Below are 120,892 nucleotides of genomic sequence, written 5' to 3' on the forward strand. Positions count from 1 at the left end.
GGCCTTCTTGCAGATTCCCATTCGTTCCATTTCGGTGAATGCGTCCTTGGCCTTCTGAAGGCGTCGAGGGGGAAGCCTCCGGAACTTCGCATGTGTCGGGGAGCCCTTTGTTTTTATGTGGTAATATATGCCATGTTTGGCTGGGGCCCCGGACTTTTGGCGGAGCTCAGGCCTGAACACGCCAGGGAACTCCGTCAGCAGCTGCGAGTACTGGTGGGTGGCGGCAGAGCAGATGGTGGATGCCTTGGGTCCCGTTGCCAATGGGAGGGACTGGAAGGAGTCTGTATCTAGGAGGCGTTTCCGACCGACGTCGATTGCCAGCCCGAAGTGCGCCAGGAAATCCGCACCCAGGAGCGGGGTCCTAATGTCCGCGACGACGAAGTCCCAGGAGTACCTCCGGCCAAGGATGGAGATCGATAGGGGCCTGGTTCCGTAGGAGAGGATGGGGGACCTGTTGGCGGCTGTCAGGGAGGCAGCCGGGTCCAGTTCCCGCTTGCGGTCCTCTCTAGATGCTGGGAAGACTGATCTAACAGCCCCGAGTCGACCAGCATCATCCTGCCGGAGACGGTGTCATGGATGTAGAAGCCTATTGGTTCTGGGCCCCTGGGTTCTTCTGCTGCCATGGCGGCCTGTCCTGCTGGCCACTGCTTCCCCCGTTTTTTGAACGGGCGAATGTACAGGGCAGCAGGCAGTTCTGGGCGTCCTTGCCGAACTGCCTGTGGTAGTGGCAAAGACCCGGGGAATTCCACCTGTTGGGAGGCGCTGGGCACCTCCTGGTGACGGCGTTGACCTCTTCCTCTGCACCCTCCTCCTGCTGGATGGCGCTGACTGGGAGTGTGGGCGCTGGTACCCACTTTGTTGCCTTTACAGAGTCCTTTAAGTGCTGTGCTGAGAGGATCAGGTCTTCGAGGGGCATCGCGTAGGGCTCTGGGATTTGTGTGCGGACCTCCCGGAGGAGCTGACGGAGGAGGATCTCCCACGACAGGCTTAAATCGAGCTTCTTTTTACTGCTGTCGGTGTCTGGAATGGTGAGGTTTCTGATCATACCCCATGACTCCACGACGCTCTGATCCTGCCACAGGCTGATGGCGAGGTCAAGGGCGGCTCGCTCGGCAACCGGCAGGGAGTATGTCTGGAGGAGGGTTTTCTTCAGGAGGTGGTAGGTAAGGGGTCATGCCTCAGACACCCACGGGACGAGCTTACTGTAGATCTCCTCCGGCAGGGCGTTGAGTACTATATCCGCCTGCAGCACCTCATCGTTAAGATCCGCAATCCTGAACTAGCTCTTGACCCTGTAGACCCATGCCGATGGATTCCCTTGCGTAAACAGCGGCAGCTTTATGGACAGGGCGGCTCTGGATTGGCCCGCTGGGCTGGGGAGAGTGTGGGGCACGGGCAGGGGTGTGGAGGAGCATGAGAGCCTCGGCACGGGGACGGGCGCGGGTGATATGGGAGGGAGGTAGACCTCCGAATCCGCAAGGTCAGTGGTTAATTGAACGAGGGAGAGTATGTCCGTGTCCATACTCGCTCTTTGCCCTCTTATATGGAGTAGGGTACTCATGTCAAAACGCACTTAGGAGCGCACCGTGTGAGTCTGCTAATGACGCTGGTGATTTTGCCGACGAGAGTCATCACGCCCAAACGCTGGTTCAGCGCTGTGATTAGTCCGCTAAGGGCGAGAGTAAGCTCCTGAAGCCAAGACTGAGTCGCCATATGGGTCCGCTAATGGCTTCGGGAACACTCCAGGGTCACCACTATAAGAGGTGCAAAAGAAACGAGCAGGTAAAAGTGACTGCTGATTTATTCAAGGTCCAGGCGGTTTACATAGCGGCCGACTGGCGTCGGGCCGCGGAAGACAATGAAAGCAAGGGTGACCCGAGGTCGATAACAATTAATAAATAAATACAGCGAACGAGTACAATTTACAATGTAAAAATAGACAGAATTAAAGTTGAGTATAATCTTGATGCCTGCGAAAGAAGAAATACACGGTACATAGTTGATGGACAGATAAATAATTACATACACAGTTTAAACGATTGAATTTTACGTGACCTGGCCCGTCAAGTGTGACGAATCGTAGGTACAAAGGCAATGGGCCATCTTTAAAGAAAACTTGCTTAGCGGGGACTTTACAAACAACATGATCAGCAGAGACTGCACAACATGGCTTTACATTTGACCTTGCACCATGTATATGTAACGGAGTATTATTATGTCTAACTAGTCATTGTTAATCATTATGTTTTCTGTATGTACCTGTCCTGTTTTTTTGTAGAGAAATAGTTTGACCTCAGGTCACCTGAAAAATTTTGTACCCGCGGTCTCTGCGTTATACGCAGACGTCTGCACTCTGCTTTATAAGTCTCTTTATCAATAAACCACCCCCACCAAAATCACTTTCATGCATCATAACAAAGTTTTCATCTAACCTACCCATCTCACCGACTCATCAACATAGAGTTAGGGCTGCTCTAGGAGCAAGAGCCCGTGCTGGCACAAGGCCAGCTAAATCTGAAACAAAAACAACATCAATAAACCAGCAGTACTTGTCTTCCTGCTCATTATTTCGCACCTCTCTCACACATCTACAGATCCTGGGGTGCGTTACTCTTTTTCAAGTAAGCGAATGTCTGCGAACTTTTAATTTTGATTGAACATTAAAGGATGAGTGAAAAACATTATGTGATGTGCACCAAGCCTCATCATAGATGTCCTTATTTTAAGGTCAGTGGATTGCCTCTTCGAATCAAACCAAGATGGCCCTTGTAGGTTGTATTGTAAGTTAATGTATTTTCGTCTAACATTTTTGTACGTTGATAAGCAAGTTTTCCTTCAGATGGAATCATTGTCTAATAGTAAATGAACCATCGGTAGAGATGATATTATGAAAATCATTAGAACTTTTGATTGATGCCAAGGAATAAAATGAAACGGAAAAGTAAACATCAAGATATATGAGCCCAATAAACAAGCATCTCATCCATGTCCTTTCCTCTCATGATATTCTCCTTAACTTACATCCAAATCTGCTGAGGAAAATCGTGATTAAAGCTGAAGTAAAACAACTGGGACCGACGGCTGAAGTTGGTTGACGCAAGGTCTTGGTAGACGTCTCAGATGACGTCATTATCAGCTGATCTAGTAAAAGGACTTTTTACACCACAGCAAATAAGAAAAAAGGAAAAGATTCGATCTGGTTCGGATGACTTTAACACTGGTGCTTCATTTAATATGATACGTACATCGACATATAAAAGTTATATTTGGCATTTAAAATTATAGAAATTAAATTTCTAATACACCATTATTTGCAGAATGTTGAAAGGTGAAATACAAATGAGTTTCTTTAGGTTATTACTTATAGTTCGAATCCTCGTTCCGAGTTGTGGTTCACTTCTTCGAACAGACTCTCATTGGAGATCCTGGTCTGGTGTAAGGGAGAGTGTCAGTCGCTCGAGACGTACAACCAATATTCAAGGACTTGCACCCACGACCTTAGGAAGGTGCGTCGTATTCTTGGCAGAGTCAGCTGAACATCCCCTAGTACAACGGGCATTAAAATGGGAAACAAAAGTAGTTTGATGCTGCAGGAGCAAGACATCAGGGATATCCAGAACGAGACAGGCTGTAAGTATTTACCTTTACCTTTACTTTACCTTTACCCTCAGCTGTTTGGTCTTTTGCGCAACGGGCCCCAGGGCTAACCCAAACCTCGCCAGCCCGATCTAGGCTATGCTTATATCCAAATAAGACCCCATTCCATGATTAGCCCAGGCTAAACTGTGACAGGAGCTCGCGGGGAAAATCAGTATGTCATATTTTGTCAAGTGTATCGGGAAAACTTACTTTCGGCCAATAATTGAACTGTTGGGACGCTTAAATTTGGTCATTCTAATTTTACTTAGGCTAAAACTATTATCATATTTTGGACTTGAAAATATCATTTTCATAGGTAGCCTATGTTTTAGACTATTATGTGCTTCGAGTGTTTCTAATGCTCATGATTTACGTTGGTGACTGACTTAACCAACCATACTTAACCCAACCCAGGATATGAGGTCCTTATCCAAGATCATGATCTCTTTGTGAAAATATTCCAAAAATGGGTAATTATAAGCCGGCTGTCTGCAGTGAAGTAGCCTATGGCAATTGAGGTTTTCCTATGTTTATGTTACCTGCTGAACAAGATTTTAAAATAACATTCTGGTGGTTGGCTGTAACTAAAATTTAATTAACCTTTGAAGGCTACATGATGGTACCAACGGGTCCCCTGCACCGACCTATACAGTTCAAAGGTAAATTACAGTTTAGCTTCAGCTGGCCGGCAAAATATAACCTTAAACTCTTGTAAAACAAGTAAAATAACAAAGAAAAACATCAACTGCCATAGTCTAGCTCGACTCAAAGAAACATCAACGGCAAAATATTACCATTTCAGCTTTCAGTTTTGGGTAATTCTAAGCCGGCTGTCCGCGGTGAGCAAGACTATGGCAATTGACGTTTTCCTGTGTTATTTTACTTGCTTTACAAGAATTTAAAGTAATATTTTGTCAGCCAGCTGTAACTAAACTGTAATTGACCTCTGAAGACTACACGACTAGTATTACCTAACGCCGGGTAGGTCTAAGCCAGCATTCCGCGGCAAGCCTCCCCCCACCCCCCTCCATAGCTAATACGGCAAAATTGTAACCAGTAAACATCCCAAAAATACCAACCTAACGTACCCTAGAGGTGTTTACTGGTTACAAGTTTGCCTTATTAGCTATGGAGCGGGGGGGGGGAAGCTTACCGCGGAATGCCGGCTTAAACCTACCCCGCGTTAGGTAATTCAAGTCGTGTAATCTTCGAAGGCCAATTACAGTTTAGTTACAGCCGGCCGACAAAATATTACTTTAAATTCTTGTAAAGCAAGTAAAATAACATAGAAAAACGCCAATTGCCACAGTCTAGCTCACCGCGGACAGCCGGCTTAGAATTACCCAGTTTTGGCGTAGCGGAATGGCACTGGGCGCCTTATCTGCATTTTGAATGATTCTTGGCAAGCTCGTATGCTCTGGCAATAGGTAATGTACTTTAAATTCTTGTAATGCAAGTAAAATAACACAGGAAAACATTAGTTGCTACAGTTTAGCTCACCGCGGAACACCGGCTTAGAATTCTACTCTCTGTTGGACTGTTGGAGGCATCGGGTGATTGGCTCGCCTGTAAGACCATGCATGCTTGATAGTGCCTGGAATCAGCAGTACTAGTAATGCATGAAAAGTGCCTCTGGAACGGCTCCCGCTGTCCATTTATTCACCCCCTTTTTTACGCTTTTTTGTGTTCCAGATGACATATGTAACAGGAAACACAACAATAAGGTGCCCAAACCTTTTTCCAAGTTATTTACCCCACCAAAAACCTTGACTCCCCAACGAGTCCCCCTTACTGTCAGCTATTCTTGAAAGTGTCTTCTTGCACCCAAAACCTCAACTCCCAACGGGTCCCCCTTACCGTCGGCTACATTTCTAAGGTAAATTACAGCTCAATTACATTTGGCTGCCAAATATAACCTTGAATTCTTGTTCAGCAGGTAAAGTTCTAAAGAAAAATGTCAACTGCCATAGCCTAGCTCACCCCGGACAGCCGGCTTAGATCTACCCAGAAATGACTGGATCTTATTGTGACCGAGAAGGATCAGTGGGACGGACACCCTTGTATCTCGCTCGTTAGTAGCCTCTGTTTTCCCCCTCCCAAACCCCCGCTTGCCCCATGTGGTCCCCCAAATTGTAGGATATAAAAACGTTCAGGGAACACATAGGTAACATAGGGTAGAGATATTTTGAAGTCCAAAATGCACTATTGATTTTATAAAAAAAAAAGCAAAAGCTCTGCACGGCCTATTACCTTGGAAATTGATTTTTCCTGTGCTCTGTGTTGCTGATGATAGAGGTCGTGTTGTTTATTGTCGGTCAGTTATTGTTGTATCTACCCAACATGGTTGGGGACTTTGGGAATGCTGGGTTTTGGCTGGGGAAAATGCTGGGAGAAAGACTGGATTGCTGTGTTGTTGTTATGGAATGGCTCTGCGCATGAGCAAGTCGTTAGGGAGCCATATGTTTAGGAAGGATGGGTTAAGGAAACTTATTATTAAAGGAACTATAACATCCTAACATACCCTAACCTAACCGGCCATGTTACGTAACCGGAGGGTTCCACTTTTTACCTTGGAAATTGATATTTCCTATACTTTTACGGCTGCTGATAGAGGAGATGCATTTGTATGTTGTTGGCCAAGTGTTATTTGCCTCCCAACTCTACCCAACAGTATAGGGGCACTGTGGGAATTCGCTGTTGTTCCGATACAATATACAAACCATCGGTCCTATACATTAGGAATTACTTACGGCGAAGGTGGACACGGCCGTTAAACTCTAGAACAAGGTAGTTGGGCAGTAAATACCGTCAGGTAGGTGGGAATACCCGCCTGCCCGGATGTGAACATTCCAATTTGCTTTCAGCCATCATGCGTTGTAGATTTGTTTTTAGATCGCTTTGCCTGACTGTTGTTAAGCTCTTTATTATCCCGGTGGGATCTTTCTGTATTTTTTTGTATATATTACATGTGTTTGTTATTTATTAATACAAACCACGTTTTGTGATAGCCTTGTATAATCTGTCGTTTCCCTGCATCGGTGTCTTGGGTTTGAAAGCCAAGGGCGTATTTAGGGAAGCATAACCGAGTGGCAATGCTTCTCTTCCAGTAGCCTTTTATTTAGATACTGAAGGCGTTCCCCTGAACGTTCGGAGATATTAGATTGGGATGTAATATCTTCGCTCTCCTACATTGATCAGGATGTAAGAGTTCGCTTCCCTTCTTGGGCTCCCCCCTTCCGTGTACAAGGGCATGACTACTTCCTTTCTACTTGTGCTGACTGTTGTTTTCACCACCTGTTCTATAGAGAGTTGCGGGGGGGATGTTGCGGGCATCGTCGGTAAGTTTCGCATCCACGGCGCCCTTGGTGGCCTCCCCTCATTCCTTCTCTCTCCCTGTAGGTTCTTCCTTATCTCTCCTTCGGTAGAGATCTCTCTCCTTCACCCTCTTCATTTGCTCGTCAGGTGAAGACCGCGAGGGGGGGTGGTCGGGCGACCTCTTTTAAGGGGCCTCCTCTCGCTGCGTAGGGCAGTTCCCCTCGCAGTTAGAGGGGTCTCCCTCTACTAATCATTGTTGCATTTTCTTTCAGGTTGACAGTGAGCATCGCAGTCACAGCAGTAGTTGGCTGGATATCTCAGTTGGGATATCTTTGCATGAAGGAGTCCCGACGTTCATTCAGTGTTGCTTCGGGATCGACAACAGTACCTGGTTGGAATGGCATAGTTCCACGTTGGGATCATTCCTACTCTGTTCCCGCCAATGTGGATCAATCGCCGTTATTGCTGGCCTTCATGTATGCTGTGGCACTGCCTCTGGCATATCTGTGGTCCATCTGCCCCTGCTGTTTCCTGTGTTATGCTCCTGTTGACTCGACGACAGTCTCTGGGCTGCTCTTCCTAGCCTCCTGCCACAACCGTCCTGATCGTTCCTGTCGCTGCTGGTGACTTTCATGTGACATTCCTGGCCATTGCTGTAGCTCCTGCCTTCCGAACCACCTCCATAGCTCCTGCATCGGCTGTCCGGATCTTGCCTGCTGCTTCTCCTGGTCGTCATGTCCTGGGCCGCTTCTGTTGTGATCCTGCCTAGCTGCCCTGGAGGTTACTATGCTTCATGTCCACCATCCTGTAGTGTAGATGATGTCGGAGTGAAGGTGAAGGAAGTCGCCCTTTGGAAGTAGCCGCCATCTTCTTCAACTTATCTTCGATTTCGTCCTCTGCCTGCTGCCTCTTCCCTTCCTCTCCCGGGGTTCAAGGGGGTCCCGGGAACTGGATAGACCTCCGTTGGCCGAAGGAGAGGAAGGCTGGTAGATACGGTAGCAGCGAAAGTCTTTCCCTCGGACTCAAGTATTTGCAAGTCATCAGTCACCTGTCATCGCTAGAGAAGCTGGTCCCTCATGGGCTTGTTCACCTGCGGTCTCTACAATGGAGGCTAAAGGAGTATTGGTCCCAGTCCTGATACCCCCAGTCCTTTCTCATTCCTCTTTCCGAGGCGGTGAGAGGACCTTCACTGGTGGATGGACGACAGGAACCTCCTAATGGGAGTATCCCTACATACTCCCCCTCTGGACATGCTGCTATTCTCGGACGCATCGACCGATGGGCTCACACCTGGAGGAGTTGCTGACTTCGGGAGTGTGGCACCGAGATGATAAGCACCTTCACATCCACATTCTGGAACTCAAGGCAGCCTTCCTGGCTCTCCAAGAGTTCCGGGATCGAGTGATGGGACACTCCGTGGTACTGATGGGCAACAGTACCACTGTAGTGGGATACGTCAACAAGCAGTGGCGTCTAGTATCCCTCCCCCTCCACCAGTTGACGATGCAGTTGCATGAGTGGGCCATGGCTCACTCGGTAGGGCTGTCAGCCAGGTACATTCCAGGCAAGAGGAATGTTGTGGCAGACAAGCTCAGCCACCAGAATCAGGTGATCGGAATAGATGGTCCCTTCAACTGGAAGTTGCAGAAAGGCTGTTTGACCTATGGGGGCGTCCAGTCATCAATCTGTTCGCCACCTGGCACAACAGAAAACTCCAGGTCTTCTGTTCAGTTGTGCCAGACCCATGGGCTGCTGCAGAGGACGCGTTCTAGCACCTTTGGGACAACCTTGATGTCTATGCCTTTCCTCCATTCTGTCTGATTCGCCGAGTGATCGACCAGGTGATGATCACTCTGAATCTCAAAATGATTTTTGGTGTCCCAACCTGCTAGCCCTCCTTTCCAAGGCGCTGAGAGCAATTCCCCCCTGGCCCAACCTACTGTGCCAACCCCACGTAGAGTGGTATCACCTGGCAGTGCAGTCCATGTGTGTTCACGGCTGGAGGTTGTCCACCATTTCTGCAAGCGAGAGGCTTTTTGCATCGTGCAGCAATGGAGATGGCCAGGTACCTCAGACGATCCTCCGCAGTAGTATACCAGGGAAAATAGTCCGTCTTCTGTGGTTGGTATCGTGGACAGGGTATCTCTGCGGTCAGAGCTACTGTTCAGCAGGTCATGGACTTCATCTCCCTTCGCCGAGAGAAGCTTCTCTCCGTTTCAGCTGTAAAAGGCTATCGGGCTGCACTTGGCCTAGTCTTGCAGCTGAAAGGTGCACTGTAGATATCTCCTATTCCTAAGAGATTTCCCTACAAATGAGAAGCTTAGAAAGGTCTTGCCCACCCAGGGATCTGAGACCTCCTGTGTGGGATGTGACTCTTGTTCTAAGCAGCCTGACTCATGCACTGTACGAGCCGTTATGAGAGTTGTCAGACGGAACTAACCCTCAAGACCGTTTTCTTGCTGGCCCTGGCATTGGCGAAGAGAGTTGGTGAACTTCATGGACTTTCCTTTGTTGTTAAACACTCGAGGGGATGGGGATCGGTTACGCGTGATTTCGTCCCGGATTTCGTGGTGAAGACTCAGAATCCTTTGGTCCCTGCCACTCGGTTCGAGTCTTTCACAATCCCCTCCATAGAGGACTTTGTTGGTATTGAACCAGACCAGACGAGCTGCTACTGTGTCCTGTTAGAGTGCTGTGGTTGCTATCTGAAGAGGACTTGCTGTCTCTGGCCTGAGTGTCGACTGCTCTTCATTAGTACTGGCTCAACCAAGAAAGAAGTTTCCGAGAACACAATCTCTTTCTGGCTTCATGGGATGATAAGGAGAGCATATTCTGCTGCTGGAGAAAACGACACCGGCACTCTTGGTCGTCTAAGAGCTCATGAAGTCCACAGCATTGGTCCGTCCCTCGCATTCAGTAAGAACATGTCGATTCCACAGGTTTTGAAGATAGGCATGTGGTCTCAACAGATCACCTTTACTTCCCTCTACCTTTGGGATGCTGCACACAAGTCCTTGGACACTTTCTCCTTGGGTCTTGTGTGGCTGCTCAACAAGTGTAGCTTACCCGGCTCCTCTAACAGGACAGGTTGCGCCTGGCCTAAGATGTACGGTTGTGATTAGGAGAATGAATGTGGAGCGACTGGCCTCTCTTCCTTCTCCTCATCTCGGCTCTCTTTCTACGGGCAGGGAGTGGACGTGCCATTACATGCTGGATCTGGCAGTAGATGCAGGTAAGCACTCAACTAGAGATTCCGTTCTATTTCCTTTCAGGATTATAGAAGCAACCCCACTTCTTCCCCTTGCAAGGGGGGGAAGGACAATAAGACAAACCCAATACTTGTGATTGCCTTAATGTCACCAACTCCAAGTTCTTTGTAGCCTACTTTGCATGAACTGACACCTCTTTCATGCAAAAGGACCCAGGAGTCTGACAATTGATCTCGGGTTTCTTACAACCCGATCATTTTGTCAGAGGCAGTTTTCCCTTCCTTGCTCTATCGACCAGGAAGGGAAGACAAAGTGTAGTGAACTCCAGTCAGTTCATAGAGACTCACTCAGATTCCTCCCTCCAACCAGTGAGTCTTCCTAATGTGAAGGACTGACGGTTTGTATATCGTGTTGGAACAAATCACAATTTTTGAAAGTAAATTGTATTTTTCCTAACTGTACAAACCTGCTGTCCTTTACATTACATTTCATGCCCACCCCTTGCCACCCTTCAATCTGAAACCTGGGCTGAAAGGTAAATTGGAATGTTTACATGCGGGCAGGTGGTACTCCCGCCTCCTGGACAGTAGTTAACTGCCTAACCACCTTGTTTGAAAGTTCAACGGCCGTTTCCAGCTCCGCTGAAAGTAATTCTTAGTGTAAAGGACCTCAGGTTTATATAGTTAGGAAAAATACAATTTACTTTAAAAAATTGTGATTTGATACAGTAACTAAACCAACCTAACCTAGTAGGCCACGTTACCTGGCCGAAGCCCCTCCCAGACCCACCCCCCCTCCCCGTAAAGAAAACCTAAATTAAATAAACAGAACTAAGTTAAAGTAGGTTAACAGAAACTGTTATAGTTGAAGGAAGGGTTATGAACTGTTCGAATGCAAACAGATGGGTGCAACAGTTGGGAAGATGTTGGTCTAACCTGTGAGGACCACCTATGAATACCCCCACACCCCTCCAACGGCAGAAGAAACTTCTCAATTCCTCCTGAAACTACCTGTTTCCTCACAGTTCCTCTAGGGTGCAGCCCCATTCTTCGAGGCCTATCCTCAATTGTAATGCCGTATTGTAACGGTTATAAGGTAAACGTCACTTGGAGGGAATGCATTAATGTACAGGAGCTGTAATAATTGTGAATAAGGAATTTGAAATATAGGCAAGCAGAAAGAAAAGCCGGTTATAAAAAATGAAAACAGAAAGAAATATAAGTAACTTCTATTATGAATCCAATGTCGTTTCACTCATTCCTAACTCCTAACCATCCGTTTGGGCTGTAGTATTAAGAATTAGGAGGGTTTTCCTCAACGTAGAGTTGACAGTGGAATGTGATTGGTTGGATAAGTATTCATAGGCTTCGGACCCCCCAGTCTCCTCTTTTTCCTCATAAGGAGTTGGGCTGTGTACCAAAAGCTCCCCTATAAGACTGCGCATGTGTGGCAGCATTCGGAATAGCAGTAGTAGTGAAAATATTTGTCTTTGCAGCGGCCACCTTTGTCGTCTTGTTCCTCCTGTGTTTGTGTAAGAGTTTTTCGTCTCTTTAATGCCGTATGCAGTAAAATTTGATCACCCTCACCCTCCATGGTCTACCCCACCCATAACCCTGCCTTCCTGGGGTCCCCTAAATTGTAGGGTAATAACAAGCCGGGGGCAAATCACCCTGTTCCGGAAGTATACCCCACCCAAAATACCTCTTTCCCATCGGGTCCCCTAGCTTGTTGGATGAAGTTTTGTGGATAATTACAGGTTAAATTACAATCATGCAACAAAAATTAAAGGCAAATCCATAATTAGCAACCAAAAAACTGTAGAAAAGGTTCATTGTTCCGACATGATATACAAGCCATTGGTCCTTTACATTAGGAATTACTTACAGCGAAGCTCGACACAGCTGTTAAACTCTTGAGCAAGGTGGTCAGGCAGTAACTACAGTCAGGTAGGCAGGAATTTTTGCCTGCACAGATGTAAACATTCCAGTTTGCAGATGTGTTTTCGGATCTCTTTGCCTGACCGTCGTTAAGTTCTTTATGATCCCTGTAGGATCTTTCTGTTTTTTTGTATATTTTAAGTGTGTTTGATATTTATTAATACAAACCCACAATTTGTGGTAGCCTTGCATAAGCCGTCGTTCCCCTGCATCTGTGTCTTGGGTTTGATGGCCAAGGGCGTATTAAAGGGGCGTAACCGAGTGGTAATGCTTCTCTTCTTGTAGCCCGTTATTTAGATACTGAAGGCGTTCCCTTGTACGTTTGAAGATATTAGATTGGGACATAATATCTTTGCTCCCCTACATTGATCGGGATGTAAAAAGTTTGCTCCCCTTCTTGGACTTCTGCCCTCCGTGTACAAGGGCATGACTACTTCCTTTCTACTTGTGCTGAGGGTTGTTTTACCGCTTGCACTATGGAGAGTCGCAAGGGGGGGGAGATGTTGCGGGCGTCGTCAGTAAGTTTCGCTTCCACGGCGCCCTTGGTGGCCTCCCCTCCTCCCTTCTCTCTCCCTGTAGGTTCTTCGCTCGCTCGTCGGGCAAAGACCGGGGTGGGAGGTGTCAGGTGACCTCTTCTCAGGGGTCTCTTCTCGCTACATAGGGCATTTCCCCTCATAGCGAGAGGAGTCTCCCTCTACTAATCATCATCGCTTTTTCTTTCAGGTTGACAGAGAGCATCGTGGGCACAGCAGTAGTTGGCTGGATATCTCAGTTGGGATATTTTTGCTTGAAGGAGTCCCGATGTTCATGCAGTGTTGCTTCAGGATTGACCACAGTACCTGGTTGGAATGGCACAGTTCAACATCAGGATCATTCCTACTCTGTTCCCGCCGATGTGGGTCGATCGCTATTATTGCTGGCCTTCATGTATGCTGTGGCACTGCCTCTGGCGTATCTGTGGTCCATCTGCTCCTGCTGTTTCCTGTGTTATGCTTCTGTTGACTCGACGACAATCTCTTGGTCTCCTGCCGCAGCCGTCCTGATCGTTCCTGTTGCTGCTGGTGACATTCATGTGACATTCCTGGCTGTTGCTGTAGCTCCGGCTTTCCGAACCACTTCCGTAGCTCCTGCATCAACTGTCCTGATCGTGCCTGCTGCTTCTCCTGGTGGTTGTATCCTGGGCTGCTTCTGTTGTGGTCCTGCCTAGCTGCCCTGGAGGTTACGATGTTTTGTATCCTCCATCTTGTAGAAGATGTTAGAGTGAAGGTGAAGGAAGTTGCCCTGTGGAAGTAGCTGATGTCTTCAACTTATCTTCGATTTCGTCTTCTGCTGCCTCTTCCCTTCCTCTCCCGAGGATGAGGGGGTTCCGGGAACCGGGTAGACCTCCGTCGGCCAAAGGAGAGGAAGGCTGCTGCTTCTTCCCCCTTGATGTAATTGGATGTCTAGGGACTTCGTCCTTCCGAGGAGGCAGTGGGTCTCTTTGGCTCTTCCCACCCTTCGGGTTAGGGAACCGATTCGCATAGCCCTGGGTTTTGTGTTTCGGGAGCTGCAGGCGTGCAGACCTCGGTTTGCGCTCCCATTCCCAGTCCTAGAAGTTGCGCCTCTAAGGCGGGTCCTGCTTGAGGCACTCATTCGCGAGCACCCTCCGAGTGCTCAAGATTCTGTGGAATATGGAGTATCCCGATCTGGTCTGGAGAGTACTCTCCCTATCCTAGTTCAGGAGCTGCACGAGAAAAAGGGCTGAGGCACCCAGGTGTCTCAGCTCTTCCTGCCAGCACTACAAGCGCTCCCCAAGTGCTTATCAGTGCTCAATTGGGGTCCCAGCCTGGTGTCTCAATCCTATTGGTTCGAATACCAGAAGAAGCAGGGAACCTGAGGTTCCCTTCAGGAGTCCTGCGGGACTTACAAGGGGCTGCCTCTCTTCTGGGAGGCAAATTTCTCTTGTTGGCTCTTCCCGCCCTCAAGCGGGAACCAATTCATATTCTCGGGGTCTCGCGTTTCGGGGTCTGTATGTAAGACTGGTTCTGTGCCTGGCTCTTTTTGATTTCTTAGGAAACCGAAAGCAGCCTCTCTCGATTTTTGCAAGTCTCATAGGTCGCTTGAATTCATGAATCATGAGTGCTCTCCTGGTGAGAGGTACAGGACAAGAGAAAGTGCCAAGAGCCGGGTGTCTCGATGCCAAGACACCCAGGTGTCTCAATACGGCCTGCCAGCTGTTTCGGTTGCTTGGCTGGGTTTCATCCTCGTGTCTTGAAACTTAGGGTTCGAGCATGCAGGATAACAGACACAGAATTCCCCTTTAAACCCTCTTCTCGAGGGGCCTTGTCCTCGAAGGAGTTTAGAGTTTGGGATGAGTTCCTTCCTGTCCAATTCCGATTGCATTTGCTTGATCAGCTCAGCTTGGCTCTTCCCGCTTGCCTCCCAGTCCACCGCTTACCACCCAGTCTGGATCGCATTTGCATGATTGGCTTGGCTCGGCTCCACTTGGGTTTTCCAAATCGGTTTTTCTGCTCTTCTCAGGAAAGCGCTTTGCCACGGCACAAGTGCTCTTCTCCCCCCTAGTGGCAATCTCCTTAGATTGATTATCGCTCACGGTCCGCCTCTCCTGCTGGTCTTATGGCAGGACAGGTAGGGGTACTCTTTCTCCTGACCTGTTCTCTTTTCCTCTCAGTTGTTCCAAGAGGCGCGAGACTGACAGAGAGAGCTTCGATGAATTTGTTTTTCTTTGGAGTTCAGCTGCCTGGCGTGCTTTTGGTGTCGGTCCCCTGATTGTCTCATAGTACAACCAGGTAGCCGAGGAGGGTTTCTTGGGTTCTGTCAAGGTCTCCCTCCAGAGAGAGAGGTACAGGAGTTTCACACTTCAGGAGCATCGAGAGTCTTCCTCTTTAAGTTGCGATTGCCTTCTTTTCTTGGAGAACTTTGCATTGATGAATTGGTGCGAGGATCCCTGGGACAGGACCGCGGCTCCCCCAATGAATAATCTTCATCACTCACAACCCTTGCAGTTCCTGAAGGGGCCGAGAGTTTCAGGGGCCGCCATGATCCTTGCTTGCAAGGATATTCTGGACCAGATGAATACTTTTTGTCAGACAGTGAGTTCATTCAGGTCGAGACACCAAGTTCCTCCCCTGCCTTGACAGAGTACAAATTCTTCTTGCCTAGGAGGGGTCTTGCTGACTGCAGATTGATCTGACTGCTTCATCCAGACTGGGTTCTTTCTCTGCTTCTCCTTGCCGTGAAGGGTATTCTCTTCCGCAATAAGAGGCGGCAATCTTGGAGGACACCTGGTTTCCTCCATACAGTCTCCTGATGGATCGAGGATCCTTCCTTTTTAGGATTTCTCTCCTCGGATACAACTATTCCTGGAGAGAACCCTGCATTCCGGAGACTGGTCCTGTCCGGGGGTGGGTCTTAACCGAATGATAATGCTTCTCTTCCAGTAGCTCTTTATTTAGATACTGAAAGTGTTCCCTTGTATGTTCGGATATATTAGATTGGGACGTAATATCTTTGTTTCCTTACGTTGATCAGGACGTAAAAGTTTGCTTCCCTTCTTGGGCTCCCACCCTCCATGTACAAGGGCATGACTACTTCCTTTCTACTTGTGCCAACTGTTGTTTTCACTGCCTGTGCTATGGAGAGTTGCAGGTGTCGTTGGGGAAGTTTCACTCCCACGGCGCCCTTGGTGGCCTTCCCTCCTTCCTTGTCTCTCCCTGTAGACTCTTCCTTATCTCTCCTTCGGGAGAGATCTCTCTCCTTGTCATCTTCGCTCGCTCGTCGGGCAAAGACCGCCGTTGGGGGCGTGGCGCGCAGTTGGGTGACCTCTTCTCAGAGGCCTCCTCTTGCTGTGTAGGGCAGTCCCTCTCAGAGCGAGAGGAGTCTCCCTCTACTAATCATCTTCGCTTTTTCTTTCAAGTTGACAGTGAGCATCTTAGGCACAGCAGTAGTTGGCTGGATATCTCAGTTGGGATATCTTTGCATGAAGGAGTCCCGACGTTCATACAGTGTTGCTTCAGGATCGACCACAGTACCTGGTTGGGAATGGCATAGTTAAACGTCGGGATCGTTCTGACTCTCTTCCCACCGATGTGGATCGATCGCTGTCATTGCTGGCCTTCATGTATGCTGTGGCACTGCCTCTGGCATATCTGGTCCGTCTGCTCCTGCTGTTTCCTGTGTTATGCTTCTGTTGACTCGACGACAGTCTCTGGGCGGCTTTTCCTGGTCTCCTGCTGCAACCGTCCTGATCGTTCCTGTTGCTGCTGGTGATGTTCATGTGACATTCCTGGCCGTTGCTGTAGCTCCTGCCTTCCGAACCGGCTAGGTTCGGTGCGGCTCAGCTCTGCCCTTCTCAGTTTTTCCAAATCAGGTTCTCGGCACTGTTCGAGTGAACTTTCTGCTTTTCCCAGGAAAGTGCTTTGCCACAGCACAAGCCCTCTTCTTCCCCTGTGGCAATAATCTCCTTCGGTTGATTATTGCACACGGTCTGCCTCTTTTGCTGGTCTTATGGCAGGACAGGCAGGGGTACTCTTTCTCTTCACCTGTTCTCTTTTCCTCTCAGTTGTTCCGAGAGGCACAAGACGGACAGAGAGAGCTCTGACGAATTTGTCTTTCTTCAGAGTTTGGCTGCCTGACTTGCTTTTGGTGTTGGTCTCCTGATTGTCTCATAGTACAACCAGGTAGCTGAGGAGGGTTTCTTGGGATCTGTCAAGGTTTTCCACAAAGTTAAGTATACCTTAGTTTAACCAGACCGCTGAGCTGATTAACAGCTCTCCTAGGGCTGGCCCGAAGGATTAGACTTATTTTACGTGGCTAAGAACCAATTGGTTACTTAGCAACGGGACCTACAGCTTATTGTGGAATCCGAACCACATTATAGCGAGAACTGGTTTTCCACAAGGTGAGAAGTACAGGAGTTTCACGCTTCGGAAGCATTGAGGGTCTTCCTCTTCAAGTTGCGATTGCCCTCTTTTCTCGGAGAACTTCATGCCGATTCATCAGCATGAGGATCCCTGGGACAGGTCCACGGCTCCCCCAATGAATAATCTTCATCACTCACAACCCTTGCAGCTCCCGAAGGGGCTGAGAGTTTCGGGGCCTGTCATGGTCCTTGCTTGCGAGAGCCTTCCCGACCAGATTAATACTTTTCTTCGGACAAGGAGTTCATTCAGGTCGAGACACCAAGCTCCTCCCCTGCCTCGACATAGTACGAATTCTTCTTGCCTCGGAGGGTCTTGCCGACTGCAGGTTGTTCTGACTCTGCTTCTCCCGGACTGGGTTCTCTCTCTGCTTCTCCTTGATGGGAAGGGTATTCTCTTCTGCAACGAGAGGCAGCTATCTTGGAGGACACCTGCTGGATTCCTCCAGGCAGTCTCCTGACGGATCCACGATCCTTCACTTTTAGGCTTTCTCTCCTCGGATACGACCATTCCTGGGAAGAACCCTGCCTTCTGGAGACTGGTCCTGTCCGGGAGTGGGTCTTCCTACACCAGGCGGCAATCTGTGGGCAATTCTGGTGTTAAGAAGGAGGACTTTGTCCTAATTCAGATCACTGATTCTTTAAGTCCCGAGTTGGCTTGACCCTCAGGAACGAACCTTTACTCAGTTCTGCCTTTCTCTTTCAGAGATTTGCCAGATACTGCGGTAATCAAGGTGCATACTAGGGCACTGCCATTTGGACAGTGGCTAAGACCTTTGGGTCTTAGTCATCTCGGCTCGAACTTAAGTTCAAGCCAGCCCTCCTCAACTCATAAGAAGTCCCAGGCTTCGGAAGAAGATATCGGAAACACATGGCCCTCTTCATTCCCTCTGGGAAAGTGCACCTAACTGTCTCTCTTTCCACCCTCTTTTCCATAAGGAAGGAGGACAGAAGGGAAGAGAGAAAGAAGTATCAACCAGGCAGAAGTTCTCCTACTGCAGATACCTGGATGAAATGATACTAGTTGAGTCTCTAGACCTGGCAATGACATTGCCAAGACCTGGGAATGGATTTCTTCAGGAGAAGAATCTATTACCCTTGGGTCTTGGCAATTCTTTTCATCAAACTTTAATCCTGCTTCCTCCCCATGCTCCTGATTAGGGAAATGCCAGCCCGGCTAGAGCTAATCGTCTTGGTATCCTGTCATGTTGCAGAAGCTTCCCCATGGTGGAGAATGAAAGAGGTCTGCTTCCAATCCTCTGTCCTTCTTTCCTCTTCGAAGTATGAGGGAAGAGTTAGGTTAATGCTTGATTGAAGGAACCTTCGATTACGTTTGCATATTCTCCTCATGTTGTGTTTACTCCTTGATTCACTGATCAAGGAATATATAGGTGCATACCTATAAGGCTTTGCCTTGAAGGTGTGTGACCGAGATGATTAGTACCTTCTCATCCACATCCTGAACTCAGGTAGCTTTTTGACCTTCCGAGAATTCAGGATGAGTTTTGTGACACTGAGTGGTTTCTTTGAACAACAAAACCACAGTAGTGGCATATGTCGACAAACAAGAGGGAATCATTTTTTCCTCCTGTTCCATCTCTCAACATTTGCAGGTACTTAAGTGTTCTATAGCGCACTCGTTAGCTCAATTAGCCAGATACGTTCCCAGTGGGGATGTATTGATAGGCGAGCTTGGCCTTGGGTTTTAGTGATCGGGATGGAACGTACTCTTCACTCTTTTCTTCACGAAGATTCTTGAAGAGACTGCTTGACTGAGAGATCCCTACCATCTTTCTGTTTGCTTTCCTGCACAACAGAGTCGGTAGTTTTCGTGCTCCTTCTTACCAGACCCATGGGCCGCTACGGTGAGGGATGCTGTCTTTTTGGGAAACATCAATATCAGCGTTTTTCCCACCATATTTGTCTGTCCGCTAGGGGTTTACAAGCATTGCTCACCCTGAGTTACAGACAAATGCTGGAAGACTTCACCTACCTGATAACTCTGCTTCCGAGGTATCAAGAAGAGTTCTCCTTGACCCAACCTCCTTTAGCAGCTACACGAAGCAGTTCTTCAGGCGGTACATCCCTGTGTATTGAGGACTGGGAGACTTTCCAGCTTTCCTTGCAAACATAGGCTTTCTCGCCGAGTGGCAACAGATAGAGCTGGATATCTCTTGAAGTCCTCTGCAACACTGTTCCAGGGACTGGATCCATCTTGCCTGGTTGGTGTCTTTGACGGAACTTCTTCTCGGGTCAGAGTCGCTCTTCAGGTCTGGACTACCTCATCTCCTCCGTGGAGGCTTGCTTCTCTCCCTTTCAGTTGTGAAGAACGTAGGCCCTTGCAACCTAGTCTTCTATCTGAAGTAGTCTTTTTCTCTTCAGTTGAGATTTATCTACTGATGAGAAGCTTCGTTGGTCTTGCTGTCCAGGGAACTGTTCCCTGGGTGGCATGTGACTCGTTTAGGGTTTTCTGTCTCATGCTCTGCACGCATCCTTACGAGAGATGTCCCCTCTTAGAACCATCTCTTATCTCACTCCATCCTTGGCATAGAGGATGGAAGAACAGGTGAAGGGGATCAACACCTCAACTCTTCAGATGTCGTAAGAGGATGCTGAATCCATTGGCATCTATCGTCGGGTTCAAGTCCTTGTTCCCCTCCTCCTTGGACTTTGTATTGATGATCCACATCAGTCATTAACATTGTCCTATTAGGGAGGAGTGGTACTTTCCGAAAAGGCTTAACATACCCAACCTGGATGTTGTCGACGTTTTCGCTAGTGCTATCTCTCCCAAGGAAGAAGTGTCTAAGCACACATCTTTCTGCTGGCTCGTGAAACGGTCGAAGGAGGTACTCGACAGCTTCCTCACCCGCAAAACAGTCCAGTATCTGACGTTTGATCATGCAGTTCCTACGCTCTGATCATTATGTCAGCATGTCAGAGGCACGGTACTCTTCCTCGCTCTTTAGCCCTGGAGGAGTACCCTAGGTGTGCAGAACTCCAGTCAGTTCAAGAGACTAACTCGATTCCTCCTTCCATCCAGTGAGTCTTCCTAATGTAAAGGACCGATGGTTTGTATATCATGTCAGAACAAGTCACAATATTTAAAAGTAAATTGTATTTTTCCTAACTGTACAAACCTGAGGTCCTTTACATTACATTTTTATGCCCTGATCATGCCACCCCTCAATCTGAACCTGGGCCGAAAGGCAAACTGGAATTTCACATCAGGGCAGGCAGGTATTCCCGCCTACCTGAAGGTGGTTACTAGCTAACCACCTTGTTCAAGAGTTTAACGGCTGTGTCCAGCTTCGCTGTAAGTAATTCATAGTGTAAAGGACCTCAGGTTTGTATAGTTAGGAAAAATACAGTTTACTTTTAAAAATTATCTATTAAATTAGGCAGTGAACTGTTAAAATAGGCAGTTCTAAGCATTTTAGTTTAAGGGGATTTTGCATTTTTGTGGTGGGTCCTGGGACCTACCCCCTCGAAAAAGTGGGGATCTATTGTACAGTATTATGCCCTTGACTGTGAGACATTTCCTGGACGAATGTCCCAGTCTTGGGGATCTAAGAGATAGGTTCATCTCGTGGGGATGTGACAATGATGGATATTTTATCCTTGCTACATTTCTCAGGGAGGATTATAATATAGAGCAGTAATGTATCTTTGTTAGGGAGGCAGGCTTCCTCAGTAAGTTTTAATTGTTCCTACACAATATACAAACTGTCAGTCCTTTACAATAGGAATTACTTTCAGTGCAGCTGGCAATGTCTGTTTAACTTTAATCATTAATGGACGGGTCTCCTCAATAGAGGATCTAAAACAGGTTTTGGGTGGTGGGCGGATCCCCTCTCAGGAGGAGCAATATTACGCGCCCATAAATGAATGGCCCATAAATGAATGGTGGCAACTAAAGAATTCAGCTCAGCTTGATCGTGGGCATCTTTGGAACTTCAGTATTGTTCTGGACTTGAAGAGGGAATGTCTTTCTCCTCTCTCTCACATGACATCTTTTTAGTTATTTGCTCATAAAATACCCAGGGATTGCTGTTGGTTCTAGTTCTTATCTTTTATGATATGATGTCCGTTATAATTGCAATTTTGCGAATAAATATTAGAAAAAACATGTACAAATCCAAAAGAAGTATTTCATTTCCCAATCTCATTAAAATTTATGCAAATGTTTCACAACAAATATGCTAAAAATTTGTTACTGATATTATTTCTTATCTGTTATGATATTTGTGAGTTGTAATTATAATTATACAAAATAAAATAAAATAAATTACTAGAAAAAACTTGTATAACTTGGTAAAATTTTCGAGTGTTTTGTAAAAGAGGCCCCACACAGGGTTGTAAATAGTCACTTTCAATTTCCTGTGGAAGGTAAGGAAAATTTTGTAGAATTTTTTTTCTTACACCATGTGCATTTGCATATCTTCCTCTTTCCATTGATGTGTTTTTTCTTGAATTGGCCAACCTTAAAGTTTGCCTAGTCTGGGAGTGTGCATGATATGTAATTAGCCCGTCCCTTAAGGGTTAAACAAGGTAATGAAGTATGTAGTAAACCACTGACTACAGATGGGAGTCCAACCCACCCAGTCGTCGGTATACACCCACTTTGCTTTTGGCTGTTGGCAAAGAAGGACGTGTGCTCTTCTCTCTGCCTGTCATTTGACTTTTACATTTTAGCATATTGTTGATATTGCTGATAACTGTATATGATTATACAGGTACAGGCAGTCCCTAGTTATCAGCGATCCGGTTTTACAGCGTTTGTCTAGTGACGAAAATCAGCAATTTTCGGCACTGATAAGCACCAATTTCTGCTTCTCGGCGCCGAAAATCGCAGATTTTCAGTTATCGGTGATTTTTGCTCATTGACATGTCGTTGGAACAGAATCCCCGCCGATAACTGGGGACTGTCTGTAACGTGTTATACACAAATACAACTCCTTGTTTTGACTCTTGAGTTTGCGCTTTCAATATTCTGACATAGTGGTTCATACTGATATATGAAACCCTACGACTTTTATTAGCCGATGATGTGTCAAACTGGTTTTATCGTTGCCAAGGCAGCGCGCTTAAACTGGTTTTTCACAGCACTTATGTGTTTGCTCTGTGACACGTTCTCCCTTGGAGAATTTTATTCCCTCGGGGAGAATTTTATTCTTTTAGGGAAAATTTTATTCCTTCGCTGTACGAAGGAAGGTTTGTACAGGCAGTCCCCAGTTATTGGCGGGGTTCCGTTCCCGACGGCATGACGACAACCGAAAATCGGCGATAATAGCACAGATCCCTGGTTAGCGGTGCTGATAACCGGTGATCAGCGGCGCAGATAAGAGGCGATCAACGCCGATAACCGGTTATCAGCGCCAATAACCAGTTATCAGCGACGAAAATCTGGTTATCGTCGTCGCTAGACAAGCGCCGTAAAACCGGATCGCCGGTAACCGAGGCTGCCGATAACCGGGGACTGCCTGTATGCTGAAGTTTTCTTTGACATTTGTAGCGTTTTAGTATGTTTCAGTTGTTGTAAAGCTCATGTGCCTGGGAAGTAATGGTTCTCTCGCTGGCAATACTTTTAGTATTGCCGTGTATGTTGCCAATTGCTCATTTTGATTAGTGTTCCCATGGAACTCATGGCTCGACTTGGTGAGAGAGAGAGTCCAGAGTGTGCGCGTGCTCGTTCCTCCGTCACATTCCCGCACGGGAATGCTGTAAGGGTCCTGGGACAGCGATGGTATTGTGGTAGAAGTCGAAGGAAAGAATCCTTTCATCATTGTCTTTGCCTTCAATTATTTGGTGCTCTCCCACATCTTCGGACTCCGAGACCCTGCAACCTGGGAGCACCAGGTGCGTGGGTCTCCTCAGATATGACACGTTGAAGAGGTAACCTGTGTCACCTATACTAGTTCAGAAAGTTTTTTCCCGGACTAGTTTGTACCTCCGCCTGTGTTTCTTTGGACACTCGGGTAGGGAGTGCAACCGACAATCGTCATATATGCAATTCGGAAGCTTGATTTGTGCGAACCTCAAGGAGAATTATGTCACTCCAGGCACTAGTGTTTCTTTGAAACCTCAAGTGGCCTTTACCAGTACTGTGGAGTTACCTTCATGTACAGGTATTGCCCTATTTACGATGGGGTTAGGTTTCAAAAAACCCTATCATTTGTTGAAAAAATCTTATCTCAAATATAGCCTAGCCTACACTAGGGTAATCAGTACCATCTATGCATACTGTATATGGCAGCCTAGCCTACACTACACAGTATACTATGTATATATATGGTAAAATATAAAAAATCAATCAGTATAATGAATTTTAAAACAAGTAAATTTTATGATTTTACTTAATTTATTTTGAATTTTAATATACCTTTTTAGTGAGTATATATGGAAGCATGAGGATAAATGTATTTGTGTGAGAGTGTTCCAGTATGAAAGCTTATGCCTTTTTACAGCTTTTAATTTCATTTTCATTTTCGTCCATTCATCATTGGCGAGTGACCTATTAGGTCCCAGTGCTAGGCTTCTAGCCTAGACTTGTCATTTCATCCTAATCCTTTCGGCCATGGTTAAACTATTTTAATAATAATAATAATATATATATATGTTATACAGTAAACCCCTTGTATTCGCGGGGGATGCGTACTGCACTCCCCCCACAAATAGCTAAAATCCGCGAATACTTCAAACCCCTGTAAAAACACTTAGAACTGCCTATTTTGTTAGTTTAAACACAAGAAAAACCCTCTAAAAATGCATATACCCGAGTATTTTAATAGTTTTATCGCCAAAAGTGCATTTAGTCATGAAAATATGAAAATACAGTAATTAGTGAATATTTCTCAGTGAAAAATACTGCAAATGGGCGAATTTTCTGCAAATAAGGGGTAGATACGTTCCACAGAGAAATCCGTGAATATGTGAGTCCGCGAATCGTGAGAATGTGAATCCGGGGGGTTTACTGTAGCAATTACTAATTTCAGCTAATTCTGCAGGTTCAATGCAGATTGACTTATGATAATTCACTATTAAGAGGAATTGAATAACACTAACAAGAGTTTGCCCAGTGTACAGTATGGTACAGTATATCGTATACATAAACAGCAGCCTAGCTTACACTATACTGTATACATATACGGTATAGTAGTAATTATTAATATCAGCTAATTCTGCAATTTCAATGCAGATTGACTTATGATAATTCAGTACAAAAAGATATTGAATAACAAGAACAAGAATCAGACTGTACTGTAAGGGGTACTCAACAAGATTCGGTCTGTTGGCGGCATATATGAATGGTGTCAGGCTGTTCATGGCTACGTATAACTAAAAATCGGAAGAGAAGGAGGACGATAAAGCAGCAGGATCATCAACTCGCTCCTCTTCAGATAGTATTTCTTCTTCAGTTAGTTCAGGTGATTCAAGGAAATAGTTGTTAAGAGATGTAGGGGATCGAGGCTCAAATGTCAGGGAAGGGGTGGGGTGGGGTTAGGGATGGCTGAATGCAATGGCACTGGATTCGTTCTCTTAAAGAAGTATCCCATCGTCTGTTGTATAGTGCGTTTTTTTCGTTCTTCATAAATGATACGGTAACATGCAACAGCGTCTTGGTATGCTCTCTCAACTTGAGCAAACCGTTTCATGTTAACATCCAGTATACTTAAAAGCTTCAGTCCATGTTCAGATGAGGCAAAAACCACTGACAGTGCTTTTGTCATAAACTTTCGCTCTGGCTCTTTAATTTCCTCTTCCTCTTCTGCTCTTTTTCTCTCTTCTGCAAGTGCAATTAAATCTTCTGCCGTTAGCTCTACATCTTGCACATCTAAAAGTTCTTGGATATCTTCATCAGTTTCTAAATCTAAATTTCTCCTAAGTGTCAAGATCTTTTTATTGTCGAAACCTTTAAATGAGTTCACATACACTTGTAGCAGATTTTTCCAAACCCCATTCATACATTCTTTACCTCCTTCCACGCCTTTCCAATGTTCATAATGGAGTTCAGAACATTGAATTCCTTGCAGAAAATTCTGAGATCTTTCTCCTCATTATCCTGAACAGCCTGAGCAAACGTGTTCCGAAGATAATAGGCCTTGAACGTAGCCATAGCGCCCTGATCCATGGGTTGTATGAGAGAAGTTGTGTTTGGTGGCAGAAACACAACTTTTACGTTCTTGTTAATGTCTCCAATGTTCTGAGGGTGGCAGGGAGCATTGTCTAGAATCAGCAGAATTTTGAAGAGTGCGTTGTTTTCCCTATGATAATCTTTCACTTCTGGAATAAAGCAATGCACAAACTAGTCTTTGAACAGCATTGCAGTCATCCGTGCTTTCTTATTATGACAGTAATGCACAGGAAGTGTATGTTTGTCAATTCTCTTTAATACCCTTGGATTTTCGGAGTGATAAATCATGAATGGCTTAAGTTTATACCCAGCCACATTTCCCCCAAGCAGAAGAGTCAGTCGATCTTTGTATGCCTTAAACCCGGGCATCGTTGTTGCTTATTTATGGATGTAGGACCGTTGAGGCATACGGTTCCAATACAGTCCTGTTTCGTCGACATTAAAGATTTGCTCAGGCAAGTACATCAGTGACGATCTTATGTAAAGCATCCTTAAATTTAGCGGCTCCTTTGGTGTCAGCGATTGCTGTTTCACCGATAATTTTCACACTGAAAATTATGATGGTTTTTGAAACGATGAAACCATCCAGCACTTGCTACAAAACTTTTGTTGTGGTTATCATAATATTTTTTCTTTAGTTCATCGAAAAGCTTGCGAGCCTTTGTTTGAATGGTTAAGAGGCTGAATGGCACACGCTTCTGTATCTGGTCCTCCATCCATGCGACCATGTGACTCCATTTCTTCCAAAGGCCCTATCCTCTTCTTTAATATAACTGCCGAATGAACTGAAGCAGATGCCTTTATAGCGTCTATTATCCGTTTCTCCTTTGTAGTGTCCATTATCCATTTCTCGTCTTTAAGGATGGTGGGTACCATCGACACTGACACATGCTCGTCACGTGCGATTACCATGATGGGCTTTCCAGCAGCACGCTGGTTGATAATTTTCATTTTCTGCTCCAAAGTGATTGACTGCCTCTTCCTTTTTTTGCGTTACCCGCAGGAAACACACTTGGGTGTTTGGCAGACATACTGATACAAATTTGAGTTTTAGAGTTTACTTACGCACAAAAATCTCGAACACTGACCTATTTTAACTTCCTACACAGTGAAAGCGAGGTCGGCTCATTGAATTAATGTACCTATTCCAACCTCTCAGGTTAACCTATCTTACACCGTACACTGCCTAATTGTACGCTGTTGCCTGCACCAGTTTCATGCGAAATACGTATTTTCAAAATATTGTCATATCGATATTAATTGCTAACCCCATCGGAAAATGCAAATTACCATAAGTCGAATTATCCTAACTTGAACACTGCCTATACTGTACTGGTATAACCCTTCTTCTGCTCGAGTTTCCTTGGACACTCGAGTAGAGGGAGTAACCAATGATCGATTTGCTCGTGACTTGGGAGCTCCAGGTGTGCAAGTCTCGAGCGGGATTCGCATCACCACTGGTACTTAGGTTTTCTTGAAACCCTGAATTACTTTTACTAGTATCGTGGAGTTACCTCCAGGAACTGGTATAATCCTCCTTCTGCTCGAGTTTCTCTGACACTCGGATAGAAAAAACAATTGATGAGTGATCCATTCATGACTTGGGAGTTTCGGGTGTGCGAGTCTCAAAGGACTCTTGTCACCTCAGGTAATTGGGTTTTTTCAAAACCCGACCCTTTACCAGTACCATGGAGTCACTCTGTGGACTGGTATAGAGCCCACCTCTGCTTGAGATTCCTTGAATTCACAGGTAATAGAGGCAACTGATGCGCGAAAGATTCGTGATTCAGGAGCTTCAGGTGTGCGGTCTTCCAAGGAGACCTGCGTCACCCCAGGTACATGAGTTTATTAGAAACCCTGAGTTACCTTTACCAGTATTATGGGTCACCCCCACAGGCTGGTGTAGGCTCCCCTATCACTATGACAAACTTCCATGACACTAATAAGGAGAAAGTGAGTGCACAACATGCAAGCGCTGGCTTACTCCCTGCCAGTACTCTTCCGAATACGTGGCAAGGATCCCGTAACGATGCAGCCGACCTGCGAGTCTGCACACCTGGAGAAGCTATCAATGAGTTCACCATACAATCTTCTTTGCCTGTAAGAGGCCAAGGCCTTGAAGAAGACTGGGGCACATCTTGAAGACATACTGAGTTCTCACCCGAGATTGTGTGGTTGCTCCCTGGGACAGCCCTCGCCTGCTTTCATGCGTATGACCTGCTCACCTGGGGATAGCCTCCGTGCACATGTATGTGAACATCCCTCCTACCCGTTCCTGCACAGGAACAGTTTTGGAGTGCCTTTCCCAACTGTAGAAGTTGCATAGGGCTTCTGACAGCCAACCTTCACGGAGAAGTTTACGGGATCTCTCGCTAGAGGTACTACCAGTACTGCAACTCTCGATTTGTCTATCTGGCAGGGTAGCAACTGCTGCCCGTGGTTCCATGGATTCCCAGTGCAATGGTACAATTTCTGGGAATCCTTCCCAGTCTGGTAAGGGTTCCTAGTCTACAGACCCAGACCCTACCAAACTAGAGTGTGAGTTCAGAGCGTGCGGTTCTCACTCAACCTGCTCGCTTTCATACGGGAATGGTGCAACGGTCCCAGATTGGTGACGTTGACTTACTGGTCTGCTCATCTAGGAAGGCAAGAGGAGGTTTCCTATCCTGTCTTCTTCTCCTGTTGAGACCTCTGCTTCTAGGAAGACTGTAGCATGTCTTTGGGACGGCCCCCGTCCACATTTGCATGAACGGGAGCGCTCTCCCAGACTCATATGGCTGCCATCAACAGTTTGACAGTCGCCCACGGCCTTAATTGCATGTCAGGGCTTCAGCCTCTGTCAGGTACAGTAAGGGTGCTAGTATCTCTCATGTGTCCCCTCTATCTCCTCGTAGTTTCTTTGGGAACCAGGGACAGGGCAGAAACAGTGTTTGGGACTGGGAACATTCACTGTCCCATCCCTTCCCGAGCATGGAAGCCTGTGCTCTGGATTCGGTCCGCGGACCGAACCGGGTGTATGCTCAAGTGGTAGAGAGATTACCATGGGACTCTTATGGACTATCAGAGATTGTCCGTTTGATACATTAGTTTTACAATCTCCAGGAAGAGACGATGGCTTTCCCTTCTGGGCCGTTCATCAGCAATTGGAACTTTGGTACTGGGAAGGAATTCAAAGTCCTGATGGCCTCACCATAGTAGGGACCTGCCAAAAGGGTTGTGAACCATATCTCTCCACATGCTCCTGCAGGTTATCCTATAACCCTCCTGTCTGCTGCTCAACTACTCACTACCATCTTGAAAAGATGTCTTGGAGGAGGAACTCGAAGAAGAGAAGTCGCAATCATTGTCTTCATCATTGTCTTCGTCTGCCACTGCCACTGCCACCTCACCTTCTTCTTTGGATGCTCGCCAGGAGAAGGTTGCTTCTCCCCCACCAAGGAAGTCCTGTCATAGGGTTTCTAAGGGGCTGCCCCCCTGCACAGGTGAGGCAGAAAGGTCTCTCTTTGGCTCTTCCCAGTTTTCAGACTCGGGCTCCACCACGAACCTACCCTAGGTCTCTTGATTTGGAAGCCTTGAGCGCACAGTTCTCCAAGACCCGCACATCAGAACCAGTTCTAGGAAGTTACCTTCCAAGACTGGTGCTTGCCTACCTCTTCCTGTATCTCCTCAGACTTATGGGTAGAGGTTATTATTGTTGATCGTCCTGATGTGATTCAGGAGTTTTGAGTGCTCGGTCCTCCAAGCAGGATCGAGTCACCCAAGGCACAGTACTCTGGTTTCCCCGAAACCTTGAGTTCCCCAAGCCTGTACTGGGGAGTCTCCTCCCCGAACCTCCCTGGTCTGGATCAGGCACTGTAAGAGAGAAGGTGATCAAGCATGCAGGTTCTTCTTCACCCCCTACCGATACTGCTTCGAATACTTGGCCAGGGTCTCGTTCAGGTGCTTCCGACTCAAAGGTCAAGCACTCGAAGAAGTATCAAGGAGGACCCCTACACAGTTGTCTTCTTGCCAGAGGGCCACGGCCTCAAAGACTGAGGTGCGTCCCGAGGTGCAGGCATTGCTGAAGACGATACTGTTAGTACTTGTTAAGGATACATATTTCTGAATACATGTCTTTTTGGGGACTGGAGACCACTTCTCTACTTGGCTGGGACTTGGTAGTCTAGTTCAAGTTTGAGAAGCTCGATCTCACACTCAAAACAGAACACTTAGTGACCTTTCATGCTGGTGTTTTGGTCTCAGGCCCCATATCAGCAGGTTCAGAGTATGGAAACTTACATTACTACAAGTAATTTTGATACAGTACTTTGTGAATGAATATTTTCTGAAGAGAAATTCTTAATTGCTAAGTAGGTTATGAACTGGATCATGTATGCACTTGTGGTTGTCATCTTTATCTTTAGAGAGCCCAGCAGTAGTAGTTGTGGTAGTCATCTTTACCTTTAGAGAGCTCAGCAGGAGTAATTGTGGTAGTTAGCTTTGCCTTCAGAGAGCCCGGCAGGAGTAATTTGGTAGTCATCTTTACCTTTAGAGAGCCCAGCAGGAGTAATTTGGTAGTCATCTTTATCTTTGGGGAGCCAAACAGGGGTAACTGTGATAGTCATCTTCACTTTCAGAGAGGCCAGCAGGAGTAATTTTAGTAGTCATCTTTACCTTTAGAGAACTCAGCAGGAGTGATTTTGATAATCATCTTTACCTTTAGAGAGCTTAGCAGGAGTGATTTTGGTAATCATCTTTACCTTAGAGAGCTCAGCAGAAGTAATTGTGGTAGTCTGCTTTACCTTAAGAGAGCCCAGAGGAGTAATTGTGGTAGTCATCTTTAACTTTAGAGCCCAGGAGGAGTAATTGTGGTAATCAGCAGGAGTAACTGTGGTAGTCATCTTTATCATTAGAGAGCCCAGTAGGTGTAAATTTTGGTAACAAAAGCTTATATGAAGGCTCTTTATCATTCCTTTAATTATACTTATTTGTGCTTTTTAGTCTTGTCATATTTTATGTACCCTCTGCAGGAAGTTATCTTTTTATCTCATGCCAGATTAGATACCTGCAGATAGTTTAATATGGACCTTTTAAATACAGTAATTATAAATATATTGTGCTGTATCCTTTGTGAACTTTAACAAAAAAGAAAGAAGTTAAACAAAAAATAAAGAAGTTATACTGTATGTTTCTCAATGGAGATAGCCTTGAATGATCAGCCTAACCAACAGTGAAAGGGCAAAAAATTCTTTGAGGTAACATCATTGCCATTGTGCAGTAACACCTTTGTCCCATATTGGCTGTGGATTGGAGTTTATTTCAAAGCCACAATGACCACTGCAATAAACAGCATGCAGTATTTTACCTTGTGGATTACTGCAAGGTTGAGCACTTACAAAGTGACCATAAAGTGATTGTTAACCAATGACTTCTATTATCTCAGGCTTTTCATTAACTTCAAACTAATAGATGGCAGTAACTTTTATTCAGTCATATATTCATGGCCATTCATATATGGTTTGAGATGTCACCCGTTCTGCTTTGATATATCCATTGTTTGTAATTACAGTATTCTCTCTCTCTCTCTCTCTCTCTCTCTCTCTCTCTCTCTCTCTCTCTCTCTCTCTCTCTCTCTCTCTCTCTCTCTCTCCATGAGCACTGAACACTGTACTGAATATTGCAGGATACTTATAACCAGTTTGTAAGTGTTGGACTAATATCACTTGATATTCAGAGTACGTTCATGGTCACTCACGTTCATGTACTATAATATTTGGTTCCTACCAGTTATTTAGCTCTCTCTCTCTCTCTCTCTCTCTCTCTCTCTCTCTCTCTCTCTCTCTCTCTCTCTCTCTCTCTCTCTCTCTCTCTCTCTCTCTGCAATGTGAGTGGATTTATTGTATTGAAGATTTAGCCAAGTTAAGATACTGTATAGTACATAGTGAACCAAATAACAGAAGTCATAATTTGAAAATGGTGACATCTGGGATGTATGAGATAGTGTTGAAAAAGAGAGGCTAGTAAAAACAGTACACAATTTTATTTGGAACAAACTAGAATAATATTGACTTAATGAGTATTTGATGAGTGAAACTACTTGTCAGGAAGAAAGTAAAGAAATAGTAAAATTTAGATCCATTTGATTATGTTGTATGAATAATGGTAGCTGAGCTTTACAAGAGGCAGTCACTGGAGCAACTAGCTTTTAAGATAGTGTTGCAGTATCTCTTAAATATGACAGTGTAATATGACATTACCAGGCATTCTCCCGTTGGTTTTACAGCACTGGGAATGAAAGACCTCGGGTAGAATGTGGTGTAATATAGCACCTCAACAGAGCAAGTATTCTGACATTGCATAATGAGTTGCACTAACTAAAATTACAAGGCACCAAATAGAATAAAGCTTATAGAGAATAATCAAACAGTGAGTATTCCCTTGGTAGTCTGAATCAGTAGTTTTCAACCTTTTCCACACCGCAACCCATTATGAGCAAGTCAGTATGACTGATGACCCCCTTTAAAATTTTATTCAATAATATGTAGGGTTACCATATTTTCATCAACTAAAGACAGTATAAAAGGAATCTAAATTATATTCACTGTGTTGGGTCCCAAACCTATCTACATGTTTTTATTTAGTCCTCCTTCCAAACCTGTTCAACATTTTTTCCTCTAGCAGGTCACAAGTTTATCAGAAAACACAATTTTTTTGCTATTCATATTTGCTTCCAAATCTGTTAGGCCTTTTTGCTCTGACGGGTCCAAAGTCTATCTGCAAACACAATTTTTTGTTGTTAATTTGCCGTATACACATGTTCCCACAGAACATTGGATCATTGTTGGGTGACTGACTGCTTGTCTTAACATTCTGGGACATTTTTCTGACTGACCTGGACGCCCAGGACAAGACCTCAAATCTGGTACAAGTCCTGGCCAAACCAGGACATATGGTAACCCTAATCACATGTAATGTCCTAGTGCAAAAATAGCACTGGACTGTAATAAATTTGCTACTTGCATTAAAAAGATATTATTATGACTATTTCTATTAACCCTTAAACGCCTACTGGACGTATCATACGTCGACTAAAATTGTCTGTTGGGTGCCAAGTGGACGTACCGTACGTCGACTACAAAAAATTTCAACCTTCGGTCAACTTTGACTCAACCGGAATGGTTGAAAAACGCAATTGTAAGCTAAAACTCTTACATTCTAGTAATATTCAATCATGTACCTTCATTTTGCAACAAATTGGAAGTCTCTAGCACAATATTTCGATTTATGGTGAATTTTTGAAAAAACTTTTTTCTTACATCCGCGCGGTAACTCGGCCGAAAATTTCAGAAATTCTTTTGTCATTTTGTTGTAATTTTTGCACTGTTCTATATTAGCCGTTACATAAAGTTTTATATATGAAAATGTGTGCAATTTCATGTAGAATACAACAGAAAATAACTCATGGTTGTAGCTTTTATCAGTTTTGAAATATTTTCATATAAATCACGATAACTGCCAAAATTTCAACCTTCGGTCAACTTTAACTCGACCGAAATGGTAAAAGAATACAATTGTAAGCTAAAACTCTTACATTCTAGTAATATTCAATCATTTACCTTCATTTTGCAACCAATTGGAAGTCTCTAGCACAATATTTCGATTTATGGTGAATTTTTGAAAAAACTTTTTCCTTACGTCCGCGCCAGAAATTCTTTAAATCACGTTGTCGTAATGTTTGCACTGTTTTATATTAGTCGTTACATAAAGTTTTATATATGGAAATGTGCGCAGTTTCATGTAGAATACAACAGAAAATAACTCATGGTTGTAGCTTTTATCAGTTTTGAAATATTTTCATATAAATCACGATAACTGCCAAAATTTCAACCTTCGGTCAACTTTAACTCGACCGAAATGGTAAAAAAACGCAGTTATAAGCTAAAACTCTTACATTCTAGTATTATTCAATCATGTACCTTCATTTTGCAACAATCTGGAAGTCTCTAGCACAATATTTCGATTTATGGTGAATTTCTGAAAAAAAAACTTTTTCCTTACGTCTGCGCGTGGTAACTCGGCCGAACATCTCAGAAATTCTTTCGTCATGTTGTCGTAATGTTTGCATCGTTTTACATTAGTCGTTACATAAACTTTTATATATGAAAATGTGCGCAATTTCATGTAGAATACAACAGAAGATAGCTCATGGTTGTAGCTTTTATCAGTTTTGAAATATTTTCACATAAATCACGATAACTGCCAAAATTTCAACCTTCGGTCAACTTTAACTCGACCGAAATGTAAAAAAACGCAATTGTAAGCTAAAACTCTTACATTCTAGTAATATTCAATCGTTTACCTTCATTTTGCAATAAATTGGAAGTCTCTAGCACAATATTTCGATTTATGGTGAATTTTTTAAAAACATTTTCCTTATGTCTCGCTGTAACTCAGCCGAACATCTCAGAAATTCTTTCGTCTCGTTGTCATAATATTTGCACTGTTTTATATTAGTCGTTACATAAAGTTTTATATATGAAAATGTGTGCAATTTCATTTACAATACAACAAGAAATAACTCATGGTTGTAGCTTTTATCAGTTTTGAAATATTTTCATATAAATCACGATAAATAGAAAAATTCGACTTTCGGTCAACTTTAACTCTACCGAAATGGTCGAAAACTGCAATTGTAAGCTAAAACACTTACAGTCTAGTAATATTCAATCAATTAGCTTAATTTTTCAACAAACAGGAAGTCTCTAACACAATATTTCGATTTATGGTGAATTTTTAAAAAATTTTTTTGCGTCCTATTAAATTCATGCATCATTTTGTGATAATATTTTCTCTGTGTTGCTTTGATTGTTTTACAATTTGTTTATATACCAAAATTATCGCAATTTAGTGTACAATACAACTAAAAAAATTAACTCATTAGCTTTAACGTTGTGCTTACAGCACGATTTGTATACAATTATATGAGTTTTTTTTCGCTGTCATATATTCAATATTTATATATGATAATGATATTGTTTTCATTTCTGATGGTTGCATACTAAACTTTTGACAAAAAAAGGAGTTGAACTCTTAATCTTAAAATCTAAATGTGCTGTGATTTTTGAAAAAACATTTTTCGGTGCTAACTCACGAGCGCCGGCATACAGGAGACGTTTTTGTAAATAGAGTCTTGGCGTTTAAATTAGCCCTATTTACAAAAACGTCATATAGCTCGGTGAGTTCATTTTAAATTTTTTTTTTCAAAAATCACAGCACACTTAGTTTTTAAGATTAAGAGTTCATTTTTATTAAGCAATTTGAAGTTTAGTATGCAACCATCAGAAATGAAAATATCATTATCATATATAAATATTGGAATAATATAATTGTATACAAATTAGCTTGTAAGCAAAACGGTTAAAGCTAATGACTTAATTTTTTTAGTTGTATTATTTGATATATAACAAATTTTAAATGATAGCAACACAGAGAAAATATTATCACAATATGATGCATGAATTGCATACGTAAAATTTTTTTTCAAAATTCACCATAAATCAAATATTTAAGACTTCCCGCTTGTTGAAAAATGAAGCTAATTGATTGAATATTTTTGCAGTTTTCTAGAGTTAAAGTTGACCGAAAGTCGAATTTTTCTATTTATATGAAAATATTTCAAAACTGATAAAAGCTACAACCATGAGTTATTTTTGTTGTATTGTAAATGAAAACACATTTTCATATAAAACTTTATGTAACGACTAATATAAAACGGTGCAAATATTTTAAGACGAAAGAATTTCTGAGATGTTCGCCGAGTCGACACAAGGAAAATGTTTTTTAAAAATTCACCATAAATCGAAATATTGTGCTAGAGACTTCCAATTTATTGCAAAATGAAGGTAAACGATTGAATATTACTAGAATGTAAGAATTTTAGCTTACAATTATGTTTTTTAATTTCGTCAGTTAGTTGACTGAAGGTTGAAATTTTGGCAGTTAAAGGGATTTATGTGAAAATATTTCAAAACTGATAAAAGCTACAACCATGAGCTAATTTCTGTTGTATTCTACATGAAATTGCACACATTTTCATATATTTTTAAAACGATGCAAAACAACATGAAAGAATTTCTGAGATGTTCGTGCACAGACGTAAGGAAAATTTTTTTTTCAGAAAAATAAATCGAAATATTGTGCTAGAGACTTCCAGTTTGTTGCAAAATGAAGGTACATGATTGAATATTACTAGAATGTAAGAGTTTTAGCTTATAATTTGCGTTTTTTTAAGTTAAAGTTGACAAGGTTGAAATTTTGGCAGTTATCGTGATTTATATGAAAATATTTCAAAACTGATAAAAGCTACAACCATGAATTATTTGCTGTTGTATTCTACATGAAATTGCACACATTTCCATATATAAAACTTTATGTAACGACTAATATAAAAGTGCAAACATTACGACAACGTGACGCAAGAATTTCTGGCGGACGTAAGGAAAAAAGTTTTTTCAAAAATTCACCATAAATCGAAATATTGTGCTAGAGACTTCCAATTGGTTGCAAAATGAAGGTAAATGATTGAATATTACTAGAATGTAAGAGTTTTAGCTTACAATTGCGTTTTTGACCATTTCAAGTCGAGTAAAATTTGACCGAAGGTTGAAATTTTGGCAGTTATCGTGATTTATATGAAAATATTTCAAAACTGATAAAAGCTACAACCATGAGTTATTTTTCTGTTGTATTCTACATGAAATTGCACACATTTTCATATATAAAACTTTATGTAACGGCTAATATAGAACAGTGCAAAAATTACGACAAAATGACGAAAGAATTTTGCGGGTGTAAGAAAAAGTTTTTTTCAAAATTCACCATAAATCGAAATATTGTGCTAGAGACTTCCAATTTGTTGCAAAATGAAGGTACATGATTGAATATTACTAGAATGTAAGAGTTTTAGCTTACAATTGCGTTATTCAACCATTTCGGTCGAAGTCAAAGTTGACCAAGGTTGAAATTTTTGTAGTCGACGTTTGCTACGTCCACTCGGCATTCAACAGACAATTTTAGTCGACGTTACGCCCAACAGGCGTTTAAGGGTTAAGGGTTAAATAAGTTAAATTATAGATTGTTTTGGCCTGATGATCATGTGTTGCTTTGTGTAACGGCAGTGAACTTGAAAAAAGCTAAAACATACCCTCGTTCAAGAATGGTCTTGCAACCTGCAGAAAAAAGGCTGGCGACCTCTCTTCTGGTTGTGACCCCGAGGTTGAAAACTTCTGGTCTAAATCATACAGGCAGTCCCCGGTTATTGGCAGCGGTTCCATTCCCGACAGCGCGACGATAACCGAAAATCTGCGATAATAGCGCCGATCCCTGGTTATCGCCGCTGATAACTGGGGATCGGAGCCGATAAGTGGGTATCAGCGCTGCCGATAAGTAGGATCAGCGCCGCCGTTAAGTGGGGATCAGCACCGATAACCAGGGGGTCAGCTCCAACAACCAGGGATCAGTGCCGATAACTTGAGATTTGTGTTGGAAATCCGGTTATCGTCAAGCCCCATGAAACCCGATCGCTGATAACTGGAGCAACTAGCTTTTAAGATAGTGTTGCAGTATCTTTTAAACGTGACAATGGAATATGACATCACCAGGTATTCTCCTGTTGGTTTTACGGCACTGGGAGTGAAAGACCTTTGGTAGAATGTGGTGTAATATAGCACCTCGATAGAGCAGGTATTCTAACATTGCACAGTGAGTTGCACCAACTCAAATTACAAAGCACCAAAGCTTATAGAGAATAATCAAACAGTGAGTATATCCTTGGTAGTTTAAATCAAGTGGTTTTCAACCTTTTCCCTACCGCAACGCCTTATGAGCAACTCAATATGACTGATGACCCACTTTAAAATTTTTTATTCAATATGTAGGGTTACCATAGTTTCATCAACTAAAGACAGTATAAAAGGAAAATATATTCACTGTGATGGGTCCCAAACCTATCTACATGTTTTTATTTATTCCTCTTTCCAAACCTAGACATTTTTCCTCTAACAGGTCACAAGTTTATCAGAAAACAAAATTTTTTTGCTATTCATTTCTGCTTCCAAATCTGTTAGGCCTATTCGCTCTGACGGGTCGAAAGTCTATCTGCAAACACAATTTTTCGTTGTTAATTTTCCATATACATGTTCTCACAGAACACTGGAACATTATTGGGTGACTGACTGCTTGTCCTGAACATTCTGGGACATTTTTCTGACTGACCTGGACGCCCAGGACAAGGCCTCAAATCCGGGACAAGTCCTGGCCAAACAAGGACATATGGTAACCTTAACCCTTAGTGGACGGATTGAGCTTCAGTGTGAAGTAAAACAGGTTTGGGGAGGTGGACAGATTGCGCTTCAGTGTGAAGCAGAATTACGCGCCACTGTTATAGTAATAATGATTCGAAACAAAGGTGCCAATACTTCTATATGCTATAAATTCACTAATGGCAACTTTTCTACAGACTGAGAGTTAGGCCAGTATCAGTAATGCTTGTGACTTCAAGGCGGAAAGTACTGCATCTCTCTCTCTCACGAGTCTTTTTGTAAATTTGCTTGTAAATATACGAAGGGGTTGCTGTTGTTTTTTGTTTTTGTCTTTTACGAAAGTATGTCGGTTGTCAATGTAATTTTACAAAGAAAATTGCAAAGAAATATTAGAAAAAGCATGTAAAAGTAAAAAAAAAATTGCTGAATCTTCCTTCTCGTAAACTTATGTGAATATTTTCCAACAAATATGCAAAAAATTTGTTACTGCTTTTATTTCTTATCTGTTTTGATATTGTGTGAGCAGTAATAATAATTTTACAAAATCCAAAAAACTTATTTATTAGAAAAAACATATATAAGTTGGTAAAATTTACGATTGTCTTGTAAATGAGGCCCACAAGGGGTTGTAAAAGTCATTTTCAACTTCTCATGGAAGGTAGGGAAAATTTTTAGAATTTTTTTATTTATACAGTGTGAATGTACGTGTCATTCTCTTTCCAATGATGTGATTTTTTTTTTTTCTTTTTGCCGACCTCAAAGTTTCCCCGGTCTGGGGTGCTGCACATTGATAAATTATGCCATCCCTTAACCCCCACAGTCCGGGTATCTTTCCTGAAAGATTTAAATTAACTCTGTGGCGGAGTCCGGGTATCTTTCCTGAAAGATTTCAATCGCCATCGCCAAATGTTTTGAATGGAATTGGCGCAATTTTTCTGCTGCGACACCTCTAGAGTATTTTTGACAAATTGGCAACCCATAGATCACCATACACCACCTCTGAGAGCTGAATGAGAGCGATCAGTAGTCCCCAAGCATTGGCCATGGAGGGTCGCGGATCATTTTCTTCTGACCCCCAACCAAGCACTTCTTAGCGGTCTTGTTGGCGCCACAGCGTCTCGGATGATAGTGATACTTTTGTCAGTGATCCTTCTACTAGTAAGAAAAAATTAGTAGTAAAAAGAGGTCCCTAACGACCAAAGAAATCAGTGAAACTTTGAAATTGTTGGAAGAATTCCACGATAGTGATAGCTATGGGAGCGAGTCTGATTCAGAAACGGCGTTCTCGAAGGCTTGGGATGGGCTGATGAAAGTGGTGATGAGGAACTGAATGATCCTACATATCGTCAGCAAGAAACTGATAGTAGTAGTGATGATAGTGATGCTTATCAAGCTGAAATAATTGATGATGAAGAAGACATTCTCCGAGGCAGAGGGTCCGTTCGCCGACGTTGAGTAACTCAGGCAACGGGGAGGGGTGGGATCCTCTTCCTCTCGCAGTTCATCGGGGAAGGGGAAGCGGCCGTGGTGTTGAACACATGGGTCGGCTGCGGCTACAGAAGATGATGGGTGGACTGATGGGCGTAATTTCGTTCCTCATGATTATGTTTTTGGTGGTTCAGCAGGAGTATCAGATTTTGACCTCGACCTAATATGAGTGAAGAATCCGATTATTTTCGGAAATTCATCGGCGATGATATAGTGCAAGTCATGGTCGATGAAACCAATCGGTATCAATTCGCTCCTCACACGTGACAGGCCTCCTGGTACATCGAAGATGAAGAAATGGGTAGATGTTTGTCTCCAAGAAATGATAGTGTTCCTGGCTCTCACGTTACTAATGCCTCATACATCAAGCATCGTATGAGGGATTACTGGGCAACAGATGCATACATATATACGCCGATATATGGAAAATTCATGCCACGTGACAGATATCAGGATATATATCGGTTCTTGCATTTCACAGACAATGAGATGAGGGATAGAAATAGTAATGATAGACTGTGGAAAATATTCATGTCTTGGAAATGGTAAGGGAAAGATTCAAAAAATATTTTTATCCCTTCCAAAAACTTGTTGTGGATGAAAGTTTAGTGTTATTCAAGGGTAGACTGATATTCAAGCAATACATAAGAACAAAAAGACATCGTTTTGGGATAAAAATATATGTTATTTGTGACTGTAAAACGGGATATGTTCTTGACATTGTCATTTATACAGGGACAGACGTAGACATCCCAGCTAATGATCCTTGGGGCATTCAGGGGCCTATTTTTTGAAAAACGCTAATGGATCCCTATTGGAATGCAGGCCATATCCTGTATACTGATAACTACTACACCAGCCGGGGCTAAGTACTTATCTCCACGACAACAACACCGGGTTGGTTGGGACGGTCAGAGACAATAGAAAAGGAATGCCCAAATTCCCAAAGGGTATCAAACGAGGTGAGGCTGTTTTCAGAAAGAAAGCTCATCATCTCCTTGTGAAATGGAAGGACCGAAAGGAATTCAATCTGTTGTCGGGGATTCACACTGGGCAAATGATATCCACTGGGAAACAGGACTACAGAACACGTGAAACCATTTACAAACCAGATGTGATTGTGGACTACGTGAAAAACATGCGTCTTGTAGATAAATCTGATATGCAAATTGGATACGTGGCATGCACTCGGAGAACAATGAAGTGGTACAAGAAAGCCCTATTCCACATCATAGACGTTTGTATGCTGAATGCGTATAACCTGTACAAATTCCATACAAAACAGTCAATTTCTCTGCTTACTTTTCACTCAACGTGTGTAAACAGCTCTTGACGAAATATGGCCAATTCAGAGAACAGCCAAGGGAAAATTTGTCGAGCAACCAGAAGCGTCTGCGTCTGGCACCCAGACAATGGTGCCAGACCCCTTCTTGGACCGCCTTCCCGAAACCCAAAAGGGAAAACTGAGCCAGAGGACCTGCCACGTATGTGCTAACACAAAGAACATTGAGGAAAGACGGAGGAAGTTGGTCACAACCTGGTGCCCAACATGTGGCCTCGGTCTATGTTTGCCATGCTTCAAAATATACCACAGCTACAATGAATTCTAGAGAGAGAGAGAGAGAGAGAGAGAGAGAGAGAGAGAGAGAGAGAGAGAGAGAGAGAGAGAGAGAGTAAAATACAAGTAAAATACATGTTATCATAACTTTTTATTTCAAGTAAACTTTGTTTTTATTTACCTGGTAATTCACTTTTTTCTTTTATGGGTATATTATTCACTTGACAGTTTTATTGAGAGAGAGAGAGAGAGAGAGAGAGAGAGAGAGAGAGAGAGAGAGAGAGAGAGATGGATAGCTTTTCATTGAGTCGAGAAATGTGTTGGCATACATTGACGATATATATTTCAATTTCATGGCATTTTACGGGTATAACTTGGTGGGTATTGTTCACTTTCAATAACTTTTACTTTACATTACGGGTTTTCATATTACATTACGGGTCTTTCATAAATACTAATATTTTTCATATGATAAGGGCAGAAATATAAGGCTTTCGATAACTTTTTCCCAGAACAGTATTACTTTTTATATACTTTTTTTTACATTTATGGGTATGTTTCATTTTCATTGCATTTTACAAGGGTAATAATTTATAACTTTTTTATTTCAAGTAAACTTTGTTTTACATTTACATTATTCACTTGACAGTCTTTATGAGAGAGAGAGAGAGAGAGAGAGAGAGAGAGAGAGAGAGAGAGAGAGAGAGCTTTTCATTGAGTCGAAAGAAATGTGTTGGCATACATTGATGATATATATTTCAATTTCTTGGCATTTTACGGGTATAACTTGATGGGTATTGTTCACTTTCAATAACTTTTACTTTACATTACGGGTTTTCATATTACATTACGGGTCTTTCATAAATACTAATATTTTTCATACGATAAGGGCAGAAATATAAGGCTTTTGATTTTTTTCCTAAAGTATTACTTTTTATATACTTTTTTTGACATTTATGGGAATGTTTCATTTTCGTTGCATTTTACGGGTAATAACTTACATGTAAATAACTTTTATTGTATTATATTTGTTGTATACAAGTGCAAACTTTTAGAATTCATTATTTTTGCGTGGTATTGTTTGTTAGCGTGTGTGAAAAGGCAAAATCGCCGGGCCAATTCTTTTCAGTCAGCTGTCTCCCGCTCATCCATCTTATAGCAGTTTATAATCAACTCGCTCTGGTAAGTACAAAAATTTTTTTTTTTTTTTTTTTTGTTCCACGTTCATGTGCATGCTATTACCTTTCCATAGATATGTATTTTTCTCCAATTTGCAATAGTCAATTTTAGCCCGGTCTCAGATGTTACATAAGCGTATTTTAGCCCGGATTGTGAGGGTTAAGGGTTAATCATATGTAATGTCCTAGTGCAAAAATAGCACTGCGCTCTAATAAATATGCTACTTGCATTAAAAAGATATTATAGAAACCATTCAAAGTTATAAACCAAAAAAAGGGATTTTGACAAAGGAAAAATCTATTTCTGAGGAAGGTCCCGTGTCACCCGGTGAAATTCCATTACAGCACGCATTTCTAGGTATAATATGCTAGATATACCAGAGAAAAAAGAGCTTTCAGGAAAGCTGGGGTTACTACCCCCAGTCGAGCGTCTTCTCCAAGGAAGACGTCGGTATAACGAAGGGTGAGTGAAAGATCACTACCACGGAGACTTACTCGAAAGATCTCTCCCTATCAAAACCCCCGGAATAGAGCGGTGAGCCGTTACAGCCCCTACACCCAATACCCGCCAGGACGGCGCCACCAGCGCCGCCTACCTCATTCCATTTTCTAGCACGTGATCGCTATCTTTTAATTTTGTGTGCTCGTGCCTTTTTGTGGATTTTTCCATCTTTCACCATGTCATCGAGCAGCTTTACTATCTCCAAGTTAAGTACCATCTTATTGTGGGGTTTTTCGTTCTATATTTTGGCTGTTTTGGTCTCGTTTATATATAAATATCGAGATCTTATTATGACGCCACAAGCGTCCCCGCCAGCCATGTCGATCGCAGGCGACCCCATCAGTTCTTTTCTGTTGGGGTTGTCTCCTTGTCGTTATAGATGATATATTTTTGCCCCATGGTTCTCCTCCTGGCGGGTTTCCCACGTGTGGCCCCCTTTTTCGAATTTTGCATAATTTTGGCCTACCGGCCCTTTTGAGGTGATGCCCCGTCCAGGTACCCCCTCCAGGTTGGGTTCCCTATTATTTTAGTCTGTATTAGGCCAATTATTTATTTTATTCTTGGCGATAGTGCTCTCGGTTCTTTTATTTTACCATCATTTACCTCCTTGTGGTAGCGGCAGCCTTAGATCTAACCGTTGCCCCGAGGTAGGCTACGCACCCTATTGAGCACATTTTTATTTCAATATTTTTTGTGTGATGGTTTTTTAGTGGAGTAGGTTTATTTGCTTCCATCCCCTTGCCCTTGGCGTGGAGGTCCATCAGGTTGAGGGAGTTTTGGTTGCTGTTTCCTCCGGGGTCGTTTTTTGGTGGGCAGAGTGAGCCCCTTAGTTCTCTTCCTTCCTTTGGGGGAATAGAGTTCTTTGGATGTGTCTCCTCTAGGCTATTCGCCTTCTTGCCCCCTCTTCTCGTTCCCGGTTGGTTCTCGGCACAAAATTTCTCTCCTTGTTTGTTCCTCCTCCCCTCCGCACTCCTTCCATTTTCCTAGCCTATACTAGGTTAGGTCCCTATTAGGCTGTGCCTAGTCAGGAGTCGGGCATCGAGGCTTGGTCGCTTCCCTTCCTTAGTAGTAGGCCACCCTCCTAATCACAGTTCCCAAAAAGACTCAGATCATTCTTGGAGTGGTGTAGTGCAGTTGAGCGGGTTATATGTTTCCCCCGTCTCCTGTTCTCTTTCTTCGTAGCCTACCATTCTCCCCTACTCCACCAAGTTAACTTGTTACATCATAAGTTGTATAATAATGGGAAAAATAGAGAGATATGTCACATCTCTGCCCAGATAGGGATTAAGGGAAATGAATTAGCTGATAAAGATTGGCTGATAAAGCAGCCAAAGAAGTGGCCATATGACAAGCTCAAATGGGAATAAGGCAGTCCTCGGGTCACGGGGGAGTGGGGGTTCCGTTCCAGCAGAGTCCCGTAAGTTGGAAAACACCGTAACGTGGAACATCATAATAAAAATGTATAAAAATTAGAGAGAGAGAGACTTATATAAGCTTGGAAAAAGAGACAGGTTTTTTTTAAGCTTTGTCCTGGTAATAAACCAGTTTTATCCCCTCATAGTGAACCTTAAACAAGTTTCTCGCCTCATTATAGTGAACCGTAAACCAGGTTTCTCCCTATGAGAGCTGAAATCAGCTCAGTGGTCTGGTTAAACTACTTTAATACTCACTCATACTCACCTTGTTACAGCACCTACAGGTACAGCACTGTTACTTTAGGGTTACGGCTCTGTTCTTCCGAACATCAGCTGTAACCCGGAACTGATTTTTTTATGAATATATTTGAAAACGCTGTAAGTATGGAATGCGTAACCCGGCGACTACCTATCCCTGTTATTGACTGTGTAACATATAAAAGTAAGTGTTATAAATAAATGGCAAAATATATGGAATGAAGAACCTGAAAATAATAAACTAAAACATATAAAACTTGGTGTTAGAAAATAGAGTTCATGTACCAAGGGGAGAGATACGCAAGTAATTCAGTCACGTCTTTAAATAGGTCATACTCATCTGACACATGGACACTTAATGACAGCCCACACAACCCTGCTCCTGAATGCTCTGAGTGCAAAGTTAAATGTGTTGTGTGAATGTTCAAAATATGACCAACAATGTTTTCAAGTTTCGGAAATAGATCGATTGGTGAAATTTTATCAGAATCTACATTTTCAGTTGTTCCAATTTTAATGCATGAGGAGCTGTAATTTAACTGATAAATTATAAAAAGTAAATAATGAAAATACAGAAACCCTCGGGACAATTAATGATTAAAAAAAATAAAATTTTTTTAAATCTTAAATTATTTTGATTTTCTTCATAACTTTTTTTTTAATTGTGCGGATGGAAACATGAGTAAATGTATTTAATATGTGCATGTGTTTCAGTGTAGGAGCATATGCCTTTTGCATACCTTTTTTTGAAATTTCATTTTCATTCATTATTTAGTCCCTGTGCTTGGCCTGTGGCCTAGACTTGGGCCAGTCATATGAGAGCTGTTAATCAGCTCAGTAGTCTGGTTAAACTATTTTAATAATAATAATAAGGTAGGGTTATGTAGAGCTACTTAACGTTTGAGTGACTTTTTAGGTATTTAGTTGAATTTTAGTTCAGTACAGTATGTTTGATGAATTTATTTTAAGATCAAAGTTTTATAAGTTGAGGTAGCATGAAAGATACCAACATGTCCCATTGCAAGAATGTTAGTTGCTTGAAACAGTTAAGGGATTCTGTAGGTTGAATTTAGATTTTAACAAGTTAAGTTAAGTTAAGTTAGCTAGTTAAGAATTGGACTACAAATTGATATCCAAGGGACTCGTCATTCATTTGTTATACCTAGATGCTTCCCTAGGTCATGGTATTTGCACTTTCAACCAGAGACATGCTTAGTGGTTGGGGAGGAATTAAATTTTACAGTAGCAGTTAGGAATACTGTATAGCTGGTGGATTCCAGTTGTTCTAATGTGTAAGACTGGTCAGAAATCATTGTTCTTAAACTTTTGATTTTATGTTGTCATGTTGCATAACAGTTGAGTGACTTTTGATTTTGTGTTATATTGCATAAGTTGTTTGAGTGAATCTTGAAATCCTCTGAACTGTGTCAAGATTGATAGTATAGTACTGTAGTCTGTTTGCTTATTTAGGGCATCTTCCCACTGATGATGGTAAAGCTATCATGTTTATAAATAAAGCTCAATAGATATTAATATACCATTATGTTACTGGCATTTTCGCAGATTGTAAAGAAAAGTGGTCATAAAAAGGAAAGATAGAGTACTCAGTCACGTTATACAAAGTAATGTTTGTGGTTGTTGACTCTTTGTTACAGATCAATAGAGATTGTTACAGATCAGTCAGTAGAGACAGATAGGCTTGTAAGAGTGAACTACCAATAGCTGGTTAGCAGCAGTTTTAATTTTATAAAAATTGTTGTGAATATCTGTCAAAACCTTTGTTCTTTATTATACTAAAATTTTTTTTCAGTTCTTCCGAGTCAGATAGAACGTTTGTATAGTAGATTCACAAGTCTGGATAAAGGAGACAATGGTTCTCTTTCCCGTGAAGATTTCCTTCGAATTCCAGAATTGGCTATTAACCCCTTGGGTGACCGTATTGTTCATGCATTTTTCAAGGTAAGCACTGTGTGGTTCTCTTTGGGTTCAAGATGCTTTTTAAAATGTTTACAAGTAGTGTATAGTAATTGTTTTGAAAACCATGAGTAGTCTATAAGTTTTGCAGTTCAGCCAGGAATGATTTTGTGATGAATTGTTTTATTCAGCCATCTTTCATTACATAAACATTAGTAATTCTGTATTGTTTGGGATGTTTATATGCAATGTTTATTTAATTTTGTGTTGCCCTTAACCTTTAGGAAAGCGAAGATGATAGGGTAAACTTTCGTCAGTTTGTACGTGTGCTGGCACATTTCCGTCCTATTAAGAAGTCTCAGGACAACAAGCTTAACTGCAGAGAAGAAAAACTACGATGTGAGTAATATTTTTGCCAGGTACTTAAAACTATAGTATTTGTTCATACACAAATACAAACCTTTGTTCTTTACATAGGGATTTAGCTTGCGAGCGGAAGCTGGAATGGCTGTTTAACTTTCAGACAAGGTTGTTAACTGTCTACAGTTAGAGGGAAGCCCTGCCCACCTGTTGGTATGCACTCCACTTTGCTTCCAGCCGATGTCGTTTATAGACATCTCAGTGGCCTCTCTACCCGACTTTCCATTTGCTTCTGCCAGTCTTTCCAGTCCATTTCTCTAGTTGATGATAGAACCTGATGAACCGAGATGTGGTTCATAACATTTGGCGACCTTTGGCCAGGATTTGGTCTGTTTTGGCTGGCAGGGTTGTGGCAGCCTCGGTGGGGGGAAGTGAAGAAAAAAAATTTTTTTGTAAATTTTTTTTTTTCGCCGGGTGAGGAGGTGTGAGGCTTAGTGCCTGTTTTGTCTGTGGAACAATTGTTCCCTTGTTGAGGGTGCACTCCTTCTCCCGGTGGTGTTTATTTTTTGCATACAGAGTTTACGTCTGTTGTCTTCGCTTTGGTAGTGATAGTCAAGTCTGGGTAATCATCGAGTCAGGGTCCAGACAGCATAGCAGCATGGACAGGTAGTTGTTACCTGTTGGCCCCTACAGTTTCAAGGATGTGGAGTTCGACTTCGAGTTCGAGGATGAGTTGATGACTAACCCTAGTCATCTGTGGAGAGGAGGCATTCCTCTGGGACAGCAATTTGGCTGTCGCATCGACTCTGCGTGAACGTCTGTGTTTCATGGAGCATTCCTGTTTGCCGTCATGGGGCGATTATGACGACTTCACGGCAGTTGTTTGGTGGTCGTCCTCGACGACCTTTGATGGTCATCTTCTGTGACCCTTGTTTAGTGGTCTTGACATCTCTGGGTAGATGTTTATGTATTATCTGTAGGAGGCTTGTTAATTATCAGTACAGTTGTTTATGTATTACCAGTGTAATTGGTATTTATGATAACTTGGTTTATTTGTACTGCTTTAATGATTGATTTGTTATTTGTGTATTTTTGGTTATGCCACGGTTTATGTTTATTGATGTAACTTTTAATCATTATGCTGTTTGTATTGTTTATTATTGTTTGATGTAGCTAATATGTTGTTCGCTTTTATATGGTATTTGTTACTTTTTGCTGTTGTGATAATGTTTCATTTTAAAGTAACTAATTTTGCTACATCTTTATTTGACTGACTCTTTGGTTGTTTGACGTATATTTATTGATTTACGCCAGACTTGACTCATTTGTAAATATGTACATATCTTAATGTTAATAAACTAGTATTAAGGTTATTCTGCTTGTTTTGTTGTTCCCCTTTCCCCGTCGTTGTCTCAGCTTCTGCCAGTCTTTCCAGTCCATCTCTCTGTAATTGATGATAGAACCTGATGAACCGAGATGTGGTTCATAACATTTGGCTTTGAATTCCCCCTTGATGTGGGACCACCACGTGGTGAGGGGGCTCTTAAACCCCAGGAATTTTTTCACGGGTTTGAGTCCAAGAATCTCATGTATATAATTATATGCTTCTTTGGATTAATTTTTGTAGAGCTTTCCACTTTTGCTCAGATTTATTGGACCTGTTAAAAATGAAAAGATATAGCTGGGATTGGGTTTATATCCTAAGCTAAATAGTGAGAACTGTGGTAGGACCATCAACTGCCCGATAATGTTCGGACCTGAGAGTTATCAGATTGATAGCTCAAAGGAGGAACTGTTCTTTAGGGCTGGACCACAGATTCCAGGGAGGGTCTAGTTCTGGGGATAGAACTCAGGCATTCCATCCAATTTGCCCTTAATATGATTAGGGTGGGGGTGATAGTATTCTCGTAATACCTTCCGTCCTAGCAAGCGGGACTGGCTTACACTTGGGCCACTCTAATCATGTTGTGCCATCCCCTGTGGGGTAGGGTGGGGACGCAGACATTTGGGAGTCGTCTCTCACTTGTGCCATTGGTGGAAGAATAAACTTAATGAAAGGCTAATGATACCTTTTTAAAGTTTTCAGGTTTAATTTTTCCTTTATTTATACCTCAAATCTTTGACAAGTAGAAATAAAGATTCGAGTACCCCTGGGCCCTTTGATGGTAGTGATGCCGCACAGTTGACAGCCGCTGGAACTTCCTCTGACAACCTTTCTCTGGAAAAATCAAATAAAATTCCTAATGTAATTACACTGGAACCCTATGCTCACAGTACAAAGCAAACCAAAAAAAAAAAAAATAAAGCAAATATTTTGACCCAACCTTGACCCACTTCGACTCCCTCTTTGGAAGTGGAAGTTGGTCTCGATTCCTTACCTTAGAAACAGAGAAGAAAATATCGGCATTGAAAATAGAAAACTTCCTGTTGAATCGACATTCAACTACTGAAATGTCATTCAGACAAATAAAAGATCAGATGTGGTTGATAGAAACCACAACAAAAAATCAATCTGAATTTTACTTAACTATAAAAAATATTGACAATATAAAGGTACAGTACATATAAAAAAACATGACAATATGAACAGTGTACAGGGTACCATAGTACTCCCTGATAATGATGAAGAACCAATAGAAAAGAATAAATTGCTGGATTCCCTCAAATAAAGGTACAACAATGTACAAGATTGCGAAATGTACAACATAGCCAATAGACAGAGTAATGGAAAGACACTGAGAATAGCAAAGATAAAATTTGAAGGCCACGAATTACCCTTAAAAATTAAAACCATGGGCCAAAGCAGAGAACTGAGACCATATGTTCCAAAACCACGACAGTGCCAAAACTGTAGTATGTATGAACATACAAGGAAAAATTGCCATAATAAATCTATATCTGCATATTGTGGATCTGACAAACATACCATGCAGTGGAGGTGTGGCGAACCAGAATGCGTTACCTGTGGAGAAAATCACCATGCAAGATCTAAGGAGTGTATGTATTATATATACAATACAGAATTAAAAATTTACTTTAGAAAAGGACAGGAATGCCTATAAAAGAGGCCCAATTAGAATTAAAATTAGAGGAATGCATGATCCTGCTAGGAAATGAACTTTTTCTGCTGTAACTAGATTAAACAATGAAACAAAAATGGAAATAGATAAGAGTAACAAAACCCTGATAGATCAGTCTCTAAGAAAAATAACCACTTGGCAAGAAGAAACTAATATAGCAAAGAACCAAGAAACGTATACAGATATTTGTTCAAATTCATTTGAGATATTAAGAGAAATGGAAACACTAGGAGATACTATAAGCACCATAGAAATATTAGAAGATAGTTATGATGAATTAGAAACTAAAGAAAAAAAGAGGCTTTTAGAGAGAACTCCACCCAAGACCAAGAAAAAACCAACTATTATTAGAGATACATCCATTAAAATAAAGGTGGAGAACCCAAAGAAAGAACAAAAATAATAAAATTATAAGAATATGCCTTTGCCTCCTAAAGTAATAATAAAACCAATGGAAACAGATACCCGGAACTTCAAAGAAATAAAAAAAGGAACAAACCATTGACAAGAATGATTATGTGATGGGAGAAGAGATTACTCCATCACCAATAATAGGTGCAGCAAGAGTAAACGAAGAAACGACACATGAAAACACGTGGATGTAATGAATGTTTCATTGAACTGTGCAACAAAAACAAAAGCATAACAACAGACAGTTTATCAAACTATAAGAAATTTTATAAGATACAGAAATGAAGAAACTACTAGTTTAGACACTCACAAAAAGGGCTGTGTGCATTGGACATATACAGTAATGTCTTGTAAAGAAAAATAAATGTTGTAAATAGGATTTTAGAAAAAATGCAGATTGATGGTCCACAAAAAGAAAATAACACTTGAACACACTAACGTAATACTTTCAATAATTGTTATACAGTGGAACATAAATGGTCTACAGACCAAATTACATATGGGAGAAATACAACAATTACTAAGGGAATATGAACCAATGATACTATGTTTACAACATGTCAAAACAATATCAACAGTAGGTAAATATACCTTAGTATCTACATCCAGAGAAGAAGAAGGAAATTTAGGTACTGCTATATATGTACACTCGGCAAGGAAAGTGAGGATACAGTTTTTTTAATCTTCGGACATATAGTGCTAATTAATGCGACATCTGGCAACTTTAGAAGGGGGAGGAGCTTCAGTCTTAGTGTTTGCTTTTTGCTTGACCTCCTATAACTTTCAATCATATTCTATGGTTCTGAAATCATTGATACTTAAATGCAGTAGTAAGCTTTACAGTATTCGTTCAAGTTGTAATTTGCAGCGACAGTTCTGAGCAAAATAAACATTTTTCGACATAACCTACTAACTAACCTTACATAAATGAATTTATGACACCACAATGAACGGAATGCTTGCGTAATTGGAAACGCGATCTTCCGTAATGAAATCAAGAGTTAAATTTGAGCAACGTCCAACGAAAAACATGGGGAACAATAAAGGAATGCAAATGCAATGTTATGAGAGAGAGAGAGAGAGAGAGAGAGAGAGAGAGAGAGAGAGAGAGAGAGATGCCGTTGTGTAAGCCTAGGCCTATATGTAGAGCTAATCATTTCATTTTTTTTTTTTTTTTCATTTAGAGATTGAGCGATACTATACTTGTATAGTATGTTTTAGCAATGGAGAGAGAGAGAGAGAGTTGCTGATGTGTAAGCCTAGGGCTATATATAGAGCTACTCATTTTATTATTTTTTTCTTTTAGAGAGTGAGCGATACTATATTAATTTTGTATAGCATGTTTTAGCAATGGAGAGAGAGAGAAAGAGAGAGAGAGAGAGAAACTATGGCAATGTCAAGAAACATCTAGTTACTTGTGTTTTCCTGCTACTCCGCACTTCATAGAGAACGCTCTTGCGGATTTAAATAGATTTGGTCAACCCACCCTAGCTGTCACATCATTTACTGCCATTAATTCCAGCTGACCTTTAACACCGTGAAATATAAATATGAATGTGTAAAAATTAAGTAAATTATCATTACCTCGTATGATGATGCAATAATAAGCCTGTTCATAACTCAGTAAATATTGCCATTCTGATAAACAGTACTACACCGAGATATCAACACACTATCTTTTAGATCTCTATGAACGAAGTGATCTGAGAAATTCTGATTACTTCGGACATCCATGGTGGTTTTAAGTATCTGAACGTTTTTGGTTTGGAGATTTAATATATATGATATAATTTGCATTGTATTTTTATATTCTAGAGTAAATTTACTGAGATTATGTGTTTTCTGTAAGAAAAAAATTAAAATTCGATGAACGAAATCTAATGAAAACTGTATCCTCACTTTTCTTGCCGAGTGTACGTAAAGAATGTTATGACAGTATTTGTAAACTTTAGTGACATGTAAATATCAAGTATTGAAATACTTAAGAATATCAAGGAACCTACATTAATAGTAGGCGATTTTAATGCTCACAACCCAGTATGGGACTGTAAATGTATAAACTCAAATAGAACAGGTAGTAAAATAGAAGAGTTCATGGATTCAAACATGTGCTGTATAAATGATGATGAAATTAGCACACATTTTTCAAAAGCACATGGAACATTTTCCTCAGTAGACTTAACTCTATATACAATTAGTATGAGTATAGTTGACAGATTAAATTGGAATACAGTTGATGACTTGCACACCAGTGATCATTTCCCAATATTAATTTCCTCACTATAACATTTACAAAGCAGATTGGGAGCGATATGAAATGCACACAAGAAATATCCCACCATTTGAATATTCAAGGGACCAGAATGAAACTAATAAACCTCTTGTTGATTTCATTAAAAATGCTGCTGATAAAGCAATATCAAAATTAAAACCCCATCCAACATAACACAAAGTTCCGTGGTGGTCCGATAAGTTAACAGAATTAATAAATATAAAACACTCAATAGGGAGACGATTAGATAATTTGAATAGAAAGTTCAGTAAAATAAATAAAACATTACTGATATTAGAAGAAACTTTACAAAAAATGACTATATTATTACTAGAAATTGATACATTAAAACCTGTATACAACAAAATATCTGCAAAATTTAAGAAAGAAGTAATTCAAAGAAGACTCATTTCATGGAGGAAATACATATCAGATCTCTAATAATACTCCCATACAAAAAATATGGGAAAATTCAGGAAAATAAATGGTAGCCATGTTAAACCACTTAGACTTGCCATATTAAAGGATGGGAAAAGAACACTTGATCCAAAAGAAATAAGTAATATAATAGGAGAAAATTTAGCGAATGTAAGTAGTGATAAAAATTTAGATGAACACTTCCACACAAAGAAAAATAAAATAGGATTAATAACAATAACAATGGAAGATGTATACAGTATTATAATAGAAAATTTAATATGTCAGAGTTGGAATATGCCCTCTTGAACAGCAATAAATCTGCTCCTGGGGGTGACAATATTTGTTTTGAGATGATCTGCCACTTATCACTTTTGGCAAAGTCATACTTTAATATTAGAGTTTTATAATCATTTATGGCTTCAAAATTTATTTCCAGATGAATGGCCTAAAGCTATAATAATTCCTATCCCCAAACCTGGAAAGAATCCCAGTAAAGTAAAAATTACAGACCATTTTCTTTAACAAGCTGCTTATGCAAATTGTTAGAGAAAATGGTAATTGCTCGACTAACATGGCACATTCAGGAAAATAAGATTTTGATTCCCACTCAGTTCGGGTCACAGTGTAACATATCTACATTAGATTCTCTCTCTAACTTAAAAGACCATATATGTAGACGTTGTGAACGAAAACAAATTACTGTAGCTGTCTTTTTTTTTGACACTGAAAAAGCATTCAATACTACATGGAGGTATGCTATATTAAAAACTTTCCAGAACAATAACATCCATGGACATTCACCTAGGTTTATTCAAAATTTTTTGACAAATCGCAGTTTTCGGGTGTAATTGATGATTATCTGTCTAGAATGTTTCCACTTGAAAATGGTGTTCCACAGGGAAGCATCCATAGTGGCACACTGTTTACTTTATCAATTAACGATATCAGTAATAATCTACGTATTGGCATTAAAAGTAAGCTGTATATGGATGATTTTGCCATATATTGTTCAGCATCTCGAATAAAACATGCAGAATGAATCATTGATAAAAGCATAGTAAAAATAGATGAATGGGTCTCATCTGTAGGCTTTAAATTTTCCATAGATAAAACTCAAGCACTCATGTTTTATAAAAATAAAAAGTGGAAAAAAGGTGAAGAAATAGATTTATAAATCAGAAACCTTAGTATACCAATTGACCAAACAGCAAAATTTTTGGCATTAGTATTTGATACTTGCTTGAACTGGAGAGCCCACATAAGCATGTAAAATCAAAATGTAAAAGAGCGTTAAATCTTATTAAAAAACTGTCAAACACTATTTACTGTATTGTTTAAAGCAACAGTTCTGTCTACCATTGATTATGAAAGTGAAGTATATGGCTCAGCATGTGATGCAGCGCTGAAAATGTTAGACTCTGTTCACAATGAAGGCCTTAGAATATGCTCAGGAGCCTTTAGGTCATCACCAAAATCGTCTCTAACAATTTGAATGTGATGAACTACCTCTGTCTCTCCATAGAGAGCTAGTAACAATGAAAATGCTCTAAGAATTCAGGCAAATTATTCCCCAACAAAGTTATTTGAATTAAGAGATGTATGTATAAATAACCAGCCTTCACCTTTCCCAATTAGAGCTAGAAGATTGTTTGAGTCGCTGAATATAAATACAGTAATATCCTGAACTTGCGCGATTGAAGTTGTGCAAATTCACAGACACACAAATTTTTCATTGGAACCTAACTAATGGTCGTAAACGAGTTTTTCACAGAAACACGAACATTTGCTAACACTAAGAAACCCTGCAAAAGTGTTCAATTTTTCATGTAATTTATAAGTTTTCAAGCTTTTATGTGTAAATCAAATAACATTAAATAATAAAAGTAATAATCTCTCTCTCTCTCTCTCTCTCTCTCTCTCTCTCTCTCTCTCTCTCTCTCTCTCTCTCTCTCTCTCTCTCTCTCTCTCTCTCTTTCTTTTACTGAGATGAGAGAATTTTTGTGGTACATGTATACAGGTATGTTTATTTGTTTTGTATGATAAATGAATTTTTTACCTAATAATAAGTACTAATTTTCAAATAATAATAACAACAACAACAAAATTCGTAGTTAGCCAACCTACGTATTACCATTTCTCTGTATGTCTTTGACTGTACAGTAGATAATTTTAAATTGATCTAATTTTACTTGTACTGTTTACAGACTGTAAATGCACCATTCTAAAACATAGAGACATAGAGCATTTCAGAACAAAGAGAAAGAGACAGAATAAAGGGATTTTGATGAAGGAAAAATCTATTTCTGGAGAGGGGACCGTGTCACCCGGTGAAAAAGTCCATTCAGCACTTATTTCTAGGTAATTCCGTTGCTAGATACCAGAGAAAGCTAAATGAAATGCTGGAGTTACTACCCCCAGAGCGAGCTCCATCAGATGGAGTCGTGTATGGAAAAGGGTGAACTACAAAAACACGGAATCTTATCCTATAGAGATCCCAAAGTCAAAAGTCCCACAGGAGGTGCCGTTACAAACCCATGCACCACTCATGGACAGCACACAAAACACCACTAGCCCGCATTCCATGAAAGCATCACCCCACCAGAATGATGTTTACTATGGGAGGGACATGACACATGATGGAGGTGGGTCACCGGGTGACACGGTCCCCTCTCCAGAAATAGATTTTTCCTTCGTCAAAATCCCTTTTCTGGATCGGGTCCCGTGTCACCCGGTGAAAAATTAACAGAGAAATAAATATCATTCTTAAACTAAAGAGATAATAATTCTAAGGGGAACAGAAGACCGAAGGTCCAAAAAGAAATTTTTTAATCACTAGTAACAATAACAATAATGTACAAAAGAAACTAATGTTAGCTTAAAATTAACATGACAATATGAAAAATATACATAAACAAAATAACTATACAATATTGAAAACCTTATAACTTAAATGTGTCATTTAGACAAACATATAGATAACACAGCCAGGTGAGAAGTCAAGGCAAGCCTGACTGAAATGACCGTAAGGGGATAACTGAGGCAGTGGAGGAGGAAATGACTAGGAATCAGAAAGGGAACCAGAGGGAGGAACAACGTTCCCTGCCGCGACTGCTGAGAATTTAAGAGCTTCTAAGGATTTCAAATAGTGACGTTTGAAAACCAAGGGTGACTTCCAACCGGTGTACCTGGTAAGATCCGTGAAATTCATGTAATGAAAGTAATTAATGGAGGTGGCCACAGCTCTAATATCATGAACTCTTGGGACTGAGTCAGGGCTAGCCTGCTTAATAAAGTAAAGGATCTGTTGTCTAATAGCAGACATAGAGAGATTACCCCCTCCTTCCCTGATAAAGAGAGGCCCAGAAGAGATGTGAGAGGACCTGTCTAAATAAGCCCTCAAAGTATGAACTGGGCACAGGGACAGGTCTTGAGGCAGGGGGAGAATTTTCCAAGGCGACCACCTATGCTGCGGATCTTCATTTTTGGCCAGGAAGGTAGGGTGAGGAATCAGCAAAACCTCCCCTGATGGAAGGAAGTCGACGTGGTTGGGTTCCCTAGAGAGTGCAGACAGCTCTGAAATTCTAGCACCGAAGCTAGGCTAACTAAGAACAACGTTTTTTCCTCAACAAGGAAAGGTAGGGGCAAGACTGATTATCGATATCTGAGGCTAACTTCAACACGTCATTTAAAAACCAGGAAACCGTATGTGGACGGATTACTGGCCTCAGACGTGCACATGCTTTAGGGATGGAAGAAAAGTAAGGGTCTGTGAGGTCAATTTTGAAACCATACAAGAACACTTTTCGTAAAGCCGACTTGACTGTAGTAACAGTACTAGCGGCTAAACCCTTCTCAAACAGTGATCTAAAAAGGAGATTGCTAAATTTATGGTCATTACTGTAGCCTCAGATTCTCTCAAAAAGAGTGCTAGTTTCTTAATTGCTGAGTCGTACTGACGAAGAGTGGAGACCCGCTTATCTGATTCCAAGAACATGGTATTGACAGGATCAACGTTAGCATCCCTTTGAGCCGCAAACTTCATAAAGTCCACAAAGCCAGGGCACTTTGGATTTTTGAGGAAGCTGACACAGTCTGAGTTTGTACTACTTGTGTTAGTTTCGGACTGGGGATTCGGATGTGGCGAAGTTTCAGTTCTAGCAGAAGAGGAAACCAGCTGCTCTTTGGCCAGTAGGGAGCCACTAGAGCTACTTGACCCTTGAACGTCCTCAGTTTGTGAAGGACCTTTAACAACAAGTTCACTGGAGGGAACAGATAGATCACCTTCCACCTGTTCCAATCCAATGACATTGCGTCCGTGAAAAGAGCTTGAGGGTCCAGGTTGGGAGCTACGTAATGAGGGAGCTTGTTGTTGAGCTTGGTTGCGAACAAATCTACCTCCAGACCCGGAACTTGTTTGCAGATCCAATTGAACGAGCCCCTGTCTAGGGACCACTCCGACTCGAGGGGAGTTGTCCTTGATAGAGAATCTGCTACGACGTTCCGGACCCCTGCAAGATGGGTGGCAGATAGGTGCCACTTGTTCTTGCATGCCAAGGAGAAAAGTGCAATCATTACCTGGTTGATCCTGCTCGATTTTGAACCTCCCCTGTTTATGCAGTGGACTACCATGGCGCTGTCCAGAACCAGTCTTATGTGAATCTTCTTGGGGAAGAAGCTTCTTCAAGGTAAGGAAGACCGCCATGGCCTCCAGAACGTTTATATGGAACTGGCGGAACATGAGGACCAAGTCCCTGTACTTCTTGGTGTTGAGAATATCCTCCCCACCCGCTTAGGGAGGCGTCTGTGTGGATAACCAACGCCGGAGGAGGAAAATTGAAGGGGACTGACTTGGACAGGCTCTTGACAGTCGACCAAGGCCGAGTCGCTTCTTCAAGATGTGAGGATCAGAGACACCTTGTCCCTGAGACTGATATTTGCCCGACTCCACCACACTCTGTTGATATCTTTCAGTTTCACTTTCAGCAACAGGTCTGTCACTGAAGCGAACTGAAGGGAGCCCAAGACTCGTTCTTGGGTCCGCCGAGAGGCCCTTTTGGATTTGAGAAACTGTCTGGTTGCTCTGGCTATCTCCTTCCTCTTGGGAGGAGGAAGAGAGAGCTTGTGAGAATTCAGATCCCACTGGATTCCTAGCCATTGAAAACAACTGCTCGGAACCAGGGGGACTTCTCCCTGTTTACCACGAAAGCCCAAGGATTCTAGAAAGTCGACCACCACGGATGTAACTCTCCGGCATTCCTCGACGCTGGATGCCCAGATGATCCAGTCGCCGAGATACGCGCCAGCGTAATCCCTTGAGACCGGAGTTGTTGTATGACCGTGTCTGTCAACTTGGTAAAAATCCTTGGGGCTATGTTGAGGCCGAAAGGCATCACCTTGAAGGAATATGCCTGCCTTCCGAGCCTGAACCCCAGAAAGGGGAGAACCTTCTCGCAACCGGGGACGTGATAATAGGCGTCGGAAAGATCTAGAGAGGTGGTTACGGCTCCACGGGGCAGTAGGGTCCGAACTTGGGAGACAGTAAGCATCTGAAACTTGTCGCAACGAATGTAGGAATTCAGACTGGACAAGTCCAGAATTACTCTCCGTTTGTCGGAACCCTTCTTGGGAACACTGAAGAGCCTGCCTTGGAACTTCAGAGTCCTCACTTTCCTTATAGCCTGTTTCTGTAGGAGATCCTCCACAAAGTCCTCGAGATCTTGGTCGTAGCCTGATAAAACTTGACTGGTGGAGGGGGATTGTCGATCCAACTCCAGCCTAGGCCCTTGGAAACTATACTCTGAGCCCAGGGACAGAAGGTCCACCGAGCTCGAAAAATGGTACAGCCTCCCGCCCACAGGATGTATGTCATCGGTCCTGTGTTTGCTTCCCCCTCTGGAGCCTCTACCTCCCCTGTTCCTGGGAGAGGAGCGGGGGCTCCCCTTCCCTAGCGAAGCCACGGGGCTTATTGCCTCTGGTTGATTGCCTGGAGCGAAATTTCCCCTGACTTTCATATGCAGGATTGAAAGCTGGGAGAGACATAGGAGGAGCAGCCAAAGACTGATGCGCCGGGTTCACCAGGACATACTGAGGCGGAGGATGGGAGGAAGAGGTCGAAGGCTGACCTTGTAAAGGAACCTGAACCAAGGACTGAGCTGGAAGACGTTTGAAATAGTGCAGCAGATTGCTGTAAAAATCGTTCAGATAGTGAAACAAGCATGAAATTTGGCACAAACATTCCTAAGACTACGCTCTCTTAGAAAAGGGCGCTGGCCACCTGAAAATCCAAGATGGCGGCTATTTTTCAAAATGGCCGCCATCTATGTTGAGATTCACTGGTTTGGGAGCATCTATTGGATGGAATATGCCAGTTTTTTTAAACCTCGACTTTTTAGGTTATAAAAATGTTCCATACCACACATTTTATTGAAAACCCTTACTAAATGAATTGTAACCAAGATGGCGTACAAAAATGGTTGCCATAAAAGTTTTTCTATCCACAGCTAGCAACATAGAGACCAACTGTTTTTATTTAATGGTATATTCATGTGATCAGACAGTTTAACTAATATGCTATTTTCAACTGAAATAGTAATGGTATGGTCACATACAACATTGTGTCTAAGACTGTAACCATAAAAGAAAAGAAGAGAAATACGGACTAAACGCATAACCAATCTATGTATAGGTCTCTCAACCTACACCTTTGAAAAATTCGAGGATAAGAAGGTAGGCATAGCATGACACGTTGGATGCTCAAGCTAGATTATCTACTGAAGAGAGGGCAATATTTATCTAGACTTCACATTTGCAAGTGCACAGAGCTGTGCAGGGAAGACCCAGCTTGTAGCACTTGCACCTTTCCCGACAGCCTGCTTTGCATCCACATTTGGTAAGCTGTTGGCAACTCTTGGCTAAGGGCGAGTTGGTTGTCCAGAGGACTTGCCATGCTTCACCAGACTTTTGCCATCCCCACTCAGCAGGGTTCTCTGGCTGTGGCTGACACTGGGTGGCCTGCCCCACACACAACCAGCCTGGCACGCAGCACGCTTGGTGTGTTGGAGGAGAGCTCCCTGGTTGGTGGAATGGCCTCATATGCCCTTTGTTTTCTGGCAAACATATCAAGTCTAGCCTCATCCACAGTGCCAGCAGTGCTGGATCTTTCATACATAAGTATGACAAACCTCTCCAGGACCTTCAGGTCACTCTCTTCCACTCTGAGAGGGTAGTGACTCAGTTTGGAGAACACAGTGGAGGCCTCTGGAAAGATGTTCCATGTCTGCCAGGCGGTCTTCTTGCCCCTGCTCCGGAAGGCTGACACTGTATCACAGCCTGTGAACGCATGGAAGAAGAGCATGCCATTCACCTTCTCCTGGCCCAGAGAGTTGCAGATACTTGTCTTCGCCATACTGATCAGGCCACTGCCACTGCACCTGCTTTGCTACGGCATAGATTGGCTGATCAGCTGTGATTATGGGTATCTGGCCAGGGTTCAGAAAATCAGTGACATCCTGCACTTTCTGCATCACGTGTTTGATCGTAGCAACAGAATGAGCCTGATCACGCAGGAGAGGAAGCAATGAAGTTATGGTTACTTCAAATTCTGGGCTTCTCTTCATTGAAGCGTGATGAGCTGACCACGTCAGATTCACTGCATCATCTATTTCCTGGGTGACTATGACCTTGTCTAGCCACTGATACTCCAGTGCAAGCTGTGGCCCCAAGATATCTGTGGGTGGCTTTGGTATTGCAGTGTTTGGTGGCACAGGGTTCTTTGTTTGAAAGGAAGCTGGTGAGATGTTTGTGAATGTGTCCGGCAATTCAGGCACCGACCTCACTTTCTCAGGTGCAAACTTTAGTTGCTGTCTTTCCTATCCAGTGTTCTCCTTGGTGGGGTGCTGAAATATGGAGATGCTAGTTCCATGGAAGGAGGTAGTGGCAGTAGTTGCAGATGGGTTGTGGTCGATGTTGTCCATCACTGCAGTGGTGAACAACCCTTTTCGCAGTACTGGGGACAGACCACACCCTCCTCCACATATTTGCTAACTGTGGCATCTCCTAACTGTGCAGAGACCTCCAGTACTCTGTCATAAGAGATACTGAGGCCATACTGATGTAGCATTTCAACCAGGTTTCTCTTCCTGGTTTTGGCATAGACTGAGAGTCCCATGTAGACTGGGAATGGTGTTTCTCTGTCTTTGGAGTGTCTATGAGTTGTTGCTCCCTCTTTGTATCGGGAGTAGCAGTTGAACTGCATGAGCTGTGCAATGGCCTGGTCTGACTTTGATGCTCCAAATCGTAACTGTGACTTGATGTCAGCCCCATGCTCAACCATCCCTACAAACTGGAGCAGGAGAGGAGGCACAGAATTTCGTACACAAGCCTCAGAAAATGTGCCATCAAACCGTGACTGATGATCAAGTGTAGACTTTCTGAGAATATTTGCTGCTTTAGCAATGATAACTGCCTCTGAAAGATCAGATGATTGAGCAAGTGCTTTCCCACATCCTTTTGAAATGCAAGTAATACATCTCTGCCAGATTTATGAGCCTCAAGTTCTGGAATTTCTGCCAGAAGTTTGTCTTTGAGTCTCGTGGAATTTACACTTGGTGACTCTACACCTAATTGTTCCAGACGTTGTTGGTAGAGGTGGCAAATATCTGCCAGCCGAAATGTGACTGGATCATCTGAACAAAGGTTGTTTTCAACAATGTATGTCATCAGTTCTGACAGAACTAGTGGATACACATCTGATTCTGACTCAGTGCTACCTTGGTCTTTCTCAAGGCTCCTCAGGTAGGACCTTTTTCTGTTGTAGAGGGCACAAAGACAGGCATGGTGATACTTAAACTCCTGTGCAATGACATCCCCACCAGTCAACTTAGCAAGGAGCTTGCCATCACTAAGTATCTCTGCACATTCACGCAATTTCAAGTCAAGGCCCTTAGTACTAGCCTGTCTGAGATCAGATGCAGGTGCCACTTTCTCACAGAAAATGCAAACTTCATTGTCATGACTGGTTGGCGCAGTTTTGCAACGACTAGTCTCAGTGTTGCTGGTCTGGTCATTGGATTGTCGCTTTCTTGCACGGTCCAGTTTAGTGTTGTTAAACAACAAAAGCGACAGTTCACATGGTATTTTGCTGCATTTTCCTGAGAGTGGCCTCTATGCCATCACCTTCATCCAGCCTTGCTGGATCCATTATCAGTGGCATTTCATTAATTTCACTGAACATGGGAATGTTCCTTGCCAGCATTGTGTACCCATCATGGTCTAGGACATGATGACTTGGAGGTGATGTCAAGTGCTCACCTCTTTTGTCCTTCTGACAAAGACAACACAAACTCAGTTTGTTTTTCTACTGCTCAATATTGGATTGGCATCACATTCTGCCATGATTTCACTTTTGATTAAGGCCGAGGGTTATCCTTTTACCACCTTAAACAAAGCACACATTCCTGTAGGGGATTCAACTAGGTTCGGTCTCCCTACACCTAGCCCGATCATTCATCCAGTGCCATTTTAAGTCCCGTGTGATCTGTACACCATCCGGGTAAGTACATGAACCATCATGTACAGCCCCCATACCCTTGGCTCGGCTCTCCGCGCTGGCACATCCTGTCTATTCAGGTGCGGCTATCTAACTATAGCTGGTCTGGGGCTGTTAGAAAGCATTTGGGACACTAAACTAAACTATACTACAACTACTAGTCTAAGACTACAGGATTAGTAAAGCTGGATTAGCTGGCACTGAACCCCATGCTGAGTTACACAGCAGTGATGTCACCAGTGTGCCTGGTTGTGTGCAGACATACACTCTTTTACATTTATTAATTTTCCTTCAAAATTGATGAGTTATTCGAAAGAGATGGCCTCATTAGGATCTAAAACCACAGAAACCAAGATCCATGCTTAAAACGATAATTGTTGAACGGGCATTATTTCTCATTATAATTATTGTTTCTACCTTTTCTTGGCAGCCATATAGCCCCCATATTTAAAGGTAAACTGTACTGGGAAGCTACAGAAACATAATATTCACAAGAAATAGTATGGAAGAGCTTTACCATATTGCTAGAAGCAAATACATGCCATTCTAGTGAAAAATTAGCCAAAATCTGTCGATACTGGCAATGGCCATCTTGGAATTTGGCCGCCATATTAAATTTTTTGCGTGGCCAGCGCCCTTTTCTGATAGAGGGAACTTTAAAGAGCACTGTGCAAAATTTCATGCTTGTTTCACTATCTGAACGATTCTTATGAAATATGCAATTATCTGCTGCACTAAAATGTTTAAATTTCTTACTGGACTTTGTGGGAGGGCTGGCAAGATCAGACTGTTTCCTTTTATAGGGCAGACCCCAACAGGAACGGAGACTCTGATTGACCCTAGCTGCCTCAGCTAAGACTGCATCAACTTCTTCTTGTGGGAAAAGATTAGCTCCCCAGATCGAACTCAAGAAGCTTATTTGGTTCATGCCGAACTGTGGCTGCTGAAAAGATGTGCTTCGGCAGGCCAGTCGGGCAGTCATAAAGTCAAACAGGTCTTGTTGAAAACTCGCCAAGAGAGATTTCGTCAAGACCTGGAATAATGGATCTTCCTTATAAACCAAAGAAGTTGCTTCCGCTAAAGCCAAAGAGTTCAAAGACCTGGCGAGCCTTTCCTTAGTATCAGCCTCTGTTTTCAAGAGCGTCTCCGGGATCTTAGGGAGCTGCTCACTGAACAGATCAGAGGCGCAGTCTGGGTCAAGCTGAGTCACCGTAAACGTATTAGGGGCTCCCTTCCAGAATTCGGTGCCTCCGGGAAAGACGAGAGATGTCGGGTCCGTCTCTCGGAGATGAGGAAGGGGTTTACCTTCGAAGCAAGCCTGACTAGTCAGGGAGGCCACTTTCGAAGTGCAAGGGAGAAGGAGAACATCACTGAGAGTGAACATAGTGAACACTCCCTTAGCTGGTGTAAGCTTAGTGTTCTCCGCTTGCCACTCCCGTAAGGGTCCTCATCAAAAGACGACTGGGCTTGGTCCCTAGGATAGATAACCGTCTCCTTAGGGACTTTATCAGACCTGTTCCAAACCTCTCCCTTCAGCCTGGCAAACCCAGTGTAGGGAGATGTCAGGTCCAGAGGATAGAACTCCAACTCTTCCACTCTCCTGGTGCCCAAACCCTCTATGGTAAGAGTACCTTCGTGCAAAGGGAGCATAAAGGGCAAGACACCAAGGATTCCCTAGATCAAAGGGAGGGAGAGTGGAAGGGTCAGGAACAGAATGAGACCTAGAACGAGAACCTTGTTGTGATTCCACCTTCTCCGAAAGAGACTGAAAAGAAGAAGCAAGACCAGACAGCTTGCTGTCTACCCTCGCGTCGATCTTCTCAAACCTCACGTCGATTCTTTCCAGGAATTGTTCAAAGAAATGAAACGTATCCAAAGAAGGAGGAGGGGGAACTACCTGACGTGACTGGGGCCCGCTTGGGACCCGGAAGGGGAGGCTGTACTCGTCAACGGAACGGGCGTCGCCCGATGCCGCCGCCCGGAGGGACCCCATATCGGCCTGCTGGAGTAGGTAAGGTTTTCTTTTTAACGAACTTCACCTACGGGGCAATAGACCCAGACGTGCCCGTAAGGTATGAAGATTTAGAGAAGCCTTTAAAAGAAGCAACAGAGGAAGAAGGAGAGCTAAACAGTGGAGAACCTGCCTCACTTACCCCCTTACCTGCTTGATGCTCCGGGATAATGCTCGGAGACTCAAGGCCGAGATCGCCTGCACCACCGCCTGAGCAGGGGGGCTCTTGAACTACATGAACTTCTTGCCGGACTTGGAACAGGTCCCGGCAAGATCAGACTGTTTCTGCTCGTAGGGTAGACACCCATGAGAACGGAGGCTCTGGGTAACATTAGTAGCCCCAGACGGGCCGTAACAACAGACGGGCTGTAACAGCCCACCTGGGGAAAAGATTAATTCCCCAGGTGAAACTGTTCATAAGATTTTTCAGCTCAAGGCGGAGTTTGGCAAGCCTGACTTACACCCTGTTTCAGCTTCCAAAAATTGACTCCGAAGCTTAGGAGCTGTCACGCTGAATAAATTAGAAGCGTAATCCGGGGTTAGAAGATTCACTGTGAATATATCTGTGATATCTGTCTCCGGAAATGCCTCAGCGATACATTTTCAAAACAAGCCTGTTGATAAGAGGGGCTACATTCGGAGCACAAGGGGTAAGAAACAGGGCTCTCAAAGAGAGCACTGTAAGACCCCACAGCTGGCGTGAACTTGGAATTCTCCGCCTGCCACTCCGTAAGAGTTCTCAGTGGAGACGATGTGTCCAGCCCCTAGCTGAGGGCTCACTTATGGATCCTGCCAGACAGATGCCATGCTCATTCCCCACTCCTGTTCACACTCCTTTTATCTTTCCTTGCTCTCCTGGCCGTAGAGGTTTTTGCCCTTCCTCTCCTTTTCTCTCGCTCTTGTCGTGCAACACAACTTACATAGCGAGGGGATCTATGAGAATCTCTGGGCGCCGGGAGTGCTGTCCCACCCCTGGTCGCTGCTTTGGGTTACCAACCTCCTGGCCTATCCTTCCCCCTTCCTTTTACGTCGACTATTTCCCTCAGGTGGTGCTTCCTGGCCTGGTACATGTCAAGCACCTCACTGTTGGGATCTCATACAGGCCAGTTAGTGTTTCCACCTAACTGTCTTCTGCTTTATTTACTTCAAAGATTTTCCTCCTTTTGCTACTACCTGTTCGGTGTTTCGTTATCTTGTTGGGCGCTCTCCTTGCTTACTGCTGGCTGGATAGCGGTTTTAGTGTTTAGCGGTCGGCGTTTATTCCCCCCTATCGCTATCACGTTTCAGGATATCCTCCTCTGGGGTTTTATAAATGAGATTGAAGAGGCCAAAAATAGATCAGTGGAAGGGGGGGAGAGAGAAACAATATACTAATCTTCACACACTCCTATATTCTTACGTTAACCATTAACCATTTATTTCTTTTTTTAAGGGTAATGTATTTCAGCTAACTTTTAAATGAAATTAGAGTAATGTTAATTTCATTCAAAAGTTAGTTTAATACTGAATTTCCATCTTTTGATATCTAAAGTAAGAATAACTCTCTCTCTCTCTCTCTCTCTCTCTCTCTCTCTCTCTCTCTCTCTCTCTCTCTCTCTCTCTTGTGTTATTCTCTCAGTCTCCGTAATAATTGATAAATAATTTCACTCTCCTAAGTAAGAACAACCTCTCTCTCTCTCTCTCTCTCTCTCTCTCTCTCTCTCTCTCTCTCTCTCTCTCTCTCTCTCTCTCTCTCTCTCTCTCTCTCATAGTTAGTGCTCACACATTTTAACAACTTATTATTTCTCTGTACGTCTTTACCTGTACAGTAGATAGTTTAAATTGATCTAATTTTACCTGTACTGTGTACGAAGTGTAAATACACTAGAATGGCAAATACGTTCTAAAACATGGAGACATAATAACTAAGAGCTGTAATAGTCAAAATGAAAAACAATTTGTTCATGAAAAAAGCATTTCAGAACAAAGAGAAAGAGACGTAGAATAAAGAAGTTATTAAAAAGAGGTTGGGAAGATTTCAAAAAATAGATCAGTCAGAAGGAGAGAGAGAGAGAGAGAGAGAGAGAGAGAGAGAGAGAGAGAGAGAGAGAGAGAGAGAGAGAGAGAGAGATTCTCTTCCAACTCTCTTTTATGTCAACCATTTCTTTTTTTAAGGGTAATGTATTAAGCTAACTTTTAAATGAAATTACAGTAACTTTAATTTCATTTAAAAGTTAACTTAATAATTTAGGAGCATGGTTAGGGTCATATTTAGTGTTTAAACTTTGGAAATGAGCATTTATTAGCATTTTTAGAGACCGTGCCAAACTTAACGTGAAAATTCACCCTGTGCGAGGGGTTTGGGAACCTAACCTTTTATAAGTTCGTGGCATGACTATACAAGTGCCTTTAATAGTAAAATCACATCCTCCCTGGACAGTGAATAAAATGAGAATTTGTACACACTTGAAATATTTATCAAAAAGTTACTCATATACACCAGAACTCCATAGACAACATGGAATAGAGTGTATAAACCAAAAAGGTCCACATTACGCAATATATACAGATGGATCTAAATCAGAACATGGAGTGGGATATGCTGCAGTGTCCCAAGACAAAACTTTTCTGTTTTCTCTTCCTAATAATGCTTCAGTATTCACAGCAGAATTTTGTGGAATTGCATCAGCTGTAAAAATAAAATCATTCAATAATTTTGGGATTTATAGTAATTCTAGAAGCACTGTAGAAGCTATTTAGAGTTATAAATGAAAAAATAATATAGTACAACAGATTAAATTATTTCTCCATACTTATATAATAATGGAAAAGATGTAGAAATATGTTGGATCCCTGCCCATGGAAGGATCAAAGGAAATGAAGATGCAGACAAGGCAGCCAAAGAAGCAACCCACATGACAAGATCAGATGTAAATATCCCTGTTTCTGATTATGTAACACATAAAAATGGGGATCACAAATAAATGGCAATGTATATGGAATGAAGAACCTGAAAGTAATAAGTTAAAACAAATAAAACCTAATATTAAAAAATGGAGTCCATCATATCAGAGAGAGACACGCACAAGTAATTCTAACATGTCTCAGAATATGCCATACTCATCTGACACATGGTCACTTAATGAGCAGCCCACGTGGCCAGGTTCCCTGAATGCTCAGAGGACAGGGTGATAATAACGTATGACCAACAGTAGCTGTCAACTTTTGGAAATAAATCAATGGAGGAAATTTTATCAGAATCTTTTACATTTTCAGTCGTTCCGATTTTGATGTTCATGAGGAACTGTAATTGAATTAACCCTTTAACGCCGAAGCCCTATTTTCAAAAACGTCTGTTTATGCGGTGGCCTCCGAGAGGTAGCGCGAAGCGGAAAAAAGTATTTTTCAAAAAATCACAGCGCTTTAGTTTTCAAGATTAAGAGTTCATTTTTGGCTCCATTTTTTCTCATTGCCTGAAGTTTAGTATGCAATCATCAGAAATGAAAAAAATATCATTATATATAAATATTGGAATATATGACAGCTATACAAAAAAAAACTCAGTATATAATTGTATACAAATCGCTGTAAGGAAAAAGTTAAAGCTAATGAGTTAATTTTTTTAGTTGTATTGTACACTAAATTGCGATGATTTTGGTATATAACAGATTGTAAAACGATTAAAGCAACACAGAGAAAATATTATCACAAAATGATGCATGAATTAAACCAATTCGGACAAAAAAAGTTTTTTCAAAAATTCACCAAAAATCAAAATATTGTGCTAGAGACTTTCCAATTGTGCCAAAATGAAGGAAATTGATTGAATATTACTAGACTGTAAGTTTTTTAGCTTACAGTTGCATTTTTTGAACCATTTCGATCGAGTTAAAGTTGACTGAAGGTTGATTTTTTCTATTTATTGTTATTTCGATGTAAATATTTAAAAACTGTGAAGAGCTAAAGGAATGATTTATTTTTTGTTGTATTCTACATGAAATTGCACATTTTGATGTATAACACTTTATGTAACGAATAATATGAAAGGGCGAAAAAATTACGGCAAGCTGGCGCAAGAAATGACACGATTTTCAGTCGAGTCATACTCTGGGAGCGGAGGAAATTATTTTTTCAAAAATTCACCAAAAATCTAGATATTGTGCTAGAGACTTTCCGTTTGTTGCAAAATGAAGGTAAGTGATTGATTGTTACTCGAATGTAATAATTATGGCTTACGAATGCGTTTTTCTATCATTTAGTGTCAGTCAAAGTTGACGAACGTTAAAATTTTGTCAGTTATCGTGATTTCGGCGAAAATATTAAAAAACTGTGAAGAGCTAAAGGAATGATTTATTTTTGTTGTATTCTACATGAAATTGCGCACATTTTGGTGTATAACACTTTATGTAACGAATAATATGAAAGGGCTGAAAAAATTACGGTAAAGCTGACGCAAGAAATGCCACGATTTTCAGCTGATTCCGCTGAGCATAAGGAAATTATTTTTTCAAAAATTCACCAAAAATCTAAATATTGTGCTAGAGACTTTCCGTTTGTTGCAAAATGAAGGTAAGTGATTGATTGTTACTCGAATGTAATAATTATGGCTTACGAATGCGTTTTCGATCATTTCGTCGAGTCAAAGTTGACCGAACGTTAAAATTTTGTCAGTTATCGTTATTTCGCGAAAATATTAAAAACTATGAAGAGCTAAAGGAATGATTTATTTTTTGTTGTATTCTACATGAAATTGCACACATTTTGATGTATAACACTTTATGTAACGGATAATATGAAAGGGCGGAAAAATTACGGCATGCTGACGCAAGAAATGCCACGATTTTCAGCTGATTTCAATGGAGCAGAGAAATTATTTTTTTAAAAATTCACCAAAAATCTAAATATTATGCTAGAGACTTTCCGTTTGTTGCAAAATGAAGGTTAATGATTGATTGTTACTCGAATGTAATAATTATGGATTACGGATGGTTTTTTCGATCATTTGTTCGAGTGAAAGTTGACCGAATGTTAAAATTTTGTCAGTTATCGTGATTTCTTGAAAATATTAAAAACCTGTGAAGAGCTAAAGGAATGATTTATTTTTTGTTGTATTCTACATGAAATTGCGCACATTTTGATGTATAACACTTTATGTAACGAATAATATGAAATAGTCGAAAAAATTACGGCAAGCTGACGCAAGAAATGACTGATTTTCAGCTGATTCACAACGCTGGAGCCGGAGGAAAAATTTTTTTTTCAAAAATTCACCAAAAATCTAAATATTGTGCTAGAGACTTTCTGTTTGTTGCAAAATGAAAATGAAGGTAAGGGATTGAATATCACCAGAATGTGAGATTTTTGCTATTACCCAAAAGTTGACCAGGTTAAAAAAAATTTATATATATATATATATATATTTATATATATATATATATATATTATGTTATATATATATATATATATATATATATATATAGTTTTATAATATAATATATATATATATATATATATATAAATATATATATATTTATATATATATATTATTTTTTTAAAATATATAAAAATATAAATATTGTGCTAGAGACTTTGTTTATTGCAAAATGAAGGTTAAGTTGATTGATTGTTACTCAATGTAATAATTATCGCTTAAATGCGGAACATAAAAAAATCGTCAAAAATCATAAGAAAACCTTACTTTTAATGCTCTGGGTTTCGCTAAAATATTGAAAACGATGTAAACTGCATTATTTTTTGTTTTACATCAAAAAAACCTTCAAATTATGATTATTCTGCCATTTTGTAGGGCCATATTTCTTCCGTCGGATCTTTGTGCAAGAAAATGACTGGGAGATTTTTATGTATTCCCGGAAAATGTATTTTTAAGCCAAAAATAATTTCTGATGAATATTTTTGAAAAGCCGGTCGGATCTTGAATAGAACCAGAATGTGAGAACCATAAAAGAACTCCAAGTAAAACTGGGGATTTATATATATATATATATATATATATATATATATATATATATATATATATATATATACATATATATATATATATATATATATATATATATATATATATATATATATATATATATATATATATATATATATATATATATATATATATATATATATATATACATACATATATATATATATATATATATATACATATATATATATATATATATATATATATATATATATATATATATATATATATATATATATATATATATATATATATATATATATATATATATATATATATATATATATATATATATATATATATATATATATATATATATATATATATATATATATATATATATATATATATATATATATATATAATATATATATATATATATATACATATACATACAGACATTCATACATAAACACATATAAATTATATTGTTTTTTACTTTGTTACTGAAAAACATAACTAAAAGGAATGGTTGTGAAAAACTTTGTTTTTGCATAAAACGAAATTATACAAAACAGCAATGAATACAGATATATAAAAACTTGTAATAAATATAAAACTAAAAATAAATTCAATGCAGAATGCTCACTCGTAAATATAAAACTAAAAATAAATTCAATGCAGAATACTCACTCATAAATATAAAACTAAAAAAAAATAAATGCAGAATACTCACTCGTAATCCTGACTCTTCGTGCTGTTTCTTGTTTTCTCCCTCCTCCATTGAAGAGTCTTGCATTTTTTTCCTCCCGACATGACGGGGCACAAGCGGAGGAGGGAGATTGCGCCCTTACTGCTGGTGGGCGCCCTTCCGGCGGCTCGCTGCGCGCCTCGGTGTCGCTCGGGCAGGCGCACCCCAATAAATAACCTCATTGTGGTACCTGCGGTTACACTCATCCAACCTGCAAAGTGCTACCTTGCAGGTGCGACAAGATACCCGGCTGTCTCTCCTCTTGCCATTCATATGGCACACCCGCACCGTTCTGTCTGCCCCCTTCGATGAGCTCCAGTGTGTGATCTCCTGGCTGCAGCCGACACACAGGGTCGGCTACCCGGACGGGACACTGGAATTGAGGGGGCGGCACCTTCAGGGGCGGCGGCATTTTAGGGCGGCATCTTCAGGGGCGGCGTCATCATCAAGGTCGGCGGCAGCAGGGGCGGCGCCGGCAGGATGAGGAATTATGATGTCGGGTATCTCACGACATCTGACCTTTCCTCTCTAGGCAGAGCTGGAGCTCGGGGCAGGGGCGCCGTTGAAGGCCACTCCTCCGGATCGAAGTTGATGAGGGCATTCCCAGCCACCTCAAGAAACTGGATGTGGGTCAACCTTTAGCGTCCGAATTATACCCACAGTAAATGATGTAGGCATTCTGGAGGGCCAACTGAAGGAGGTATTTGAAGAGCTTCTGTGTCCACCTCCTGGTTCTCCTGGCGAAGGGATAATACTGGATGAGTTGATCAAAGAGATCAACTCCTCCCATGTGCCTGTTGTAGTGCCCGATAACAGTAGGGCGTTGGACACGAAACTCCTCATACGTAACTCGGCCCTGCCGGCGTGTCTTCTTCCGCTGGGTGATCTCTTGGATGGGCTCATGACTTTCGTAATCATGGGCACAAGTCGGACCCCCTTCCAACAGATGACGAAGACATCTCCCTTCCGCCGCCACTCTGTCTCTCCTCTTGCAAGATGTTGCGGGTGGCTAGCAAACCTCTTGAGGACATTCGGGGCCCCACGCACCAACCGAAGGGTACCACTGACGTGCACACCTGCTTCATACAGTTCCTGGGCCAGGGATACCGAGTTATAATAATTATCCATAAACATTTGGTATCCCTGGTTGCGGAAACGATTCACAAGACCGAAGACAGTGTCACGCAGCGTGGAGAAGACCCCAGAATACACCAAGAAGTCCACGACGTATCCAGTGTTGGCTTCCGTAATAAAAAATAACTTCACACCATACTTCTTTGGCTTCTTCGGGTTGTACACTTTGATACTTAGACGCCCTTTGTATGGCATCATACCCTCATCCAAAGAAAGGTTCTTCAAGGAACCACGAGAGTCTGGCACCGTTCACGAATGAACTCCAACACTGGGCGGACTAAGATGAGGCGGTCGGGGGTTATTCGGTATAGCCCGCCGGTTGAAGCGTTGAAACACCTGTCCAACGCCAGGAAACTATCACGGGACATAATGCCGGCCACATTAGGCGTTTTAAAAAAATTCGCCTCCAATATTGCCTGACGTCAGCAGCAGGCATCATCCCAAAGAATATGTTGAGCCCCAAAAAAGTGCGCCATGTCCGTGAGGTTGCAGCCCCGCCAGCGGTGCGACAACGTCGTCCGCAATTCCTCACGGCAGTACCGGCGTAATCTACCGTCTCCGCAACCAGGAATTCAAGCAATTCCCACGTCAGGAAAAGCTGAATGAACCCCAGTACCGTGAGAGGGGGACGGTCAGTCCAGGTACTGCCGTGAATGGGTGCATGTTAGGTGGGGTGGGGTCCTCCGACCACCCCTCATCACTTCGGACGAACGGCCTTCACCTGAGCTGCCGCGACGTTGCGACCTTCTACGGGTTTTTGCGCCGCGCGACGTGCACGGCACGTCTTCCCACTCTCACAATCCCAGCTGGGCCGTCTCCTTCACTTTCCCCATCACTTTCTGTTTCGTCCCCACCAGCCACAATCGAGTCATCCTCTTCCTCCTCCAACTCACTTTCTCCCTCGTGAGGCACTAAACCCACTAAACTCTAATTCACTTTCCTGCTGAGGATCCCGTACGGACATTGGTGGCAAATATTCGTCATCGCTGACATCAGGCGTTATGTCGTCATCGCTAGATGACCAACTACCACCGAAATCAGGACTTTCGACCTGCTCTCGATCGAGCTCCAACAAGTACTCATCAATGTCCTTCTGTTGGAGGCCTCCCAAATGTTTTCGGATGCCCCTCAGGACACCCCGATGCTTCCTAGGGGGTCGTAAAGGAACGGGATGTGGTCCTTGGTCACCATAGGTCACACGTGGCGAACAACACGATGCTGAGAAGCTGGGTCACTCTGGTTGCTGGGTCCTTCTCCAGCATCCAAGTCCAAAACTCGCCTCACACGCTGAGTCACTTCCGACAGGCAATGTGCGCCTTTCACGCTCCTGACGCCTTTGCGACATCTCTGCAAACGTTCTGTTGCAGCACGAATACGCTAACACTTTAAAAGTTCAGCAAAACACGTCTGCGTCAAAATATCGCTCCCCAAGGCGCTTCTCTGATGCTCTCTGATGCGAGATGGGGAAATTCGGCGCATGCGGCGTCTGGGTGACGCTCAGAAACAAAACAACAGCTGGATCCGTGAACTCCCAGCATCCGCCGCGGCGCGGGATTTGAAATCTTCCGCAAACTAGGCCTATAATTATTTTTCCGTGAATATTTAAAAAAGCATTTTCAATCAACGTTTAACGCGTCCACTTCGGCATTCGACAGACAATTTTGGACAACGTTTAAAATGTCCAACAGGCGTTTAAGGGTTAATAAAATATAAAAATAAGTAAATAATAAAAGCATGAACACCCTTTTAGCATGTGTCGAATTTAAAAAAAAAATTTTAATATACCTTTTTAATGTGTATGTAAGGAAGCCTGAGTAAATGTATTTATTGTATGTATGTGTTTCAGTATGAGAGCATGTGCCTATGTGTAGTTTTTAATTTCATTTTAATTCATTCAACATCGTACTGAATGATCTATTGGGTCCTAGTGCTTGACCTCAGACCTGGACCTGGTATTTTAATCTAATCCTTGTTGCCAGCCCTATTAGAGCTGAAAGTCAGCTCAGTGGTCTGGTTAAACTACTTCAATAATAATAATTTGTTTGAATTTGAATATATTTGTTGCATATTGAGGATTTTGTGTTTTGATCATGCCGGAAACCGCTCAGTCAGTTAAACCATCAGTCTTGGAGAGGAAACCTCAGGTTTTCAGCCGCTGTCTAGGGAAGGACAGGCTGTAATAAATAAGTTCCTCTCCTCAATGGAGGTAGAGCCTCCCCCTTTGTGCCTGATGCAGGCAGCATGAGTGCAATTAGAATACATGTAGTCCATATTGTGAGTGTCATGTCTGGCCATCTGAACAGTGGGTGAAGAGTGCCTGGAAAAAGAGGAGAGAGGAGAAGGCCTCTCTAGTGACATCGGCATGCAATACACTGCCGGTGACACTAAAAGTCCTTTTCGGTACTTTTCTGGACTCTGAACAAAAAACTCCAAGGCAAAATCGATGCATATTTAACTGCCAGTCATTTTCAAGAGCCATCCAGGCTCAATAGTAAACAAACAAATTCGTAAATTACCCTATTACCATTAAACCATTGCCTCCAGTTCAAACCATCATGAAAGTAAACAAAAGACTTATACAGGCAGTCTCCGGTTTACGACGGGGTTTCCGTTTTTACTCTGCGTCGGAAACCGAAAAATCGTCGAAAATCGTCAGAAATCCTAAGAAAACCTTACTTTTAATGCTTTGGGTGTATTGAAAATGATGTAAACTGCATTTTTATTGAGTTTTTCATCAAAAAAGCCTCCAAATTTTTATTATTCTGCCGTTTTGGAACCATATTTCTTCCGTCGGATCAGCGTACAACGCTTCGTAACCCAGGAACGTGCGTCGTAAACTGGGAAATAATTTCGGAAGAATATATTTGAAAAGCGTCGTAACCTCGGAACATCATAAGCTGGACCCATCGTAAACTGGGGACTGCCTGTATTGTATTCTTGAATACAAATAAGAAAAATACACAGAAAAGTATAAAGATATTTCTTGACACTCCACACCCAGGGTTCTACACTTATTTTTTCTTTAAATGTAGAACTTTGGAATAAGTACAGTAGAAAATTACCAAATTTTCTTTTACATTCCAATGCAAGGGTTCTACATTTCTATAACCCTTAGTAAATGTAGAACTATAAATATAATAATCTCAGAGGTCTATATATGAAAATATATAATTGTGAAATATATAAAATTATGTACAATTAATAATTCTAACTATACAGTTATATTCCTGAAAGGTTCATTAAATATCACTGATCATAAATAGAGTCTTTTGTGTGCTTTGCAGCACAGCTTTCCTCTTGGGTCTCTCTTTTTTCTGAGGCACATTTTCACCCAGGTTTGCCTTTAGGATTGGTTGTATTGACGGAAACATGTTATTCCAATATTTTAATGTTAGAATCTAACATTTTACTTGTTAATGTAGGGCTCAAAGGCATGAACATGGCATCGGACAGTCTCCCTATTTTTACCTTTAAGCAGAACAGCATCAGTTACTTCATCAGTTACATTAGTTTTAATGTCTTTAACGACTGCTAATGGGATATTGGTAGGTTTGCAATTCTCTTTTATCAGTACAATGTCCCCTACCCATAATTTTTTTGTGTAACTGGCTTATATCTACTTTTAACATTAATTATCATTAGCCTGTTTCATCAAGTTATTTAAAAATTCTGTATTATAAGTGTCTATCATATGTGTGCGCACTTTCTTCTATCAATAGGATCAGTGTTCAAAAGCCAATCAGGATCATGGTCGGTGTGAAGTTGTTGCATGGCTGGAGTAAGATTCAAAGTCATTAAGTCAAAGACATGTATTAACCTCTCTGGGGTAATAGGGTCTGGAATCATGTCATCACTGGTGTCTCTTAGACCTTCAGAGAAGGCGATAGGCCAGTTGTTAACCAGATGAATAGTTTGTGAAACCACAAACTCAAAATCTGTGTACTGAAGAACATTTTTCTTGATAGAGCAGTGAAGTAATTGGTGGACCATTTTCACACAAACTTCTACTTATCCACCAAGAGGATGCTGGCCTTTAAAGTACAAAGGGGCATACTCCATGTTCTTCAAAATAATTCTGTGTGTCTGGATCATTCAGAAAGTCAGCAATTATGTTTGCCCCTGCAACTAAGGATGAGCCAAGATCAGATAATCATAATTCAAGAACTCCATACTCAAATGAATGAAGTTGTAAAGCTCTAATGAACTCACCTGAGCTCATATCAAAACAAACCTTTGGGTTAATAGCCCTTGACCAAAGGCATGTTATGCAAAGGGTCCAGACTTTCATCTTCTTGCCTGTGTAATTTACAAAGTAAGGGCCTAAGTGATCAATAAATATTGCACGAAAGGGAACACTAGGGGGTTCTTGTTTGAATAACCTGTAGGGAGACTGATTTAGTTTAATAGTCCTCTGCTCCAGTTTTCTGCAAACTACGCATTCTTGCAAGATGCGTTTCACAACAGTGAAACAGTGTGGGATCCAGAATTGTTTTCTTAATTCAGACAAAACCTTATAACAGCCTGAGTGATACATTTTCTCATGCAAATCTAAACTAATCAATTTTGTGATGTAGCTATTCTTAAGGAGCAAAACAGGAAATCTGTAATTCTTATCATTCTTCCACCTTGAGAATTTGCTTTTCACTCTTAGAATTCCCAGCTGACCAGGATATACATTAAGTTGATTAACAATGTTAGGGATATCCTTAACGAACTTAGAACTACTGTCAAAATACTCGAAGATCTCAGGAAAATAAATGTGCTATTCTGTTCTAATTATATAATTCATTGCACTGGCATGTAAATTTTCATCAGGAACTCTCAAGTTTCCATACCTCTTAGGATATCTGAAGTACAGTCTGCATTTCAGGCTCCTAATAAACTTCAGCAGGTACCTATGAACTGAAAGAAGCTTGGACAAACCGGAGAACCTGTTCACGAGGACTAAGTGCTCCAATCCATTCTCAGTGGCTGCATGAGTAGTAATTTGGCTGGATTTGAAAGGCCCAGAACACCTGTCCAATGGAACTAAATGTTCTGCAAATTCCTCTCCAGTGGAGCCAAAATTAAATTGATTATAATTCTCTGAAACAACATCTGTTGGCTTTGCACTGGGGTTGGGCACAATGATGTTTATTACGTCACTATGACTAGAATAGGAGTTTGCAGATTCCTCCAGGAACTCTGGTCCAGAAAAGAAATTTGATTTAACAACAGTTTTGTATGAAGCTACACGAGTTACAAGGTCAGCTGGATTTTCAATACCAGAAACAAACTGAAATCTTAAAGGATGTATCACACAAGCTACTTAAATGTTCCAGTCTGTTACGAATAAATGTGCTGTGCGTATTCATCTTATCTAATTTATAACAATAGGAATTAATCCAGGCTAGGGATACCAAACTTAGAAAATAAATGCAGTTCTCTCATGCTTATTGCATTAACACATGAAGGTCCAGTCAATTCCTTGTAGATATCTATTAACACTTCTGCACCCAAAGTAATGGCCTGAAACTCAAGGGAAGGTATGCTCTTTCCAGATAACTGCTTATTCACAAAATGGTTCCTAGCTAGAACAAAGCTTACTTCTAATGACTGGATATTTTCTGAATGAATAAAGATGACAGTCCCATAAATATCCTTACTACTGTCAGTAAAGGCAATCAGTTTGTATTCTGCATTTCTCTGACCAACAAACTTGATTTCTAGGGTAGGAGATGAATTTGCTTGCCTACAAATGTTTTTCCATTCTTTCATTTCTGCACCTGACAATGTGGAGTCCCATGTCAATGACGAATCACACTGTAATTTGTGTAGAAAGAGTCGTGCTCTATTCAGAATGGGCAAAGTAAAACCAAACACATCATAGTGACTAGCAATAGTTTTCAAAACTTTTTTCTTTGTATTTGCCCTACCATCCAAAACTAGAGGTTTAGTAGCAAGGGTATCATGAGTACAATCCCATAAGACCCCTAACAGTTTTACTGATCTGCTGGTTTGCTCTCCAGATTCATTGTCAATTGCCTCTTGATTTTCTGTATCATTTGTTATAAACTGCTGAAGATAAAATTTATAGGGCTCAAATATTCCTTTTAATTCATGAAAGGCCCATTTCAGTTGTTCAATATTGTTTGCAGTAATGCTGCTATTTTCCATTTATATTAATGAATAAATATGCCTTTTAAGTAATTTTATCTCGTCATTATCATCAACAGGGTCATCATCAAAATTTTATATAATCCATGTAGTAATTTGCATGGGGAACAAACAAGGCCAAGTGGAAGTCTTAAGCTACGGTATGCAACAATACTATAATTTTTTTGTATGTTATGATACCATAGAAAAAGTAATTTGCCGGAATCTAGATCTGAGAGCCAGATGTTAAGAAATGCCTTTTTAACATCAAAACAAAGAAGCCTGGAGTCAAAGCATAGCTGTAGTAAAGCTGTGGTGATCTTTTGGTTTAAACAAGGTCCACTCAACATGGCTTGATTGTGACTCATGGTTACACCCTGTGAAAGATTTTCACATAGATTAGGTAAAAACACTACTCTGCATTTTGTAGTGTCACGATCTGGTTTAAATACTCCATATGAGCCATGAAACTGTGATTTGGATTTCCTTCTTAAGTACTGATCCAGGTTGTCAATTCTTTCTATAATACTTTGTTCGGATTGCTCTCTGAAGCACTGGTCAATTAATCTTAACGTTTCTCCCTTACTCCTGGAGTATTTCTGAAAATGTGAATTTAGAATTTTAGTAGCTAGAGTTTTATTTTGCCCTAGCAAATGCTTCACTTTGTTATTCCATATTAGTGGTATAATTAACCTGCTCTCTTCATTATGACGTATTTTGAAGAACACAATTTATTAATTTTTCATTTTCAGCTACCTTCCCAGAAAATATTTGCGTGTCATAATTTTGCATCTCAGTGCAACACTTTTCAAGGATCTCTTGAGTAGCTCTCTCTAAGGAAGCTTAGTTGATCTTCCCAACATCATTCACTGCTGTTAACCTGCTTTCACTCTCTGTTAGACCATCATATTCTAGGAGAGGATCTAAAGAATTATGGCTTGAAAGAGCAAGATCCTCACATGTGAGTAACTACACTTCAGTCTTTGTCTTTCCTTCTCCAAAGTAAGTAGGGGTACTTCAAATTGTTCCTAATTGACCTGTGTTACCCACCAGCATTACCCCTGCATCAGTTAAGGAATAAACTGATGGTGCATCATTTTTATCACCACCAAATGAAACTGTTGTTTCAGGAAGGCAATATGCAAAATTAGACCCAAGAGTAAAATCTATATCATTAATTTCATCATTTCTGTCCTTCAAGAAGTCATGAGCCAAGGAATATCCTCTGTTCATAAATTCCCGAACAATTGTTTGCAACCCAGGCAGTTTCAATAGTACACCCGTTGCTTCAATATCGTAATGATTTCCAATTGTCAAAGGCACTTTGTAAGACTTTGTATGATAAACTTTGGAAGAGTTAAATCCATTTATTTTGATTCTGAGATCAGAATTTAAGATAGGCAAGTTTTCATTTTTTGCCCTCTCTTCTGATATGAAGTTTGACTGATATCCTGAAGAATGTATGAAAAAGTAGTCAGTATTGCATGGCTACAGCCAGTAGCTTTGGAGGACTCAGAAAATTCCTGGACAAATATCATGCTTGAATGACTTTCTTTCACACTTCGATCAATTTGTTTTACATTTTCCTTTTTCCCTTTTATGTTGCTTTGACTGCTATCCCTCAGAACTCCACTACTTTCTTGACTCATGCATAAAAATTTTAAATGCCATGCACCACAGTCACAATGCTTCCAGAAGTGAAATTTGCAGGTATCCTCATTATGAGCCAACCTAGCACATTTGATACAAGCTTGCAAACTTTTAAGCCTGCTGATTTTTTACTTTGGTTCTTGATACCTCTTACATTTGTGAATGGGATGAGAGGAATCACCGTCCTCATTACATAAAGGACATGCTTTGAAAACGTTAAGTGACGTGAATGGGATGAGAGGAATCACCCTCCTCATTACATAAAGGACATGTTTTGAAAACAACAAGTGATGGGACCGCCTAGTAACTGGTGTCTGCAGCCAAACTAGTAGCTCTCTTACGACAATTTTCTCTTTTTGCTTAATCTTGTACTGTTGTTGACTGGTTAAATACCTGTCAGTGGCTTCAAAAAATTTATCTTTAATCTAATTCAAAGATGGCCTGGTTTCGTTGGTTATATGAATTAAATATTTAAAATTTTCATTTAAACCATGCTAGGCAAAATACTGCAGAATGTCCCCTGAAGTTATCTTCAAAGCACTAATGAACCTGCAGATAGAATTAATTTTACTGATGTAGTCAAATGGTTCTGCATTGTAATCAAACTTCAGATTCAACATTTGTTTCATGACGTTGAATTTCCTAGTGACGGGGGAGGCTAGAGCACTGAACAAAAGCTCTTTTGCTACGTATAAGAATGCTGTATAATGTCCAAAGAATTTATCAGTGACAAGGCATGCCCTAAAATTTGTTTCAAAAGTAAGAATTTATCATAATCAGAGTAATTAAAGCGTTTCGTCGTGTCTTCAAAGTGCTGAAAGAACCTAATAAGGTCCTCTCCCTCTTCACTTGTGAATTTAGGTAATGGGGCAGTTGCACTCTTGAGCATGCTGCTCAATGTGCTCCTAGAAACTTCTAATCTGGAAGAATTAGGAATGGATAGAGCCAGATGAGACAAAGTAGACAAGCATTCATTGATCTTATCTTCATAGTTACAATTTTCTTCAATTTCTTTATCATTTTCAAATGTGGCTTTCGCCTCATCTTCAGAGTTTAATTCCCACTTCAGGGGTTGTATGACCAAATCGGCTTTTTCAAGCTCTCAAAACGGTCATTTCAGATGCATACTGTTAACTTGTCCTCGGTAGTTAGCCCGAGAACTAACCAGAAATTTCAGGTTTTTTGACATGCCTGCCACTTATAGTACTTATAGACCTTAGAAAAACATGAGTGCAGCCAATGAATTAAAAATAATCTATGCAGTCACAAAGAATTCACTTAAAAAACTCTCAAGAAAACTGGACAAAATAGACTGTTAAAGTGGCACCATAATAAGTCGTTAAGACCTCTAACTAACTGTAACCAGTAACAACAACCTTCAATACCTAAACAATTTGTGATGGCTGAGCGAATAAGAGAACAAAGGACAGGGAAACGGCAACAACCAGCAAATTTCCAACACGTCCCTGTTCAGGCGCACATGGAGAAAAAAATAGCAAATCACAGTGAGGATGTAAATCCAAAGACACAGATAACTATTGAATTTAATAAGTTAAAATGACAAGAACTGTTGAGTGCCGTTTCTCTTCCCTGAGAAGAAATCACCATGGTATCTCGGAGTGTATACACCACTTCCTCTCCACTGAAATTCACTTCACCATACGTAAAGGACCTACAATTAAGAATATAGCTATTGAAATAACAAATTTATCATGAGAAAATAATTTAATATTAAATTTAACATAAATGGCAAGTAATTCAGCAACCTTAACAAAGAACTAGCTTTGTGTAATTAAGTCAGTTTCGTAAATGTAAAGTAGTAACTGTGTAAAGAATAAATGTCAATTACATGGGAAAATTTCTTAGATAAAATGAAATACTGATGGTTTGTAAGCAACAAGCACAAGGTAAATGATAACTATAGGTGTCAAGTCCTTTAATTTAGTTTTTATCAACATGTTGGCAACCATGGTTTAAACCATAATATGCACAAATCAAACAAAAAACAGAGCAGTCATATTGAGCCTGCATGAAAACTCTCAACTGACTTACGTTCCATAAGATGCTGTCTTCAAAATGCTATTCAGTAAAGGCAAGATGATAAAGCCAATGTTTCATGGCAAGATGATGAACCCAATGTTTCATGGGTCGCCTTCCTCTGCCCTTGAAGTCTCTTCACTTGGCCTTCGTGGAATTTACTGCTCCATGTCTGCTAAAGCTTTCCAAAACATGAAAATCTCCAGAAAATCTAGATGGGTTTGATGAAACTCAGCTCTGGACTAGAATCTGAACTCTAAAGTGGACTGGGCTGGACTCTGAACAGAACAAACTCCAAGGCAGAATCGATGCATATTTAACTGCCAAACAGTCAGTTTCAATAGCCATCCAGGCTCAATAGTAAACAAACAAATTCGTAAATTACCCTATTACCATTAAACCATTGCTTCCAGTTCAAACCATCATGAAAGCAAACAAAAGACCTATATTGTATTTTTGTATACAAATAAGAAAAATACACAAAAAAGTATAAAGATATTTCTTTACATTGGCTGTGTACCAGGGGAAATGGGCCATCTTATATAGTTGGTGGCATCAGTGGAGTACCTCCCCAATCAGTGCAACTCTTAAGTGGGTAGCCAACTTTGTCGTCTTAGTTCACTGAGAAAAACTACTCTCTCTGTCAGCCATTAAGGTCTAAAGGTCTGCCCTTGGTCAAGTCCTTAGATTGAAAGGAGTTGATCTATTTTCCTTGTGGGAAATCTCCATCCACTTGAGAATCTTCGAACAGCCTTGCCTGCCTAGGAAACTTGGGCCTCCTGAGTGGCACGTGACACTTGCTTTGAGGAGCCTGACTAGTACCCCTTATGAGCTGTTGAGAGAGTTGTCAGACAGGGATCTGACTTTGAAGACTGTTTTCTTGCTTGCCCTAGCTTCAGCAAAGAGAGTGTGCAAGCTTCACTGCTGCTTTAGAGTTAAGTACTCAAAGGGATGATGATCATTTATGCTCAGGTTTGTCCCAGAATTCGTGGTGAAGACTCGGAAGCCATCGGTCCTGGACACCAGATTTGATCCCCTCCTGATAGAACTTTGTTGGTAGTGATCCAGACGAGATACTACTGTGTCTTGAAAGGGTGCTGCGGTACTTAAGAGGACTCGACAACTCATGCCTGAGTGTCAGCACCTCTTTATAAGTACTGGCTAGACCAAGAAAGAGGTGGCCAAGAACACGATCTCTCTCTGGCTGCGTAAGATGATAATGCGGGTGTGCTTCTTGTATGGCGAGGAAGACGGGGTTATGGTCCAGGTGATAGTTCATGAGGTCAGCAGCATCACCCCATCCCTTGCATTCTGAAAGTGTCTGTCAGTTCAGCAGGAGTTTTAAGCGGGGATTTGGTCGCATCAGACCACATTCACCTCGTTCTATCTTCTGGACGTTGCCCACAAGCCCCTTGGACACATTTTTCTTGGCTCCTTTTGTGGCTGGTCAACAGATTGTGTAGTTCACCTAGCTCCCCTAAGGGAAGAAGTAGCATTGCATCTAAGGTATTCGGTGAGTGAGTGTGTGTTTGTGAGTGACTGGTCTTTTTCCCTTAACCTTTCTCTCATGTATTATTATTATTATATTCAGAAGTTGACACCTATTCATATGGAACAAGCCCACAGAGGCTTCAAGCTTTCAAAGAGCATTAACAAGAAGTAAGAGGAGGAAGAGGTAAAGGGAAGTACAGAAAGAAGAGATCTTACTTATTAAAAAAAAAAAAATTGGTAAATTAATAAATAGATAAAAATGTATTAAAATACAAGATAGTATCAGGGTAGTAATGCATTGCATCTTTGCTTGAACTTCTGAAGTCCCAATTGCCTGGAGACAGTTCCACAGTCCAATGGTGTGAGGAGGAATAAAGGACCTCTGGAACTGAGAAGTTTGGCAGTGAGGCACATTTACTGCATATTGGTGCTGCTGTTCAGCGAATCTATTTGCTCTTGGCAGGCAAAGGGGATCAGGGATCAGTTGTGAATGTGAAAGATCTCTGTTAAAACACAACTTATAAAAAAGTGACACACAAGAGAACATCCGTCGATAGTCCAAGTCCTAACTACTACTATTAGGAAACAGAAACCTACCACTATGAACCACTGTCTAAAAGAGATAAATCTCAGGCAGAAACAGACATCCACACCGGAGAACAGTATTTTAGTAAAGGAAGCACAATTAACCTATAACAGGTTGCATTGATTTTATCAGTTATAAATATATGAGGCCTTATGAACAAACCTAACTTTCGAGCAGCATTTGCTGAAATTTTCATTAGATGTTTCTCAGAAGCAAGATGTGAGCCAAAGTTGCACCTAGAATAGGGCAGTCAGGCTGTGAGCCAGTGCATGCTGGACAGATGTGGAATGTAGAGTTGTATGAAGGGGTATCCTGTCCATCATATTTGTTTTTATAGATTGATGGGATTGCATGTCCCCAGCCCTCTCTCTTAACATGGGGAGTGATGGGATTGCATGTTCCCAGCCCTCTCTCTTAACATGGGGAGTGATGGGATTGCATGTCCCAGCCCTCTCTCTTAACACGGGGAGAGAGGGATAGACAATAAAACAAACCCATTTGTTTCAGTTAAAATTTTATTGTCTCCAACACATACTGGTTCTTTCAGCCTTCAACAAGGTAATGAAAGCAAACTCATTACTTTATGCCCAGAAGTCCAGCAGTTGCAACATCCCAAATGTTCAACAGTTTAGAGGTGCGGGATATCCTCTTCTGCTCCTCCTGACCAGGAAGGTTTTCCTAGGTGGGTAGAACCAACCACTCAGTTCAGCGAGTACCCAGATTCCTCCCACTAATAAGTAAGCCTGTGTAAAGAACAAAGCTTTGCATTTATGTAGGAACAAAAAGCAAATTTTGAAAGTAATTTGTATTTTCCTGGCATACAAACATGAAGTTCTTTACATTAATGGCCCACCTCAGCCACCCCTCACCCCCTTCCGGTACCTGGGTCGGAAGGCAAAGTGGGGTGCATAACAACAGGTTGACAGGGCCTCCCCCTACATGTTGATATTTGACGACCCATTAATGAAAGTTAAATGGCCGTTCCATCTGACGTTCGTGAGCTAAATCACATGTGAGGAAATTTAGGCTTGTATGTCAGGAAAAGTAGAAATTTATTTAAAAATTTTCTATGCTTTAAAGGTCATTTGATAAATGTCAGTGGAAAACAAACAGATTTCCTCTGGTTTTGGACACAAGATCAGATTTAGTTTTAGGTGCTCTGAAAATTAATATCCAAGTCTGGCTGCTGTCTGGATTATCAAGGATTCTTGGTTTGTGAGGTACAGATTACTATGAGGCTGCAATATTTTCTGAGCTGGATATAATAGCGTATTCTTTCTAACACATTTTGTATTAATCACTGTCTTTTCTTTCACCTTGTAGTTGCATTCAAGATGTATGACCTAGATGATGATGAACGTATATCCAGAGAAGAGTTGCTTGCTGTACTTCACATGATGGTTGGAGAGAATATCAGGTAGCTAGCAGTGTTGGCTTATGTATGTGTACTTGAAATTTCAAGGATCGTCATCTTTTCCATTTTTCCTTCAATTATCCGGATTAATAGAGCCAAGGGACTATGTATTAGATACTGGCGAAGTCCTGATGAGGGAAAGTAAAAAAATCGAGGGGTGTTCAAGGGCAACTCTTTACCCTTCCTCTCTTAACCATGTCAGTACCACATAATGATTGTAAACACTCAGTATTCTCATAAACAACCATCACACTTTAAACTGAAAAGGCAATTATCTACTTTTTTTTCCCTTATTTGTAACAAAATATGCTGCATAAATACACACAAAAAAAAAAAAAAAAATTTGTTGTTACCTCTTTAGTATTGTTGTACCATACACAAACACAAAATGTGTGTGTTAACTACTTTATTCACCTAGGATAGGTGTTACACTCGCAGTAATCATTCGCAAAGTCAAATAGGTTATTACAGCCGTATTTAAGATACAGGCAATGGTAATGAAACTAATATTTTACTCACTGCATCCATTTATACTGTATTATTATCCTTTTATATCATCATGATGATATGCATAAAGAACTGATCATCCACATATGCATTTACATAATTTTTAAATTCTCAGAATTGGCTGATAGAGCCCATTGGGTAAAGAATTGTATTACTGCCCATTGGGTAAAGAATTGCATTACTGGAATTATTTTTATTTTTGTGCATAAATGTAAAATTTGGTGTACAAAGGTAAATTAACATACTTCATGTTAAAGTAAAAACCCACAAAAGTGTAAGACAGCTGTTTCCCAATTCTTTTGTTTACATTATATTCGATGTTATGTATGTCAGTTTTTGGTAAGTGGTTGTTAATTATAAGAGACAGTTATGAAGATGAAATTCATTCAGGAAGTAAAATATATTTTTATTTTTTACTTTTATTCATTTAACAAGAAGATGGGATTACTGAGGAACAGAGGTTAGCCTAATGTTATCTGGGCTATCGAAAATGCAACTCACGATGCACGAGATATGTATATGATGAAATCATGTTTAGGAAACAAAATTTTAAGGTTCGCATGATACAAGAGATCAAATGATATTCGAGTATATTATCTCTTCTTTTTCTTTGTGTTAAATTTATTTCTTTACAAGTGACAGTACAGTAGTGTACATACCATGTAATAAAATGTGTAAAAATCTAACATAAAAAAAATATATAACAAGATCTTGCAAGTGTACCAACACCAGCGAATGATTGTCTGCATACAATCTCTAGCAAGTCAGACATCCACCTAGCCCTCTTTACTCATCCAACACTGCATTCCCACCCCCTCCCTCCCAGCCAGGGAAACCGCTCCTTATCTCCACCCACCTTCCAAAGCAAGCACTCTCATTGAGTTCCTCTACACCGCCTCACTGTACCTCTTCCCCCATGGCGCCCAGCCATCCAACCCACCCCACCACCTTGGAAACTTCTCCAGGCTTCCCCGACCCCCCAAACCCTTTCTCAGTCTCTTCATTAGTGTAAGCAGTGTCACCAACATTTTACTGAGACAGGGCAGCATTGCCAACCATCAGAGATCAGTTTGTTTATATTTTTAAAAATTTATATATACTGTATACATATCATATATCTTTGAGGCCTTGGCCCCGTGCTGGTGTGTTGAATAATGGTGTTAAGGATAATCGAGGGATTATACCATTTCTTACATCAATTTTTCAACTGTTATTTTCCATGTAGTTTGAAGGTTAAAAATTAACTCACAGATCAAACTTGGTTTTAGTTCCAGTTCCACTGAAAATAATGGTAGGTAAATGATATCGTTTCACATTAGAGTGTAAAGATTTTTACAGAATTGATGCAAAAATATTGGCACAATGAATATTTAGTTAAAAGCATTAATCATCTTGGATCACACTTACTATCAAGATAATGGAAAAGGCTGAAAGCTTACTAAACATTTCACAAAGGAAAGTCACTGTAGTGTCTTAACCCCACGAAGGACTTATGTAAAAGTGCTAGTGATGATTTTGAAATTGTTAGACTGGTGTGCTTTGTTCTGGCAGCTCACAAAAAACATTTAAGACTACTTTTAAGCAGGGCAGAATTTATCTTTCCAGAATTAATATAATTTGTCTAGTAATTCTCAGAACTTATTTATTATAAGTAAAGTTTAATATTTTACAGATATCCATATTTCCTTATCTATTATGTACTTATGTTATTTTAATAGTTAATATTTTAGATATTTTAATTCTTATTTTAGTGAAAAAGTTTAAATTTTTTATCAAGATAATATATTATCAAACTTTTGTGTACACATACATTCTGTTAAATTACTGTTTTTAAAGGTAAGGAGGGTAATGTTGATGATAAATTTATAATAGAGAAAGATGACTTTTAGTTTTCTTTAAACACTTCATAAACAGTCTTGAGTTAAGTTTCCTTTCAGGTTGCAAGAAATTTATTAAAAATCTAAATTTTTTTTGAATGATTATAACTGATTTTTTAAGTTTTCAATTTTGAAGGAGTTGTATTAAATATTATGAAATGTTTTGAGTGGTGCATAAGAATGCATTTCAAACAGTTTAAAGAAAGATAAAGACCAGGAGTTCCATGATAGGCTTAAGATTTATGGTAATATATGAAAAATAAATAGGAAATGGTTTAAACTGGTAACCTCCTTAGGTAAACTGCAAATTTTTCAAAATATCATGGTTAGGCTTCCTATTTTTCTAATGCGTTAAGAGTATGAAATAATAAATGGAGGCTAATATACAAATACAGTATGTTTTTTTTTTTAAATAAATATAGTACCATTTTTTTTAATTTAAAGGTACAGTAACTCAAATTTTTTCTTATTGTAAGTAGCTTTAAGAAAATTCCTCAAAATGTCTAGAGTTATACAGATAGTAGGCACAACTTAGAATTGGGTTTATTGTTTAGAGCATTCAGTCACTATTTTTTGTTATTGCTGGTTTGAATCGTATTCCATTGCTTGTTAGTGAGTATTCTGTTAGTTCTGGAATAGCTAGTGAAGTCTGGAATGAAATCTGCTCAACTGTGGTTAGTAGAATTAGGCAGTTGAACTTTTGTTTTTTAATTACATTAGAGCCAAGTACATCATTATGACATCAGCGTTATTTCAGCAATACTCGAGTATTTATGAAAGGAAGATTCAGTGTTGAAGCATTTCCAAAGTTACTAGGTGTGGCTTAATTAAAAATAAAAAGTAGAGAAATACTTTCATGGTTGTTAACCCTTTAACGCCGACTGGACGTATTTTACGTCGATAAAAATTGTCTGTTGGGTGCCAAGTGGACGTAAAATACGTCGACTACAAAAAGTATTTTCAAATATTCGCGGAAAAATACTTATAGGCCTTGTTTGCGAAAAATTTTAAATCAAGTGCCTTGAGGGATGCTGGGAGTTCACGGATCACACTGTTGTTTTGTTTACAAGCGTGACCCAGCTGCGCATGCGCGAATTTCTTCCTTATCCCAAAAGAAAGCATCAGCTAACTCTGCTGAAAATCTCAGAAATTCTTTAGTCACTTTGTCGTAATTTTTGCACCATTTTCTATTAGCATTTACATAAAGTTTTATATATGAAAATGTGTGCAATTTCATGTAGAATACAACAAAAAATAACTCATGGTTGTAGCTTTTATCAATTTTGACATACTTTCATATAAATCACGATAAGTGCCAAAATTTCAAACTTCAGTCAATAACTCAAACGGTCGAAAAATGCAATTGTAATCAAAAACTCTTACATTCTAATAATATTCAATCATTTACCTTCATTTTGCAACAAACAAAAGTCTCTAGCACAATATTTTGATTTATGGTGAATTTTTGAAAACTCTTTACGTCTGCGCTAACTCTGCTGAAAATCTCAGAAATTCTTTAGTCACTTTGTCGTAATTTTTGCACAGTTTTGTATTAGCCGTTACATAAAGTTTTATATATGAAAATGTGTGCAATTTCATGTTGAATACAACAAAAAATAACTCATGGTTGTAGCTTTTATCAGTTTTGACATATTTTCATATAAATCACGATAAGTGCCAAAATTTCAACCTTCAGTCAACTTTGAGTCGACCGAAATGGTCGAAAAATGCCATTGTAAGCTAAAACTCTTACATTCTAGTAATACTCAATCATTTACCTTCATTTTGCAACAAACGAGAAGTCTCTAGCACAATATTTCGATTTATGGTGAATTTTTGAAAAAAACTTTTTCCTTACGTCCTCGCGCGCTAACTCTGCTGAAAATCTCAGAATTTCTTTAGTCACTTTGTCGTAATTTTTGCACCATTTTATATTAGCCGTTACATAAAGTGTTATATATGAAAATGTGCACAATTTCATGTAGAATACAACAAAAAATAACTTATGGTTGTAGCTTTTATCAGTTTTGAAATATTTTCATATAAATCACGATGTGCCGAAATTTCAACCTTTGCTCAACTTTGACTCGACCGAAATGGTCGAAAAATGCAATTTTAATCTAAAACTCTTACATTCTAGTAATATTCAATCATTTACCTTCATTTTGCAACAAACAGGAAGTCTCTAGCACAATATTTCGATTTATGGTGAATTTTTGAAAAAAACTTTTTTACGTCCGCGCGCTACGAATTCATGCATCATTTTGTGATATATTTTCTCTGTGTTGCTTTGATCGTTTTAAAATTTGTTATATACCAAAATCATCGCAATTTAGTGCACAATACAACGAAAAAAAAAAATTCATTAGCTTTAACCGTTTTGCTCACAGCACGATTTGTATACAATTATACAGTATATGAAATTTTTTTTTTGCACTGTCATATATTCCAGTATTTATATATGATAATGATATTTTTTTCATTTCTGATGGTTGCATACTAAACTTCAGGCAATGAGAAAAAAAGGAGCCAAAAATGAACTCTTAATCTTAAAAACTAAGCGTGCTGTGATTTTTTGAAAAATACTTTCTTTCTGCTTCGACGCTAACTCTCAAACCTCGTCGGCATACGGCAGACACTTTGGTAGTTAGAGGCTCGGCGTTTAAGGGTTGGTGCTGAGTACTGTTACCAGATTAAAGTTTTGACTTTGGTGTGGTTAATCTACTTTATTATTATAATTATGCAGATGTTTAACTTGTAGTGATATTAATGCTTCACCAGCTCTTGGATGTTTAGGGTGACAAAATGCTCTCATGTTTTGAATTTACCTCATGTAACTCTGTGGCTTTCATGAACACATAATGAATCGAGTAACCTTCTTACAGTGATGAGCAGTTGAACAGCATTGCAGAGAGAACTATACTAGAAGCAGATCGTGATGGTGACCAGATGATATCCTATGAAGAATTTTGCACTGCACTGGAGCGCACAGATGTTGAACAAAAGATGTCCATCAAGTTCCTTAAGTAATTCAGGTGTTCTTATTGAAGACTATCATGGTGGAATTTTTTCTTTATCCCTCAAGTAATGAGTGCAGTATATAATATTAAATTTTCATATCCTTAAAGTAAGTGCAAAGAATATTTTAGCCCAAAGGTTAATTAGCTGGCTGTTACTTGATTTATGTAGAAGTATTTTGTGATGTTCCTCATCATAATAATCAATAATTAATCAAATTTGGCATTATAGGTGATTTATCTGTACTGTTTAATAGTTTGCAGTGTATTTTTTTTTTTTTAGAAGAATGGAATATTAGTCTTTCTTGTGTTTTAAGCTGTTGGATTCCGTTCTTGCTTTGGTGGAAATAGTTTTTAACATTGTAAAATTGTGGCTTACACCATCACAGCTGGTGAATGCCAAGGATGTGTGATATTGCAATGAGTTTTAAATTGTAATGGGTCCTGTAAATTTAGTTTTCTAGCAGCTTAAATCACTTAAAAATTTCAGTAAATAGGAACTCTAAATTTAGTTGTCAATATTATCATTATAACATGATGCAATTATTTGCTGTGGATGGAATTTGCAATTTATAATCCCTGTAACACAGAGTGATGTCAATCATTTCATGGAAACTTCACTGAATTATGCATTCCTTTGACATTTTTTCTCCATTATTTTGTGTGTTTTAACTCATGTTTTGGAGTTAATTTTGCATCAGTCTTTTGTTTTCCCACTTCTCAATTGTTACCTTTTAAACACAGTACTTTCCTTGCTAATTGACAATATTGATTGTTATGTACTTGTGACCCTGTAAGATGGGTATGAATATGGTATATAGCGAGTGTTTAGGTTTCTTTTTGGGTGTTATAGGCTTTGTTATACTTGTCAAATATTTACAGTACTGGCGCACACACTTAGATTGATAATACCTAAATGTAATTGAATAATGGAGAAAATATTCTCCCTAATACCAATTCTGTGATCAAAGATTAGCACAAAGAATTTTATATTAGCTTGTTTGCTTACTAAATATCTATATATCACTCATTTTACCATGCCTTAAAATTACCTGTTGATGTAGTCTCAACTTAGAAGCCTTTTTAAATATAGTGTTAAAAGACAAACACTGTATCTTGACCCTTCATAAGATCATTGGTTTTTACCTTCAGACATTTTGTAATAGGGTAGTCAATTTTAAATTACCAGATATTTGAGTGTGAAAGCTTTTCAGACTCAGTTGTATTTTGAAGTCATAGAAATTGAGGCAAATATTTTCCATATCTAGAAAGAAATTCAAGAAATAGAGAATCGTTTACAGATCAGTTCCTTGAATTTCAGTTTTCAAGAATAGATGTTATTGATTATATATTTAGAGTGGCTTTTGCATGTGGCTAAGGATAGTGTTTTTGCATCTAGTACAGTTACACCCCAGTGCAAAAGGGGGTCTTAATGCCCTATCAAGCTGTCATAGTATTGTTAACATTTGTAAATTTTTGATGAAAGTATTGTACTTTAGTACCATGTGCTGTCATCAGTTGCAGGGATAATTTTTCCATGGGAAAAATATGTGATGAATAGTAGTCTGTTGATTGAGTTTGAAAATTTATTGATGAGATTTTACAGCATAGTTGAATGAAGGTTAGAGAAAGGCTTGTCTGTAATCCAAAATTAAAAGTTCAATTTAATCAATATAAGAGCTTTGTAGCTTTGGGTTGCTGCAGGTTTTGTAGTTTATACTGTATATATTTTTATTTTTTATGCAGTGATATTCAGTCATTATACTTTTAACACAAAATTTAAAGTGAGTACCCTTTATAGGCTGTTTTATTGATGAGTAATGCACTAAACTAAGAAGCTACACTGCAACACTTTTGAAGTAAAATTTTAAATTATAGTATCTGTATTGGATTCTTGTCTTTAAATAAATTTATGATCAGTGAAATTTAATATTTTGTGTGCAAACCAATGATGAGGTAATGATTTCTCTCATAGTTTTGTAATGTAGATTTATACATTTACTAGTGTGAATGAAGCCAGGAATATTTTCTAATTTTGCTACTTAATTTTTTCTTGCTGTAAAGGTCCATACTTTTCTCCATCAGCACACTAATTCTATCTTGATTATGTTTTAATGAAGCAATTAAATTGATTTGTATAGAAGTCTTATTATTTTAAAGAATATGTAGAAAAATTATTTGGCATAACTTTTTTAAAAGATAATATATTGTATTAGTAATCATCCACTAACCTTGCTGACTGTATTCATTCAAGATAATGTTACTTGAATAAAGTGGATAGATGAAATTTCCCATGGCAAAGGGTAGTCTCAATAGGGTTGCTGAATTAAGTCAATTCAATTACCACTTTGGGTTTGTTGAAAAAATGTTTAAAAATTCATGTATTCTGCAGACTTATTAAATACATTCCTTTAGTGTTGGTTTGTTACTTTATTAAAAATGGTTGTACCCCAGCATTCAGTAAATATGTATATAAAGGCACAAATATATTTCTATAATAAAAAGTGCTACTAATTTACCTTGAAAGGCTACCAATAGTGTATAGGCATTTCTTTAATTCAAGAAACTGAAGGGTAAACAGGCCAGTTGTGACAAATAAATTTCAAAGCTAACTGTTTTTTTCCATCGGTCAGTTGTTAAAAGAGGCTAGACTGGAGTTCATATTCAAGAAGCCAAAATTCCTTCAAAGAAACACAATACCATACATACAAGATTGTTGCCTTTACCAGAGTAGGTGTGATCCTTGTTTGTATTCAAACCAGTCAATAAATGAAAGATCCTTATTAGAGAAAACAAAATACAAATTACATGATCCAGTATATTAATCTGTACCAACTTGATAGGGGATTACCACTCAAGTATTCCTTATATTGCCCAATGTAGATGATGCTTATGAATTTTTGCAACACTGTTCCTTTGACCCATCTACATTACTATCTACCATATATTTCTTATATTTTCCCAACTGTGTTTTCTCATGCAGCTACCCAACTTGTTTAAGTTTACCTTGTTCCAGTGTTCACTTCACATGTAAGAACAAACCCCTCAGGTGACAATTGGTGGTCTTGCTAAACCAATGTTTTGAACCAAATCAAAAGTAAGAGTGAATGTACCAAGTATAGAAATGGAAGCAGTAAACTTATAATTTTTAGGTTTAAGTTTGTGCATCAATAGGTCACTGCCAGATTCAATGAAGTGGAGGCTGTAAGGTCACAAATTAACAACCATCAAAAAACAATACAGTAGTAGTACCATTATTCACAAGATATAAATAACCTCCATAGGGGGTTAGTGCCGTCAGTGCACCTCACGAGATGCACTGTAGGCATTACTAAAGGTTCTTTGCAATATCTCTTTGGCCCCTAGCTGCAAACCCTTTCATTCCTTTTACTGTACCTCCATTCACATTATCTTCCTACATCTTGCTGTCCACCCTCTCCTAACAATTATTCCATAACCTACCTACTCTCAATTTCCTTTCTAGTGCTGAATGACCTCACAGATCCCAGTGCTTGGTCTTTGGCCTAAACTCTTTATTCCATTGTACATTCCACAAGTTACAACAAAATTGATCAAATAATGACCAGCACTTGACAGTATGCACAATGAATTCACAAAATCAGTCAACAGTGTAAAAAGAAATAATTCAGATGTGGTGCTGTTAGAAAATATGCACTCTCTTTCATTACAGTTAGTTAACCGCAACCCTTCAGGGTGCAGTTTTTGTCTGTATGGAATGCAAAACAGAAAAGTGTTATATGTAAATATCCAAATGTCAATTGGAAGTGAACAGGTACCATATCTGACAAAACCCTTTCAAGAAAATTTTTTGTCATACTTTTAAACATTTTCAGCCTGCCAAAAAAGTTTCTATGATGTTGTACTTGTTAGGACTTGACTGAGCTTCCTAATATGTCGACAAATTATATTAACAATCTTGTAGACTGAACAACAAATCCCCCATAGGGATAGACCCACCAGTGCACGTTATGTGGTGCACAGAGGGCATTACTTAGGGTTTTTGCAGCATTCCTTCGGCCCCTAGCTGCAACCCTTTTCATTCCTTTCACTCTACCTCTGTTCATACTCTTTCATCTTACTTTCCACCCTCTCCTAACAAATTGTCCTAGTGCAAGTGCAAGGTTTTCTTCCTGTTACACCTTAAAAACCTTTTTACTCTCAATCCCTTTCAGTTCTGAATGACTTCATAGGTCCCAGTGCTTGGCCTTTGGACTATATTTTATATTCCAATTCTAATTCTTGAACAACAAATCAGAAAGGAAACCTTCCATTGCTTGAAACATTCTTTCAACATTTATGATACTGCCATGAATTAATTGTTCATAGTGCTCCTTACCTATGGTATGTAGACTTGAATGACATTATCCTCAAGTAGTTGTATTCTAGCATTCATTAAACTCACATTAATGTAACAATAAAGCTGACCAGGAAATTTATGATTTTGTACCAGACAAATTATACTGTATACTTAGATCAAATTGAAACTTGCACCTTCGTTACAATTTCTCTTGGTGGCGTACTTGATGAATTGTATTCTAACAACCTCTACCATCTGTAGGTATTACTAAAGGGTGTTTACTGCAACCCCTTGCACCGCAGCTGCTCCAAATTTTTAGCCTTTTACCTAACCACCACTTCGTGATTCCTTTCTTCAGTCATGCTGTCCATCCTAAGTGCAACTGTGGAGTTTTCACAGAGTCCCACCATTAAAACATATTTCATCTCATCTATTTTCTGGATCTCTTAATCTTGCTGTCCAGTCACCCTAAGTCCCTTTTGTCTCAATTTTAAGCACCGAATGACCGGAAGTGCCAGGCTCTATAGCTTAAATTTCATAAATCAATGAGTCAGACCTTCTTGATTGTCTCATGGGATAACTATAATCATCTCTAAGGTATGCTGGTTTAAGCCTCTTGACGTGTTGTGGATTTATGATTGCGCATCGCGGGGCCTACTTGAAGAGCAAGTTACTACCAATAATGCATTTACAATCAGTGACTTTGCTTTTGTATCCAGTTTGAAGAAAGCAGGGTGTGAAAGGCTAACAAGACAACTACAAACCTACTTAATAAATCGGCTAACTTAGCCCTAAGACATAGGTACAAGTATATTTATTTCCAATTTTCTTGTTTAAACCTCAACCTCAGTTCACATTTTGATGGCTATAAAAAGAAACAAATTTACGTACAACTTTAACCAGATATAATAGAAATTGGTGAATAAATACAATTTCAAAAAAACAAGCCTTAAATATGTCAAAACATTCATAACAAACTTTTATAGAATTTAGGTTACACAAAAAAAAGGATTCAATATACAGTATAGGAAGACAGCTCATCATGCACTTTACACTAATATACACAATATACAAAACACAAAAGTATAAAAGTCCCTTCACTTTTTGTGAAACGCTATTGCAGTAGAAATGTTTTCTGGGTTCAGTAACACAGGTCTAGTCCCAAAAACAAGGTTTGCTAGGCCTAGACAGTCTTAAACAGAATTCATTGCAGAACTTACCATAGGCTTTCCGAAGTCCCTATCAAAAGAGATCCCTTGTGAAATTATAAGTAATGTTACCACAATCATACAAATATCTATTGGAAAATATTATTTTCACACACTTTATGTAGAGCTTCAGCCTTCTCTAAATACTTTGTTTCTTTTGATAATATTACAGAAAGTGATTCCCAGCATAAAAACTGATTTTACAGAGATGTTCTGCACCGTATATTCCTGAAATGAGAAAGGTCCCCTATATTAAAGTCACAGTCTTGGACAGTGACAACAACAATTAATAAAAATAAAAATAAAAATATAAAATACCAGTTCCACTAATTAAAAACCAAGTAATTAAAAGGCCGTCACAGATGGAGACCCAGTCCTTATGCCTGTGTAGCTGTAATTTGATTGTTTTCCTCATATGTTCCTGGATGGGGTAGGGGTTCTTTATGGGGGCATCAGAGGAGGTTTATGGGCTTTGTTTTGCGGAGCTACAAATCGGCAAGTGTATAGCTGATTTTAGATGTACAGTATCTCCATATTCTTGTATGTTTGTCTACTTGGGCAGTGTTTTCTGATGACTTTGCAGTCTTGACAGGTCTTCTTTCTGTTGGCAGGCATTTATTAGCTGGGAAAAACTCCCTGGGAATACAGATGGCTTTGCTGAATACCATTTCTGCAGAATAAATATCGATCCCCTAGATGTTTTATGAAATTTAGGCATCAAGACAAGCACTGGGGTAATTTTGGCCATATCATGCTTAAGACAGTGAAAAGAGGGAGTTGGAGTGATTGGGTAGCAAGATAAAAAGACCAAGTATTATGATCTCGCCTCTCGAGATCTACAGGTTCTTTACTGAAACAAGCAGTTGGGCTGAAATGACTGACGAGAGGTGACAAACAAAGGAGGGAGGAGCAGAACAAAACCAAAAAGTTACCTTAAAATTAATTTATTATTTACAGTTAGTTAGTTATAAATGATTTGTTTAACCAGACCTCTGAACTCTTTTAGGGTTCTTCTCGGGCTGGGATATTATTTACAGTAATTTACATTATATACAAATGAGTCAGGTTCAATGACGTAATACTTAAAATGAACAAATCAATAAACATTACTAAAGAACAAATTAAACATAACAAAATCGAGTCAGTACAACATACAATCCAAATAATTATTCTCGGAATAGATCAATAAACACTTTAGCAGCAATGTAAAATTAATACCTCAAATAAATCAATAAACATTTAAGCAGCAATGTAAAATAACAGGCAGCATAATACATCCAAAACAATAATAAATACAAAAACAGCATAATATGAAATACATAATCAGTATAATAAATAATACGTAAGCAGCATGTTACTTGTTACAAAACAGCCCGAGTTACATTAACATTCACAGACGAAGCTGCAACACAGGAAGACTGCAGGACAACAAAGACAGAGCCGACACAGCAACCATCTGGCCCTCAAGCACAAGTCCTCCAACTCCAGCCGCCCATGACAGAGTCGCAGACGAAGCTGTAACACTGGAAGACTGCAGGACAACAAAGACAGAGCCGGCACGGCAACCATCTAGCCTTCAAGCACAAGTCCTCCAATAACGATGACCAAGATAGCTGACACGGCAACCATCTCGTCCTCAAAAACTCTCCGCTGCTCTGCTGCCAGGACCTGACTCTCAGGTACGGATACCTGCTGCTGCTACCCCAACGGACTCTCTGCTGCCCTCAACCTGACTCGTTGCTGCTACGAACCTGACTGGTTGCTGCTACGAACCTGGCTGACGAAGTCTGACGCCATCCAACCGACGTCAACTCGCCAGCAATTAAAAAAAAAAAAAAAAAAACAAAAGGAGGCAACAACCCACTAAGGGAACAATCGACAAACGATTGTTCCTAACACCAAGAAAATAAAGGAGATGAAATACAAGGGTCAACAAAAGTTACAGCTAAGAGAAAGACCTACAGTTGCAACAAGAAGTAATAGGAGAATGGACAGCAAGACTGAAAAAAAGGAAGCCACGATGGAGGTAAAGTACAAGGTTAAAAAGAGGGTGCAGCTAGGTACCGAAGGGACACTAAACACATTGGCAATGTCTACAGTGTACCATTCATTTGACTAGGAAGGGCCATACATCTGTTGGAATTGTATCTCCAGGAACACTGAAATGGCTGACCTGTCAAAGAGTGCGTCAGTGTAGGCGTACTCCATGACTTCCAACATAGGTATCGCCTTTGGCCGTCGCTTAGCTTGTTCTGTAACCATGAAATGTGTCTGCATGTTGGCTGCAGTTAGAGGTCCCACAAGACATTCATGCAAGTGACCAAATCATTGTGTAGGTTGAGGAAAATCCCAATGCTTGATACCCTGTGCAGCATTATTTTATTTGTTTGGCACTTCAGTCACTGTTTGGTCCATTATTTCACATCTTTTTGTCACTAACTCAGATCTGTTCTTCTGGAGGGGTGGGAGAGGCTGTGAATGAGGGTGGATACAGTACTTTTTCCTGATAGGCATTGGTACTAGAGGGTGAGGGTGGCTAGTGCTAGTTTCAGAGAACTGTGTGCCATGAAAGGGATGTCTTCCCACCTTAGATTCATGAAGGACATGTGGTAGTCATTTGTTTCCGTATCTTGAAGTTGTGGATCAGTGAGCTCATCATTATTAATCCTTAGTTGGACCCATTGATTTCTATTCTGGCAGTCTCATAAAATTGACACTGTTGATGGGTGTACTATGCAATTTGACGTTTGGTTAGGGTGTATATGAAAGGCCGATGATCCATGAAGATGGTGAAAGGTGTACTCACAAGTAGGTGTCTGAGTGTCTGGTACTCAGTGTATGGTGAGGAGCTCTCTGTTTAAGGTGTTGCCCTTTCTTTCTGCTGAGGATAGTTTTCTACTGAGGAAACCTGTATGTTGAGTTGTTTATTGATTGGTCTATTAGAGCACCTGTTGAAACACAGTTTGCTTCTAATGAAAGTGTAAGTCTGGCCAAGGGGTGGGGGGAATGCCTGAGTTGTTTTCGTCAGGATCTCTTTGATGGCTTTGAGGGTAATGATTTGGGCAGTGCCCTGGTTGAGTCTTTCTGAGGGCATCGTATAGGGAGCTATTGTTTGTGTGATTCTCAAGAGGAATCTGTGGTAGTAGGTCACCATTCCAGTGAGTTCCTGTGGTACTTTGATGGAGGGTGGAGTTAGACGTTTTCTGATGGAGAGTAGGAAGCAGATGTCACTTGCTGATACTTGATGGTTTGGGAATGGCACATTTGTTGCAGCATGCCACTAAACTGTTATCTAGTAGGACAGCATGGCTCTTGTGTGGTTTTGGTGTTCTTCCTGATTTTTGGAGAAAATGAGTATACTGTACTGTCACCCTGGCAGACACAGAAGGTGAGGCAATCCATGGATGTTTCCCATTAGTTTATGGAGCATGGGACCTAGGTTACAGAAGCCAGACATGAAGAGGGCGAATGCAGGCTCTGAATAGTATGATGCTCACTGTCTTAGATATGTTCTCACAATGTAATTGCTCTGTGTCAAGGGGAGGTTATGTCTGCCATGCTGGGAAGTGAACAATGGTCAGTTTCTGTTTGCCAATTGAGGCACTTGTAATCTCCACAGGTGTGTTAAGAGCCATGAGGTATTTTCACCATATGGAGTGGAGAGGCCCATGGACTGGAGGTATTCTGGCAAAACCCTATCCATTCTATTTCTTTGAAGGCTTTTTTTTGTGGTGGGCAGTTTCTTTAGGAGTCAGGAAGCAGAATTTGGAGTAAGCTGGGGTATCGTGCACAAGTTTATTTTCATAACTTGTGTGACATATTATTGTTCCCTTCTTACCTGCGTATTTCTTCTAAGCTGACGAAGTAGTCGTCCACAGTGTCTCTTCCATAGTCAGCCGCTTATGAGTTTGTTATTTCGAAGGGAATTAGATTAAATGTAATTATATCCCTCAGAAAGGCGTAATGGAGACGAAATGGGTAGCTTCTTACTTTAATGATGAAAGTTGACTACATACACAAGTACAATTATGGTTACAATTACTATCTTGAAATCACTCTTGCTAGTCAAAGTTCAGTTTAAGTCTGGTTAGTAGCCCGCGGTCAGAGTCTGGTTGGGACCACCATGAAAGCAAGGGGAAGAACTGCGTCTTCTTGTTTGGGTGACTAGGGACTCGAATGCTCTTCTTCTGGCTTCTGGCTTCTCTGGAACCCCTGGTTCTTCTTGCTATCTTCCATCTCCTCCCTTCCAGTTACCTCACTGGAAGATTTTATCTGTAAGGCCTCCCCTCGAACAGCTTGATTGGGAAGGACAGTTGTGGGTGTTGTTAAAATCTCTCCTTAGAGGATTTGATTGGAAATTACCTCAGGAGGAGGTGTAAATGACTCCTCCCTAGAATGTCTAATGGGAGAAATGGTGAACTACTTCACTTTGTCCAGCCCCTTTTTCATGGAATTTCCATGTAAACGCCTCCTGTTGAAGGCGGGGTTATAGATATGGCTGGAATGTTAACTTCTGATGAGGTGCTGAGTAATCCTGGGTCAGCTGAATCTCGAGGGCACAGGTTCCAGATTTTACGATCGGTTTTATGGTCCTGGGCACGATATACTCGCTCACTGTTTTGAGTTCGTGTAAGACGGTTTCTTGTGGTTAGCTTACTTGACACTTCTAGCCTTGCAATGCATAACAACCAAGGCTTAATTGCTGTTCTCTCTCTCTCTCTCTCCTCTCTTTTCTTTCTCTCTTTATTCTTTCTCTTATGCTTTCCTATCTAATGTTTCCAATCTTTTGTTTTGATGTGGTGTATGCTGTGTAGGGCTGGGCAAGAACCAGTTCTTGCAGTTCCAAAGAGGTTACCCCAGAATCGGTTCCCACCTTTGGAACCATTTCCCAACAAGTGGTTCTCCAACCACATAACTAACTAACGGTGTCGGTCAGTATAATTATAAGGTTATATAATTTTTTTTTTTTTAAATTGATAGTAATGAGAAGTATGTGTTTATTTTCCAATGGTTGGAATTATTGTTCTAATAAAATTATGTTTTTGTAATTAATTTTTTCTTTCCCCAAAACAAAGATGTAAAATGCTAAACTTCTAAATACAATATTTATTTAATGTAATTACAATACGTTTGCTGTTCTTCCCACCAGGCATAAAACTTTACAATGGATTGCAGGTATGTCAGTCACTGTTAGTTGCTCTTAGGAACCGGTTCCAGCGTTCTTTTGTCACTGAGAAGCGTAACTATCGGTTCCAATTTTAGCGGTTCTTGCCCAGCCCTAATGCTGTGCCTTGATATCCCTGAAATCTTTTTGAGCTTATGCTTGAGGATGTCAGGGACTGTTGTAGGAGGGTGTGTAAGTCCATGAAGTCTACCTAAGAGATGGACAGCTGAGTGTAGTAGTGAGTGGTGCTGTCTGGAAGAAGGCAAGGTTCAGGAGGTGATGATGGTTGATATCTACTAGCAGATCCACAGGTGAAGTCTCACTAGTATTTTTACTTTAGGTGGATAGTGAGTGTATAGTGGCTGTATGGTGGTATAGGGCTGGTACAGGCAGCCACTAATCATAGAGCAGTGCCTTGCAGCCTCTGGTGCTCCACCATAAACACAGGGAGAATGGATTTGAAGGTGCCTGTCCACCTGGAGGCTTGGCCAGTGATGTAGAAACTGACAGAGCAGGCATCCATCAGGATTGTGGCAGCACCACAACTATCTTAGGTGGCCACTCTGCTCTTTTTTTTACAGCTGCATTTGTGGGCACAGCTCTTCAGTGCTTCCCCAAACTTTAGGAAGTACATATAAAGGATGGGTGGATGGATGCACCCTTTTTGTAGCTGTTTGCAAGGGTGTAAGAGACCCATCGCACTGATGGCGGTCTCTTTCGAGCACACGTGTGTGCGTCATATCTTTGGAGGGACCCAGACAAAGAGAAAAACAAAAGCATCCCATTTTCTCTCACTCAAGGAACGCAACTTCTACCATACAATATTTCCGTCTGTTTCTCCCTAACCATTGCTGTCTCAATTTATGTACAATCACCACTACTTGTATTGCCATGCAAGCATTCTAATCATGTACTCATAATGTTCCACCGAATCTTCTGTATCAAACTGTATGTATGTTTCTGTTTGTGAAGACACCAAACATCTCGCCATTTCACATATATTATGCTACTGCATTGTATTCATTAATCTGTCTCTAATCTCATGCAATCGGCCATATGTGGAATTTCCTGGCCTTTCCATTGATATATGTTTTATCACTGTACGTTTATTATGTCTCTCACAATCGCCATCTGTGTGTCTGCCGACAAACACCAGATGTCCGAATCATTACCTCTGTTTTCCCCTGTCTGTGTGTAGATGCTACTTTGCGGCTCGCACCAGCCAATAACAACTTCGAAGATTCTGTACATTCATTATGGGCTGCTCTAGGAGCAAGAGCCCGTGCTGGCACAAGGCCAGCTAAATCTAAAACAACAATGTACATTCAGTCAGTAGGGAACCACCAATAAACCAGTCAACACCCAGCCACTATATCACTCAATCCCGTCCTTACAAGGGCATGTTTGCACACCATTATTTTCAGCCTCCTTTTGTTGTCTGGTCCTGGCCCTGTTTGGTTTAGCAGATGTGGGTGCTGTGTTGCAATTCCCTGGAGGCCTCCAGCAACTTGTCTACCATCAGTGTTCCTTAAGCACTCGGGAGAGTGGCCTGGATGCTGGTCAGCAGCCTACAGAGCCATATTTCCATTGTCAGGTCGACCTTCTTGAGTTTTCTGCTGGTGTCGAGGTCCAGCAGCTTTAGAAGGGACTCGAGTTCATCACAGAATGCCTTTGCCATTCAGCAGATTGAGGGTTCATTAGGCAAGGGCTGGCAGCAGATAGGAGAACTTGTATCATCCTGGGCATCAAGCCAATGTGCAGTCCAGAGGAAGACTTGAGTTTGGGATCAGCTTGAGGATATAGTCCAGCTTCTTTGTCAAACTTGTGACGTTTCCAAGTCATTGAGAATGGGGCCAGACAGAGACTTATGATGTTACATTCGTTTGTTCATTGTTGGGCAATTCTTGATGGTTTCCTCTAGTATCTTATAGAGGTAGCACAGCCATTTTTAGTTCATTAGTCATCAGGGCTTTGGTGCAAGTATCATGTTGGGCCCACCTTGCTATTGAGAAAGCAAAGACAGAACCTAAATACCAAATTTAGTCCGTTAGTGTTTTTTTTAGTCGGTAGGCATGGCAACAGTTATCTCGAGAAAAGAAAAAGAATCTATTCAAATAAATAATGCAAAAGCTTAAATTCATCCATCAGTCTGGTTGCCTAAGAAAAATTTTCACTGTCAAAATGTAGCCACTCAGATGTGGTATAATGACAAATATTTAGAATTACTGGGTTAGTTTCGAAATTCAGCATTCAAAATAGTTTTCCCATCGTGGACCGTTTGTGTTTGAATTTTTTATGCTCTATACACAATCCAGAGAAGCATAAAGCTGACTCGATTCTGATATGTTCTCACACTAATCAGTGCAGAATGATCCTACGCATTACTTAAGAACTGAAAAAGATAACCCCTACTAAGATATCAATGTAGGTTTTGGACCTTACTTATTCTGACATTGGTCAGATGGAAATCTAACCTAAGCACACTAGAACTCAGTTCGAGATATAGTCTATAAGCAAAAAAACTCTTGAAGAGCAATCCATTCACTTGTTTTCTCTTGGACACATAAGTTTTCTGCAAATGATTTAGGTGACCTTTTGAAATATATATTCCCCCATCATGGACTTATGGATAATAAGAACAATGATAATATGACATTTTATATATATATATATATATATATATATATATATATATATATATATATATATATATATATATATATATATATATATATATAGCGCTGGTCCCTCATAGGCAGCCTCACCTCTGCTCCCTCCAATGAAGAATGAAGCGTTTTGGTCTCCAGTGAGGTGTATATATATATATATATATATATATATATATATATATATATATATATATATATATATATATATATATATATTTATATATATATACAATATAATATATATTAGTTAGGTTAGTCTTACAAAAATATGCATTAAGACTTCATCACGACTTATTCAAGAAAGTTTCCAAGGATACTTGGAATCGTGAATGGAAAATGAATTCGTATTCATGTTTCAAGGCATGCATTAGTGATTTTATATACTAATGCATTTTTCTTTCTTAATTTTTTATTTACTGTATATTTATTATACTTCTTTTTCTTTGTGGAATTTATATATATATATATATATATATATATATATATATATATATATATATATATATATATATATATATATATATATATATATATATATACATACACAGAGGAAGAAGCCACGGCCAAAACATACACATCCTCAAGGAACAAGGAAAATTTATTGCCGACGTTTCATGACAAGTCACATTTCCAAGGCATATTATAAGCTTTTTAGCCAGCTTTGAAAATGTGACATGTGTCATGAAACGTCGGCAATAAATCTGTAAGAATGAAGGTCTTCGTTTCCCTTGTTCCTTGAGGACATATATATATATATATATATATATATATATACATATATATATATATATATATATATATATATATATATATATATATATATATATATATATATATATATATATATATATATATATATATATATATATATATATACTGTATATATATATATATATATATATATATATATATATATATATATATATATATATATATATATATATATATATATATATATATAAACTCACAAAAAGAAAATAGAAGTATAATAAATATACAGTACAGCAAAAATTAAGAAAATAAAAAGTATTATATATAAAATCACTAATGTATGTTTTGAAGAGTGAATACGAATTCATTTTCCACTCTCGATTCCAAATATCCTTGGAAACTTTCTAGAATAAGTCGTGATAAAGTCTCAATGCATATTTTCGTAAGACTAACCAACTAATTTCTGTAAAATGGCATAGCATAAACTTTAGTTATCAATACTAGTTAGTCTCTTAATAACAGACAAAAAGAAAAACATGAAACTGAAATTGTAAGCACCTGGAGAAGTTATGTCGTATTTTAAAGTTAATCAGAAGAGTGAATTCGAACTTAGGATATGCTGCTTGATTTAATGCCTGTCTTTTGGTTGATTTTCGCATTACTGCATAGTAGCCTATATAAGAAAACATTACAACACCAAGAACCACTGGATTATTGTTGACTGTATTACTGGATGGCAATTGACGAGTAAAGGTCATATATTATTATGTATCAATATTTTACGAAGCGTTTCTACAACATCGTCGATTAATTCATACTTGTTTTTTTGGGGGGGACGTAAGAGATATCAGTTAACTGTAGCCTATGACGAAGTATTTCGCAGTTACACGGTGAACTCAAAATACCGGATGTAACTGAATGAAAAATATCTACCCGGTTATTGTAGTTATTGTTTGACTTCTTTTTTTTTTTTACTTTAGGAACGGAAGAAAGGTTAACGCTAAAGAATATGGAATAAATATTAATATTTTATAGAAATACCTGCATCTGACATTCGGCATTCATACCTTCTTCACACCGATGGTGGCCTATATGCTGAACTGTAAAAGCAGTGAAACAGCTTCCTTCCATATTATTTCCAAGACAAGATTAAACGGAATACACTACAAGTATTGTAAGTAACCGAGCACGTACTGTAGGGGAAGACTGTAAAGATCTGTCGCTTCTGTTTACTCAGGATCTAAACCTGACCACGGAGCCGTATTTACGTGTAAATGAATGTATGAAGGTTGTGGGCGGAGCAACAGTGGGCCAACTTGCGGGAATTAGCTTTGCAGAGACCAATGGCATGACGAACACCTTATGCCGGACTACTGACACACACTCCATAAGGCTTTCAGCTGCCTCAGTGGACACACTACTGTTGTTACACTCGCGTTGTTACTGGTCTTGAGCCTCTTGGTATACTCCCTTTGTTTATAATTTTTAAGTGCTTGGTGATTTGACAGTGATGGGGCGCTGGGGTTGGAGAGGAGGGGGCCAAGCCGAACCACGTGAAAAATTGCGCGTCTCTCGCAGTGGTTCTTATAGTGATGATTATCGGATAACTCCCGAATTAAGACAGAATGATTCTTATAAGAATGGCCATCAGAAACTGCATGGTTCACGAGGGATACAAGACGAAGACTGTTGTTCGCAGGATGAAAGGTGTTGTTCCGACGCCGATCCTTGTTGTTCACAAGATGAGAGATACTACCCCCTCGAACCTCCCAGGGTTTATAAGGCCAAGAAGGGTCGCAGCTCCTCGGCTGAAGCCCTTCGACCTAGGAAGGGATCTATAGGGGGTCTGGAAGTGGTGGTGGTTAACGAAGGGCGTGTCGATCTCCACCATCAGGTGCCTTGCACTTCTTGCGAATCTTGTGACACTTGTGGGGGTGACTGGGAAAATGAATCTGTAACGAGAATCGAACTCAAGAATAATCTCTTTACTTCGCCGATGCATACAGCTGAATTTTACGATTCTTGCGAATCCCCATTTAGTTACAGACAGAATACACCACCAGTACGAGAGCGTGAATCGTCTCCATTTCGCGGGAGGAGCCCCCAAAGACGTCTCAACACGTCGGAAGGAACAGACAAGAGGCGAGGATTTCCTCCTAACAATAATGGCCAACCCAGTACAGTAGATGAAATACGAGCTAGGCCAACAAGCAGGCTACCGCGAAGCCACAGCAATGCCCAGAGGACGTCGTTTAGTCCTAGCAGGATGCCTAGGACACCCAACGATAGCAGGGCACCTACCACTAGGCGAAATGGACGCGATGTGTCTAGGGGACGATCAAGTCATAGGAACAACCGTCACTCCAAAATCGGTAAGTGGTCGTATGATATCAGCAGTTTCTAAATCACCGATGGCTGCCTGGGGTGTACTTTAAGTTTTGTTATGGTATGCTTAGATTATGACCTGTAATATATATATATATATATATATATATGAATATATATATATATATACATATATTTGAATATATATATGTATATATATTTGTATATATATATATATATATATATATATATATATATATATGTATGTATATATATAATTTGTCTTTGGTGGATATAAATGCAATGTATATTACATATACAAAATTATAAATTTATATATTATTTATATGCTACTGAGGAAAATAAGATTCCTGCAGTTTAGAAAGATTCTCTTATATGTAATTGTCACAATATATTCCGATGAAACATTTTTTGAAGATTGTTAAACACCTGTGCCCGGAGAGATAAGGTCATAGAAATCACAATGAAATTTATTTGCCATACATTTTGTAAGTCCCACCAATAAGTTAGACCACGGCTTGCTGAGTATTGTTGTTTAGTATGTTGAGGGGGTGCCGACCTAATGAATGCACGTTAGATTTTTCGTATTTTAGGGTATGAAATCAAGCATGAGCATCCCAAAATAGAAATGTGATATTGAACTGGCCTGCTTAAGTGAGGACAGACTCAAAAATGTAGTTTGATATGCATTGAATTTATCTTATCGGTTACTCTAACGCTGAAACTTGAGATGTAGTAAATAGTATCAGCAATTAAAAGATTTTGTAGGGAAGGGATAACCTACATTATTATTTAATAAGACAGTTGTCGATTGAGAGAGAAAGTACCGGTACGCCTCTCTTTGCCAATTCATGATTTAATCAATACTGATTTTATTTCTTTGGGCCTCGACTTTCTCTCTCTCTCTCTCTCTCTCTCTCTCTCTCTCTCTCTCTCTCTCTCTCTCTCTCTCTCTCTCTCTCAGTATGGGATATCAAAACAAAGTTAGTCCATAAGAAAATTAGTCTATAGAGAAAATGGGATATCAAAACAAAGTTAGTCCATAAGAAAATGAGAGGGAAGGAAAATTAGCATTAATATCTTCTAGATTCGTATCTGACAACTTGAATAGAAGATTCTCCAGGTCATATCACGAGATAAGCAATTTTTAATATGCATTTAAGAATTTACTAACAGTTACAGGAGAAAGGCTTAGCCGATAAACCCATATTATTTGAGTAAATGAACTGGTTCAGTCAGGTCCTTGCTTTGATACTCTGTACTATATATCGTAAATGAACATGAGGCGAATTGAAATGAGAAAGTATGGAATTGTAGCATGGGTGTTTAAAATCCATAGATTTAATTTTTGCATGAAGTTTGAAAGAAATTTAATAGCATTATATTATGTAAATGTGACATTTAGTCATTCTTAGTTATCAGTAAACGTGATTAAATATCGACTTACTTTATAATATTACGTAACTATTCCGCTATCATTTATTACAAAAAATTTACTCTAGTGCATACATCCAGTGATAGTTTTTTTTTTTTTTTTGTCAGAGGAGAAATTATAATAATGACATTGCATCAGAACAATGACTACTGATAACAGATGTTTTTGGAACTGGACACAGATCGATCTGACACTTCCAATTAATGACTGAATATAAGGTTCGTTTTTTTTATTAATGCCCAGGGCTATGACAAAGATTATTATCTTGTAGTAACCATATCTTTATACACTTAAGTCAGCCAGAGTTTGCCTGACTGTATTTCCCTCGACATAATATATAAACCTAGTACGTAATGTGAATGGCGTCTCAGAAAAAGATCTGACTTGAAGGGCCGTCACCTCTCTCTCTCTAACATAAAACATTCCATGTATCTGACAGCCAGGATTCTTGATACATTCTCTCTAACCCGAGTTTCGACGAACGTAAATCAACTGCTGATATTGTTGTTTGGTACCGAAGCGTCATATTTTTTAAGATACCTAAGGCAGCGTTGAAGCCTTATTCAAATCGTCAGTTTTTCTGAGTAATAATTAGAAAACAATGAATTGCTCTTTTGCAACCAAAAGGCAATCAAAGTAGATAAAGACGGTGCTTTTACGAGCATAGAATAGTGTGAAATCATGGAACCAAGTATTTTTACTGTTTTGTTGTTTTGATGCTTTCGTAAATATTGGAAGCAGTTGCCATTGTGTAAAAGAACTGTAGCAAATTGTGATCTGATTTGTTTTTCTCTTCACACACACCATATATATGTGTGTGTGTGTGTGCGTAACTGAATCACGAAAATATGGAACTTTATATGTCTTATATATATATATATATATATATATATATATATATATATATATATATATATATATATATATATATATATATATAATTAAGGTTGAGAGGTGCTCTCACCCAGAATGTATTGTGTCAGAGTCTAAATATTTCTGCCATTTTTCCTCAAAGGAAACGCTTTGTTAGAAACATGTCCGAAAATCTAAAACACAACAGTAAAGACGGGTTAAACACTTCGGCGGGAGGGTTTCATTGGTAATAATCCCGGATTTACATCTACACCCGTCTTCAATATCTTCCTTTCCCTCCCTCTTTCTTTAACATCTATACTGCTCTCTCTCTCTCTCTCTCTCTCTCTCTCTCTCTCTCTCTCTCTCTCTCTCTCTCATGTACACTCGGCAAGGAAAGTGAGGATACAGTTTTCATTAGATTTCGTTCATCGAATTTTAATTTTTTTCTCACGGAAAACACATAATCTGGGTAAATTTACTCTAAAATATGAAAATACCATGCAAAATATATCATATATGTTAAATCTGCAAAACAAAAACGTTCAGATACTTAAAAACACCATGCATGTCCAAAGTAATCAGAATTTCTCAGATGACTTCGTTCATAGAGATCTAAAAGATAGTGTGTGGATATCTCGGTGTAGTACTGTTTATCAGAACGGCAATATTTACTCGTTTTCCATTATGAACAGGATTATTATTACATCATCATACGAGGTAATGATAATTTGTATTTCACGGTGATAAAAGTCAGCTGGAATTAATGGCAGTAAATGTTGTGACAGCTAGGGTAGGTTGACCAAATCTATTTAAATCCGCAAGAGCGTTCCCTATGAAGTGAGGAGCAGCGCGAGAACTTCGGCGGGAAAACACAAGTAACTGGATGTTTCTTGACGTTGCCATAGTTTCTCTCTCTCTCTCTCTCTCTCTCCCCATTGCTAAAACATACTATACAAATATAGTCTCTAAAAGAAAAAAATAATGAAATGAGTAGCTTTACATATAGGCCTAGGTTTACACAACAGCAACTCTCTCTCTCTTTTTCTCTCTCTCTCTGATTATAACATTACATTCTTTCCTTTATTGTTCCCACATTTTTCGTTGGACATTGCTCAAATTTAACTCTTGATTTCATTATGGAAGATCGCATTTCCAATTATGCAAGCATTCCGTTCATTGTGGTGTCATCAATTCATTTGTGTAAGGTTACTTGGTAGATTATGTCGAAAAATGTTTATTTTGCTCAGAACTGTTGCTGCAAATTACAACTTGAACGAATACTGTAAAGCTTACTACTGCATTTAAGTATCAATGATTTCAGAACTGAAGAATATGATTGAAAATTATAGGAGGTCAAGCAAAAAACAAACACAATAAGACTGAAGCTCCTCCCCTTTCTAAAGTTGCCAGATGTCGCATTATTGTGCAATGTATGTCCGAAGATTTAAAAAAACTATATCCTAACTTTCCTTGCTGAGTGTACAGTATACTGTAATATATATACAGAATATACGAGTATGTATGAAGATCAACACGTCGTACTCAGGAGAGGGTTCAAATGACTCTACATACTGAGTACAATGTTGTTTATTGTAACAACGTAGTTAGAAAGTGATATAGTGACTTCATACATATTTTCCCCAATTAAAAGACTAATAGTAAGGTTCGCTGGCTTCTGCTTGGCTGCTGTGCTTTTTGGGAGGCCAAGAGCTGTCTTCAAGGTTTTCGGAAACCCCTGCTTGCTACCTGGGTTCCGACCTTCACGCCCAACACCTTTTATGCCTTCTGGACGTTAGGGGAGGCTTCTGTCATTTTATTGATACCGCTTCTGGAATCATGAGTCTGCGGTTGGTATTTTCTTGTCCGATTGTTGTTGTGGCTTGTACACACACACATATATGTATATATATATATATATATATATATATATATATATATATATATATATATATATATATATATATATATATATATATATGTATGCACACACATGTATATATGTATGCACACACACACACACACACATATATATATATATATATATATATATATATATATATATATATATATATATATATATATATATATTGTCATGATGCATACCAAGTACCTGGTTATTACACAACTAATCACAGATTTCAAAAATATACCTCACTTCAGCCAGATACCTGAACTCTCATAGCAATAAGAATTACGACTGAGTACTCTAAAGGTAACAGTGACCCCTTAAAAAGCTCATTAATTGCATGAAAAATCAAACTAAGTTTATCAAAAGAATTGTGAGGTATCTACAATTAAACAAGAAATATACTAGAATAAAAGGGCATCATTCCATCAGACAACCTCAGTTGTTTCCCTGGTCTTAATTCACTTCAGCAAAACTAAAGGAACAAAACATGTTTATCACTTTGCCTTATACACACACAATTAATCCTATTCACTGGTGGTCAACAAATGAAACACTGTTTTTAAAAATGTTAAATACAAAAATTTACTTTTAAATTCAAAATTTATAATTAGAATTCACAATATGAAAATTTACTATTACTTGAAAACAACAAAATTTAAATAATTCTTGAATTAAATTACTAAACAAAATTAAATCACAAAACTTTAATTTATCAAGAAATTAAGTTAATCAAGCAAAATTTAAACTATGAAGAATTACTGAAGATTTGAAAAGAAAATCTTAATAAATGAAAATTAGATCAAGTATGGAATGTTAAATTATCAATAAATATTTAAAATACTAAGTAAATAAGGTTAAATCACCAAAATAAAAAAATTGTGAAAAGAACGAGATTGCAAACACAAGAACACAAAATACACAAAAGATTTATCAATAAAATAATTTCACTCAGGCAAAAGTTCCCTAATATACCTTATTATACCATGGTAATAATAAGTAAATTTCACTTTACCTTACACAAGCTTGTGAAAACCTTTTTAAAAACACCTGCAGCTGCTTAGATTCACAAACACACTTTTTGTCTGGTGCCGTTACAACCAAATTTTTACAGTTTCTTTATAATCAGATCTCAAAAGCTGGAATTAATACTAGTGACCACAAATATTTTACATTAATAATTACTCTCTTTTGAAGAAAAAGATAGAGAGAGAGAGAGAGAGAGAGAGGGAACCACAGCTAACGGTCTCTCAAATAAAAATGAGCAAATCTGAGGATTCCAGTAGAAAAATGAAACATATGACGTCATTAAGGCATTTTGGGAATGAGATATAAAGGAAATTCTAGAAGAATGAAGATGACATCACTTCCAGTAAAATGTTTTGAATGCAATCGGGACAAAACATGACGCAATTGATCAAGACAAAAGACCATACATTATCAGAGCAATGCAATCTTAAACATTGCAAAACCTTTGTCTTCTTCCTGTATGGGACAAAGCTTTTATAGAAATCTAACATGATCAAACAGATTTCTACTGGCTAATTATGACTGGCATGTTTTTAAAAACAAAATGAAAACTTGAGTTGGCTTCCAGTCCAGAGCTGCAACGTTATCTCGCCTGTCAGCGCTTTTATCTTTTGCAATGACAGCTGAAGTGAAACAAACCCTTCGCTATGACACACACATGTTGTTCATATACTACGTTACTATAAAAAATGTATTATTAATTCTAAATTACGCTGTTAAGTTATCTAAATCACTAACTCTTTTGAGATCTGACACTACACTACATATGACATTTCAATAATTATTACCATTTATACAGAATACATGATAAATAGAAGAGTAAATATATCAAAACTATGGGATGATATAGATATTACAAGGCAGCATCATGAATATATATAAATATAAATAAATAAATATATATATATATATATATATATATATATATATATATATATATATATATATATATATATATATATATATATATATATATATATATACACGAGCTTATTTATGAGCACTACACACACTTGAACCTGGGGGTGTTGTCTCCCCTACTCTCCCGATCCCCTACCTACCCCACCCCCACCTGGGGCTGACAAACAGGTTTACAGTAGGAGGGTGGATGTCTCCCCTACCCTCCTGTTCCCCTACCTACCCCACCCCACCCCACCCAGGGCGGACAAACAGGTTTGCGGAGGAAAGTGAATGTCTCCCCTACCCTGCTGTTCCCCTACCTACCCGCCCCAACCTGGGGCAGATAAACAGATTTGCAGGAGGGGGTGGATGTCTCCCCTACTCTCCTGCTCCCCTACCTGCCCCGGCCCCACCCAGGATGGACAAACAGGTTTGCAGGAGGAGGATGGATGTCTCCTCTACCCTCCTGTTCCCTTATCTTCCCCGCCCCCAGCCAGGGCAGACAAACCGGTTTGCAGGGAGTGGGTGTCTGTGTCATGTCTCCCCTACTGTCACCTGGGGGAGGACAAACAAGATCAGGTCATTCTCGGATTTTATTATTATAGAAGATATATACTATACACTTCTTTCCCTTTGGGGGCTATTGGAGACAGAAGGGTAAAGCAAATCTGGAGGTATGAGGTTGCAAGCCTTATGCCTTTCTGGTATCTATTCACATCTAGATCAGTTGGCCGGTGGCAGACCAGAGGAAATCGAACCATAGACATGAGTGCAATCCAGTGCTCCACCACTTAATCTTCTTCCCGTAGAAGAGGTGGCCCCCAAATCCAAATGATATCATCCTTTCGGCAATTAAGAAAATAGTTAGCTTCTTAGGTCATGAAATGGAGAATAGTAGATCATGATGTACTGCTCCCACACCACCCCGTTTTTGCCCAGAATTCGAACCTGGGCCTTCCTGCTGCTAGGGCGCAGATGCTACAAATCACAGGTGTGTGTGTTTCTGTGTATTTTAAGCATTTATATTACCAAGCCAATAATTACCAAGCAATAAATCGCGGCACGAAGTTATTAAAGATAATTAAACATTGAAGACAAGATCTGGATCTTAAAAACGTGTCTTGCTTATCTCTCAGAAACCCCAGGAGGTGAATCATTTTTGATGATTGAGAAAAACTTATTTTCCCAGTTTCAGTGGCTAGATTAATCATAACGATGAAAGAGGTAGCGTCTTCATTGCAGTATTTTATTTTAATCTTTACCGAAATTCTGTATCATTCCAGAACAGACTTTAATGTCTTTTCTTTTCTTTTTATTATTGTAAGCAATTTTAGCGACTCGATTCTGGTGCAGATATTGTTACCAGGTGAAACTACTGTCCAGGTGACCATAAGCAATAGAAATCCACGTTTACCAAGTGGACTAAAGCAGTCTGTATTTACTCATTCTCTCTTACTCATGTCACATCCCGACGTGAGTGGTCTAATGGCACGAACCTCCAGTAGTTTCTATTTGAATATTCCCTTCAAGGTTTGAAAGGAATTAGGCAAGGGGCGTGAGGGAGGGAAAGGCAGTTCCAGTTTTGAACGATCGTGCCTTGTTCTCGCAGTTCAGATCATGTTCCATTCAACGATGAGTAACGGGATGTGGAAGTAGTTACGCTTGTGCCACTGCATCAAAGCCACCATGCCACAGAGCAGTATTTCCCGAGTCAAGGAAGGGCACGAGGATGGATTTGATTGGAAGCATCACAGACACCTTTGGCAGCTCCCTCTCGTCAGAGAATTGACTAGACGAAGGATCTGGAGAATTTGTTCGTCGGAGAAAATTTCCCCTCTTATTCATATGTTGGCCTTGCTTCAAATGAAGGTGATTTTCGGTAGGTGGCGGCGGATCATTAGTGCTCTGAATACTCTTCTCTCCTGTAACTCTCCATAGTATATATATATATATATATATATATATATATATATATATATATATATATATATATATATATATATATATATATATATATATATATATATATATATATATATATATATATATATATATATATATATTATAATATATGTATATATACACACATTCATCCACGATTCTGCATGTATTCGATATTAATTTTTTTATCTCTCGTTTATGCGTCTTTCAAGGCTGGAAGCAATCAATCTCACCAGACACTAAATATTCTTGAACACAGTGTTCTTACAGAGTTTGTTGAAACTGAGGTTCGACGATTCTGTACAGTCTCAATTGAAAGTTAAATCATTATATGTATATGTATATAAATATATACTGTACACACACACACATATATATATATGTGTGTGTGTGCGTGTGTGTGTGTGTATGTGTGTGCGTCTATGTGTAGATAGATTTCGTATTTGGTCAAAGGCTGGAAGCAATCAATCAGTCAATATATAAATACATATATATGTAATATAACATACATATATACATATGAATAAATAAATAAATATATATATACGTATATGCATATATTTTGTATAATGATTTAACTTTCAATTGATATTGCAAAGAATTGTCGAGTCTCAGTTTAGACAACCTCTGTAAGAACGTTTCGTACAGCTACTCCAGTGGCGATTCGTGGAAAAATGAAAAAATGATAAAGGTATTAATAAAATAACAGAAGGAATAAGTTATATGGATGTGAACCAATAAGCGAAAGTGAGAGAAAAATTTATATCGGACACATGCATGTATATATATATATATATATATATATATATATATATATATATATATATATATATATATACACATACATACATATATATATACTGTATATATATATATATATATATATATATATATATATATATATATATATATATATATATATATATATATATATGATTGTTCCAGCCTTTGAACAAGTATGAAATCATCTATCTAGACATATATAGTTTACTGTATATATTTACACATACGTATATATATATGTGTGTGTGTGTGTTTGTGTGTGCGTAGATGAATAGACTCCGTATTTGTTGAAAGGCTGGAAACTCGCGTTTTTATCTCCGTAAGCAATAAAGACACCCGAAAGGTCATTTGGCTGCGAGGACGAACGCTCTCATTATAATAGTTCATGAGAAACTACCAAACAGTGAAGTCTTGGACTGTCAATGTAGATTTTCCTAAAATCTGCTTGAAAATAAGGGAAAATTACTTGGGGTAAAATATGCTGAATTGTAATGATGCATTATGGATAATATATCTGAGGAGAAAATTTTATTCTAATGCCTCAAAATTTTTGAAGAAGCGTCAGGCATTTGAACTAATGTTCAGAATTTCTTTGGACAGTGTATATTTTGTAGCTTAGGCGACTATTTCTGATTAGATTAAGAAAAACTTTGTTATATGACATTATAGGTACTTGAGTTGAGAATCGGTCACAATCGTCCTCCAGCTGTGTATGTGAAAACTTATTTTAGTTTTTACTATTTCTTTTAATTGGTCACTAGAAAATAATCTCGTTTAGACAAACTGAGGTCTGTTGCTTCCAAAGTGCGCAACAACTTAATGACGGACACCTTCTTACATGCTTTTATTAACTTGACTTCTGCAGCTGTCTGTCTGTCTGTTCGAGTGCAATCTTGTAACTCAATTTTCGACCTGTTCCCTTCGTCCGAGGAACTTGAAATTTTGCATCGTTACTCAGTTCCGGTGACAATACAACCTTACATAATCAGTAGGTCAGCAGTGACCTCTAGTGACCTTACAGTGACCTCTCCCAGTATCTCAGGATTTGTATGAAACTCTTCGGATTTGTCACAAATTCTTTGATTTGGTAGAATCTATCTTGTGTATAACCCCTCCCCCTTCCCTCCTCTTCCATCCCCATCACCCTTCCTTTTCCCATCCCCTCACCCCTTCCCCTTCCCCAGCACACGATCAAGTGTTAATTTAGTTGTGTCCTCCCCCTCCCTTTCCTTCTTCCCTCCCCCTCCTTCTAGTTCTTCTTTGGAGGGGTGGCTAGAGCTCTCGGTTAGCACGCTGTTGGCCCAGCGTTCGAGTCTTCGTCCAGCCAGTGAAGAATTAGAGGAATTTATTTCTGGTGATAGAAATTCATTTCTCGTCACAATGTGGTTCGGATTCCACAATAAGCTTTAGGTCCCGTTGCTAGGTAACCAATTGATTCTTAGCCACGCACAATAAGTCTAATCCTTCGGGCCAGCCCTCTCTAGGAGAGCTGTTAATCAGCTCAGTGGTCTGGTTAAACTAAGGTATACTTAACTTTTTCCCCCTCCTTCTTCCCTCTTCCATCCCCTTCCCCACCCATCCCCCTCCCCCTTCTAAAGCACACGATCAAGTATTAATTCAGCTGTGCCCTTCCCTTCCCTCTTCGATCCCCCTCCCCTTCCCCTCCCCTCCCTTCCCCTCCCCTTCTAGTGCATATCAAATGTTAATTTAGCTGTGTCCTCCGCTCCCTTCCTCTTCCATCCCCTTCCCTTCCCCCGCCCCTCCCCTTCCCCCTCCCCTTCTGGCGCATATGATCAAGCGTTACTTTAGCTGTGTCCTCCGCTCCCCTTCCCTCTTCTCTCCCCTTCCTCCTCCCCTCCCCCTTCAAGAGCATGTGATCAAATGTTAATTTAGCTGTGTCCCCCTCCTCCCTTCCCTCTTCCATCCCCTCCCCTTCCCTCTTCCATCTCCCTCCATTTTCCCCTCCCCTCCCCTCATCTCTAACCTAGCCCTCCCCCCCTTCCCTCTCCATCCCCTCCCATTTTACCCTCCCCCTTCCTCTTTCACCCCTCCCCCTTCCAATTTTCCTCCCCCCACCTCCTCTTTCCCCATCCCCTTCTCCCTCTCTTCCTTTCTCCTCCCCCTCCCTCTCCCCTCACCTTTCCATCTTCCATCCATCTCACCTTCCCCTTCCCTCCCCTTCCCACCTCCTCCCTCTTCCCCCCCCCCCTCCCCTCCTCCCATTTCCCTTCCCCCTCACCTTCCTACTCCCCTCCCCTTCCCCTTCCCTTACCCTCCCCTAAACGGATATGAGTTTCGTTAACTACAATCATAAATCTGTTACAATTTCTGTTAAAACTAAAATGTATACAATAAAAACTATAAAATTTTTTTAAACATGCTGTTATTAGAATGCACTAAAAAATAAAAAAAATAATTTTTTGAGACACCAGGATTTTCTGACAATGAATCCTGTCTACAAAAATACAAGCGTGGGCACCAAACATGGAAGGAAATGCTACAAGAAATAAAAAAACCATTTCTTTTCTTGTAGCATTTCCTCCCATTTTTGGGGCCCACGCTTTTATTTTCGTAGACATGATTCATTGTAAGAAAATCCTGGTGTCTCAAAAAATTATTCTTTATTTTTTAGTGCATTTTAATAAAAGCATATTTAAAAAAATTTTTTTAGTTTTTTATTTGAAACTGGTCCTGGATGCATCTGGTGAAAGATCGCCAGCTCTTGGTCAGACGCCCCTTCCAGTTTGCAATCCCGCGATCAAGGAGAGATGTAGGGGAGAAAACTTTATTCATGTACCGATAAATATTACTCTCTCTCTCTCTCTCTCTCTCTCTCTCTCTCTCTCTCTCTCTCTCTCTCTCTCTCTCTCGTGGGTGAATACTACTATTCTCGTCTCATACCCGATCAATTCGTATTCGATTTCCCCTGCTGGGCGAGGAAAGGGAAAGAATGGTTGTAATTCTTGAGCTGGTTGTTAGTGACATAATGCATGGAATGCAGTTGGGTGCGTTGGAGAGAGAAAGAGAGAATAGACAACAGCCGTAAGTGATCACTACTCAGTTAAAATGCATACCACCGTAATTAAACACGGCAGGGCCACAACGATGTATTTCTCACCGCGTTAGGTTTCAACCATTTGAAAGATAAAATTCTCTCTCTCTCTCTCCCTTAGCTTAATTTTGTATGTGGAATATTTGTTCAGCCATTCTTTGTGATCCCGATTTGTTGCATAATTAAGCAAAATATTTCCATATTCCTCCTGGACTCAGCATTGCTCATGGAATCGTGCATTCCATGAAAAGACAAGTGAGCTGAGGGAGTTCTGTCTAGGACATTCAGCCACCGCTGTTTGCCTACGACTCTAACGGTTTGCTTGCTTTTCGAATGTCGTTGACTTATCGATTATGAAAAATGCTGCCGTTCTTGTCGCAGATTCCCCAGAGGACTTGGATATGAGGTTCTTATGCCTTGCGAGGCTCTGTTGTCAACATAATATTTTAACCGAGTTAGGTACTTGCCCTGTTAAAGACTTCAAAATGAGATTTCAGGGCATACAATCATGGATACATAAAAATATTTAAGAATATCCTGCAACTGTTGCCGATGCTATTGTTCAGTTTAGGTGTTACAACGTTTTGTATTAGTATTTTTCTGATGAAATGTGCATTTGTGACGATGGTCAAAGGCGTTGCTGATTTGCATCACGGTTTTAGCATAACGTTACTGATCAGGTTCTGTTTGTGAAGCTGTCAGCGAAGGGAAGACAATCTGTGTACCTGACATTTGTAAACTATAACCTCGTGTTTGTCTGTAATATAGCCTTGGGTACATATATTATTTTTGCGGTAATCTCTTGATAGGCCTAGCGTTAATGTACCTTTTCACTTGCGTGACGAAGAATGCCACGCATGGTATGCTGATGCCCGCGAGCAAAAGTTCGTAGTTTTCGGAGTGAGGTCAGTTGGCGTGTTTATCTTTCGGGCCAGTTTGCAAACACATTAATTTACGTTAGCATCTTTGTATGAGCATTAGGGGACTTTGGATGCTGCTTTTTTTTCAGTACTTAAGTTCCGTTAAATGAAACGATGAACATTCAGCAATTTGGACAAAGGGTGAAGTTCTCGGTCAGTGAGTGATTAGAGCGTCCACATGCGTCAGATGGTAGGCTACATTCTGTACTGTACTGTATTCCATCTTCGGTCCAGATGGATTCCGTCGGAAATTCTTTTTGCTGTTGCTTTTACGATCGTTTTGCGGATAAAGCAAATGAAAATTTATATTCGGTAACTCTCAGCAGACTTCTGCGATAGGCAGGTAATATGATGGATTAATAAATATTCTAATTTATCTGTGCTAGGTTCAGGATAAAGATTATGAAGATTATCTCGACAAATATGAAAAAAATATAGGATCTCATGTCTGTGTGCTTGGGCTTCTGTTATTTACAACACACAGTTTTATATATATATATATATATATATATATATATATATATATATATATATATATATATATATATATATAGTATATATATATATATATATATATATATATATATATATTTCGTGATGAAAATGAAAAACCCTGATTTCCTAGGTGTAAAACCTGACCGTTATCCTCATTATATCTAAGATATGTAGGGGATGTCTTAGGTATAAAGACGCAACCGGTCATGAGCTATACCCAGGGAAATCAGGAGACATTTCAGTATTTCGTTTCCCCTGATATATATATATATATATATATATATATATATATATATATATATATATATATATATATATATATATATATAAATATATATATATATACATATAAATATATAAATATATATATATATATATATATATATATATATATATATATATATATATATATATATATATATATATACATAGAGAGAGAGAGAGAGAGAGAGAGAGAGAGAGAGAGAGAGAGAGAGAGAGAGAGAGAGAGAGAGAGAGAGGGAGGCCGTCCACTACTTAAGAGGAGATATGACTATTTATAGAAATGTATCTCATAACCCGTAAAATTGGATTTTGGATTTGCTCCTCTGGAAATTTTGATCACTCATTTTTCATGTTTGACGTATACCGTATATATATATATTTATATATATATATATATATATATATATATATATATATATATATATATATATATATATATATATATATGTATATATATTATATACATATATATATATATATATATATATATATATATATTATCGGAACATTTGTTC

The 120,892-nt window shown here is 39.8% G+C and overlaps 2 protein-coding genes across 2 annotated transcripts in view; both read left to right on the top strand.

The window, feature by feature from the left end:
* The first annotated feature begins 3,159 nt into the window (after nt 1–3,159).
* On the top strand, nt 3,160–92,885 carry elm (calcineurin like EF-hand protein 1 elm). The gene is made up of 5 exons (XM_067095700.1): nt 3,160–3,630; nt 45,661–45,809; nt 46,049–46,163; nt 84,890–84,983; nt 90,250–92,885. The coding sequence occupies exons 1-5, from the start codon at nt 3,564–3,566 to the stop codon at nt 90,392–90,394; spliced, it is 570 nt and encodes a 189-aa protein (XP_066951801.1). The 5' UTR covers nt 3,160–3,563; the 3' UTR covers nt 90,395–92,885.
* Nucleotides 92,886–105,371: 12,486 nt separating this feature from the next.
* LOC136833487 (uncharacterized) overlaps nt 105,372–120,892 on the top strand; it is a 269,844-nt gene continuing 254,323 nt past the window's right edge. Inside the window, exon 1 of the mRNA XM_067095701.1 lies at nt 105,372–106,823. Within this exon, the coding sequence (XP_066951802.1) occupies nt 105,962–106,823 (862 nt within the window). The 5' untranslated portion in view covers nt 105,372–105,961. The remainder of the gene's footprint in view (nt 106,824–120,892) is intronic.

The sequence above is a fragment of the Macrobrachium rosenbergii genome, chromosome 51 (genome assembly GCF_040412425.1).
Source record: "Macrobrachium rosenbergii isolate ZJJX-2024 chromosome 51, ASM4041242v1, whole genome shotgun sequence".
Taxonomy (NCBI): Eukaryota; Metazoa; Arthropoda; class Malacostraca; order Decapoda; family Palaemonidae; genus Macrobrachium; species Macrobrachium rosenbergii.

Bases quoted from the DNA above. Each gene is read 5' to 3' on its own strand.
- elm (XM_067095700.1), top strand. From the start codon at position 3,564: ATGGGAAACAAAAGTAGTTTGATGCTGCAGGAGCAAGACATCAGGGAT. The intron at 3,631-45,660 runs GTAAGTATTTAC...ATTTTTTTTCAG, and splicing joins TATCCAGAACGAGACAGGCT to TTCTTCCGAGTCAGATAGAA. The intron at 84,984-90,249 runs GTAGCTAGCAGT...ACCTTCTTACAG, and splicing joins ATGGTTGGAGAGAATATCAG to TGATGAGCAGTTGAACAGCA.